Source organism: Hirundo rustica, chromosome 8, assembly GCF_015227805.2.
Source record: "Hirundo rustica isolate bHirRus1 chromosome 8, bHirRus1.pri.v3, whole genome shotgun sequence".
Taxonomy (NCBI): domain Eukaryota; kingdom Metazoa; phylum Chordata; class Aves; order Passeriformes; family Hirundinidae; genus Hirundo; species Hirundo rustica.
In genome coordinates, this window is record NC_053457.1 from 18,939,673 (window position 1) to 19,080,771 (window position 141,099).

At 42.5% G+C, this 141,099-nt stretch overlaps 8 protein-coding genes across 12 annotated transcripts in view; 6 read left to right on the top strand and 2 right to left on the bottom strand.

Annotated features, from left to right (window-relative positions):
* The first annotated feature begins 1,602 nt into the window (after positions 1-1,602).
* On the top strand, positions 1,603-8,008 carry TMEM72 (transmembrane protein 72). Its single transcript, XM_040071655.1, has 5 exons — positions 1,603-1,967; positions 5,821-5,887; positions 6,283-6,354; positions 7,042-7,181; positions 7,353-8,008. The coding sequence occupies exons 1-5, from the start codon at positions 1,898-1,900 to the stop codon at positions 7,811-7,813; spliced, it is 810 nt and encodes a 269-aa protein (XP_039927589.1). The 5' UTR covers positions 1,603-1,897; the 3' UTR covers positions 7,814-8,008.
* A 16,222-nt stretch (positions 8,009-24,230) lies between these two features.
* On the top strand, positions 24,231-33,718 carry LOC120755739 (lipase member M-like). The gene is made up of 10 exons (XM_040071156.1): positions 24,231-24,247; positions 25,686-25,797; positions 26,511-26,628; positions 27,338-27,536; positions 28,031-28,140; positions 28,904-29,040; positions 29,550-29,696; positions 30,695-30,766; positions 32,303-32,374; positions 33,485-33,718. The coding sequence occupies exons 1-10, from the start codon at positions 24,231-24,233 to the stop codon at positions 33,716-33,718; spliced, it is 1,218 nt and encodes a 405-aa protein (XP_039927090.1).
* Positions 33,719-36,672: 2,954 nt separating this feature from the next.
* Positions 36,673-49,295, top strand: LOC120755727 (lysosomal acid lipase/cholesteryl ester hydrolase-like). The gene is made up of 10 exons (XM_040071133.1): positions 36,673-36,799; positions 40,246-40,384; positions 41,657-41,771; positions 42,813-43,011; positions 43,614-43,723; positions 45,214-45,350; positions 45,920-46,060; positions 47,181-47,252; positions 48,108-48,176; positions 49,062-49,295. Exons 2-10 carry the CDS (start codon positions 40,253-40,255, stop codon positions 49,293-49,295), a joined length of 1,209 nt encoding a protein of 402 aa, XP_039927067.1. The 5' UTR covers positions 36,673-36,799; positions 40,246-40,252.
* Positions 49,296-51,484: 2,189 nt separating this feature from the next.
* Positions 51,485-61,714, bottom strand: ANKRD22 (ankyrin repeat domain 22). 2 transcript variants are annotated; one of them, XM_040071648.2, is made up of 7 exons: positions 61,678-61,714; positions 61,231-61,541; positions 54,667-54,858; positions 53,791-53,898; positions 53,394-53,471; positions 52,446-52,544; positions 51,485-51,698 (listed from the first exon to the last, which is right to left on the bottom strand). In XM_040071648.2, exons 2-7 carry the CDS (start codon positions 61,249-61,251, stop codon positions 51,621-51,623), a joined length of 576 nt encoding a protein of 191 aa, XP_039927582.1. In that variant the 5' UTR covers positions 61,252-61,541; positions 61,678-61,714; the 3' UTR covers positions 51,485-51,620. The 2 variants fall into 2 exon arrangements, with proteins under 2 accessions (XP_039927582.1, XP_039927581.1); XM_040071647.1 differs by lacking the exons at positions 61,231-61,541; positions 61,678-61,714 and having other exon boundaries at positions 51,491-51,698; positions 54,667-54,882.
* A 5,211-nt stretch (positions 61,715-66,925) lies between these two features.
* On the top strand, positions 66,926-75,996 carry LOC120755818 (lysosomal acid lipase/cholesteryl ester hydrolase-like). Its single transcript, XM_040071304.1, has 9 exons — positions 66,926-67,057; positions 68,907-69,021; positions 69,275-69,473; positions 70,281-70,390; positions 71,221-71,357; positions 72,311-72,451; positions 73,166-73,237; positions 74,495-74,563; positions 75,763-75,996. The coding sequence occupies exons 1-9, from the start codon at positions 66,926-66,928 to the stop codon at positions 75,994-75,996; spliced, it is 1,209 nt and encodes a 402-aa protein (XP_039927238.1).
* Positions 75,997-79,598: 3,602 nt separating this feature from the next.
* STAMBPL1 (STAM binding protein like 1) lies at positions 79,599-102,338 on the top strand. 3 transcript variants are annotated; one of them, XM_040071112.2, is made up of 13 exons: positions 79,611-79,756; positions 82,147-82,315; positions 89,267-89,354; positions 91,637-91,831; positions 92,726-92,943; positions 94,342-94,417; positions 95,888-95,983; positions 96,606-96,960; positions 97,544-97,668; positions 98,591-98,728; positions 99,388-99,500; positions 101,002-101,101; positions 102,030-102,338. In XM_040071112.2, exons 4-13 carry the CDS (start codon positions 91,748-91,750, stop codon positions 102,084-102,086), a joined length of 1,362 nt encoding a protein of 453 aa, XP_039927046.1. In that variant the 5' UTR covers positions 79,611-79,756; positions 82,147-82,315; positions 89,267-89,354; positions 91,637-91,747; the 3' UTR covers positions 102,087-102,338. The 3 variants fall into 3 exon arrangements, with proteins under 3 accessions (XP_039927045.1, XP_039927046.1, XP_039927044.1); XM_040071110.2 differs by lacking the exon at positions 89,267-89,354; XM_040071111.1 differs by lacking the exons at positions 82,147-82,315; positions 89,267-89,354 and having other exon boundaries at positions 79,599-79,756.
* A 458-nt stretch (positions 102,339-102,796) lies between these two features.
* Positions 102,797-119,204, bottom strand: ACTA2 (actin alpha 2, smooth muscle). 2 transcript variants are annotated; one of them, XM_040070705.2, is made up of 9 exons: positions 118,851-119,204; positions 110,642-110,813; positions 108,798-108,926; positions 107,343-107,453; positions 106,763-106,847; positions 106,515-106,676; positions 106,083-106,274; positions 104,973-105,154; positions 102,797-104,233 (listed from the first exon to the last, which is right to left on the bottom strand). In XM_040070705.2, exons 2-9 carry the CDS (start codon positions 110,768-110,770, stop codon positions 104,090-104,092), a joined length of 1,134 nt encoding a protein of 377 aa, XP_039926639.1. In that variant the 5' UTR covers positions 110,771-110,813; positions 118,851-119,204; the 3' UTR covers positions 102,797-104,089. The 2 variants fall into 2 exon arrangements, with proteins under 2 accessions (XP_039926639.1, XP_039926638.1); XM_040070704.2 differs by lacking the exon at positions 118,851-119,204 and adding an exon at positions 113,388-113,468.
* An 8,347-nt stretch (positions 119,205-127,551) lies between these two features.
* The window catches only part of FAS (Fas cell surface death receptor), a 13,852-nt gene continuing 304 nt past the window's right edge, over positions 127,552-141,099 (top strand). The window contains exons 1-10 of the mRNA XM_040071305.2: positions 127,552-127,584; positions 127,935-128,396; positions 134,623-134,770; positions 135,248-135,382; positions 137,271-137,379; positions 137,896-137,960; positions 138,322-138,402; positions 138,540-138,601; positions 139,095-139,119; positions 139,948-141,099. The exon at positions 139,948-141,099 is cut by the window's right edge and continues 304 nt beyond it. Coding sequence (XP_039927239.1) covers positions 127,552-127,584; positions 127,935-128,396; positions 134,623-134,770; positions 135,248-135,382; positions 137,271-137,379; positions 137,896-137,960; positions 138,322-138,402; positions 138,540-138,601; positions 139,095-139,119; positions 139,948-140,363 — 1,536 coding nt within the window. The 3' untranslated portion in view covers positions 140,364-141,099. The remainder of the gene's footprint in view (positions 127,585-127,934; positions 128,397-134,622; positions 134,771-135,247; positions 135,383-137,270; positions 137,380-137,895; positions 137,961-138,321; positions 138,403-138,539; positions 138,602-139,094; positions 139,120-139,947) is intronic.

Below are 141,099 nucleotides of genomic sequence, written 5' to 3' on the forward strand. Positions count from 1 at the left end.
CTCAGCCTTTGTGTGATCTTCGCTGTTGGCTGTCTCTGATTTCCACTCTCTTGAGAAGGAAGGCTCACCACTGAGTCACCAGCTGTGGAAAAACAGGTAGTTCCGTCAAACACCCAAGGTCGTGCAGGAGGACAAGAGGAAATGAGAACACTCATAGTGTGACAGTGCCACAAAGCAAAGACATGAGTTGGGATTGCACCATTCAGCACTGTCCCTCAGGGTGCTCTGGAAACCCTTCTCCTGTGGGCCTTCCCATTTTTCACATGGAAAATGTGCACTGTGCCCAAACCTTGTCAGGATTGCCTGCTGCAAAATCTCTGCCACTCACAACCTTGTGAATGTTCAAAAACCAGTATCAGCAGTTATTTACAAGAATCATGAACCCATTTCATAAGCTCAGGCATTTGGCTGCCCTGGAAAAATACCAGTTTGAAATACAGACCAAGAACCCATGGAAAAGAAGGTGTCACTGCGTCCTTGGCACAAGTCATCTCTACCCCCAGTACAAGCCAGTACAACACATACTGGCCAGGCTCAGCTTTGTGGTGTCAGGCGGGTGAGAAGGGATCACAGGGGAGCAGGTTCAGCTGGTTGCTCCCTCCCTGCAGGGCTGTCTGTGTGTGAGTTGGGTGCGAGTCACCCAGTCCCCTGCCCACAGCAGCCTCCCAGGCAGCTCAGCAAGGGGCAGGGGCTGCAGAGACGCTCCAGACGCCGCAGCACAAGGTGAGCTCAATGACCTGTGAACCCAGAGCCCTGCAGGCACCACACGTCTGTGCTGCCCACTGGAATTGTGCTGTGCTCACATGACCCTCCTGCTGGGACTGTTGTGCCAGGGCTGCCATGCTGCTGCCCACACCACCTTTTCCCCGAGTGGCAGCAGGTGGGGATTGATGGTGTCCTCCAGCGAGGTGTACCCTGTTCAAGCACAAAAGGTGGGGCCGGGGTCCAGAACAACAAGTGTTTTCTTGTCTTGTCCTTCAGACATACGTAGGGCTGCCCCTCTCCTGAGGCAGTGTGTCCTGCAGGGACAAGCCGAGGATGCCCAGACTGTCTACCAAATACAAGGCAAAGAAGTCAGAGGACCTGTGCAGCTCATTCCATATGTTATGACATTTGTAAGACCCTGGTGCTGTTCAAATGGCTCTGGTAGCTACAAAACAAAAATGCATTTCACTAGGATTCCCAAAGAAAGAAAATCAGATCTCCCTTGCTATGGCTGTCCCAAGTCTGTGGGACCCCTCTGAATATGTCTGATCTTGTTCCTGTGCTTGCACACCAGCACAGGCCGTTCCCAAGCTGTTGGAACCTGGATGGTGAGCAGCAGCCGTGGCCAGGGGCTCAGCTGCAGGAGGCAGTGGGCCTGGAGTGCCCCTCGTGACTTGCCAGAACTGTGCTGCTCTCTTGCCCAGAGCAAACATCGTCATCCTCACAAATGGTTAACCTGCCGGGAGCTGCACAGCACTAATGACTTCACATCCATTTAATCAGCTTGGGCTTGCAGAGCCTCCACCTCAGGAGCAGCGAAGGCCGTGCACCATGCACTTGGGGTACAAAGGCTCCCAGAGCTGCACCCCTGCCTTACCAATCATTAATCACCCCGGGCCGAGAAGGAGCGAGCGGAGAGCAGGAAAAGGCCGGGTGTCCACGGCCCCTGGGAGCAGCAGGAAGCAGCACTGACCGGTTCCCTGGGCTGGCAGCTCATTCTCTGACCACCCTCCCCTGGGAGGCCCTGCGGAGGTGGCCGGTCCCGCACGCACTGCCCTTTCCTTCGGGAAGGTCACTCAGGCCAGGGAACGAGAGGCTCTGCCTGTTTCTGGGAGCTGCTGGGCTGCGTGTCAGGTGGGGGCTCTGAAGAGGAGATTCTGCCTGCCTCTACTGCGGTCTTCACCCCTTCACCATGCAGCACAAGGCGTTTTGGAGTGCCCTGGAGTACACCTGCCGATTGCTGGGCATCTCCACCGCAGCAGGTAAGAGCAAGTTCTCTTTGTCTTTGGCTCTGCAAGGCGCTGAGTGGGTGCCGGGAGCTCCAGGCTGCCTTTGGCCAGCTACAGCCATGGCCCCATCCTCTGTAGGGGACAAGGAAACTTACTCATGTTTGCTCTGGGACCCAGGGTGGGAGAGTTCTTGGTGCCTGGCCAGGCTCTTTCAAAATGCTGTGGGAGGCACAGTGAGACATCAGAAAGAAAGAGACAACATTCAGAGGGCAAGCTAAAGCACACCAAAAAAAAACACAAAAAACCCCCCAAACAAATGAAAAAAACACATAAACTCTATTTTTCTAAAACAGATACTGGCATAGGCAAGATGTGAATGAGACTGAAAAGCAAAATACTCATGGTTGTGCAAAACTGCCGGGCTACAGTGTGGGATGTGAAGATGAAGGAGGAGCTCCTTGTAGTGTGCACAGTGAGATGTCCTGTGCCAGGCAGGATGGAGAGGTTCTGTCCCAGCCATCATGGCATAGTTACTATAAAAGCATTCTTCTGCCTCTCCAGCAGCCTGTCAGGGAGCAGCTCAGAGCAGGTTATAGCTGCAGTACGAACACCATAAATTCACCCACCTGGTACCCGATGAGTTACATCCTCTCACCTGCTGCCAGGGGCTGCTTTGGACTGGGGTGTTCTGGGTTTGGTGACACACCCAAGTGCTTGGTTTCAGTTGAAATGCAGGTGATTTGAGCCAGGTGTCAAATACAGTCTCTGTCAGGAGGATGGAACACTGCCCATGGAGCATCTCCAAAGCAGAGGGCTCAGGGGTAGACTCTGGCACTGCTGCTGACTAGCTGTTGTGGGACAGGACAGGCAGCACTCTCTGCCTCAGTTTCCCCATCAGTAAAGCAGAGATCAAAGGGTCTGATTTGTCTAAAGGCTGGGGGGGTGAACCAGAGGTTCCTGGTGAGAGGTGACTTGAGGTGGTGCCTGTGGTTCCTGTTTCAGAACCCCAGGGGTTTCGGAGTCAGACACTGCAGAGTAAGTCACTGCAGGCCCTCCTGCCTTTGCATTTCCTTTATCAGCTGCAGACAGTCATGAAGAGACACTTTGCTCAAACCAGGGACAAAGTAGAAAGCGCACAGGTCAGCTGAAGCCTGCACAGGTTCCCAAGGACACAGCTGGGGTGATGGAGGCCCTGGAATGTGCTTTAAAGGACTGATACTGGTAACAGGCAGAGATCTGAGTCTCTGAGTTTACACAAACTCCCAGTAGATAAGTGCATGTCATGATGATACTGCAGCAGTAGGAGGTGGGACACAGCTTTAATCAGAAAATGCAGATCTCTTCATTTCTTCATCCCCATCCCCTTGGGCCTCCATGAGCCTCACACTGGTCATATTCTCACTTAAAACTCCAAGGAAATTTTTGGAGACCTTCCTGGGAGAAAATGTGAGCTCGTTGTCGTGAGAAAACTGAGCTAAAACAACAAAATTGGAAGTAGTTTACAATGTAGAAATGTGTTAGTGGAATATCATCTTATTCTCCTGCGTGTTTTCATCATTTTGCAGCATCTGCACATCTTTCTTTAATTTTCCTTTAAATGGTCTCTGCAGTTATCTATCTGCTTAACATCACAGAGCATAGAGTGCTGCACTACAACTCACTGTGCTTTTCCATAGCTCTGGTGCATTCCCAGTATCACCTGACTTTCCCAAAAGGCTCGTCAAGAATGGGATGTGCCTGTGTTTTATTCCTCTGTGTGTTTCAATGGGGTAAGGAGTCAGCTCGATGCAGTGTTTAGTGCCTGATGAGGTGTATGAGGATTTTGAATGAAATGGAAACCATGCAGAAGAAATTCCCATGGGTTTTGTTTGAAAAAACCTATGAAGCGGAGAGTGCATCAGCCTCACTAATTGATGCTGAGAAGGCCTGGCCAGCTCCTTATGCTGCTAGTAAATACAAGTTACCAACATAATATAAACCTCCCCTTCCCCCAGGATCTTGGAGTGTGATGGCTCTCTGCTATGGTGAGGCTACAGGGCTTCCTTTGTATCACAAAATGGCTAACTTGTCTTATGGCAGGATAGCAAAGAGTCCTCAAACAGCCCTGTGATTTGCTGCAGTGTTTGCAGCATCTCCAATTCAGTGATTCTAGGCCTTGTGATTTCTGCATCTAGGAAAGAGTTCCTACTTATTTCTTAATTCTCATGCTTTCAACCATTTAATTCCTAATCATGTGCCTTTAGCCACATGGTTTGGACAAGATCCAAACCAAGGCAGTGACTAGTCCAAACAAACACCTCGAAACAGCTCTTTTCTTCTTGCAGATTCTTCATCCAAACAGCTTTGTGGATAAAGCAGAAGCTGTGCAAAAGGAGGAAATCTCCCCATCCCCAGAGCAGAGGCTTGAGCTAGCAGCCAAGCTGTAGAATTCTGCATTAATCTGCAGGGAATGAATGAATGAATGAATGAGAATGAATGAACTCCACATTTGTAGGGAAGATTATAAAGAATGGCCCTCAGTACAAGATAGTAAAAGACAGTACTTTGCATGTAGGATTACACAACTCTGGCAGCTTCACAGCCTTCTGATGAGACTTATTTCCCTGTGCTCTGCTCAGGGCTGGAAAGGCAGTGTAAAAGGGTGGCACATGGGTCCCATGTGTTCCCTTGGCTGACAGGGGCCAGCAGCTGCAGGAGACACAGGGAAAACACAGAGGGATTTCTTTCAGCCCAGATGGGAAAGCTGACCCTTGGCATTGACCTACACTGCTGTCTCGATAGACACCGATCTGGGAACCTGTTTGGGAGCCTGGTGGCCTTCTCCAGATGGACCAAACCACAGCTCAGAGAAATGGATCCAACCTGCACCTCAAACCTTGGCCAGTGTGCATGAGACAGGACCGGTGGTGAACTTCCTGAGCACCAGTGGATGGGTGGGGACTGCTCAGTGAGGGGTGGAGACATCAGGTGCAGACAGGAGACTGCCCAAGGCGATGCTGTGGCTGTGAAACCTGGGCTTCATTCAGCTCCACACTGCTGACATTGAGCCCTGCGAACTGGCATGTACTGACCAACTTGCTGCAGCTGGTGTGAGGCATTACATTTCTGCTCTGTTTTAGAAATAATCTTGAAAGGAACTGAAGGATGTTGAAGGAAATTTTCCATCCCCTGAAGCTATTGGCCAATCCATCAAAGATTTTAGCCTTGCTAATACTCTTAATCCCCCTAAAATTGACTCCCTGGTGTTCTGTACTGGCTGAGGCATTGAGAGAACGTTCATTCCCTCTTTTTAATCTGCCTGTTGCCACTATATGTTTTTTCTGTTTGGCTAGCAAAGGATCCTGATGCTATGGCTACAGCCCTTCAGGAAGGCAGCTGGCACAGTTCCCCTGCTCTGCAGCCACGTGTTGGGTGCAGCAGGCCTGGGCAAGCAGGGAGGGCCAGGCAGTGGGGCTGGCAGGCACCGGGGGACCCGGGCAGAGAAGGATGGGGCAGCGGGCAGCAGGCCCTGTGGCAGCGGAGATGTGGCAGAGGCTGCAACAGCACAGGACACTGCTGCTCACCTCCCCCAGCTGTCCAAGGCCAGCTGGTATTCCCAGAGCACCTTTCCCCAGCCCACACGGTGGCGAGGCTGCGGTAATAGGGGTGCAGCTGGGATGGTTTTCAGGGCTGTGTGTCAAGGGCAGCACTCAGCTCTGACTCTTCGGGGCTGGTGTGTCAGCATGAATCACTGCTGCTGGCAGTCCTAGCATGCTGCCCTGCATGGGAGAAGCTGCCTTGCTAGCCTCTGGGGAAATGGGGACATCTATCCTGGGAGCTGGGAACTAACCCAGGGGATCTGGGAGTGAACCCTACAGTCAGCACCTTTCCTACCTTCTCTTTCTAGTGCTGATCGGTGTGGGCATAGAAACTCTGCAGCGAGGACAGTTCAAAAGCCTGGCTTTCTATCTGCTGTGAGTATTTTTGCACTTGAAATCAGAGCTGGCAGAGGTGACAAGGTCAACCCCTCCACCGTATGTAGCACCAAGCTAGACTGCAACAGCAGCAGGGAACAGTGTCCAAGGCTTTGGGTATTTCAGTTCTCCATATGGAAGTTTCGGAAAAGTAAGGTATTTCTGTTAGAAAAAGAGATGCTACTGCAGACTTGGGCAGGCCAGAGGGACACTGGCTGTAAGTTGACTCCCCAGGGGCAGAAGGGCCTTGAGTTTTCCTCCACAAACCAGGTGAGCAGAGGTGGACAGACTGTGCTGAGAGCTGAATAGTAAATTCTGGCCCACTGTGCCCTTTCTGCCCACCTGGAGAACATACTCAAACACAGCTCTTCTCCCCTGACAGCTCCACCTTTCAGTTTTTCAGGGGTTGCAGTTACGGTCTGTGAAGGCTTCTTCTTTATCAGTTTATTCCTGGAGATGTGCTTCACGTGAGTAGAACCTGCCCACTGCTCTCCAGCCACGGTGGGACCTCCCAAAGGCACCTTGCCCCTTACAGGCAACACCAGATCTGGGGGAGCAGCAAGTGCCAGACCAAAGGTCCTGCCCCTAATGCCAAGGCAAGCGCACTCAGACAGGGGGGTGGTAAATGGGTCCGTGTGCACAGCCATTTAAACCTGTGTTTTAACCCAGGCTTGTGCCACAATTTCCTGAGCATCATCACAAACCCTGGTCTTCAGCATCTGCTTAACACTGTGTGTAGGCAAAAGGTACCAGGGCTGAAGGAAGAGCCAGATCCCCAGGGTGAGCTGCTGCTCCCTCCAGTGAAGAGCATGGAAGTTAAAGTCAAAATTTAGACAATCCTTATGTCCTTTTCAGAGGCTGAGCACTGCTGCTGTCTTCTAGCATAAACTCAAAAGTCCTCACAGCTTAGAGGCAGCACCTTACTCCAAATAATAGGCAATTGATTAGTGAGACACTGAGATGCTGGCCTCTGGGAAATGCTCTTCTCCCAGCAGAATATGTTCAGGCTTTGCTTACCTTCCCTGAAAAACACACCCATCTCCTGCCAAACCAGAGTGAGGATCTGCACTTCTAGATGGGCCATGGTTAGGACCAAATCTTCTAGGCATATGGTTGGTGCCTCATCCCACAAGGACCTCTCTTTCTCTCCCCAGTCACAGGCCTGAATCCCTGGCACAGGCCTGCTGGAAGCGAGCTAGATGCCCAGGGAGCTTCCAGAAATTCCTGGGGTACACGCTGCTCTCAGTGGCTTGCTTCCTGCATCCTGTCCTCGTCTGGCATGTCACCATCCCTGGTGAGAAGCTTAGGTGGGGAGTAGTGCAGATGGAAGACGAGCATGGTCTGTCAAGGGGTGGAGGTGGGCATGTGCAGGGTGCTGGGCTGGTGGCCAGCAGCACTGGGCTAGCCGGACCAAGCGCTGCTTCCCACTTGCCAGAGCCCTCAGCCAACATAGTCTTGTCCGCAGGGTCCATGCTGGTGCTCACTGCCCTGGCCTACTTCCTGCTGAGCAAGAGGAGGAAGAGCCCAGGGCACAAAGAGACGCATCCCCAGGCAGGTCAGTACGTGGACCCTTCAGCCACCGAGGCAGCCCCAACCATCATTGGTGACACTGAGCAGACCTACACCTTCCACGGGGCCCAGAGGGAGCAGCACCGCTCGCTTCTGGGCCATATGAAGAGCATCCTGAAGGGCAGCAAGGACAGGAGCTCAGCCCCGGAGACTCCTGTCCAACCAGCAGCCGTGCCTGTCCCTCGCAAGCAAGTGCACTTTCAGGAGAAGGTGGTGCAGATCATCCCCTCTGTCAGCGAGAACTCGGAGGATGTGGAGAGCGAGGCCGAGGAAACCACGTCGGACACAACGCCCATCCTCACCCCGCCTGACGCCCCCATCATCGTCGCCCCTCTCAGCTCTGCCGGCCTCTTTTGAGCCCTCAGCAGGAATGAGGACAGGACAGGCCTGCTACCACGGAACAGATGCTCCAGCAGCCAAAGGGCCCCAGGAGACGGCCCTTTATGCCTTCCGTACTTTCGGGGTGACAGCAGTGCCACCCCCTCTTCCGGGGGCTGCCCGCACTCCCTGGTGCCACGCGTTGTGGCGGGCCCGGGGGACAGGCGTGGTCCAGCCGGGGTAGTGCCAGCGCAGCGAGGCTCCTGCTCCCACGGCCTCGCTCGTGTGCGTCACCCCCGTTCAGCAGGACACGCCAGCGCGGTGCTCCTGCCGGGCATCACAGCGTGCTGAGTGCCTCCCTTCTGGCAGCAGCAGGCAGCGGGACGGGAGACCTCTGTGCCCGGAGCAGCCTCTGCTGGGGCTCTTGTGTCCCTCTGGCCCTCGCCGCACACCGCAGGGCCCAGGCCGGGCTGCGTTCAGCACGGGGCACTGCAGCCTGCAGGTTCCCTCTCAGCACCTGCACCCGCTGCGGCGGCTTGAGAGGTGCAAAACGTATTTCGGAGGTGGGCTGAGACCAAGCGCACCCCTGGCATTAGCACCTGCTTCGTACCTCCCCAGGCACTCTCTGAGCCCAGCAGGGAAATCATCTCTGCCCTTGGGGACACCTAAACAGGAGCAGAGGCTTTCTTGGTGTCCCCTGCTGGGACAGCCCCCTTGAATTAGAAGAACTTTGGGATGATATGGCAGCCCAGAGCCTGAGGTTCAGCACCACACTGGCACAGCAGACTGTGTGTAACTCCAATGCGTGTAATTATGGACCCCAGATGGCAAAGGCAATAATAAAATTACCATACTGTCCCACCAGTTTCTTCCATGCCAGCTCTTCCCTAAACCCCTTAACCCTGGCTTAATCTTGGCATAGTTTCTGCCTTTTGAGGACATAATTCAGTCATAATCAAGTGTTTCTCTCCTATTCAGCTCTACCTGAGAACGTGGGAAGAGCTCAGGTGGCTGGGTTCCTCGGACATGGACAAGAAGTATTGCACACTGTCGCTGCTGTTGGGATGAAACACTATTAGTGCCCTGAGCCCAGACACACAGCACTGGAGAGGAAGTGATGGTAATTAGAGAAGGTTCCTAGGACCTGCTAGACTACTTATAAGGTAGAAGCCAGTTAGCTGGCTGGTTTTGCTTGTAAATACATTATTTCTTCTATTTAAGATCTCAGCTCTTCAAGAGGCAATCACCATGTTCATTTAGGAAAGTGTAGATCAAAGTGTAATCAGAAGACAATTGAGATAAGAAACCAGTGCTACTTTTTAATTAACTCTTTTTAAGTTACTTCTAATTTGTGATATGGATGAGGAAGAAGATGAAAGATTTTGACTCACAATATTTGACTGTCTGTGTTTAGTAATGAAACTGTTGACAAGAGCAGTTTATGAGGGGTTACACACACTTGTCGGTCCTGCATTGAGACAGAAAAAAACCTTTTTGTTACATCACCAATATTTCAAGTGATGTAACACTTGAATAATCCTTGGTATTAATGATACGTGGATTAGAGACCTCCTGTTTCTGGCTGCAGAAATTAACCTTCCATCCTATCATGGTGTGCTGGGGAATAGTCACGTACACATGTGCCTTTAGGGTGGATTTGCAGCTGTAAAAATATCTTCAGAAAATTGCACCCAGTTAACACTGCACAACTGATAGCAGCAAGCCCAGGATCCAACCACAACTTCACCCTCAACCTGGTGTACTCATCACATTAGGAGAGAAAAAAATAAAGCTACTTTCCACTAAAGCTGGTGACAAACATACCTGCACCAACCAAGGTCCCAACCCAGCCTTACTAGCAGGATACCCACCCTAGCCTACCCTGCCCAAAAAGACAGAGCTGGCTTCCCAGCTCGACCACACATCTGCTCTGCAATTAGAGCCATTTTCATTAGCAAAGTCAGCTTTCTGCAGCATCCAAGGCTCTTTGAACCTTGCATAATTAATTGAACACATAAACTTCACTGAAAAGGCACTGCTCCCAATATCTGGAGCAATCTGCTGACAAGAGAAAGACTGTATTATTCTAGACTCTTTTCTAGCCCTCAGCAAAGCTCCTGGGCAGGAGCAGATGCTCTGCTACAAATATCGTCCTTTAGCCCTTACTCGATGAGCCAGCCCCCATGGTTTGTACCTGTGGGGCAGCAGGGCCAGCTGGCAAGGGGCAAAGCAATGTGGTGACAGCACCTTTGGCACTTTCAAGTGTGCAGGGAGCTAATTTCATTGTTCTGTGAAGTGCTTAAAATGTGTTTGCGGTTGTTAGTCTGCACAATTAGGTTTCCATTTTTAGACTCTTCTTTTAAAAGCCTGTTGTAGGTCTCCCTTCAGAACCGAGACTGGAGGAAACTACAAGTGAGGTGATTTTTCAGGCTTCATGGAGCCAGCACTGAACCTGCTTGCTTTTCTTGCATGCTCCCTTGTGTTGGCTTGGTTCTTCTCCAACCCCACATCTAGTTGGCTCAGGAGATAAAGGATGGGGAAAAAAGGCTTCTTGTCTTTTCTGTGGTATTAAATTTCCTGTTCAGGGAAAGTCCATGGCTGACTCACCCTGGAGTCTGCCAAGAGCGTGCACCCACCCTGGGGAAGTGGCTGCTCCTTCAGAGGCTGACAAGCTGCCCCTCAAACAGCACGTGAGCTGCTTCCCAGGTTCTCTGTGCCGAGGGGTCCATGTGTACATCCCCCTCTCTGCTCCCCACCACCCATCCCACCCCCAGTGCCACCTTCCAGCTCCATCAGCATACAGACCTGTTAACCCAGAGGAACAACAACTGGGAAAAAGAAAGCAGGTGGCTATCTTCTTGGGTAATCAGCCAAATAAATTCAGGGAGGGCCAGCCACAAATGAAGGAGATGTGGGATAAAAGGACCTCTTTCAGAGTCAGCAGGCTGTTAGAGCTGCTCAACTGCTTAAAGAAACAAAGCCTCAGGCTTTTTTTAAAACCCAGTGCAGAGGAAATGTTCAGCCTCAGGGGGTGTCAGATGACTTTGCAGAGGCCTCAGAGATTATTCACTCAAGCGTGCACTTCTCTGTTGGCCGACTCTCTACATCTAGCTATAAGAGCCATTCCAGGGGCTACTGAAAGCACCAGAGATGCTGTAGAGGGCTGTGGGGGGTCTCTATGAGAAAAGCTCTCGTATATGCATGGTAATTGCAGGGGAGGAAAAAAAAAAAAAAAAAACAAAAAAAAAGAGGGAGAACTTGATGCTATTAACTTTTAACTTTGCCATGCACTGTATCTGAATATGAGCTGCTTGGTCCACACACCACTACATGGACTCTGCTATGTAATTTTTGCCTGCATTGCAAAAATTCATTACTCAGCTGGTCCACTGAGATTAATCCACTGGGCTGGAGTGCATAAAGCTATAAACTCCTGTGGATTTGCATACTGAAAGGAAATGAGATGAATCATCCAAAAGAAATACATGTGTAAGGTAAAACTCTGTGAGGTAATCCTGGCAGAAATTGTTTCCTTCATAATTTCCACCGAAGGTTCCACTGCATCAGGAAAAAATTGCCTGCTTTACATGTGAATTGGAAACACTACAATGCTACTTGACAGCCCCCATCAAAACTTAGTGAACTGGTATGTTGCAAGCAGTAACTCCATTTCAAGTTTCATATACAGGAAAACCAGATTTCAGTGCCAGCTTCACTTACAATTCCTCGTTTCTTCCAACGAACAAGTAGTTATTGCAGAGCCCTGGAGACAGTCACATTACCTGCCCCACCACAGTGCCCCCACCTCACACCAGGGACTTGGATAGTCGCCCCCCTGACTCCCTAAATCCCCACAGGACTCTGGCCCCCCAATTCTCTGAGTTCTGCTCCATATTTGAATCATGGAAATTAATGTTTAACCCAAACAACAGCCGTCTTAGGAAAGTAGGGCACACTCAGAGAGAAAAGTTTTCAGTTTCTGCAGTGTCAGTAGTTAAAATCAAAAATGCCCTGCTTGAGCCTGTAACTGCAACACTCTCATCAGCAAACACCAGTATCACCATCAGTGGCATTGGTGGCTCCTAATTCAGTATTGAGTCATATCCACATGCAGGAGAGGACCTGTCTCCACTTGATTCCAAATGCTGCATACTGACACAACTGCAACCCTACCACTCTTCAGCCCTGCATCTTCTCCTGTCCCAGTCAGGAGCTTCTCCCATGTGCTGGGACAGAAATTAAGTTTCTGTTTTGGTTGGCCTCCCATTCTGTACTGTGAGGGAAGTTACAGAAACCAAAACTAGATCCCAAACCTGCCTGGGATTGCTTGGAGCTGTCAGCACCCTTGTCTGCTTGGAATGATGCAAATACAGGAATATGACTTCCAGCCACTGTGCATCAGCTGACAAACCGCTAGTGAAACCACTGCATAGGTTATATCCTAATGAATGTTTGAGGCGCCTCTTGGATTCTAATTCTAGGCAATTTTTCACTCAGCATGTGACTTTATTGAATCTTGCTTTGAGGCTCTAGGCAAACACCAGGAACCAGCGCAGGTCTTTGGATCACAGACTAGAGAGGGAATCTATATGGCAGACAGGAAAAAGAAAAAAGTAAGTAAAAAAGGAAAAAAAAAAAAAAAAAAGGCGAGAGTAATGTTTATTGGCAGATCCTCCTCATCACATCCTGAACTTCCTACAGCTCAGAAGGAAGTTGTGGACAGCATCTTAACACTAATCCCTATCCCACTCTCATCTCTTCCTTCTGCCGAGCCACTTCTTCACCCCAAACTTTTCCCCTCCAGAGCACTCTTTAAGAGGAAACACTGACTTGATCATGTCACGCTAAACAAAATTACACGGACTGTGACATGATTGCACAGTTCTTTCCTGCCCCTCCCTCTCCAAAACTCTGTAAGAGCAGCTGTGTCTGGTACCCACCCAGGTGCCCAACCTTTCTTGTCAGCCCCCAGCCCTGTGCTGGCTCCCAGCTCCCCGACTGCCCCCACACTCCCCACAGAGACACACTTGCAGCTGCAGATTTGGATGAGGCTTTCAGCACTGCAGAGGGGGCTCACATCTTCCAAACTGTGCCTAGAAGGAAAGAAGGAAGCAGATCTTGGGAATGTGCCCAAAAAAGAGAGACTATGCAGCAGCTCCAGCTAACTTGTTATGTTTATCCAGGGTTGTTTTTTTAAATCTCACCTTCCAACTCTTGATGCCTACTGATGCAGTATGTAAAAAAACAAAACCCACATTAAAAAAAAAGCATTTGTGCCATTAAAAAAAAAAGCAATTTTTTTTAGTAATGTTTTTGCTAGACTGCATGACTTCCTTCAATAGCAAGAGAAAGCAGAAGAGCACAAAAAGGTTATATTGTGCAGAAAACTGAGGGGAAGAAACTCTTCTATGCTGGCTACTCTCTAAGCCACACTCAAGTAAAATTCTCGGGGAGAATTTGGTATAATGATAGGACTTTTCAATTTGATATAGTAGCACTCCATTTCTCCCTTTCAAGGTGGGGAGACTTGCTCTGGGTTCTTCATTACTTCTTTTACTTCTGTACCTCTTGAGAAAACAGCCCCCAGAGCCCTTTCTGCATATATAATTTTGCAACAGCATAGCAAGGAAGCTTGATCTGAGAAGTTCTTGAGGGACTGGGCTTGAGAAGGAAATTGCACCCTTTAGCAGCATCTTTCCCTCAAAAACCCAGGCCCAGGCAGGAAAATGAACTCCATCTTATTTATCTCTAATTAATTATTATTCCATCTCAGCATCTGTTTCTCATGCAAGCATCTGCAAGCTCAGAAGAAATCATCAGCTGCAGAAATGGAAATTCAGTGTCTTCTCCAGCATAGACATGTTATCTGTTTCACACTGGGACTACATGTTGTGACAGTGTAAAAAATATGACAATCTTACTGTCAACATCTCTCATGGAAGTGCCCTAAGAAGGAAATTGCAAACAAATTCTTGCTGACTGGTTTGGAAATGGAAAAGGCTCTGCTTTTGTCATTACTTTTCCTGGCTCTTAGCCAGTACTATAGCATTTCTGCTATAATCATTTTATCTAGCTCATTGTTTTGTTTTTTCTTCACTTCCAACTGGTAATCACAGACACAAACCTTTCCTTATTCAAGCTGATTCCTTGTAAACCAAAATTCCCTGTCTTTTTGTTTTCGACTTCCATAGCACTTTCAACCACAGAAAAGCTGGCGCAAAATGGCAAAATATTTTTTGCTTTATGTCCCACAGCTACAATAAAGAATGCCCCAAACTCGTTAATTTCGGTGCTGCTTGTCCTGAAACTGTGCCACAGGTATGAATTACTCCATCAATACTGTGTTTCTCGACAGGGTACATGGCAGATCATGTCAGACAAACTACCAGACAAGGTAAAGTGAAAAATATCACATGGAATTATATTGCCATGGAAATGCTATTGCAGCCACTGTGCTGGCTCTGCCCCAAAACAATGTCCTGTGTGCCATTCTGGACAGACTCTCTTCTTTCTTGCTACTTGCTTATACCTGTGAAAACTCTTGTGTCACCTGTGAAATGCTCGTGCAGCCACTCTGGACTTCACAGAACTTCCACGCACAAGCTGAGCTTTGTTACTCAATATTTTATTGAAAAAGTAATTATTCTAATAACTGCCCTACAACCAGCTAAGTCTGTAAAACAATTAAAAACAAAAGAAAAATCAAGTTGAGCAATTTCTTAAACCTTTTTTGTAGAATTATGACCCACATATGACTGACATTCAGATCAGCCATTCAGAAAGATGGCTTTTTTTATTAAAAAGATTTTACCTCTCAGGCATGCACAGTCAAAATTACAAGCTGAATGGAATTCAGTCAAAGCTAACCTCAAGTAAAAAATCTGCAATGATAATTTTTAATCAAGTTTTACAGAGCTTTCACTTAACAGTAACTAGAAATAACAAGCTAAATAATATTTCTGAAAACATTCATCTGTTTTTGAATGATTTTAATGCTGTAGTTACTAAGATGAAAAATAATTATAATAGCATTTTGCCTTTGTTCTATCCTTTTAAGGAAAAGTTTGACATCTATGAAAAGCTTTCTTGTGAAGCTGAGAAGGTGTGTACATGGCTCAATACCTGTGCAGAACAGCTGCTAAGAAGAACTGAAGCCAAGTAGAATTTCTGTTTTAATACACTGTGGTTTATATTTCATTTGATCTATTTAATCATGTTTTAAATCTGATTTATTCAAAGTAGTCATGAGAAACTTTAACAGACCTCTGAGTTCACTAGTCTATAAACTTACTCTGCCCTGGATGAATCACTCATAAATAGATGTGCATGAAAAGCAGGAGAGGGCAAATGGAGATTTCTTTTTCCCTCTCCCTGAGCAGAAGTATGACAACATATACTTGCATTAGGGACTGAAATTGCCACATACATTAGGAGTGTCTCTTTCCCCTTCAATGACCAGAAAGCAAACTCAAAAAAACACAAATACACAGCAAACATAAACAAACATGGATTGATGATGTTGCCCTGTGTAATTTTCCTTCTGCTTTTTAATTCTGAGAAGGCTTGACCACTGTGCAATGCTCTGCTCTTGCAGCATCGCTGTGTGGTTCCGTGGCAGGAGCGGCAGGACAGTGTGCCCCACCTCCCCAAGCAGAGGGAGGTCAGTGCCTAGGACAGGGTGTGTGTGGGAATGGCTTGTCCTTGTAGCACTACTGGAGCTAATCTGCTTTTCCTCAGCTCGTCCAGGAGATATCATACCTTTCCATGCTATGGTTGTTTAGCAAACCAGGCTCATCTTAAATGACCACCCCTATCTATTAATAATAAACAAGACAATGTGCATTGCATAATAAGAGCCTGCTATTTAATTATGTGTTGCTTTGGTAAATCCACTTTGCTTTGATGGGAAATATCAGGGTGATTGTCTCCAATTAGGTGCAGTGACACTATTTCTGACTGATTTCTCAGACAGAACTGCATGTGTGCACACTGGGTAGCTGATGCATCGTGCATTTGATGTTTCAAAGGCAGCAAACTCCCTGGGTTTCACATACTAACAGAGCTAACCTCTGCAGCATGGTTACACACACACTCTGCATTGGACAGGCCTCTGCAAGCCAAAGTCTGTAGCAGGTAAGAAAATATACCATGGCTAGAAAAGTCATGATGGTGTAAAGTAGCCTCACCACCAGACTAAATACCAAAACCAAGTACATCAGTAACAGGGAAAGCAGACAAACAAACAAACAAAAACCCTCTAACCTGCACAACATCAAAGAACTGGATAAAAAACGGTGAGATTACCTATCAAGTATTCTGAAGTCCAAGGATAATATCAAACCAGATACAATCATGCTAATAATTTTCAGGCTTATCACAACTATGTAAAAACACAATTTAAATGATAATGATGTTATAAATTTATGAATTTACAAAGATTTTATTGAAAGGTCGGTTGGCATTTCCATAAAGATTGCTTACGTGAGGATATCAGACACTGAGACCCTATTCAAAGAAATTCATCTGTCACAGAGAAAAATCCTGAAAACTGGGAGAACCTGCTGATCCTGAAGAGTTTTTGTATGGCTTTGAATGCACAGAACTGATTAGTCTGCATCACCTGGGAATGGGAAAATGTTTAGAATTCCTCTCATAAATGACCACTTCTTTCATCCTTTTATCCCCCCTGTAATGTTCAGCGATATACATTGTAAATTTTGCAGATCACTGATGTTCAGGATTTTGAACAACTTGTGCCCATCAGTCATCACAAATGGAAATTTTTTTCTACACTCGAAATTCTGGCTGTAGCTTTGCATAAACCAAGTGAAGTTTACCTGAAAATCCAGTCTTCATTGTTTACTTATAGTTTTGTAAATAAAGCAATCTTCAGCAGATTAAGATAAAACACAGTCCAGACATGATCAAGCAAGAAACTGGTTCAGCCAAAATGACTATATACAAAACCTGAGCCAAATCCCAGGGGGAGGCAAGGGTTCTCAAGGGCATCTGAAATGGCACTAAAGCCCATTGGTTACTTGCTGATGGATCCAGGATCTGATTACTGGTGTGTTGAGTAAACCCTTTTTTGCTAATCTCCACTCTTTGTTCAGCTCCCCACAGGTAGGAGTGACCAAGGATTAAACAAAAAGGGAAAAAAGCAGAGAGATTAGTGCCTGAAATTCTGTGCTTCTGCAAAAAATTCCAAATTTTCCTCTGAGGTGAACTGCCATGTGAGGGGACAAGTAGCCATTGTGAGCAGAGGATTGCATGAGCACACCTTGTGTGCATATACACCCTGTATTTATGATTTTACCCCCTGCTAGCTGACGGCTGGTGTACCACATAGAGAGGCCAGTTTGCCATAAGCAATTATCTAGCCCTGGCTTTGATTCTCTAATAAATAAAGTCCAAGGCTGTAATTCTTTGCAGTCCCAAGTGAAAATTACAGGCCAGTGGTCACAGAAGCCGTCTCAGAGCTGACCTGCCCCTCGTGCTGCTCCCCCCTCGCTGGCGCCAGCATCGTGCGTGCGGGAGGCATCATTTGGAACATCTGCTGATTTTAGCAATCCTGCAGTGGGGAAAGCAAGGCTGTCTCCTTCCACAGATGATCCCGAGGCCCTCCTCAATGTCCCTTGCTGGAACTTGATAAGGAGACGATGTTCACTTCTGCACAATCTGGAGCAACCTCCTGGGTGCTGAATGTGCCAGGTGAGAATTCACAGCACACAGAACAGCAATGATTCTTCCCACCTACATGCCAAAGATCCTTGAAGACTGGGAACTCCGTTTTTGAGTGGATCCCACTTTGTCTGAACTGGTTCTAATTTCAGTTCCTCGCTTGTTAAAAGTGAACCATGCACAGCCATGCAGAAAACAGTGGCACTATCTTCAGGGTGCCTCCTAATCCAATACCTTCCGTGGAAACAAATCTTTCTTATGAAACTAAAAGGGCAGGTATCCAGTATATGCATCACATACAAATTTGGCACTGTACATTGCCCATAAGTTTAAGGGTGAGTCTGAATGCAGAGGGTCCATAATACCAGAATAACTCATTTATTAAAAGTACTTGTACATGTCTTCATTATTTGAAAATTATACTAGTCTAAAAATATATATAAAAAATTCTGGTTTGCAATGGCACAATCCATTTCCAAAACATGAAGATGAGCAATCCAGCAGGAGTATAGGAGAATACATAGGTTTTGTTCAAAGGCTTAAGGCTTAAGGGAAAGGTGCCTTCCTAAGGGAACAATGTTCAGGGGATTGCTGCCTGTGTGTTTGTCTGCATGTTTCCTGGTTTTCAGCGTAGTCCTCCACAAAATAATTAAGGCTTTGTTGTCTGATAACAAAAAGCTGATGAACTAGAAGAGAAGGATTGCAAGTGTCCTGACCAGTAAAGATTGCAGCATGATTAGGAAATTAGAAGAGGAAGAAGAAGAGCAAGAGGGATACCCTAAATACTTGACTGGAACCTGCAATCAACTGTAAGGTACAAACTGACTGGAGAACAGGGTGGCTTCATTTAGTGCTTATGGAACAATTTATTAAACAAAAAAGAATTCTGAGAGGATTGAGTTAAAATTTTTACAGCATTGCTAACTGCGAAAATTTACTTGCCTGTTAAAATTTTGTTTGAGCATTTCTTTCAGATATTTTCCTTTTCTCAAGGCAAAAAAGCCTGACAATTTTATCTCCAGTAATCCATTTTCCAAAATCTCTTTCAGTACAATATGTAATTAGGACATGATTTATGATTTACATGAAAAAAATCTGGCATCCCTTAGGGCACAAAGGGGAGGATTCCAGCCACAATTTTCATATACTTATTGGAATATTCATTCAGGTTAACGAGATTGCAGCTTAGAAACTGTTCAGACAAGTAGCAGAGACAGTTTGTGCACAAAATCCTCCTAACTGGAGGTGCCAACTGAAGCACAGGAAGGAAACAAAGGCCCTGGAGACCAGAATTGCTTGAGAAGATCTAATAAAAGCAACGAGTGGCCCAATGTCCAAGTTGTTAGACGTGGACACCAGACACATTTCAAGATGTCAGGATGACCTGGGCAAGACTGTGGATACAGCCAGTGCTGACTGATTTGGCTGGGCTCTGCTGCAGCAGGGAGATGTCAGCCCAGCCTTGCCAGCTGAGGGACAGGGCGCAGTACAAGGGGTGCAGACCCCAAAAGTGATGCTGCCAGAGCCAGGTCTTAGCTGGTCACCCTGTGTGCTGCTCTGCAGGGCTGCTGTCAGCTCAGACCAGAATCAGCCTGAAGATCACCACACCGCAAAGTTTGGACACTGAATTCCTGACTAGTTGTCCTGTTGGTTTTCAAAAGGAAAATACAAGTTACCAGCTTTTCAGACCTGTTCTCCTCTAATATTGGAATCTCTCCCCTCCAGACTGACAGTCCCACTAGCAGAGAGGGACACAGTGTCCTCATACACAGACCTTGGGAACTGACTGCTTTTCAGATGGCCACTACTATCTGCTCCAGGGGAGAGAAATAGCCATGAATCCTCTCTGAAAAGGGATCTTCCTGCCTCAAGACCCTTCACTAAATGCTTCCAGAGCAAAGAGGTCATCCTGATCATCAAAAATATATACATTTCTTTTGGGATGGTAATAATTATGCCCTTTTCTGCTATTGTTTATCTTAATGAAGGAATGCTCCCTTGTTTAATGAAATTTTTTGGTGTCTAGGGCAACATTCAGTGGAGCAGAGCTTGAAAGAGGTCCATAAGTTTCATTTGTCCTCTGCGCAATCTTGCGGAACTATGTGCTGGCACTAACATTTTAGAAGTTAACTTCCTTCACGTAGCAGGAGTATGAAACATTTTGTTGACATAAGTAAAATAGAACATGTAGGTTCTTCATTTGGTTTGGAAAGTATCACTTTGGGGTCAGCAGGGAAATTTTGTCTTTATAAGGGAAAGATTCCATTGAAAACACAGACTATATTTGATAAGCAGCTTTGCTATTTGAAGTGCATTCCTATAGCTAAGCTTAAGGTACATTGATCATGTTCCTTTTCCCTTGCAAAAGATCAAAACAATATTCTATATCCTAAGAACAAAGTAATCCTCTTAATTTTATAATCACTGTATATTTCGTTTTTCATTGTTTACGGTAGATTTTTTTCATGTGGGAAAATTAACCTTGATGCTCAGAGTAAACCATTACTGTGTGTTGGTATTCACTGTATCTTCACTTTTTAAAGAAACAGGATCAGGTCTATGAGTCAGCAAAACCTTTGCTTTTTGAAAAGGAATTCCTACTATGTATAAAGGTATAAGTGGAAAAAGAAGTGCTTTACCATTTGGAAAGGCAGGTCTGTGACTATCTAACCTGCTGCCATAGCAGAAGTTAGGGGGAAGTTGGTTTTAATGCATGAAAAGAGTGAACAAACTATGATGGGGATGATTAGTAATGGAATTCGTATTTGACGAGAATTTTCCAGCAGAAAGAAGGCAAGGAGAAAGGTGTTCATGAGACGATAGACAGGGGTGCCAGCCCGCTCTGGGAGGCTGCTAACTCAGCCCTCACTCAGCCTAGTTAGGTGTGCAAAAATCCCACTTTGAATGGAGGACAGAGGTTTTGTGATGCTGTCTCTAACCTCCCCAGCACCGTTCCTCTTTCCCAGAGCAAACACCTTGCTTTAATTCTTGGGATTAAGAAAAACTGAAACCCCTCTGCCCACAGTCCCTTTGCCCCTAAAAATAGCTGGGTAGGTCCTGCTGATGGCAGCATGAAGCTGACCAGAGGCTCCTTCCGTCTGTGCTTACCAGTGCTCAATGGCCCCCGCTGACCAGGAGACTGCTGCACACTGAGTGCAAGGTCTGCACAGTGCTCGCACTGGCCCCAGCTCTTCTGCCAGAGCACCTCAATTCACACTCCCAAGACTTTCATTTGGCAACAAGTGCAAGACAAATAAAGCATATGAAATTTTCAGCTTTCCACACGTGTAGACAGATATGTAAATTCCTTTCTTCTCTAATTATAGTCAATATAATTAATACCTTGTCCCCACAGTGGTGACATGATGCTGTTCTATACATTACTACAAAATTAGCAGAAGGATAAAAAAAAAAAACCTGCCTGCAGATTGTGAGGCAAAATAATTTGAACAATGCAAAGCTCATAAATTGCAACACAGACTTCATCCACCCTCAGAGGTGAAGAAACCCTGGCTTACATATATTTCACAAACTTCTGCATCAGCCAGAAAGCATTGTGGAAATAATTGCTCTTTCCACAAGTTGTATTTCCCTTGGATACGTTAACAGACAGGCTGGTGCTGAGCTTTTCGTGTGCAAGCTGCCCCTTCTATTGGTGATTGGCACTTGAGCTGGAGGGCAACGCTGCCTGGGACATTTCCAGACAAGCATCAGCAGTGTGAGCAGCACAGCCAGGCACGCAGCCCTCTGTCCCTCATGAGCCCTTCCTTTTGACACTTCTTACTTTACCTTTGTCACACGGAAGATTCATAATTATCTAAGTGCCAATGCACTTAGAGCTAGCTCACTCATAACCTACATACACTGTGCCACTCAGCCCAGTTGCTGGTAATCCCCAGGCACGTCCATTGACCTTGATGACGACCACCAGAAATATTTTTGCAGGCCTGACAGAGCTGAGAAGGATCTCTCACCCAAGCAGTGCCTGTTCTTGCTAGTGCTTTATGTTTCTGCACCTCTGTCTGTGTGTATGGACTCCACTGGGAGCAATTCCTTTGCCTTTTGGAGATGTAGGGTCCATTGCTGAATAGGGAGGGTCTCCCTTCACCCCCAAAATGTTCCTGTGCTGGGGGCCAACACCACTCCAGCTGAGGCAACAGCATGGGCTGGGTGGCTGAGGGCAGTGGTTGAATGCTGCTGGGAAGCAGGTGTTATCCCAGGAACACAGTGGAGAGCACACTATTAGACCCTGTGCTTAGTTCTCAGTGTTTTTCTCACTCTCAGGAAGCAACTGTTTACACCATTATGACACAAAATGTTTTTAAAGCCATATGAGTGCACAAGGAGATCCTTCTGGTTTTGCTGCTATGTGTTCCCTTGGAGACTCCTGGACAGAGCTTCCACAAAAACAAATCTGTCTCTCAATAAAGCATGCCTCCCCTTAAAGGCCCTCCTTAACATACTTAAAATAGCCAAACATTTCTGATAACTACATTCACTAGCTGCATGAAGAAGCCAAAAGGACATATTTGATCCATGATGAACTGCTATATTCAGCTGTATAAAAATAACTTCCATTCCTAAGTCATTTCCATAGCCAGGTCCAATTCCTGCAGCAGGAGGGAATGGGGAGAGCAAAGAGTTTACAGAAAACACGAAAACGCTGGGGATTATATTCTGTACATTGATAGGGGGGTTATCCATAAAAAGCATTGGAAAGAGTTGAGGCTTCATAAACTGAGCATGTTAGTGAACAATTTATATAAAGGCACTTATTTATATAAGGGCACCTAGACCGACCGGTTTAGAGTTCATTTGCATATGACCACACTTGTGAGGATGCAGCAATGTCGCAACCTTTAAGCACTTCCACTGAATTCCATACCAAATTATAGTGTGAGTAACTTCCACTGAAATCTGACAAATTCCACTGAAACCCGACAACTTCCACTGAAACCCATCTCACTTCAAACACATACTGCCTGCAATGACTTTATCCAGTCATTTCCTATTCATGGTAAAATGCCATGTTTAAGCAAAATTTTAGTGAGGGATTTTTTTGTTGTTATTGGAGCATTGTCTTGCACTAAAGAATGAAGGTGGTTTTGTTCACAGTGAGTTAATAGCACATCTTAATGACTTAGAATAGCATGAGGTACTCAAAGGCGAGTACGCATTTAAACACTTCACTCATGAAATTCATGTTGAGCTTCAAAAGACACCAAGACTTTAAAAAGGTGGAAACCTGCTTTTCTTACAGGAAAGATGAAAGAACTTGGAGTACATAAAGGAAATAATGAGAAGATTCAAAATAACATCCCATCCCATGTGTAGAACCAATATTTGGAAACACTCCATGTTCTAAACCAGATCTTTGAAAATCATTTCCTCTCCTTATTCACTGCCAGAAACTGAACTCAGATGTTTCTAATTCTCTTTAAAGGCCTGATAACAAGTCTTGTAGGAACAGGTCTTCTCCTGAGATTTTATTTCATATTTCTTTCTGATCTGTAAATATTGAAGAAAATAACTTCTGAGGATATATTGAATATTTCTGATCCTAACCACAGGCAGTACTGCAAGAAGAAATTATGCAAGCCATAATATAAACAGAAATACCAAATCCTGTTCAAGACCTTGGTCAATGTTCATCTCAGCATTTAATCTGATCTATTCTATGTGGATGAACAATATTTGTGAGACAGAGAGAACAATTGAAGGAATAAAAATTGGGAACTGAACAAGAGAGAATAATTAGTTTCAAGATTTTAAAATACCTGGAACATGCAGAAGGAAAAACCCACCAGCTTTATAGCAGAGCACCAAAGCACAAGCACCAAAAAACCCAAGAAGATCCTCACTGACACTTCTGCAAAGCTTGTATTGCTGTAGTGAGGACACCACTCATGGTGGAACATGGCTGCACTGGGCTTGGCCTCCACAAAAAGAAGCGACTTAAAAAGGTCACTGCCTGAATGCCTTAAAAAGGACCTGTCTGGACTTTCTATTCAGGCCTACCCAATTTCCACTGCTGAACAATTCTGGCCCACTCAGAGTATGCTTGAGACCACTGACACACCGGTGCCCACTTTGGCAATGCTTTCTGAGTCCATACAGATTCCAGAAAAACCTTCTAGTTTCGTAACTATTCATTTCGGAAATATCCATTCAATTCTATGGCCATTTGAGAGGTGAAATATAAATGGAGGAAAATCTCCTGAAACCACTCCACCAACAATGTCGGATTATGGAAGAGCAACAAAAGCATTAAAAAAATAAAAGAAAAAATATGTGCAGTAACATCTGCAGAGGTATCAGAGTTCCTTCTCTCTTTCCCAGATAACATGAGAAGCTGGAATTGGTAGGTTGTTAGTAAAAGAAAATTGTTACAGGTCTATTGACAATTTCATTAGGCATGATAAGGTATATCTATGAATATATTTGTTTTCAAAATTCCTGATCCTGCTCTGCCACTCTACAGAGGCTGGTATTCTCCTTAAAAATCCAGCAACCTGTGATAGTAGAAGAGCCTTGTTATAGCTGTGGTGGCTAAGGAGCTGAAAAGCATGAGATTTGAGAATAAAAGGAACACCCTCTCTGGTGCTGCGTCAGGGAAAAGCTGAAGTGATAGTAGAAGGAGTGAGTAGTGGGAAAGAAACAAAGGCTTATTGTCAAGTTGCTGCATGATTGACCATCCTTTCACTGCCAGCACCGCTTCCAAACAGCCAGGAACGGAGTTTTCATTCTTCTGCAGCCACAGCTGCTCAGCCAAACCATGACTTTGGGCACCAGGTCAGTAATGCTTTGATTTATTTATGATCCAAAACTGGTGAAGTCTTCATGGGAGCTTGCAAAAGGGGGTATGAAACCTGAGCTGGAGGAGTTCCTTTAGTATTTAGGAACTAATTTATTTAGTTGTGTTGTTTTGCTTGTAAGAAGGTGAAAGTATGGCTATTTCTTGCAAGATTCCTTTTGACCAAAGAGATTCAGGCCTGGCTCACCTAGCCTGAATTTAGGTAGCTCTGGGATAGCTGAAGAGGTATGGGAAGATGGCAAGAGAGAGAATCACAAAGTGGTGACTTTAAACCAAAAGAAAGGGTGCTAGCTGAGTAAAACAAAGGTTTCTAAATGTCCCTTTTTCTACAAAAGGAGCTGAGTATTTCCATTACACAGATTGTACCAGAATGTAGTGCTAAGAAGTTAGTGTATAAATTGTTGTCCTGCGAGAAGAAAAAAAAAAATTCTATTCATATTATTTGGGGGGAAATAGTTTAAAAGTCTTCTTGGTTAGGAAAATGATAAATGCAATAGATTTTTTGGCTGAATCAGTCTGACTGAAAGATCTATCACTGGGACAACAGAAGTTTAGGAGTAGCCTCTGGGGTGGTTATATAGTGTAGAGAAGATGCTAATACAAACAGTGCATTTACTTTGAGCCAAGTGTATGTAGGTCTTCACAGACAGTGGAGTTGCTACGTGTGCATCTTAGCAGGGTAGCTACCTCCCAGGATTTTATTGTTCCTTTTTTGCTTAACAAAACTGGATGTCTCTGCACTCAGTCTCTACCTAGCATTACATTTAGCAAAGTGTTCTTTTCCTTTATCCATCCTCATCCCATGGAGTGGATAAATTTTGTCATTAGGCACGTTTGTGTAAATTTTGCGACTAAGAAGCACTGCTTTATTTAGGTTCCTAAGTTTTTAATTAAATTGGAAATATTTATTTTTTTATTTGAAATTGTTTTTCCTTTTCCCCACTAACTATCCCACAACTTGGTTATCTCAACTTTGAAAGCTGCACTGTGACAATGATTGATTTACTTCCAAGTTAGCCAATAACTCTGTGTTTCACAGAGTTAGCCAGAAATGTTTCCAAATTCACCTACAGACCAAATGCACGGTATGGTAATGCAAGTGATCTACTTCTCAGACAAATCAGTGAAATTCATTGCTCCAGAAGCTTTTCTCCTTTTCTTGGATTCATTAATACTTTTGCCTTGATCAAGAGCAGCATCCTAGATCGGACCTTAGCAGAGAGCCCAGGTTGCTGCTCAACACTTTCAGACAGGTGTTTGAAGTCAGCTCCATTGCACTTAATTAACAAGTAGGGAGTACCAGACTGGCTCCATTCATTATTAGACAGTACTTTCCTCATCAGAAAAGTACAGAACCTGTCTGGATTGCAAGGGCAGAGGAGAACTACTGACAGCTGAATATATTGGATTTTGCAGGGAGAAGATATGGCTGTTTGTTGCTGTGACATATTTGTTTCAGGGAGTTACTTATTCAGAAGAACTGAAAAGAATGAAGAGAGCTGTGGATCCTGAAGCCTTTATGAGTATTGTAAGTTGGTTGATGGAGTGACCGGAGGGTGGATGTTTTGCATGACTTACAGCAGAGGGGTTTCAAGGAGTTAGATATAACAGGATAGATAAGCTACCTGTATTTAACCTATCCTCTCTAGTCATTGTATGTACTACTCCTTTCTCTTCTGTTCTCTTCTGCCTGCATGTGTAACAGCCCATCTCCTCTCTGACAGAAATTAAAGTAAATAGTAAATCTCCAGACTTAATTTCCTTTTAAGTATCGGTTACCAGCTTGCAATTGCTGGCACTACCTGCCTATCTGAAAGAATGACTATCTGGAATGTCAGCATTTCATCAACAATGAAGTCTATAAACAACCAGTGGTGACCAGCAGAGACCAAAAACGCCCAGCTTTTCAGAAAAACACCTCTTGCCAAGCAAACTTGCTTAGGTCTTTTCTCATTTGTTAAAATCTTGGGGGTTCCATCCTGCATGGCAAAATACATTGAGTAATTCTCTGAGTAAAAGTTATAAAAACCAATTCTCTTTTGTAACAAAACAGATGGAATGTTGCAGGTCAAAAATAATATTTACTTCCAAGCTTAAGATGGGCTGTGCTAGGGATTTCTCTTGCAACTATGCAAATGCCTGATCTTTCTGTACCTGCTTTCCAACATTTCTGCATTGTGACTATCTTATAATATAGGAAATGGACTTGTGCAAGCAAATGCATTTGTACTTCTCTCCTAGAATGAGCTCATTACTTACCAAGGGTACCCCAGCGAGGAGTATGAAGTGATGACTGAAGATGGTTATGCCATCACCATTAACAGAATCCCTTACGGTACTCAGAATCAAGGAAGCCCAGGTACAGTTATTTAATATGGCACAAGACCAGCCCAGATAGGGCATATTCTCCAAAGAGATAACTTGTATTTTTGAGACATCCACCAAAGCTTGTATACTTGACTGAAATTTTAGTGCAGAGTTCTCGCTGCCCTGAACAAGCTGCAAGATCTACGGAATTAATGTCAAGCACACCTATTTATAATAAAAATCCACCATAATATGAAGCACATCCTTCCTACTAAGAGTTGATGTGTAAAACTTTAAAAAAAAAAATAAAAATAAGATAAAGCTTGTTTGTAAAACAGGCTGCCTAATCAGCCTGTTTTGCAAAAGCTTTTTCAGCTTCTAATTTTGCTTTGCTCTTGCTTACACCTGGTTAGTATAAGAGTCTGATTCATATTTTGGGTAAAGGAAACCTCTGAAAACAATCCCACGCCTTCATCTCTGTATCAGTGTTGAGAATCTCAAGCTGATGTGTCTGAGCTGTACAAATAATGGCCAGAGGGTGCCAAGTTATTTTGCTCTCATGTCAGGCAGATCTTTCCATAAATTCTTTCAGAAGTTTAGAAGTTGTCTCTCACAGAAAGGGGGAGGGGGGTTGTTTTAATGATTCATTGATTTGGGAAAAAATGCCAGTATTGAACATGAGACAATAATGTCTCTGAACAGCCTGGATAGTAAAAGTTAAAAACAATTATACACTGTTTTGGTTTTGCTTTATTTTTCAGCTTCAAGGCCTGTTGTGTTTCTCCAGCATGGATTATTTGGGGATGCTAGTAACTGGGTCATAAACCTGCCCCACAACAGCTTGGGCTTCCTGCTAGCTGATGCTGGATTTGACGTTTGGATGGGAAATAGCAGAGGGAATCGCTGGTCAAGAAAACATCAAAAGTATTCCATTGATCAAGATGAATTCTGGGCTTTCAGGTAGACAGAACCACTGAAGGGGATACCCATTGCCCATCCTTACATATCTATTTCAGCTGGCTAAATCAGGGATCTACATTTGCTACTTTCTAATAAGCATTCTTTACATTTTCTTTTGCTGCAGTGCCCCTATAAAAGCATGTGAACTGTAATAGTAATGGAGACAACTTGAATTACTGCTTGAACAGGTTCCTCAAACTAGAGGCAATGCAGCAGAATGACTGCACAGGCCATCTCCAAGCCATTCCTCAGCCCAGGAGCCAGTTTTGGCAGCTACTTAGAAACACTAGTCTGTGTAATACAATAACCCAAAAAATCTTGACTAGTATCTTCCATATCCAGTGCCAGAAAAATAAAGAACTTAGAACAATTGAATGGTTCACTAAATCAGTCAGACTGTTTCTTTGTTGACAAGTTATTAATAAAAATGTGAATTCAATTTAAAGTCTGTTTTTTAATTTATTCATGCCTCTCTTTCAATCTCCTGCCTGCAGTTTTGATGAGATGGCAAAGTATGATCTCCCAGCAGCAATAAATTTCATTTTGGAGAAAACAGGACAAGAAAAGTTGTACTATATTGGCTATTCACAAGGTACTACTATTGGTAAGTTGCATACAAGAGAAAAATTCTTCTGGAAAACACGAGTAAAATGTGATTTAAAATACCGAGTTACTGAATGTACCTGAAGTTTTCATTAACTCTTTGTAGCTGTGAAATACTGTGTTAGTTTAAGCAATTTTCAACATCCAGGCATTTAAAATTTATTATAAAAATAATGAAGCATAATGGATCAAGGGCTGCTGGAAATGTGTCAACTAAGAATTTTATTGGAAATTGTTGTGTGTGGGCCTTGCAAAGATTTCTGTCCAAGATGCAAGGGTGTGTCCAACAGCAGCTGGTCAGTTCACCAAAATAAACAAAACAGGAAGATGAGAGAACAGAGAGAGAAGTTGGCCAGTTTGGACCAGCTGTACAGAGGAAAAAAGAAAATTCAAAATTGGATTGACTGGAAGAAAAAAAAATTTCCTCCAAATAGTATAAGAAATGCATGAATGTGCACCATAAGTGTACATCTATGTTTAAGTCTGGAAGAAAACTGCAAAATATAGGAAGAAATTTCTCTGAATAGGGAAGAAAACCCTACAAGTTGGTAAATTATGCAGCAGAAGGATTTCACATAAATCTAGTCTGTATCATAGTCTCTGAACAAGTAACAAGGTTGCTTATAAATTGAAAGTGCAGAATACCATATATTGATACTGAAAACAGTCTAATGTAAAAATGATGGAGGTTTTGACTCTTTTTTTTTTTTTTTTTTTTTTTTTTTTTTTTTTTTTTTTTTTTTTTTTTTTTTTTTTTTCCCCAGCTTTCATTGCATTTTCAACAATGCCAGAGCTGGCTCAAAAAATCAAACTCTACTTTGCATTGGCCCCTGTCGCTGCTATTAAGTATGCTAAAGGCCCAGCAACAAAACTCCTCTACCTTCCTGGGAAAATACTGAGGGTGCGTGATATCTTGGTTTCCACTGTTTAACCATATACTTGTTAGTTCAGCTCTTAAAATGGATAAATAGAAAGTATAGGGCTTTGTGAAATCCTGATTGCTTGTGGGCAGGTTTTCCTTCCTTGTGGTGAGGCCCTTGAAAGTTCAGACAGGGCAATAAGGGCTTCCAGTCTGAGGCAACAGCACAGCATGGGGACAGGTCACCCAGAGAGCTACAAAGATGCAGATTCTCAAAGGTTTCCAAGAATCCTCCAGGCAAAGCCACAACAGATATGAAAGCTTAAACTATGAATTGGAGTTAACATTTGACATACCTCTTCATTAGAAGTGATGTAACCCAGATTGAGTAATACCCAAGTGGGCTGATGCAATGGAAAACCAAGTAATTTCTCACTTGTTTGTGGGAACATCATCTGAGAAATACAGAAAAGGCGAGTAAGAACCACTGAAATTTCTGGAGCAGAAAAGCGTGTACATTACTAAAATAATGTTACCTTTGTATTTCACAGGGTGTGCTTGGCAACAGAGAATTCCTTCCCCATACTAAGAGTCTAACAAGGATAATAGCCCCTGTCTGCAGCCACCGAGCTTTTGCCAGGCTTTGTAGAAGTGTCTTCTTCAATCTGGGTGGCTGTAACCTGAAGAACATTGATGTGGTACGTATAACTTCTACCAGCTCTACTGGGAGTTTAAGCTTATTCTCCTCAAATTCACCTTCTATCCTGTAGTGTAAATCCTGAACTTCTATTAGTATCACATTGCAGGGGACAGTCCCCACTACTGCACAGCAGGATCTGCTGATTGCCCTATCTCTAGGAGGGAACCACAGCCTCTCCCCTCAGCAGAGCACTTGGTACCAGTTCTACAGCTGGCTGCTGCTCCGAGCCCCCCGGAATTCTGCAGCCTGCCTTGGGACAGGCCTCACCCAGGGCACCATGTCATGGTCCATACTGTGGTTACCGGTGTCCTCAGAGACATTTCACGTGCTGGCACACTGGAAAAGAAGAAATAAAAAGCCTACCTGCTTCTTGCTTTCTCTTTGCAACACAGAAAGAAGCACACATTTTCCTCCTTGTCCTTGTTCTCCAAGCCTTGGACCATCAGAGTAGGAGAGTACTAGGACATACCTGGGCACCTCATGCTATGTCCAGCTGTAGGTCAGATCACCTGGGAGTCAAAATTTTGCTCCAGCATTTATCAAAAAATACCTCAGAAAGTGTTCTCTGAGGGAGGATCACACAGCAGCTTGTTAAGAAACTCCTGCAGTGCTAGGGTGTGTTTTATTTCAAATATTTTTCCATTTATCAGGAAATTTTATTTCCCTTTGCTGTCCAACAGTGATCCTCTCTCACACAGAATCTGCTACAGAATTCTGAAAAACATCACACAGATTGGGGTTTAAATTGCTGACTTTCTATTAATTCCTTCTCACCTGTAGATTCTTTTAGATTCTCAGTCATCTTGGAAAATATTCATGTTAGGTATTGCTCTTTCCGACACACTGCCACATGTGAAGTAGATCTGAGGGAGTCTCCAACCCTGCCACTCCAAATTCTGTTGGTTTTATTGATACATGACACTGCTGTAGCATATGTTTTAATGTACATCTGCATAGAAGGGAAGAAGAGAATGCTCACTGAATATTCTCTTTCAGAACCGAATCGACGTGTATATTGCCCAAACCTCTGCTGGAACTTCTGTGCAGAACATAGTCCACTGGAGTCAGGTATGAGCAAACCCCTGAAAGACAGAACAGGTACTCACCTCGAGCTGAACAGAGAGGTACAGACATAACCAGCTGTGCAGCCATTGCCAGCTTCTTGGAAGCACATGCAACTTGTGGGTTGCAACTGAAACCTCAGTTCAGAGCACTGTTTTTCATTTCTCCTTCTTTTGCCAGCAGGATAGAAATGCCCTATGTGATACAGGTACATTCAAAACCAACAATGAAGTACTGCATTTGAATAAAAATAAGTAGTCTGGAAGCCATGTGCACAGGTGTACACATCACTCTTCTTATTGTGTATCCAATACTTTTTATAAAGTTCTGTAGGGAGTTTACCTTGAGAAATTAGTCCTGTTTCCAGTGCAGTGTCAAGAAATGAACAGGATTTGGCTGCCATATAAATTGTCACATTTTACTATTAAAACCCTTGTAATTTCTTCTCTCACTTTCAAGGCTGTCAGTGTCTGGACAGCAATAGAACCATAAATAATAATTACTAATTTAGTAGAATGTTTATATCCCTTACCAAGAAGGTACTGCCATAGTACCTCTGCAGCAGCAGCGCTGATGGGAGCTGCCTTTCTGTCTTTGGGCTCAGAGGATATCACAGGATATCTGAGGATCCAGAGAGCTCCCTTGGAGGAGGCTCTGCAGCCAGGCATGTTTCCTGGCAGCCCCACGGGCTCTGGGGTGGCGCAGGAAGCAGCTGTGGGCACGCAGAGTTTGCAGGAGCGTTCGTGCCCTTTCCAGCGAAGCAAACGCACAGATATGTTTGAGTGACATCTGCACAGACACTTACTCAAAATAAAATTATACTTTTGGCTGTGAGTTTGCGTTAGATGGTAGGTTAGAATAAGTTGCTTTTGTAACCGTGACCTAGACCTGTAAAGAAAAACGGTTGCAGAAGCAGAGTGGGGGGAGTTCTGCAAATTGACTCAGATGTAATTCAGCATCTAACCATAGACTGCGAGCACAAACATGTAGAAATGATACTCCTAAGTCTTTGTTGTGGTGACTGTTATTACAACTAAAGGAGCTAATGGAATTTCTATACTAAGATTCTGGCGAGGTTGTCCTCAGAGTAGTAACAACCCATGCTGGAGGTAAAGCCAAGAAGAAAAACTAAAAATGGTAATTTCTGTATTCAAAATAGAGTGGGAAGAGAAAACACAATATGGAGGCACTCACAGAGCTGATGTTGGCAACAGGACTGTAGAAATAGGACAAGGCAGTAGCACTGAGATGACCTTGCTGACAACAGGCATTAACAGCAGTTTTACAAACTTGAACAAATTGTCTGCAAGGAAATTTTTGGGTCTGTCTGCAGAAGATGTGAATTTCTTTCATTATGACGAAAACATTTGACTCCTTTTCACTTTTTGACACTTTAAATTAATTTACTGTTGGCTCTTTCATAGCTCTTAGAAGAACTTCTGTTGGGGCTTTAGATTGGAGTCAGAGGCTCATCAGAGAAAGAACACACAAACTTCACAAATTATGGCTTTATAACTACCCCTCTCTTGTTCATCCTCTTAGGAGGCCCGCTCGGGGAAGTTCCAAGCTTATGACTGGGGCAGTTCAAAGAAGAACATGGAAAAATACCAACAGGTATGTTTTGGTGAAGCAACTTTGGACAGCAGAGAAACACACAGGAAGAAAGCAAGGATGTAGTAGGAGACACATTTTCAGAACATAAGTAAATGAAAATATTATTGCTTTTCAGTATGGAAGTCAACAGAGAAAGCATGCAACCACTAGTAGCAATAATAAATTTATACATTTTAAAAGAAAGAGAGAGGAAGAGAAAATGATCAATAGGAATAAGAGGAAGTAAGGGCAGAAAAAAAATAATTTTGAAAAAGAAGAGTACACAGAAAATAACAAAAACATCTTGCCTACTAGTGTAACTGAAACAGATGAAACCATTAGGAATAGGTAAAGTGGAAAATTAACAGCCACCCCTAGATTTTGACAGCCAGAGACAAAAGGACTTTGTCCTCCAGCAGACCCCGAGGAATGTCTTTTCCATTCAAGACTCTAATCCCATCCTTGACCCTCCCACCCTTTAGGTCTCCACAACAGCCTGTCATTACAAGTTACATGTTTTAATGATGACTTGCATGAAACACAGCTTCCTTTGGTTTGCCTTGAATTTGCTTGCTCCTGGAAAGTCACAGGATGCTTTCTAGGTTTTGTGTTTGGGATTGTTACTTCCAGTGCTGTTTCTTCATACCATTTGTGGTTGTATAAACCTGTCTCCCGTCTTTGCTCTGATATCTGTTTCCAAATACAGGAGTCCTAAGCTGCTTTCCCTCTCCTCCTACAGAAGCCATTCCATGATCCTTTTCATCCTTGTCACATGTTGTGTTTTCTCTCTAACCCATGTCTTCTGGGGCTGACCAGTACTTCAAAAGGACCATGATGGGGGATTATCCAGGGGCATCCTGACATCTCTGTCTAGTTTCAGGTTCCTGCCCTAAGATTCCCACTTGAGAGGGCAAAGACCCAACAATAACTCTTTGTCAGCTCAGGAGGGGGTTTACTTTTGGCTCTGCTATCAGTTGAGTAATCCCTGTGAGCACAAACAGAAAAGGCAAGCAAGGGAGCTTCCTCTTTGGTTTAGACAACTCTGCTTTGAGCAGTGGCAGAAGAAAGCCCCAAATGAATGTTTAAAGTTGCTGTGTTCTCCTGGACATTCATTCCTGTACTGTTTTCCAGACTATTCCTCCTCTCTACAACGTAGAAGAGATGATGGTACCAACTGCAGTATGGACTGGGGGACGAGACCTGCTTGCAGATCCCAAGGATGCAACCATTTTATTGTCTAAAATTAAGAAGCTTATCTATCACAAGAAGATTCCTGAATGGGCACACCTGGATTTCATCTGGGGATTGGATGCACCTTTGCATGTGTACAATGAAATTATTGACCTAATGCAGAAGTATCCTTAACACACACCCAGGAGCCTTACCTGACTCGTTCAGCACCACTTAAATTCAATGGGTAAAAAAACCCCTTCTGCTGCATCTGGAGTCAGGGAAAGGTTTCCTCCTGCACACTACCTGTCACTCCATTGCCTTTTGTATCCCAATAGTACACTTCATGATTTCTGGCAACCTTGTGGATCTGTAACACTTTTTCAGTTGATCATACATCTTCAGTTCTGCAATAACTATATTTTGCTAACAGAAGACTGGGTTTGCTTCCAGCCTGCTCTCTTCTTTAGACTATTACAGTAATGAAAGAACTTCCTTTCTCTGGGTACATTCTATGATCTCTAGATGTTTTCCATTCTTCAAATTATTGCCCAGTTTATTGGGCTGGCAGTTATTTAAAGGCATAGTGTAATCAAAATCTTATTCCAACAGTTGTGGTATTGTATAATTTTATTATTAAACAAGATTATAAAACAAGAAAGTGAGTTAATACAAAAGACCACCTCACTCCTGAAAAGAAGATGGTTTGTCTTTGTTTGAAACAGGAATGCTCCCTGTTTTCATGAGGAAGAGCAAGGGACACAGGGTAGACCCAACGGAAAACAGTAACCAGTATCAGTGTTCAAGCATCCACCTGGAAGCCAGGGAACTTGGCTTCAAGATCCACCTTGAGAAAGAGAAATTCTTGCTGATTCAATCTTAATCATTTTAGGAATGGCAGCATTGGACCATTTATTTCAAAGTTACACCCTGAACCCAGCAAAAACCTCACATCTTCTGCTGTTACACATGTAAGCTACTGGCTATCACAGAGCTGAGATGATCTAACCTTTGTCAAGGCTCTGAGCAGCCTCTCTGGACTTTAAACACTAAAATGAAAAGTACCCAAACATTGCTAGAAAGAATCAATTATCTTCATCCCGTGTACATTTAGAGCACTTTGACCACTACTGGAAAGAGCTGCTTTCAAGACAGTCCTAAAGAATTATTCATCCTATTAATTTCCTGAGGTAATTATGACTCTACCAATCTTGTTTCAAATAGGTAGTTACTGCACAAAACCCTTCAGCTGAACCACAGCCTCTGTGGTTATTAGGTTACAGTGTTATAGGTTACCATTCCTCCAAAACAAAGTGCCATTAGCTTCACTGTGAAAAGAAACACAGTGCATTTAGGGGTTTTCTTTCAGCCTGACACGGTCTTTCTCCTTTTCAATGAAATGTTAATGTGGGCCAAGTCTGGGATGCTGGCCAGCACAGTGCAGCTGCTGCACTGGGACAGTTCACTGGTGACACTGTATGACCAAAGGACCAGTGTCTCACTCTGAGTAGTGGTTCATTAGTCAAACAAATTAACCATGGCTGTTACCACTTCTGCACCTTTCCCTTCCAAGAGAAACAACAGGCCCTTTTCAGCTCCTGAGCCCACTGCTGAAGGCTGTCCTCTTTCCTTCTGTTTCACAGATGTAACCAGAGTTTGATCCAAACAAAACAGTTCCCCTCCAGACAAGGACATTCCTCCCATCAAATACAAATTCCTGGAGACAAGTACCCTTCAGAGAGTCAATCTTTCAACTAACTCACTGTTTGTAAGGAAAATGTATGAGGACACGAAACCTACTTTATAAGTTTTCAATGCTTTCCATGCTAAATGCAACAGCATCATACTTGAGAGTAGGAAAATATTCCATAAAGTCACCTAGAAAAGAGATTGCAATTGTGCAGCTATCTTGCAACCTGGACACCATAGAGGAGGCAGGGAGTTGAATTTTCTGGAAAATCAGGAAAAGCAGGTTGAGCAAACAACATTGGACACATCATGGGTACTGTTGATCCCACCTTGGGACATGAGAAAGGATGAGACAAGTTGCAGAAGTCCTTCTGTGATCACTTTATGGTTTAATGATAGTTATTGTCACTTACAGATATCAGAGAAGTCAAGTTATAATGCTTTTCACTGAGAAATTATCAAACTACCTTTCCCACATGTTCTTTATTTTGTATGTAAAGCAATGTTCTTTATTTTGTATGTAAAGCAGACTGTTACTGCACCTCTCACCAACATCCTGTTGTTTCACCCTTTTCCCTCCCCCAGTATTCGAAGGCATCACACTATTTGCACTGATGTTCCCAAGAAAATATCCCTCTTATCCAGTGTTCTTCTAAATGCTCATTGGCCCATGATAAAATTCAAGTTCTTCTGAAGGCACTTGTGAGTTCATTGGCTGAACAGGCTGATCCTCATGTAGGAGGATTCTACTCAGTTTATAGCCCAGCTGCCCAAGGACATGAAACAAGTCCTTCTGCCCATGGTCATGGAGCCAATCTCAGTGAGGACTGAGCCCTCAGGCTGACTACAGCTAATTCAGCCGTTAAGCAAAGATCTCCAGATACCGTGTTTTCAGAGGTGATGAAAATGGCTTAGGATAAACATGTTTGTTCCCTCACTGGGAAAAAGGTTACATGTGTAGGCAAGGGTTAAAAGTGTTCAAGCCTTCTTTGGCACTGGAGTGTGATTAATGCAGAATAAGGTGGATTTCATGAGTTGTGCTCCTCGCTGGAAAACAGATTTAGGTCAGTCTACAATGTTAAAGGTAACATAAACCAAATAAAAAGCAATAGCAGAGACAGTGTTCTTGAGACACTATGTTGAGAAAAGCTGGACACATCCTTCTTTTCATCTTAAAAGATTACTTTTGAAGCAGCCCTTCAGCTGGGCGACAGTACAGATCAAGGTCTGCCACAACCTCAGTGAACTGCAACACCCAGGTCCCAGCTAAACGTACTAATCACAGATTTATGGGTAGTTAGCCACTACACTCTCCTGCTCCGTGGGGCATTTTGGGGTGGTGAATTAAACTAGATCATCTTTTTCATCACAAAGATTTCCCCACTTCTGAAATACTGCCAAATCAGCACTTAAACACGCTCTGCAATACGTGCTGCCAACTCATGACACTCACAGCTGCTTCCCTGAAGTGCTCATTTTGTTTTGACTTCCTTTTATCGGCGCAGGTTTCTGCCAGTGAATCAGTCTGCTGGTGGAGACGAACCGGCGACCGTGGCAGAGGACAGACGCAAGGCAGCCAAAGCAGGGGTGAGTTACTTGTACTTACATGCTCATGGTCTCTTTCTCTGCTTCCTGTCTCCATAAAGACGTGCTGCCTTGCTTTTGTGCAGTTGATTGTAAAAATAAGCAGTGTTTTCCTCTCACATCTGTAAGCCTATTGCTATGCACAGAAGTGCTTCTCTGCTTAAACTAGAAGAAAGAAGTCTGACCTGCACAAAAGGGAGAGAAAGAGCAACCATTTGACTTTTTCCTACTTGTTTTCTTCCCTCTGAGAACAAGGGGAGTGGATGTGCAAGTATTGCAACGATGTGTAATCCGGACCTTCTGTTTCTTCCATATAGTGCACGTGTATGTTTTGTTAGTGAGTAAAGCAGCAAATTCTCATGCATGTTTAGTCACAGTTGCTCTTCTGGTTGGTGTGCATACACCTTACATCTTCTGTGAAGTAAATTTTAGACTGCATAAGGCACAGGTACAGAAGGACAAATTTTGAAATGGCTTGCCTCTTTGCTTCACTAAATCTTAACAGTACATAGAGGAACTTTCAAGGGCATTTCTCTCTCTGATCTTTTTTCCATTTAAGCATAATTTTTTATGATAGTTTACCATGCTCAATAGCTACTTATGACTTCATCTCACTGGATGAAAACAGCTGTTCGCGTCTCCTGTCTTTATTCCTAGAGTTTAAGGGAGCAGTGGCCTGCCAAGACTGATGCTACTTGGCCCCCTGCATCTGAGTAAAAGGTGAATACCTGGAAGTGCATAAGCCATGCCAGCTAAGCCTGGTGATCACAGAGTGCATTGAGGGAGGGTTTACCTCAACAAGAAGAATAATTAAGCCTCTGCATTGCCTCAACTAATCTTGGTAGTGATTTGAAAACAAGCTGAGATATTAGCAGAACTTTTTCTTGCCAAATTGAGATTCCCAGTGCAGGGAGAAACAATCATATTTTACTCCCACTAGAACAGAGTAACATAGCAGAAAGCAAAATAGAGTGTTGCACTGCCTGAATATATAATTGTGAGGCTTCCTGTTTTAACAACAACAACAAAAAATAAATTAAGAAGTATTTGATTATTTGATGTACAAAGGGAGTCTAATGAAATGTGTTTTGTTGCCACATTTTAAGTTTTGGGTGTTTCCAAATGCTGCCTCCTTTCAACTGTTTGATGACTCATGAGGGTTGACTTATTTAAATTTGTTCAGTCAAATTTAAAGGCTAAATTGAAAATCACTAAAAGTCAAAACATATTTTCCTTGTTTACCTCTCTCCAATCCCACAAATTCTGTTCTTCTTCCCCACTACTTCATGGGGAATACTTTCCTTATTTTCTCTTGGTCTTCATATTGAACATTCCTGAGTACAAATAAACTTCACAGGGCACCATGTCTCATCATAGCAGATGTCTTTTGGTAGAAACAGACTCAAGAAACATGTGACTACAGGAGAACTTCTGTTCATCATTAAAAATTGCATTCTCCATGTCTACTGCCTTTTCCCCAAAAGACTCGTCTCCTGAGCCTGCTTAACTTCCTAACAAAACCTGTAAGACAGGCAGGTCTCCTATGAAATTCACTCACAAACCCTGTATGCTATGGCTGCTGTGAAGCTACGTGGACTCTGAAATGCTGACAGTCTCTCTCTTGCTGCCTGCTGCTGAACATAAGAGCAGCTGCCTTTGCCTGCCTTGCCCCCAGCAAGGCTGAGCCCTCTGGAGCAGCCCTTCCCTGACAAACCGTCCTCAGGAATGCTGAGAGCCCCATCCCTGTACAGGCCTGTATCTCAGTGCTGCACTTGGCAGATATTTAACAATTACATCAAAAGTCAGTGACAGGATGGACAGCAGGGTGAACTAACACAAACACACCACTGTCACAGAGATGTGTCCTCCTCTTCTGAGGCAGCCCAGCCTGCAAGAGCAGTGGTGTCCCCAGCCACCGCAGGTGAGACATTCTTACAGAACGCTGTGATGAGCTGAACCCTTACACTGCATTAAGTCCCATGGATTCTACTGTTGAAAATTTAGGTCTCCTGCCTGATCTTTATGGTCTTTATGCACATGCAGAATGACTACTACTCTTCACAGGCATCATTCTCTCCTCACACATTAAAGCAAAGCATAAAACAAAAATTTGACGTATGATGTATGATGTGGCTTTTCCTGAATATGTAAGTGCAGTGCTGAGCTTCATGGATCAATCTTTTTTGTGCACTTCTTCAGAAAGAAGAAGCAAGGAGCACTAACCTTTGAGCTCTTGTTCTCCACACAGTTTTAACCTATAATCCCACACTCAGCGGCTGTCTCGGTCATAGAATCAGTTCTTCTCTTTTCTAAGGGTTTTTTGTGTCAAAATTATCTTGTTGAAAAAAAAAGTCCAGGGAGCTCAGAGAGAGCAGTGCTCCTGCCCTTGTTGACCTGGGTTCTAAAATGTAACAACTAAAACTTGGAAGCATATCTATTTTACATAGAGCTGGCATTAACTGGTACTAGATCGACTGCACTCTGCAATTTCTATTCAGAAATGCTAATCTGGAACCATCAGTCATCCCAGGAAAGGGCAAGGTCTCGCTTCCCCAGGACCAATACAAGATTTGGAATATGGACAACCATTTCTATGAGGTAATGGAGACAGGCCCTTGGCAGCACAAATACAATTCAGGACCTATTGCTCATTCCCCATGGCTGTTTGCCTGGTGGCCCAAAGGTAAAGCCGGCTGGGAACTGACTCATGGGGATTTGGGGGAGCCGATCATGATCACCTGGTTTGCTCCATATTCTCAGAGGAACTGATTTCAAACAGAACTTGATCATGTTCTGGGGCACATCAACCTGTGAGGAAAGCTCAGACTGGCACTGAATGTGCAAGCATGTTGTCTGACATCCATTAAAGCTCCTGACAGAGTCCTGAATTATTCCTGGCCCCTTCATGAGCCTCATTGTCAGGTCCCTCACCCCAGCACACCACTAACAGACACAAGAATGGCATTCAGTCCCAGAGGAAGAGAGGGCATGTTTAAACAGAGCTCATCCTGAATCTCTTTCACCTCATTCCTGAGGAGACAGGAAAAAAACAGTGCTTTCTTCTCCCTTAACCTCTCCTGCTGGCAGAAAGGTGGATGCAGATAAAGGCAGACAAGCTGAGTGATGGTCATCTCAGGTGCTCATGCTTTTTTGTCAAGTTTCTGGCTAGGCTTATGACAAGACCTGCCCCTGTCTACCACCCCCAGTTCCCCTGTAATCTGCAGAGAACTCAGGCATATTCTCACATGGTATCCCCAGGTGCTTTCCTCTCCTGTTTGCAACCCTACCTGTTAAACAGGGTGAGCTGTCCTTACACAGGTTCTTCTTCTGGCAGCCCGTGGGGAACAGACCTTGGACAACCTTCACGAGACTCTCCTCTTGGGTCTTCCTGTGGAATTCCACAGCACTCTCCTCCTAACAAACACCCCTGCATGTGCTCTTCCACACAGCCCCAAGATGTGGTGCCTCCTCGTGCTGCTCTGCTCCCAAGGAATTGCCTTTTCAGCGGGGTTCACAGCAGCCTGCTCTCCCGGTGCTGACACCAGCCGCTGCAAGAGGAGCCGCAACCCCGAATGCTTCATGAATGTTGTAAGCTGGGTCACCTTCTCTCCCTTTGTAAAGCTTCTCTTCCAGTTGCATAACTAACAGTGCCCATCAGGAAAGTTAAGAGCCCCCTCTGCACCTCCTGTTTTCCCAGCCTGCTGTTTCCAGAGCCGCTGCCTTAGGGTCATTCCCACAATGAGGGCAGGCTCTGAACGTGCCGGGGACACACGTGCCTCTTGCACGTGGCACGAGGGCAGACACCTAGCACTGCAGTGGGGACTGCTGGCTGCTACCCTTGCTTCCAAGGCTAGGCAGCTCCCCAGAACCTCCTGAGGAGCACTGGAGATCCAGACTATGTAATTTTGATCCCAGTGGCCAGACTCAGCCCTGGACTGTGGACAGAGCACCGACTACAAGCTCCAGTCCATACCAAACTGAACAACAGACTTTGCTGCCTGCATTTAGGGTGAAGCCCAAGATATATGATAAATGTGGAGCTGTGTCGTGGCTCATGATACCTGTTTGCAGTCAGCTTTCTCAACACATGTTGGTATTTCAGACTACTACACAAGGGGAGGAGTGCAAACCTGGCAAGGAAACAAAGAACCTTCCAGCACTAGCCTGGAAGAAATCTTGATTTTCCTATCTAAACAGTCTGGGCTGCCACAGAGAAGAATTCCTTCACAGTGGAGGAAAACCAAAGGCTGGTTTCTTATCTCAAGTGAAGCAAAGGCCTGCCCTTCCATAACAAACTGCTCAGAGCAGTGGTAAGGGAAGTTGAACCCCTTCTTCAGATTCTCACAATGCAAATGAATCAAAGATACCTTGCCCTGAGTCACCAAAGATTTCCTCAGAGTACATGCAAAAATAGGTGGTCCCATTAGTTCTTTTGACAAGATCTCCACCCTTGTTTTCTTTGCCTGCATGGCTTGCCTAACTGCACTCTGGCAAGAAAGGATTCGTTATGGACCATCCCCACAGCTGTTGGCACTGTCTTATAGAGATATGGCTGCATATTTATTCTGTAGAAAGGTAAAATCTGCATATACCTTGCATAACGTGACAAACTGTCTCTCAGAAGGGTGTTGGTCACTCAGCACAGCTCTGCTTTCTCCCATAATACCAATACCATCTAAATAGGTCTGAAAAGGAATTTGCTTCATCTTTTTACAAGGCCTGCAATGTTTATTCTCCGCCGTGGTCTCTGTGGCCGGGGCCTTGCGCTACCATCACAGCACATCCCTCATGTGCGCTGCCAGGTCAGGCTCCAGAACAGGACAACGGGCACCTAACAAACTCTCCTCTGGCTTTCCACAGAGTGAAATTATCAGATACCATGGATACCCCAGCGAGGAATATGAAGTTACAACAGAGGATGGATACATTCTAGCTGTTTACAGAATTCCCGCTGGGAGGAATGACCGAAATACAGGTGTGACACAGTTACAGGACACAAAGTCTGAGAGCCATCTCTTACACAGATTCCCCATCTCTCCCCTTTCCCCTGTTCCATACCTTTCCATCTCCACAAGAACACCTAGTCAGAAGTGTGACTGAATACTGAATCCATCTGAAGTCCACAAGTTCAGTGTCTCTTTTCTTGTTTCAAACTTTCCTAATAATTTTGTTACATCCAAGAGTTGGAGGGTTTGTTTTTTTTTCCCTCAAATGGTCTGGCAGATAGGCTGGTAAACAGGATTTGGGGAGGTTTTGCCTTAGCAAGCTAAATAATATAAATATAAAATAGTAGCCTGACAAAAAAGCCTCTGAGGTTAGGCATATGAATAATTCCCAGGCTTCTGAAGGACAGAGATATTCTTAAGGTAGGAGGAAAGAAATCAGTTTGCCAGGGAAAAGCAAATGCATTTCATCAGTTTCATCACATTTTCTGAATTGAATAAAAATTTCTAGCTGGAATTTGAGGTACTTTGGGTACTGCTACTTTATCAGTCCTTGTTAGCATTATAGAATGACTTATTTGGATGCCTTCCCCTAATTGGATCTCTTTTGGAGATCATTTGGACCAGCCTGACTCCCAAAGTAAGGCTAGCCAAGTTAGATCAGGGGCCTCTCAGCCTTGCTCAGTGGTTACCAAAGCATGGATTTCCTTCTTTGGATTATTTTTTTTTTCTTTCTGTTCCATATGCTATAATGCCTTCAGCAGTTTTCAGCTTTGGGTAGATGATTTCAGCATAGGGGCTGTAAGCTGGCTTTCTAGTGCACAAGGAGGTCGGACAGGCATCCTCAATAAATTCTTTATTTGCCAGACCTGTCATAAAATGGTTATGAAATGCCATTAAATGGTTCCTGCTTGCATAGAAATAATCCTTCAGGTTTCTCAAACCAATATCTCCGTGTAGTTCTCCTGGGAGCTTCTAGAAGAAGGAAACTTCTCACAAACCAAACTCTACACTCCAATATTAAATACGCATTAATTGCTGTTCCAATAAAAGAATATTTTAATCTTTTTCAGGGCAAAGGCCTGCCGTATTCCTACAACATGCTTTTCTAGGAGATGCTACTCACTGGATTTCCAACCTGCCCAACAACAGCTTGGGCTTCGTGCTCGCAGACGCTGGCTTTGATGTCTGGTTGGGAAACAGCAGAGGGAACACCTGGTCTTTAAAACACAAGACCCTTAAGCCCTGCCAGAAGGAGTTCTGGCAGTTCAGGTACTCAGTAGAAAGACTCAACATAGAAACTCCAAGGGGACTAGATAGCTTCAGCCTGATGGCTTTTACCTAAAGCAGCATCAGATCAGGATCTACACCAGCCCAGGAGAGTAAAGAACCAGACAAAGATGGATGCTCACTTCTACTCAGAGTTGGGAACATTGTCTGGGGAAGAGATTTCAGAGACTGGGAAATGAAATGGGATGCTGAGGAGACCATGCTGTGAGAGGGAGAGCAAGAACCTCAGCTGGAACATGCTGAGCAGCCTTGTCTAGAAATCTAATCTCTCACAGTTGAATTCAACCAAGAGAGAAATGTGTTTTGTAACCCATGCAGGTGAAAGCACTGATCAAACCCAGTTCCCCAAGGGCTGCAGCTGTCAGCTGAAACTGGCAGCATCCACACAGAGCCCAAGGCCTGAGGCAGCCAGGCTGCACAGCTGCACCCTCTGCCCACATCCCCAGCTCAAGCAAGGATGCAGACACAGCGTGCAGCCTCCTCCTTCAATGGGTCCTGCTTGGTGCAATGAACAAAGCTGACAGTCAGTCACTCACACCGTGACAGTCAATTTGTCTGCCAGCTTTTTGTGTTTCTCCCCTCAGCTTCGATGAAATGGGTAAATACGATATTCCAGCAGAGCTGAACTTCATCATGAATAAAACTGGACAGAAGAATGTTTACTATATTGGGCATTCTGAAGGGTCAACTGCAGGTAATGTTCAGGAGGATTATTAACAACCATTTGTGTTCCTATTTGACCAATAGGTGACTCTCCCCACTGATTGTGTTGTTTTCGTGGTTGTAGTGAGTTAGAAAAACAGGGATTTTTCCATGTTGAATTTTGGCAAATATGCAAAACTTTTCTAAAATCAGCTTTGGATACCCTTAAGAAGCAAATAAACTTAATAGAAGATGCAGTGATTGTTCAACTTTTAAAAAAATGACAGAGATACTAACAGTCATTTACAAGGTACTTCTGGTGCTGCTATGGGTTTTTTTTCTCAGCAGTGGGAACTTACATGAAGTTCTTTCGTGTTACGACAGATGATCATAGAATCGTAGAATCGTAGAATATCCTGAGCTGGAAGGGATATAGGATCATTGAAGTCCAACTCCTGGCCCTTCCCAGGCCAGCCACAGTGCTCACACCATGTGCCTGGGAGCATTGTTCAAACACTTGTACTCTGGCAGAATTGGTGCTGTGACCATTGCCCTGGGGGGCCTGTTCTTGTGAACAGGATGGAAATCTTAAAAAGATAAAGCAGCCCACATGATATATAATTTAAATGAATACAATTATTTAAATTAAATTCCTTGAAGGCAAGGAAAAATCATCTCAACATTACTAAGTCATGACTTAGTGTCAATCTTATAATTTAAATTGTAGTTCATGAAGTGGCTGTAACTGGTCACACTGCTGTTTAAAAACATAGTGCTAGAGACCAAAAGTCAGGAAAGCAAAAACATGAGTAGTTTATTTTCTCTTAAGTCCAGCCTTTGTCATTATTCTTTTCATGGCCTCTAACTTTCTTTTAGCATCAGTTGAAAGACCTTGACCACTATGGTTTGTGTGTAAGATCCATGAGTGGACATTGATTGGAAAGGAGCCACTGCCAGTTATTAGTGTAAACAACCCAGAAAAAAGAAGGAAGTGTGGAAAAATCATATATTGTCACAAATTCTGACCTTTTCTTTCTTTGCCTTGCATAAGAGTATTTAAAGACCCTCATGGCAAAACCAACCAAGCATCTAGGCTTTCTTCATCTGCCTGTGATGCAAGTAACCAGTTGAAATCACCTAAAGCTACCAATATTCCGCTTATTATTCTATAGTCTCATGAAAGCATAGATATGCATAGATCTTTAGAGATTGATTTGAAAAACTGATTTTTTATGAGAGTTTCATGAACTTTAGAGGGAATTGATGTTATCCTCAAAGCCTCACTGTCATGTTGACTATAAAAATGGTTCTGATAAAGACAATGCCTAGACAGGCTTTAATCCTTAAAATGAATTTTGCCTCCCAAATAAAATTAGTTTCAGAACTTCACTTCAACACTTTCCTTAGGTAAAACAAACACAAACAACAGACAATGGGATGCAAATCTACTATGATGTCTTGTTTGCTATCTGCTGTTTATGTATTTAATTTGTCTGTGGAGGATATCTTCACTAACTCAGGATGTCTCTTCTGTGTTTACAGGCTTCATAGCATTTTGTACATACCCTGAGCTGGCCAAACAAGTGAAAGTGTTCTTTGCTCTGGGCCCAGTAACTGCATGCCCACATGCTACAAGCCCTCTGGTTAAGATAACAAATCTTCCTAAACCGCTGCTCAAGGTATGTCATTTTTTCCTTCTAAGAGGTCCAATGCCAATAAACTTCACAGAGTTCCCCCAGTCTGGGGTCAAGTGTTCCCAAACAAGTGACATGCTAAAACTGAGCTTGGGATGCATTGAGTGCTCTTGAGAAAACTCTTCCCAAACCCTGTGGTGAAAATAGGATATAGAGCTTGTAGAAGCAGCGCCCAATGAATAGGAGACTTGTGAAACAGTCCTGTTTTAGGATTCCTGCTGTTTACCAAAAATTTTTCTGGTCTCATGCAGGAGGAGCTAAACCAGAGCTGCAATAACAGATATGACAATTTCTAAGACTTTAAAAATGAGTAGACATTAAGGTCAGTACTCTAGAAATGGAAGGATAGCTTCCCCAAGGAGTGTTGATAATAATATGAAGGAGGAAGAATAAATGATGTGCTGTGGGGAAGAGAGTGTTTTAAGGGGTACTTTGAGGGTAAGCTCTTCTAGCACTCCTTGAATACTGCATCATGAAAGCTATTAGCAACAACTTTATGCATAAAATTCTTCTGTAACAAGAAAAAAAGGTGTTGCACTTTTCCTTTCCCTCAGTTAGTGCTTGGCTGCAAAGGAGCTGCACACCAGATTGAATTTCTGAAAGGACCTGTGACACAGTTCTGTACAAGCCTGGATAAGTTTTGTGCTCATGTTCTCTGTTACATAGCTGGGGGCAGCGTAAAAAATATCAACACGGTAAGTACATGCAAGAATGCCTCCTCCGAGCAAAACTAAAGGGATTTTGGCACTTGCACTTGTGCACTGTATCCTTGTCTACTTACCATCACACACGTCAGTGTACATAAACCACAATGCAGGCTGAGGGAATGCCAGGACATTGTGTGCTGTCAACAGGGGCAACATGGCTAGAGCTAGTGATGGCTGGGACCAACAGCGAGGCACATTCCAATGCCAGAAAGAAAGAACTGAGTTCAAACTGGAGCTGTATTGCATATGTCAGGATGAACCTTCTTTTGGGGCTAAGCCAACCAGATTTTTGCCACACACAGATGTTCTTGATAAAGAGACAATGAGTGATGGAGTCAGATTTCTTGGCAATGTAGTTGCCAGTTTCCTTCCTTAGCATAAAGACATTGGGGCCCTCAACATTGAAACAGCTAAAAGACAGGAGGAAAACCTCTTCTTCTTCCCAATTTTCAGACTATTTGCACCAAAACTTAGTCCCAAAGAACTACTATGAGAGGCATTTTCCTGGTTTGGTTGACCTTAGAACTGGGCACAACAGCTCAATCCACAAGGTGTAGAGCTACAGAAAGCCCTTCCACTGTGCTGAGGAGTGCAGCACACCTACAGTGGGATTCACAAACACTTGTGTGTCAGTCAGAGAGGATGGGAGAGACAGCAGAGTTTTCCCTCTGCTTGCCAATAAATGGATGCTGTGGCGCCAATCCCCTTTACAGTGGCCAAAGTATGCAGAAGCTGGCCTGTATAATGTTTATTACTGCAGTGTCTGCAACAACTGGGCCCATTTTTCTCATCTATAATCCTTTTTAAAAGCATGTATGGGAAAGCAGTTAGACTCAGAGGTTCAATGCAAAATCAATTGCAGTTTTGAATTGCAGAGCTAAACCATTAAGGGTATCTCCTGCCTTGCTTGAGTCACTAATGTGGTTCTCAGAGCAAGATAACAGCTGAGGAAGAATCCAGGGAGATGGAATTGGAACAACTCCTTAACAGAACTATAAAAAATGTTTTGTAAGCTGACTTCTTTAATATTGGAATTCACTTTCTTCACAGTTTTATTCTGTCACAGCACTGGATCTCTGTCTTTATAAAATTTCTGCTTTCTCTCCAGAGTCGAGTAGATATGTACGTAGGACATTCCCCAGCTGGAACATCGGTACAGGACATTTTTCATTGGCAGCAGGTATAACTGTGCACTGACATGTAAACGATCCCTTACTACTGTTTTTTGTGTAACTGACAGCCTACAGGGAAACCCAGAGGCTTTGGATTTGGGAAACCGACCATCATACCTTCTCACCTACTGCCATGTAATGTGCTCTAGAATATAGATGTTCTCCTGAAGAACGAGTCCCAACAGCCAGTCCCACAGGATGCAACCAGCCAGGAAATGGACACAAACCAGGAACAGCTGGTGACTCTATGGTCTATTTTGCCAGCCTCTAACAAAATCAAGTGGATGCAAAGCAAACACAATGCACCAGGCAGATTTTTAGTGCATACCCAGCTATTTAAATCCTGGAAGCAAAGATTTTCTAGACTGACAGACACTGTGTTTCTCTCACCCTTTATTACACACCACTCACAAGTGAAATTACTTGTCATGTTTGTGCAAAAAATTAAATTAGCAAAACAAATAACTCCAGGTATTCATTCATAGTCCTGCAAGGCATATTACACAAGACTTGTAATAGCCCTGACACATTATAATGTTCAGGTTCTCTTTCCATGTGACAGCTGAACCCATCTCTGCATGACAAACAGGGCCCCCAGCTTTAGTTACCTAAGGTAGTAAAACAAAATTTTAAGTAACAAAACATACTGAGGGTGGAAGATAAGGATCAGGACAGAAAGTTAGCAAGAGAAAAGGCAAGGATGCCACCTACTCTATGATCTATCCTCAGCACCCTGGAAGCCTGCGACCAGAGGAAGGTGTGAGAGTAACTACAGTCCACTACCTGGGTCTTGGAGTTAGGCAGGAATATGCATCCTGCACTCTACTCCTTCATCTCTCCTTTTTTGTTTTGTCTCTTAACAGCTAGCACATACAGACCAGTTTCAAGCTTATGACTATGGCTCTAAGGAAAACATGAAGAAATACAACCAGGTAAGGCAAAATGGCTTCCCTCAGAACTTATCCTTGGGTCTTGGTAAAACTAGCGATAGAAAAATTCAAATTTTAGCACCTGTCAGTACTAACAAGGGGGAGAGTGGTCTCAGACAATGTTTCAGCTGAATCACATGCAAGTGTAAGAGTCTATTCACAAACAGGCAGAGATAGATCCTTTCAGACAGTCAATGGAAGTTAATTTTGCCTCCCCTATGGATGCCAGGATGTGTTCAATGACATGTCAACTTACATGTCATTCCAAAAACAATAAGAACCACACCAAACTCCTTGGGCTGGGTGAGTAAAGAGCTCTTCACTTGCCCAAAATTCCTCAAAACCTGCCTTTCATTTAAGAGAGGACATGGATCCAACAGCTAAGGTGATCTCTCCAGTGGGCTGGCAATCATTTCACTTTTAACGAGCACATTTGACTTGGAGTGTCCTGTGCTGTACCAAAATGTTGTTTTACACAAACAGAAAGGCTCCAGAGCTACAGCCAGTTACTTCTATCTCACGCTCTCAGAAATTTTCTAGGGTAAAATCATAAATGACCAAATTATTTCCTTTCCACTTCAGTTTCAAGCATGAAAACTAAGACCAAAGGTCGCACTCTGTGCGCCTCCAAGGTGAAAAACTCCACAGTCCTTGATGGATGAATACTGACGCTGTTCTTTCCATGCCCACATCTCTGAAGAGCACAAGCAGGGGCCAAACTGCAAGACATCCTCTAGCCACATTTTATAGGAAGAATAGGATGGGTCGTTCCATAGACAGGGAATGGGGTTAGGGCAGTGAACAAGAGAGTGGCCTTCATCTTAATGGTTTTACTGTAGGCAGTGCAGATACAGCACCATTCACTCAGGTCTCCTCCCTGTCTTACAGACTGCTCCTCCTGTGTACAAGATAGAGGAGATAAAGATACCAACTGCTGTTTGGAGCGGTGGACAGGACACATTCGCAGATCCAGAAGACATGGCAAGGCTACTTCCTCGGATTACCAATCTCATTTACCACGAGAATTTTCCTGCATGGGGACATCTTGATTTCATCTGGGGCCTTGATGCAACAGAGAAAATGTATCTGAAAATCATTGAGCTACTAAAAAAATATTTTTGAAACCACGAGCAGAGTGTTGATTGTAAAAACCTCCAAAATTTCTATTTCACAATATGGGTGGTATCTGGGGAAGAGGCAAACACACAGGCACACATAATGGATACTTCTATAGGTATTTATTTATTCTTATTTATTTATTTATTGCTTTCCTCAGAATTTGAGCTTTTCCCCGGTGTTACTGTGACTGCTGTCTTCCTGAGAAGTCTGAGTTATATAAGAATGAAAGATGAAAACATGAATATATTTGAATACATACTGCAGGGATCACTGAATTTCAACAGTTTTTATTTCTACAAGACTAATTTTCCTAAGCCTAAATTCTGTTGTTCTCAGATACATCTTATTTGCCCAATTTAGGTATTTTCTAATGTCCGTTTTTTGTCTTCCTATGGAGACCCAAAAGTGTGATTTGATAATTTCTCTATTGAAATTAATAATTTTGTTTAATTTATTGAACCCGTTGACAGAGAACCTGTCTTTTTTTTTTTTTTTTTCTCCTCCTCAAATTACCCTTTAATGTCAACACAAACAAGAGATCTTCAAGCACAAGAAACTGAGCAGATAATAGATGACTAAAAAACATCAAGGAATCCAACTTCAACAAAATTCATTGAAGTATTCCTCTGCCCTCAAAATCACCCAAATGTTTTTTTCACACACCCTGAACCCCCCCACAGTTTCAAAGACCACAGATGGCAGCTGTGGAATAAGGAGATGTAGACCCACCCAGCGAGCTGCACTCCAGGCAATACAGCTTCCACCCTATGAGTTATTGTTCGCACTGGCAATGAAGCTGTTGCAAGCACTCTGAGCTGTCAGCATTCACTTTTACACAGATCTGTGTTGGGGCCATTCTTCATTCAAGCAGTTCCTTAAACATGGGAGAGGAGTTGGATGTCTTCCCTTTCTGGCCATTAACCCTAAGAGATGGTGTTTTCGTAATCCATGCAAGTGCCTCCCCTCTTCTCACCTACAAGCTGATCTGCAGTGTCTGTCGCCAGATTGCACACAAAATGTTCATTATCACAGGCTCCAACAAGGAGCTTTGTTTCATGGTGTGTTTCTGGCTGCAGCCTCAAGCTTATCCTGTCCAGCCAAGACCCTTTGTAGTCGGAGTTGACATCCAATACAACAGTACACTGAAAAATATATCTGTCTTTGCAACACAGGAAAAGTACTAGCTTGTCCATGCACCTAGTGTAGCACCCATTAATGATGCTGTACTGCACTTCTGAGAGCTTACAGCGAAAAGCCAAAATTGTCAACAAAAATAAAGATCCATTAGACAAAGGAGGCACAATACAGCAGCCTATGAAAGGAGTTTCCTTTTTATTGCTGCATTATTAAATCACAAAATACTGGGCCACTTTAATACATTGTTTATTACTGCAGGTTTATTTCTGCCTTCACCTATGCAAGAGAAGCCTCGTGGATATATTATTATTATGATTGGTATTATCCCCTGCTGCATGCACCACTCTGTACAGCATGCTATCCTGTCTAGTCCCATGGGAATGATACATCTGGTTTCCATCAACAACATTTCATTTATTGACTCTTACTTTTTTCTTTAGTACACTGTTTATATTGGAAAGGTAGTCAAGAGACCTGCTTCTCTACTGAGCCAAACATATTTTCTTTACTATTTCTTAATGCATTAAAGTGATCAGGGAATTGACTTTCTTTATGGTCTCCAGCAAGGCATTGAATCTCTTTTTGCTGTTTTTTAGATGAAAAAAGAAGATAGTCCTACCCTCGTAGCAACACAGTAAGAATTAAGGTGTGTGAAAACTGTAGGAAGGATGGAAGGAGGAAGGGCTCAACGGAGAGATATTTTCCCAGCCCCTCCCACTGTAGGAAGAGAAATATTGAGAAGAAGGGTACCAGACTTTATAACTGCTGTAGCATATAGTTTAGTTCCCCTATGGAACAAGTAACACACACTCTAAAGGATATTTTATTTTTGCATTGGCTGCCAACCATCATATGCAGTGTTTAGGCTTCCAGATATTTTATAGCTAGATTTCAAAATCCACAATCTGCAGAAGTAAAGTAATAAAACTGATGAAGCAGATGGGAAGGGCAATATTTTGAACATTATTGTAGTAATTTATGGCTTAGTAAAATTAACGTCTTTCAGCCCACTCATGGCCTTGAGGTGCTGACAAATCTCATACAAAATTGTCCAAGTCTGCAGCAAGGAATAGGTGGATGTGGGCCGAGATTTTATCAAGTATCACCCTCACCCTCTGCAGGACTTCTGCTGTTGCAAAAGGTGGATTGTCAGATGAGGTAATTCTCTGCATATTTGAGAGTCCTTGATGGCTAAGAATCTTTTCTTATCATGCTTTCAATGTTGTGGAACTGTAATCTTCTTGCTATATCTAAAGGAGTCTCCCCATCCTGAAAGAAACACATGAAATACATTGCACTACAATAGATATGGGTCAAGTACAAAGAGATTTCCTAACTTTGCCACCTGCATAAGGTCTCCTGTCACTTCTGCTCTAAAAGAAACATTTCAGGACATGCTGGACCTGATACTGCTCTGGCTGAGGAAAGGAACAGAGACCTCCCTTGCAATAGGGAAAGCCTTTCCATTGTTTCCTGGGAGTAATATCCAAATGTATAGAGCTCAGCTAAGATTTGATTCCAAGAGCAACATAGGTAATGCTCATCTCAGCTCAGCAGTGTGGATACTCCCAGGTCAATATTGATTTGGGCAGCACTTGAGCTGTTCTGGTGACAGAAGGAGCTTGACTTAACCTATCAGAAGAAGGGTGCTCAACAGCACAAAAACCACCTAGGAAGACTTTTATCCCTGCCCTGCAGCCTGCATCTCAGGAACAACTATAGAGTAGCTCTGAGCTAAGAAGAGGCAACATAAAGATGGCTAAGAGATGTGCTGAGCCAGGGGACTTGCAGGCAGCGTTTACTGGTAGAAATCCAGCAGTGAAGGATTCATACTTCAAGTTGCTCTTGTCAACAAAGGCAATGGAGCAAAAGTTTCATACCAAAAGCAAACAAATTGTCTGCCAGGAAGCTGTGCACCTTTTTCTTTAAACTGCTGTGCACCAGCTAAGGCCTGCAATGTACTCACTGGTTGACCACCATGATAAGCAAATGCATTTATGTACTTCACCCTCTTACCTGGTTCTTTACAGAAGGGTCTGCCTGAGCTTCAAGTAGTAGAGGAATGACTGCCTGGTTTTTCATTTCACAAGCATAGTGAAGGGCTGTGCTGCCAGACTGAAGGGAAACAGAAGCAGATTAATTTTATTTCTATGACTTCTTCAGTAAACCTTAGGTAAATAGGACTCCCTGTAGCCTTATCAGCTTCCCCCTAACAGCTGGATACAAAACACACGTACCATTTCCTGTCACAATACACTACACAGTAAAACAAATACGTTACCATGAGAAAAACAGGAACAAAAAAATTAATTCCTTCCCTGGGATGCAACTTCTAAAACAGGTTTGATACATTAGCAGGAAGACAATAATTTCAGAGGATCACATGAGCTCAATCTCAGAAACTACATCTTAAACAATATTGTTTTCTTGCATTTCAGTGTTTTAGAATTTCATTGCTGATAAAATTGTTGTTTCTCCTTTTCTGCCTTAGAGGAGAGGAACACTTTACCTCACCCAGGCAGGCTAGTGGCTACATAACTCTGTATGTAGCAGATCAGCCACACTCTGAAGACCAAGGGAAGACACAGGATCTTGCCCTGTGGCCCACGAATCTGTTACAGTTCAAAATCTTATCAATGCTGATAAACTCAGATGTTTATATCACTAGAATCTTTACAGAATCGGGTATTTAATACATAAGTACCTCAGCCCAGCTTGCCTGGATTCTCTTATGAGGGCATTGTTCAGAAATGGGGGATTAGTTGATCAGTGGGGAATTATTTCTGTATACACTATAAATCTCTTGCCTAAGTGTCAAGCAAAAACACTGAATCCTCCTGGTACATCAGTCAGTTCAGTCCCCGATGCTCCTACTCCAACTACATTGCTAGAAGGTCCTGTAGTCTGCTTTTAGTATTGTTTCTTGCATGCGAGCCACATTTGCTTTTGTATAAACCCACTTACAGAGTCTGTAGCATTCACATCGACTCCAGCTCTAAGCAACATCTTGACCAGGTGTTCATTCTGTTTTGTCTTTGAGACCTGTTTGGTGCAAGGGAAAGAGTAACACAGTAAAACTGTTCATCTGCATATAGTCTTAAGTATATTTGTGCTAAATACGGTGGGGTTTTTTTTCAAAAAGGGGCATGGCATCTGGAAATGTCAGACTGATGCAGTAATATAAATCTGTTCCTTCACCAGCCACAGTCACAGCAAAATCCCTTCTCCCTCTGTTGTACACATTCAGTCTTGCTTTAAGAAAGCAGTCCATATTCTGTAGAGGTTCCTGGCCCAAAGCACTGCCATGAAAATGTGTTCAAGGGAAAGATACAGGGTCATTCGTGCTTCCACCCGGACTCACCATGAGAAGGTAACCAATGAGCAGAACTGGCATGAGGATTATGATGAGCACATAGTCAAGGAAGGTAAATCGTTTTCTCACAGCGTAATGGAGGCAAGTGCGGTCCTTCTAAATGCAAAGTAACTCGGATTAGTTCCAGATTCAGTGATCTCACTTGGTTTAATACTGACAAGAGTGGACCATTTTAAATTACACAAGCTTTCTTTTAGACTATCTCATAGAAAATGTCTTGTGATTTTCAAGCAGAAACAGAGACATGCATTTTGCTTCCTTCAAGCAGAAGCACATTTAACACATAGAGGGTCATGGAAATTGTACTACACGTGCAAGGAGGGTGTGGGATGGCAAGGATTTCATGTGTATGTTGGCAAACTTGGATCTGGCTGCAGAAATTCAAAGGAGGGAGTAGGTATGTCATGTGGCTATCGCTGCCACACAGCAAGGTAAGTCAGCAGGAGGAATCACCACAGCCTCCCTTCTTTTTGAGGAGCTGGCTACTGAAGCAAGGACGTGTGAGACCTTAGAACATCTCTTTTTTGACGTCAGAGAAAAGACAGGAAAATGGCAATAACCACCACAGACTCCTATTGAGAACAGTTAAAAAAATTATTTCAATACTGAATATACCAAAGCAACTAAAGGGCAGGTCTGTAAAGTTTTGTGCCACAATGTTAAACTTGTTACAGGTGGTCAAAATAGAGCTGGACACAGGGCCCCAAAATAAGCAGAGGAGCCTTTTTGTTCCATCTGTTTCTACACATATCCTCAGTACAAAAAAAAAAAAAAAAGAGATTTGTCTGTGCTTGCCAGCATCCCCCTGGCACCCCAAGAACCTGAAAGAACAGTCCCACAAAGGAAGAGTCCATGGCCACTTACCTTATTTCTGAGGTTGACATCAGCATGTTTTCTAAGAAGATAGTTAACTATCCTGTTGTTTCCTTGTCTACATGCACAAATTAAGGGGGTGTCTCCACTGCAGCTGTCCTGGACGTTCAGATAGTCGCTGTTGCGCTCCAAAAGGAGATGAACTTTATTGTAATCGTTGTTATAAGCTGCCTGACAGATGGGCTGAAGTGAGAAGATAATATTCATCAGCACGTGTTTCACTGGGACATCCACACTTCCCATTCTGGCTTACCGCTCACACACCCCAAAACACTTGGCAGAGGCTGTAGTTCTTGGTGCCTTCCAGAAGATGGTGGTAGGAGACATTCCTGCGGCTGCTACACAGCTCTCAGCCTTCAGCCCCAAAGTCACACCTTTTGCACACTGGAATGGATTTTCTGTTCATTTTGGATGCTTATTCTATAATCCAGGAAATAAATCCTGTTTATTTACAGCCATTGCGGGGGGGGGGGGGGGGGGGGGGGGGGGGAAAGGAAGAAAAAAAACACAAAACAAAACAAACAAACACTAAACAAAACAAACAAACAAACAAACCAAACCAACAAACAAAAAACCTAGCTTCCATTCTCACAGGAGTTGGTCATTGTACTAAGCAGCAAGCAGGGACAAGCCCACGTGCCTGAGCTTACATCAGGTTTACCCCTTGGCTGGGCCCTGCTGAGCAGAAGGAACCACTCCTGACTCATCCATTCCCAGAAGAGAAACACACTTCAGGTGAAAGGTGAAAAACCAAGCCCCCACCAATGTTTCTTTTCTAGACCTTGAAATACCTAAAAAAATCCATGCCAGCATGCCCACAGGACAGATCCCATTGGCTTTTGAGAATTGCTTGCTGGTCAGCTTTTCTACATTTCTGCACATCCTTGACCTAAACTGCAATTCCTTCCCTCTCCAGTAGCAAAAATTCAGACTAAGGAGAAGCTGAGAAGGGCAGGAGTACTGCCAGCTTCTAATAGCCTAATACAGGCAGAAACTAATGCTTAGAGCTGGGGCAGACTGGTAGCATTTGAGTTCTCCAGTCAAAAACAGAATAAGTCTTTCTTTTCTTTGATACAGAGGATTTTACCCAACATTTTCCAAAATAGAACTTTTCTTTAGATATTAGCTGTAGTTTTTCGTCTCCATTCTCCTTTTTTTTTTTTTTTCACATGCTAAATACTCTTCATGAAAAAGATCTAGTCCTGAATTCGGGTCTTTCCTCACTCTTCCAGTTAGTTCCCTCTCATCTGTCCTCCCCTCTTCCCCCACACTTTCTTGTCTTAAAAATATTCATCTTATTTACACTTTTTCAGCCAAACCTTGATTGACAATACAGGTTTATCTCCAGCAAAATTACTGCTTCGTTTTCTGGACAGCTGCATAAGAGAAGTGATTCACTTCCAAAGGAAGTATTTACATGTTTACCAGACCTTGCACCACTTCTTGTTTTGTTTTTATTATGTCAGACAAAAATCTACAAAGAACACATGCCACATTTTAAATTTGCACATCTGTCTGTATTTGTATAGAAGCCTACATTTGATACTTGGCATTTCACCAGAAGCAGAATTGTTTTCATGATTTTGAGGAGAAAAGCCCCTTTAAAACCCCTTTTGGTGTAATTTACACACAGGTGCCATCTAAAAGATCAGTTTTCTCTAGAACCTTGCTCTCTGTCATGTTGGTGTCTAGTACTGTATCTTCATGTCCAGGAAAGAGAAGATCCTGTGGAGTCTGCCTGCACCTCTGATTTCCCTACTACTCTCGTTTTTAGGTATTGCTTTGCTTATTTAATGACGCAGGAGATTTGCTCTTTGGTTGAACATCTGCCCAAATCCCAGTCATTTACCATAAAAGTTTACTCCTTTCTAGGCTGGTTTTGCTCATTCAGCAGCTCAAGGATATGCTTTTTTGCTTTTCTTTCTGTACTGCCTCCAAGACCTTTACTTGCTAGGCAGTTAAAGCCAAGGCATTTCTGACTGATACTCTCACTGATCCGTGGGATATTTTTCTAAACCTTGCACTACTGCTGGGCTCAGTTCTGGAGCCATGAGCAGTGGTGGCACACAGACCACTCCCTGAGAGACCACATTATTTAGGGCTGAAGTCATGCACAGAGACCAGCACACACAAATCACACCTGTTCTTTCACCTACTGAAACCAGCTGTTCTCAGGAAACATCCAGGGCACAGAGATTGTAAGGAAGCAGTTCTCATCCATTCCAACAACTAATACTTGAGTAACTGAGGTACATAAAGTAGATTTGAATCATTATTATTACCCTGGAGTTGGGGTTCTTTTTAGAAATTGTACTCTCTGCATTAAAGTTCCATTCATGTTTAAAGAAAAAAAAAAGAAAAGAAATTAAAAAAAAAAAAAAAAAAAAAAGCAACACAAACTTTTTTCCCCATTTGTATGGTGTTACCGAGACACACAATGCAGTCACACGGAGAGAGAGGTTTCACAGGGCAGAGGTCCTTCTCCGATCCGGCTCAAGGCTGAATCCAGGCAGAGAGAGAGCCTCTTTGTTTTATTTCTTACTTTTTATACATTTGTGGGTCTAGCAGAAGATTGGCTTTTAGAGTTTTCACCTCTCAAGACAACTGGCCAGACCAGCCGTCAGTTACAATTGTTTTCAGGTTAGAAATATGCAAACAAAGGACAGAGAATGAAAAACAAAGGATTTGTTTATGTTACATATGTGGGAAAAAGGTAGAACTGCTTCTAATATTGTACCATAGCTAAAAGATCTGACTCCATTTTTATGAAAATTCAAAAGGCTTTAAAAAACTCAGAAAAACCAGGTAACAGTATGGGACTTTTTTTGAGGCCCACTCTGCTGGTTTGTATTCTTGAAAATACCTTTTAGTCAAAGAAAGATGAAAAGTCCCAAAGACAAAACTTTTAATATACCTCTCAAATTGGCAAACATGACTACATGGCTGGAAAAGCAAACATAGTAGCAGAATATTTAAGTAAAGGAACAAAGCAGTAACAACAACTATAAGTTCATCATACTGACATCAATAACAATAAGGATTCGGGAAAAAAGGTGTTAGGAAAGTATGAAGATAAGAAAAATTACAAATAGTTATCAATCAGTCACTTGTCCAAGGAAGGTAAATGCTGTTTTAGATAGTGTCTCTCACAGACACTATGTTAAAGAAGACATTTTACTGGGATTGTGTGCTCTTGTCATTTGGGTCCTGAAATGAGATCAGACCCTGGCAGGAGCATGAAACATCTCTACAGCTGAGGCATACGAAGAGCCTGAAGAAAGGTTGATTTTCTTAACTGGGCTAGGGAGAGACAGCTCTGTCAGTGTTCCAAAATAAATTAAAGGGTCAGTGTTAAAGAAAACCAACTAATTTCAAGGAACAGGGTAAAAAAGGTGATACATCCGACTAAGAAATTTAGCATGAAAATTAGAAAGAGAATTGTGTTCATAAGCAGAGTAAAGTAACAAAACAGGCTTCCAGTAGCAACAGACTGGACACAAAACCTGCCTGGCCCGAGGCGGGGGCTTGAGCATGTGCCAGGATTTCTGTGGTTGTGAAGCCTCAGCCACAAATCCCTTTTCCACCTCTCACTTTTTTTGGGTTGTCACTCCGTCAGCCCTATCTAAAGGAGGACTATTTTAAACTATTCTCCAAAGTTTGCTCATAAAACAATAGTAGAATTTCTTACAAACAGATAGACAGCACCTACCTGGAGTATCAGCAGGGAGGCCAAGTATGGAATTAGAACAGTGTTAGGTACAAACAGTAGGTTACCTCCAAAACCCGAGAAAAAGTATTTCCTTTAAGTTATAGAAAAGCTTGGAGGATAAGAAACTGGAAAATCTCACTCAGTTTTCTACAGTGTTAGAGGATTGCCTCAGTAGTAATACAGCTTAATAATCAGTTTCATATTTGTGTTATGGTTGTTACTGTTGCTGTTATTTTTATCCACGCATCCTACACAAGAGAGAAATAAACCTATGGGATAGTACTCAGAATACCTGAGCATTACACACAAGGTGCAAACCATACCCAAAGTATCCAAAGTTCATGTCTTGGGCTCATGCTCAGCTGTGGTGAGGAGCAGGACTATGAGAGCAGAAGAGATGGCAGTGGAGAACAGCCAGGAGGGCCCCTGCAGCATCCCTGGGATGCACTGGCAACTGGAGCACAGACTTGTCTCCATGTGGAGCCTCCTTTAGGGATATGTGAGAAGAAAAGCGTTCCCACAACATCAGATTCTGATGCAAGCATGAGTGGGAACCGAGTTCCCAACTTCTGGAGACATTTGCAGTCCGAACCACAGAGTGGCTACTCTTGCCCACACCACATCATTTTAAATCCCGGTGTCCTGACGGCCCCCGAGAGCTCACAACAGACCTGGCCCACCTCCATGCAGCAGCAGGGCAGAGCTGGCACTGGCACCACAAACACTGCACCCAGCACAGACACGGGCTCAGGTCTGAAGGGAGGGGGAGCAGGATCCCCAATTCCAGCTGAGGAAAGAGGGAGCGAGGGTCGCTCTGAAGCAGCTGGCAGCAAAGCCCTTCACTTCTGCCCTCGTTCACACTCCTGCAGCACCACCCAGCATTCAGACAATGGGTGAACCTGACAGTGTCACCTTGCACAAAACATACACTGGAAGGGAGGGGAAAACCAGAATCACAACACCAAACACTCCTTCCACCCTCACCAGAGGTGCCTTTTCCCAGCCATTGTGTCAGGGTTAATCACAAACTAGAGCACAGTCTGCCCACCTGAAAAAAAGCAGTAGGCAGATACTGGAGAATGGAACGTAGGGTTTGAAGGTTAGATTTACCAGTGACTGAGTATTTTAACCCTCTCTTTCTACAATACTTTTTCTTCTGTGAGCCTATCAGGCCAGGATTTAATTGTTCAGTATAAAAGGCTTCAGGGAAGGTGAGAAGTACTCACAGGACATGCAAGGGTTTTCATGGCTGAGTGCACTCCATGCAAGATCACCAAATAAGGGGTGCAGGAAATCAATAACACTTTCACTATCAGGAAGGACAATTAGAGAACCAATTCTTGGAATTTTTTTTCTTTTTTTTAATCAATTGTGGGTCATGGTTGATGTCAGGTCCCAATAGTTTACTCAGATCCAGATGAACAGCCACATCTGAAGCTGTCCGAGGTTTTCAGAGTTTCTTGCATCACTCTGTTTAGCTTTGCAGAGCGAGTGATATACCTCCAGCTATTTAGCAAGTTCTACCACACATGAAGTGAAGGTTAAAGGCACAGTATGAAGGACAAAGCATTCAACCAGCAGAGAGGAGGTGAAGGTAGAGCCTGTCTTGCAACTTGGAGAGCAATTTCAGTTCATAATTGCTTCCTCCCTTAGAACACCAGGGGATTGCCTAAATTACATCAACTCTTTGCAATTGTTTAGAAAACAGGAAGACACTTTGTAGTATCAAAATATTCTGAACTAATCTGTAGCCTCTTCCTTTGCACTTAAATTATTCCAAAAGCATGCTGTGAACTTAACAGGAAAGTCTAAATTTTGGTTAAGATGCTGAGGAGTACACTAATATCCAATATATACTTCTCAGAAAAGGCAACTTACAATTCTTTATTTTTAGCTCCCTAGCTTTCTCTCCTATATAAATGAACCATCATTTACCCAGAAAACTGCATCTCAAAATGTTTAAAGAGAGAAAATGGATGTATATTAAAATATTAAGTAATAGGCATGAAAAATCTGGACAGCATTTGAACATTCTTGAAACACTGGTTTCGACTGCAATACTATCTCAGAGTAGTAGATCTGGAGAGAGGCCAGAAATCCTTCCAGAATAAGCTACAGTCTATTCAGCCTATCACCTTAGGAATGCACAGATTCAAGCTCCTTGTAATACTAAAAGAGGAGAAGATACTTGATTTCATTGAATAGATTTTTAAAAACAAAAGGGTAGCTTTCAGCATAAAAATGTCACCTTTAAAAGCAACAGCTATTTAATGCTGTCTCCAGAAAAAGAAATACAGTGCAACGCACTCTTTTCACAGTCACAAAGGGCCTAAATCCTCATTTATTCCCACAAGTACAAATGGAAAATTTACAACAGAATATGTTTAGGCAGAATTCATGCTAAAGTACAGAAAAATGTTCAATGAACTGTAGTTTCGGGACAAACCCATAAGGAAAAGATTTTTTAAAAAATTACCTTCCTCAAACAATATGGGGGAATGGGAGGTTTCCTTACTTTATTTCAGTGTAAGCCAAGGAGCTGTCTGCTTTTTGCAAAGTTCTTCATTGCTTGCACCACGTACTGAATCAGTCTGATCTCAATGCAGAACAGCAGAAAATGTTGAGCGCATACTTTGCGAAGCCACAATAATTATGCCGGTTATTGCATTTTCTTTGTGTCTATAAACAACACTACTGATGGCTTGTAATAGACAAATGAAAACATTTCCAAAGGGAAAAACTTCCAGATTTCTACTGTGTATGGGAAGCTGAGAAAGGAGCAAACCAAGCCCAGTGAATATCCACACCCTCAGTAGCGTCCGTACCTGCAGGAAATGGTCACGTACCTCTGAATAGAGTATCCCCATGCCTATTCTTCACTCTGCAGTTCCTTCTCGTTCAACAGCCCAGCGAGATACCCTCGCTCGAAATGTGCTCCAGCTTGTTTGAATCTGATTAATAGTTAACTTTAAAGAATCACTTTTTCTTAAGTTGCATTTCCTCTCATGCTTTCTACTTAGTAGCATAAAACAATTGTCTTCAGAAACCCAACCCAGGGAGGTAAATGTGAGAACAGCAGCAATGGGAGACTGACGGAACAAGTTACAACACAGCAGCGTTCTCCTTTGTCATTTTTGCAATAATATCATCCAGTTACCTAAAAAGGAAAGTAGAAAAACAGGTTGAGGAGAGGACGGAGAGAGAAGGGAAGAAAGTTTCACAAGTAAAGAAATGAAGGAGTGGAAAGAGCAAAGAGCATGAAATCTAAAACTTAAAATAATGAAGAATTATACCTAGCTTGCCACCCAAGCTACTGTTGACTAAAACAAGTTGCAAACCTTCTGCAAGAGCACCTCATATGCTCATCAGGAAAAGGGGAGCAACTAAATCCCACGCCTTTAATGAGAGCTCCCAGTATAATTAGCCTCTCACTCTTTAATTAAACAAGCCAGTCACTTTCATCACTTTTGCTCAGTCTTTTCTTTCTAGCCCAGCCCAACCAATGAATATGATTCATGTCTAACCTGATAATTTTTTATGCTAATTGGTAAGAGAATTACTGCTGATGGCCCTGAGGATAAGATGCTGATAGCATTTCTGTACTACACTCAGTCTTTCCGAGCATGTGTATCTCAAATGTCTGCATTCACCTCAAAAATATCTTTCTTTTCCCTTCACAGTTTAAATCACATTTCATATATTTCAAGCAAATTAAAAAAAAAAAATAAATTTAAAACACATGCATGTAACCATGCATCTTAAATCCAAGCCCTTTGCCTTACATTTGAGAACTTTTATTTCCAAATAATTTTTGTGTTTATTCTCAGCGAGGTGGAGGACCATAAAAAATTACTTATTCTATCTCCAGACTTCCCTAATTAAAGCAGTACAACATCCCTGGCTGTAGTGTTCTTTTGTTGACACCAGCTCCAACCCTTTCAGTGGCTGTTTATCTGAAGAAAATCAGGCTGGCATGTGGCAGACAGAGACACAACCTACCTGTGACAGACTCAGTGGGATCCTCACAACAGCCTGAGCTTTCAATCCTTCAGCGTGTGGTGAATATGCCATTGAACATGGAAGGGCATTGAAGAGTAACACCTAGAAGGTGAAAAGGTCTTCCTCACCAGTATTTCTTCACATCAAGATCCTGAGATATTCACAGCCTCCTGCATCCACTGACTGGCTTTTTGGAATTTATAAACTACAACTTGTTGAAAGAAATATTGAATCACTAAGATGCTACATAAAACAATTTAGCAGTTTAATTAATCCTTTCTTAACAAAAATGAGGAAATGTATGGTAATAATCTGAAAGAGTATTTAAAAAAAAACCCCAAAAAAACCAAACAAACCAATGACCAAAAAAAAAAAAAAAAAAGTACATCTTCTCCAAAGCAGAGCAGGCAACACATTTTCCAAGACAGTGTAAATTACCATTTAATCCAGCATCACATTCCAGTTCCTCTGGAAAAGCACTGAAGTGACTACAAGAACAGTTAAGCAGCCCAACCACGAAGAGGTACGAGACTCACGCAAATGAATATAGTCACAGGTTCACTTCTGCTTAACCTATTGCTTCAGTGCTCTTTGCCATGCTTGTAAATGAAGATTAGAATCCTGATTTTTTAAAAAATTTAATTTAATTTTTTTTTTTTAATGAAAAAAAGTTGGTTTTGTTTTTTTTTTTTTTTTTTCCAATGGGTGCATGAACAAACTGTCACCTATCCAGTCTGTGTAGGAAACCTGATTCTTGTCAGAATTCAACAACACTTCAAGAGTTTCATGTGAGCCAGAAGATATTAAATATTTTTCAGAAGGGCCTTCCCCAGGGCAATAATAAGGTAAATTAACTTTTTTAAGTGGACATCAATAGCTCAAGAACAGCATATTCAATAAAAGTCACAGAAGATCATTTGTCTTTAAGTTCCAAGCACTAGAGTTTGTATTGCTACAAATCACATGAGTTACACTACTCTCAGGAGCCAATCTGTGGCGTGTTGGAGTCATATGTGCAGAACAGTTCTCTGAAATGCATATTCCCAAGGAATGCAGTCCTGGAATGGCCAGTATCTGGCTGAGAGGGCCCTTACACTTTCCCTCAGAAGACTGTTTACTACTTACACATCCTTGTAGCAACGCAAGGTTCCCTTGCACCTCTGCTTCAGGACAGGATTAACTCAACAGACCCAGCAAGCACAAAGAAACCCCTCCATGGCATGGACCAGAGCCTGTATTTTATATCACTAAACTGAGCTCATGCTATGTCCAGCCCCAGGCCAGACCACCTGGGCTTCAGTTTTGCCACAGCCTTTTAAAACAGAATACTTACTGTTACAGCTGTCCTGCTTCTCTAAGTAAGGACAGCCCATCCTGGGAAGTTTCTCTTTCTAGGCTTTATGGTTTTTATTCTCTTTTTATATGCATTACTTTCATTCTCTTTTCCCTTTTCAGTTGGGCTAACATATCTTTTGCTATTCACTTGGTTCCCATCACCAGTATCGAGAAATATGCTACACATCCCTTACGCCACCACAAGGTGATATAGGTAAAGCACTGCAGATCATTCCTGGCTGGCAATTCTATAGAACAAAAAATGTAGGATAGCGTTAGCTGGGAATAGAGAAGAGAAGTGTCTTCAACATTTCTCACTAAGCAGGGGTATCAGACCTGCTGAGCTGTGATGCTTTTCATTGAGAAATCACCCTTTTCACTTTTCCACAGACTGTGCCCTACTTCATAAAGCAGAATTGTTTCTGTGGTGACTCTCAGGTTTTGTTTACTAACAAGTACTTACTTCATTCATTTCCCCAGGCAAGGCAGCATATCATTAGCACCCACGTTTTAAAGAATTTGCTGCATTAAGAAACCAGGCCAGTTTCAGTGAGGATGAAGCCCCCCAGGCTGACTACAATTAATTCAGTGGTTAGGCAGAGGTCCCAATATATTGTGTTCACAGAGTTCATAGAGATGTCTTGGAAATAACAAGAATTATAGTTAGCACCCTCTCTTGACTCCAAATTTAAACAATGTTTTCAAACTTAATTCAGTTCCTGAGAATCTCTACAAAAGCATGGTAATTCAGAGCAAACTTTTTTTTTTTGGTACGTTGTGGTGTTCACACCTTTCAAATCCCTTTTTTTTTTTTTTTTTTTTTTTTTCCCCTAATATTATCTAACAAAGAAGGATTGTCCCCAAGCAATCAGCAATTCAGAAAACAAGCAACTGGTGTGGAAGCAGTGACCAAAACAGCTTTTGTACTACCCACAGCAGCAGAGATCACATTCGCAGCTAGAAAGTTCTGAGAAAAGCTGGATTCTTCCTCCTTTTTATCCCAAAATACAGTAGTTACAGTACTTAATAAGACAGGTCAAATAAAGATCTGTCACAGCCTTAGGGAACAAGAATAACTAACTTCCTCATAAGTATCCTTATGACAGGTTAGATGCCTCTTTACCTCACCAGATCCATGGTGCAATTTGGTCTTTCAGACCGTCATGCAATGGCGCTATTTATCATAGAATACCTCCACTCCTTAAATACTGCCAAACCAGTAGCACATAAACATGCTCTCCTATGCATGCAGACCTCACACAGAAATCTACTGCTGCTCCCTTTATTGGCACAAGCCTCTGGCAGTGAATCAGCAGGAGACAGACCAGGGAAGCAAGCAAGGGAGTCGAAACAGAGGTAAGTTGCTTGTTCGTACGCATCCATGGTCTCTTCCTCCCGTTCCCATCTCCATACAGATGTGCTGTCCTGGTTCTGTGCAGCTGCTTCTCAGCCTGCCATCCTTTCTGACTGCTGTGCATCCAAGGGCAGGTTTGCCAGAGGTGGAGAGGAAAAAGCCTTTGACCCGCGCAAATGCGGAAAAGGAGCAACCGATGATTTCTCCTCGTTTTGTTCTCCTTGTTTTTTTCCTGTAGGGATGTCACTGTGGATGCATGGAAATTTCAGCATTGAAAGCACATACATAAATTAAATAAATCTCGTTCTTAAAGCTGCAAAAGCATTTGAGTTTTTCCCTGCAAGTTAACCCAGAGGTTCTGACATCTGCTAGCCCGGTGTCTCTCTGTCCTATTTATAGTGTATGCGAAAGCCTTCATGACTCTCTCAAGAGTACACTGATAAATTTCTAGAAAGTTTAAAGTTTATTTTCATTAATATCAAAAACCTCCAGAAATGGCATTTTTGAATGTATCTTTCAGGCACCTTCCTCTACTCTTTTTTTTTTTTTTTTTCCCTTCTTTTTAAAATATTTCAGTTATTTCCAGTTTGCCATGGTAAATTTCACTCTTTGGCATTTTTTTCTTTGCATAAAGAGACTAGATTATTGTTCAAGACTCCTACAGTCATGAGTTGGCCACTGAAATTCATGAGAAAATTGTGTGCCAAGCCTTGGAGTTAATTGATACATTATGTCTGATTTACAAAGCTTTCATATTCAGTACCATATACAGAAAATTGCACACCATAAAAAAGGTAATAATTTAGGTACCCCATAGCTTCATTTTTAGTAAAAATTGTGACTTACACTGAACTTTTCAGGTTTTCCCCAAACAATGCTCCACATGCAGAAAAAGAGGAATGTGGGTTTTACTTTTGTTTGAACTAAATAAAATAGCAGAAAACAGTGGAATATTTATCCTGAAACTTCTTCCAGAGGAGACAGGTAAAAGGACAGAAGAATTGGAGTGCTCTCCCACAAAGTGGATAGGCTACAATGGGTCTGGATTTCTATATTAAAAGTATAATATTTTACTATATATATTCTGATAATATATAATAATATATAAGTTTTATATTATATTTATCTGTCTATACATAATATTCCAGTTGTGGCTTAATCCAAATGTTGTAGTGACTCAAGGGATATAATAGATTTAATAAAAAAGAAAATAATTGGCAACTCTCTCACTCCCTCCCTCCTGAAGAAATTCAGAGGAAACAAATAAATAAATATTTTACCTATCCTATCTACAGTCTCTAAATCTTTATGATCTTCCTCATGGTGTTTCAGATAAGACACTCTGGGTTTATCACCTGTTTCATCCATGCTAATTACAAAGGTGGCTGCAGCCAAAAAGAAGGACATTAACGACACAGAGAGCACTACGATTTCTGTTCAGACAAGTTTTCCTGTGATCACCAGACAATGCCTAAAATCTAGGAAAGTTGAGCCTTTTCTCCAAGAAAGCCAGATTTACAGTAGGAAAGATCATATGTAGAGTGAAAGGAAGGTACTCATCACAAACTAGCATGATGGATATCATATAAACACAAACTAGCATGGATATCATATAAACACAGGCCCCCTAGGTTAGTTCCTTCTCATCCTGGGGCCTTTGACGCATTTGTGGTCCATTTAAACCGGAAAAGCTGTAGACAATCCTTCCTACACAGGTTCTTCTTCTGGCAGCCCGTGGGGAACAGACCTTGGACAACCTTCAGGAGACTCTCCTCTTGGGTCTTCCTGTGGAATTCCACAGCACTCTCCTCCTAACAAACACCCCTGCATGTGCTCTTCCACACAGCCCCAAGATGTGGTGCCTCCTCGTGCTGCTCTGCTCCCAAGGAATTGCCTTTTCAGCGGGGTTCACAGCAGCCTGCTCTCCCGGTGCTGACACCAGCCGCTGCAAGAGGAGCCGCAACCCCGAATGCTTCATGAATGTTGTAAGCTGGGTCACCTTCTCTCCCTTTTTTCTAAAGCTTCTCTCACACTACCGCTGAATAACAGTGCCTATCAGGAGGCTAAAGTGAGATACCTTCAAAGAGGTCCCTCCAGCATCACAGACCTAGAGGAAATGCTGATGCTCCTATCCAAACAGTCTAAAGCTAGAGAGAAGAATTCCTTCGCAGTGGAAGCAAAGGCTGGCTCCTAGTCTCAAGGCCTGCCCTTCTGTAACAACCTGTTTGCCTAGTATGGTGGTAAGGGTGCTTGAACCCCTTCTTCAAACAGCAGATTCTCACAACAGCAGTGTAGTGGGTGGTGCTGTGAGTGAGTCTGCAATAGGAGATCCACCCTACGTGGCTTGCTTAACCCCACTTCGGCAAGAAAGGATTCACCGTGGGCCAGACAGAGATACTGCCGCATGTTTACCTTCTAGAAAGGTGCAACCTTGTTTGGGGGAGAGTGGGAGCTTCAGACAATGTTCATTAGAGAAGCCCTTCTGCTGAGTCTTGAGGTGCTGGAAGGACCCCTTGATTTCTAAACTCGTTCTCAGGGGAGATGGAGTGCAGCTGAATCCAGTCTCTGGGTTAGAGAGTTAGCTTCTGACTCTTACTGCTGAAGGCTAAGGAATTATAAAGGAGTGATTGAACCCTTCTACAACCTTGCCCTGCAGGACTAACCATGGCAAACTAGATATATTCATATTTTAAAAATATAATATTTATTATAATTATTGATCAGACAAAAATATCCTAATCAGAACTTTTTACTACACAGAACAATAGCTGAAACTACTAGTATAAGATAATATAGGACAGTGCATTATACCAAAGTAATCACATAAAAGCAATTGCATTAAAGCTAGCAAAAAGAAACAATTATTAAAGTAGAGATTGATAAAACTCACCCTCACCCATACCAACAATGATGGGCAAAATCTCTTTTGCTCAGCCTCAAGGAGCAACTTTGAGGGGGTCCCAACCCAAAGGAGAAATCTTCATACACGATCCAAGAAGGGATATGTTAGGAGGATTTATCCATAAGAAAGTGAACTAGACTTTGATAGTAATAAAGTGATTGACTATCAATTTTATGTCTCCAGGCTGGCTTAGCAGTTCATCTTTGCCATATCTTTACCTCATTATCAGGATGCTAATTTGGGGTTGATGTGTCAGACCTGTTTTAACATAAAACCAACAGGAACACATGATGCTCCTTCTCAGCCCACCACCAGGAGCTTGAAAATGGGACATTATTTGAGCGGTTTGACCAATTCTAAGGCAGAATATCATACTAAAGAGCTGTGTCAGAATATCATACTACAGACCTGTGTCAGCCTTGCAAAACAGGATAACCTCCCAAAAGGTTAGTCACTCATTTTGTCCCATAATGGGGAATCAAATTCCAGACAACTACCATCTAACCAGAAGAAGATTTTACTGCATTCTGCTACTCTTCTGTGTAGTGCTTGAGTGCCACAGCTACAGCAAGTGCCACACTTTGAGTGATACATCATTAAGTAGAATACACAAACCACTTCACAGAAACACATCCCAACTCTTCTCACTGCTGTTTGCATCCTCCAGCCTCCATGACTACAGCATGGCAGCGATAGGACCATCCACAAAAGAGACCTGGGGTTTCTTTTCCTGCAGGAATCCCTTTTGGTGTCCCTCCCTAGCAGTAAAACACAGAACAGCAGAGAAAGGCTAGCAATATGCTATCACATTTATCTTCCTGGGATGTTCTTGGCTAGCTTCACATTTCTGGGCAGGAGAGTCTCTGAACAATTCCTAGACCATATCTACACTGTAAATGCGTGATAAAAAACTCTCTTTTGGCTTTTCACAGAGTGAAATTATCAGATATCATGGATTCCCCAGCGAGGAATATGAAGTTACAACGGAGGATGGATACATTCTCGGTGTTTTCAGAATTCCTGCTGGAAGGAGCTGCCAAAATACAGGTATGACATATAGGATACAAGGAAGGTCTGAGAGCCAACTCTCACATGGATTCCCCATCTTTCCCCTTTGCATATGCAATGGCAAGTTCCATACCTTTCCATCTCAGAAAGGGCACCCAGTCATTCAGCCTAGAACGCAGCCTGAATTCTGTATATTCGTTAAAACACTCCTGCAAAACCAAATTCTGCACCCCAATTTTAACTACACATTACCTATTACTATTACAGCCTAAGAAAATCTCTTCTGTTTTAGGGAAGAAGCCTGCAGTCTTGCTGCATCATGGTATTTTATCAGATTCTATTCACTGGATTGCCAACCTGCCCAACAACAGCTTGGGCTTCATCCTTGCAGATGCTGGCTTTGATGTCTGGTTGGGAAACAGCCGAGGAGACACCTGGTCTTTAAAACACAAGACCCTTAAGCCTTGCCAGAAAGAGTTCTGGCAGTTCAGGTACTCTGTGGAGAAAGAATTTCTGAAGAAAGTGACTTTCAAAGAACTAGAAGATTAGGCAGTTGCTGCTAGAATGCAGAACCTTTCCCCTTCTGGTAATATGAAAAAAACCAAAAAAACCAAAAAAACCCACCCTTCTAAATTATATTAAAACACTACAGGTTTTCATATAATCTGACTTCAAGTGGGACATGCAACATTTAAGGAGGCTAGGCAAACTATTTTCCACAGATGCAGCCACTCCTGGGCATATCAGAGAAGTTATAAGATGGAATTGGCCGCATGATCTGCACAGGCTCTTCTGGAATCAGAACATACAGAAGCAAACCTGGAAATACACAGGTCACCTTTGCCCATCCACCATGCTATTTTCTTTGGGAATGGGCTTCCAAAACTGGGAGGAATCTGTAACCCTGAGTCTCCCACCAGTCACCATGTCCCAAGTGCAGAATGGACAGGAGACTGCTCAGCTCAGTCTAGAACTCTGATCCACTACAGCTGATGTTTTCTGAGAGAAAAATGTTTCTTGTAACTCATGCAGGTGAAAGCACTGAGCAAACCCAGTTCCCCAAGGGCTGCAGCTGTCAGCTGAAACTGGCAGCATCCACACAGAGCCCAAGGCCTGAGGCAGCCAGGCTGCACAGCTGCACCCTCTGCCCACATCCCCAGCTCAAGCAAGGATGCAGACACAGCGTGCAGCCTCCTCCTTCAATGGGTCCTGCTTGGTGCAATGAACAAAGCTGACAGTCAGTCACTCACACTGTGACAGTCAATTTGTCTGCCAGCTTTTTGTGTTTCTCCCCTCAGCTTCGATGAAATGGGTAAATACGATATTCCAGCAGAGCTGAACTTCATCATGAATAAAACTGGACAGAAGAATGTTTACTATATTGGGCACTCTGAAGGGTCAGCTGCAGGTAATGTTAGAACTTTCTGGGCACCAAACAGTCAGTGCTAGTGTTTATGATTTATAGATAAGATCTGTGAGCAGACTCTGGGGTTTGTGTCACAGTGTACCATTGTCCTTTTATGTAAACAAACTCAGAAACAGGAGAAAATGGGGAGAAGTGGCATTACTAGAAAATTATTTTCCTTTTTTCCTATACGTGCATTCTAAGAGTCTTTCTGCAGAATGAATAGTTCAGACTAAGTCACCACCTTCTTTGTCTTTAGATAATTATGTCAGCCAGTCAAATCCATCAGTTGAGAAATTTAAACACATTCAGAAAACAGGATGGGACAGACCCTTTTTAGCTTTAATGCCTTCCTTATACTCTTCCTTTATGCATGAATTCACTTTCATGCAAGTGTGTGTTAGTTACAAGGAGAAATTCTATTCTTAATCCTCAGATCATTATTGTATTGCTGAATGCCAGCATACACATGTACAGTCTTTTAAAGACTGTGAACTGAGAAACTTTGTTTTGGGTTTTGGGAACTTTAAAGAGAATTTGAATTTCAAAAATCTGTAATATAGCTTTTCAACCAAAACTGGCCTTTACACAAAATTGTCAGTTCTGACAAAAGCAGTATCAGGACATGCTCTAATGAGCTTGTATCCTTAGAATGAACTTTATCTTCCAAATAAAAGTTTAGCAAGAATTAAACATTCTCTACATCTGCAGCACAAAGATGGAAAACAGCCAATGGGAGGCTAATCCAGGCTCACTCCTTTGCTGCCTACTGTTTTTTTATTTGGTCTGTGGAGATCTCTTCACCAACCTGACTTCTTTTTCTGTGCTTGCAGGCTTCATAGCATTTTCTACTTATCCTGATTTGTCTCAGAAGATTAAAGCATTCTTTGCTTTGGCACCAGTGGCCACCATCACACATGCCACCAGTCCTCCAGTAATGTTTACACAGCTTCCCCAGTCACTGATCAGGGTAAGTCATCTCTCCTTCTAAAGAGAAAGACATTATTGTCTGCTTTGTCTCTACTGGACTCACTCAGCCTGAACTATTAAGAGGTGGCCAGTTAGGATTGAATTCAGTGTATCAGACTGCTGGCAGTGCCTGTAGACTTCAGGCTTCCCAGAGAGGTAAACTGCAAGATTTCACATGGTATCTCTTTTGCAATTTCTTTAAGGTAGCAGGCACACTTTCACCATTATTTATTTAAGTCAAATATTTCTGAAGAAAGCTTTCAAATACCAGAACAAAAGAAATCTAATATAGCCTACTAAATATAGCCTTAAGCACTAATAAAAACCACAAGGAAGATATTTCACGTTAATTTCATCAGACATGCTGATCATTTATGCTTTTAAAATATTTACTTCTAAAGTGATAAGAGGAACACCAGGAGGTGTCAATTTAATAGAATTTGCTGGGAATGTGGAAATCATGCATGCTGTACTTTATGTCGAACCATAGATGCACGTCCTCTTTCTGTCCAAGTTGCACCCATGATGTGACTATAGAACATTCAGCTCCACACCCATCTCATTTGTCTCATTTGTGCAATCCCTCTTTACTTTGTAGTGGTACTCAAAGCAGAGTTTGCACCTGCCAGGAAAAAATATTAGGGCAAAAAGGAACTTCCTAAATTCTACAGCCATCAGTGCAGCCAGCTTCCTTTCTCACTGGGATCAGTACACTAAAAACAGAAGGACAGTGACCTCCAGCACTCATCTCAAGGAGAAGGAGGAACATGTGGTCTGCCCTTGGGAAGAACACACTATAAGGGATAGTGGGAGGACAAGCAGTTTGAGCAACCTTGCCTTTTGTGAAGAGCCAAGGCTATTAAAGAAGAGAGAGGGACTTAGAGAAGAGGGAGTTTTCTGCATGAAATAATCTTGCAACAGCTAAGAAAAGCTTTGCACTTTTCTTCCCCTCAGTTACTCCTTGGCTGCAAAGGAGTCCTTCACTACAATGAGTTGATTAAAGGAGCTGTAACACAGTTCTGTGCATGTCTGGGAAAAGTTTGTGGCAGCATCTTCTGCTACCTAGTCGGGGGCAGGATACAAAATATGAACACGGTAAGCACTTCCAGGAAAATCTTAATACAAGTAAATCTGAAGTAGCTTTGAAGGGCAACTGGATGGAGAAAGATCTTTTACTCTTTCTCAAATTCATATCCTTTTCTTCCTAAACAAGACATCTGACTCCTCTGAACAAAAGTGATGGTTTCTTTTTGTTTGCCACCCATTGAAATATTTCCAGCTAAAACTCAAAGCTTCTTCCAGCAGAAAGATTGCATTCCTTTACTCTGGTTTACTACCTGTTTTTCTTACAGACCTTTCACATGTCTGTTCTCCAGTCACCTTTCATCCCTCAGACTATTTAACAAGTGTGCCCGTAAAAAGCTCTCACACATGCAGCTTCATTATGCTCAAGAGAACTGTATATTAACAATCTTTCTCTACTGATTATGCACAGCGCTATTTAAAAGCACATACAAAGCATAGAAACTGGGAAAACAAAGGTCAAACACGCTTCTCAAAGGATGTTTTCTCTATGGCTAAGGACTCATGTTGAAAAGATTATCCCAAAGGTACAAAATCCTATGTAATCATTCCTACTGTAAACTAGCATATTTGTGAATCTTTCCTTAACTTCCTTTTTTATATATGAAGAATATCCTATAAAAAGGGGGTTTAGCACAGTAGCAGTATGTTGCTCAGGGCCTTCACAGATTTATTCTGTCACAGCACTGGATTTCTGCCTCCATAACATTTCTGCTTTGTCTCCAGAGTCGAACAGATTCATACACAGGACATTACCCAGCTGGAACATCAGTACAGAATGTTATTCACTGGCATCAGGTATAACTGTGCTGACATATAAACATTCTTAGTATAGCTTTTTATGCAACTGACAGCCAACAGGGAAGTCCAGAGGAGACAGATCTGGAAATCTGCCCATCACATCTTCTCACCTGGCACAAAGAGAGCCCTGGCTCGCCAGATCATTCCCCAGATTTCCCCTCTGGCACCAGGCTCTGAGATTTCCCTAGTGCACATCACACCTCTCCATGTAAGGCTCTAATGGCTTCCAGCCCTCATCCTTATTTATGGAGATGTGTGCTTTGAAAGTTGCAGAAATTAACACAAGCATGGTCTAGGCACTTGGCAGGTGGGATAAGTGAGAACTTTACAGTCAGGGATGAACCAAAGAAGTGATCTAGGTTCCAGCTTCTCTCCCAGATGGTTAATTGCAGCTTTGATTACCTTGATTACCTCATGCCACTCTCAGACCTAAGCTTGTTCTGCCTGGGCTCCAAATCAGACCAGGGCAAGATGGCATTGGCTCAGAAGCACATCATTCTAAGTGAACTGTGAACTTAAATGAACTCTAAGTGAACTGTGCCACTTAAACCAGCCCTTAAATACATGAGTGCTGCTGCACACCCCCTGCCAGAACTCCTGGTATCCAGACCAGAAACCCAGCACCCAGAGCCAGAAAACAGAGATGAGCTAGCAGATTTCTATCATATCCTCAGTTACTTAGAGTTTGGGATAAAAAAAATAAAAATGCACACACATTATCAGTAAGACAGGTTAATCCTTTATTGTTTTCATTTTCCTTTTAGACAAATCACAGAAGACAAAAGCTTAGTGTTAAGGTGATCACACCCTGCACCCAGTACTCTTGTATGCAGTACAGAGCCTGTGATGCCGTTGCCATTACTGAGCTGACCAGACCTGACCAAGCAGGCACACAAAAGTCAAGCATTCTGAGGAGGTACCCCCGGCTAGTGAGAGCCCTGACACACTCCTGCATCATAAAGAGCTACATTAGCTAACTAAAGAGCCAATTAAGATAGGGCAGCAAGGTTTTAATAACTAAACATAACAAGGGTGGTGGTTGAAGATCAGGAGAGAATGTTAGCAAGGGGAAGAAGGGTGGTGGAACCACTTATCCGACAGTCCCTCTTCACTGTCCCTGGAATCCTGTCTTCTGCCTGAGACTTGACTACAATTATATGCAAGAAAACTACTCCTGCAATCTGTCTCTTAACACTTTCATTTTACAATATTAACAGATATTACAATTACATATTAACATTACAATATTAACAGATCCTACGTGCAGACCAATTCCAAGCTTACGACTATGGCTGTAAGGAAAACATGAAGAAATACAACCAGGTAAGGCAACTCATTCTTCTGAGAACTCATCCTTGGGATCTGGCAAAACTGAGAATAGAAAAGTTCATGTATTAGCAACTAAAATGTTACAAAAGGAGGAGGAAGGATGCTCTTAGGTAATGTTTCACCTGAATCTAAGACTCATAACTGTCAAAGTCTATTCTCAAACACAGCACGTATGGATTCTTGCAGCCTCCCCTACTGATGCAGGGATGTGTCCAACAACAGGTCAGCTTACCTGCCATTCCCAAAAGGCTAGGAGCCACAGACAGGGCCTAGAACAGGATGAGTACAGAGCTCTTAATTTCCCCAAAGATCCTCAAGGTCTGCCTTTCAGTTAAACACTAAAAAGGGCAGGGAAAGAAAAAAAAAATAGTGGAAATGCATACTTAGGTTTTCAGAGGCTACTTGCTGTAAAAATTAAAGTTAAGGATGGTTCAGTATTGGCACAGTGGAGACTGCTGGGGAGAACTAAAGTAACCTGTATGGAAAAAAGGAAATTCAGTCTGTAGGAGCTTTGGTTACTGCATAGTCAACATTCAAAATGCTCTGCTCCTCTCACAACACTTATGACTTGCCTATTTATTTTTTGAGGTTTGATAAGTTCAGTTGACTTGTAGTGTGCTTTGTGAGTCAGGGCAGGTTATTTTATTGGTGGCACATTATTTTACAGGTAGATAAAGATTCTAAAGACACTTTCCTTCTCAGATACCTTTCATACACACATACAGTCTTTAAATAAAAGAGGAAAAGTTTTTAAAAAAGAAGAAAAATAAAATAAAATTTTACGGATGAAAATTTAAATTTTGAAATGGGCAAAATTTTTGTTCCAATATTATGGAAGGTTAGGAAATTGCCCAAAAAGCAGTCAAGAAGATAACTGAACCACTCATTGATAAGAGGGGTCAGTTTAAAAACTTCTTGTGCATGGTCCCTCACCACACTATCAAATAACCATCCTGCATTAAGTAATTTGGTTCAGATCTCAGACGATCTCCATTGCAATCTTTTGAGTTTCTTTAACTTATTCTGTGATGGGGTTAGGGCAATGAACAGTAAGAGACTGGCCTTCATCCTTATGGCTTTTCTGTGGGCAGTGCAGAGGCAAGAGACAAAGAGAGGAGCTTGCACAGAAACCTTTCACCGAACACACCTTCTGATGTAGAACCATTCACTCAGGTCTCCTCCCTGTCTTACAGAGTGCTCCTCCTGTGTACAAGATAGAGGAGATAAAGATACCAACTGCTGTTTGGAGTGGTGGACAGGACAAATTTGCAGATCCAAAAGACATGGCAAGGCTACTTCCTCGGATTACCAATCTCATTTACCACGAGGATTTTCCTACATGGGGACATCTTGATTTCCTCTGGGGCCTTGATGCAACGGAGAAAATGTATCTGAAAATCATTGAACTACTAAAAAAATATGCTTAAAGTGCCACAGAAGGATTTAATTCAATTAGTAGAAACTCCAGAGATCTCTATTTAGGAGTTGATTATTGGGATAAGGATGGGTATAGAAGTTTACAAACTACTGACAATTGGTTTGCAATTTTTTTACATTGCTTCCTATGGTGGTACACTATTTCGGTGACTACAGCCTTTCTAAAGAAGCTGAGGTACATGTGAATGACAACTGAAATACAAATATATTAGATAGAACACTTCAGGGATCCCTTACTTTGGAAGATTTCAGTTTTTATATGTCTGATTTTGCTAAGATTTCTTTTTCTGTTTCCTTGTTGATCTGTACTACATTGAGACAAAGGTGATTTCCCCTGAAAACCCAAAATGGGAGAGAATTGCTCTGTTTACTGAGCTTTGCTGAAGTTGAATCATCTGCCATCCTCTTAGCATTTCAACCGTTTTCCTCTCCTCACATGTACAACAGCAGCAAGGAAGACCCAAAAGATTTTCATTTGTGAAACTACCTTGGCATCTAAGCAGACAGGAGCTGGCTATACTGGCCCAAATGCCAAGAAATCCAACACCAAAACATGTACGTCAGAGAAAAACCCCTTGACTGTTGGGCAGATGCAGATAGTCTCTTACCCTCGCACTAATGGTTTGTTGCCCCTTACTACAAAGAGCACAACTGTCTTCATAGCCTGGCAACTGGGGACTGAGAAGATGCAGGCATAGCAACAAACTGCACATAAAAGACAGCTGCATCCATCTCAAATATTCCTGCCACTATCAGTAAAGAAGTTGAAGTTCTTCTAGGTCCTCAGTTTATCATGTCAGTGCTCGCCTACAGGACTATTGCAGGGGGTTAAGATCACATCAAAATCCATCATTACAGGGCAAGGCAGGAGAGCTCAGGCACTGTGGGTGTTTCTGGGTGGGGGCACAAGCCCAGGTTTATCAGTCAAGACTTGTGGAAAGTGAAACCCATTTGATAATAATCTGGGAGATAGAGAGCAATATAAACAAAACATGTTTGTATCTCATAATGTAGAAAACACATGCAAAGGACACCTTCATGGAAACACATGCAAATGACACACCTCCTCTAGCAACCTGTGGTACCACTGGGAACCGAGTTCTCAACTTCTGGAGACATTTGCAGTCCAAAACACAGAGTGGCTACTCTTGCCCACACCACATCATTTTAAATCCCGGTGTCCTGACGGCCCCCGAGAGCTCACAACAGACCTGGCCCACCTCCATGCAGCAGCAGGGCAGAGCTGGCACTGGCACCACAAACACTGCACCCAGCACAGACACGGGCTCAGGTCTGAAGGGAGGGGGAGCAGGATCCCCAATTCCAGCTGAGGAAAGAGGGAGCGAGGGTCGCTCTGAAGCAGCTGGCAGCAAAGCCCTTCACTTCTGCCCTCGTTCACACTCCTGCAGCACCACCCAGCATTCAGACAAGGCGCTCAGGGTGAACCTGACAGTGTCACCTTGCACAAAACATATAATGGAAGTGTTGCTAGAGGACACAAATAAATACTCACAGATTTGACTCCACAAAATGAAGGCTGAAGAAGAAAGACCTTTATTGTTTACAAAGATCTTACTTTTATAGGTTTTAAAGAATGACCAGAGATTAGAGAATAAGGTTATCACCTCTCTATCCCATTGGCCAGGCTAAAAGTCTATCAGTTGACTATCATCAGGAAAGAATGTGGAAAACAATATGTTTACAATACAGGCTGTGGGAAATTCAGTTACAGAGCTGTAAATATCCCACAAAAGCTCACATAATATAGCAACATGGAAGGGAAAGTATAAAAGAGATTCACAGCGCTAAACTCCTTCCACCCTCACCAGGGGTGCATTTTCCCTGCTGCAGAAACAAGGCTAACCATGAACTAGAACAGATTCTCCATGAAGCAGAGCACATGGTTCTGCCCAACTGAATAAAGCAGTGGGCACACACGGGGACTGCCCTTCGGGGAGGTGAAGGAAGGTGGATCTAGCTGTTCCTCAAAATCTGGTTGTGTGGATACAGGTCTGAAATTAAGTTTACTCATCCTGGAAGCAGTCACTGAGGGCTGCCCCAGGACATCAAGTTCAAACTTTTCTAGAGCATCTTCCCATGCTGTACAAGAAGAACCAGCCACAGACACACCCTGCAAGAGGTTACAGAGAAATGTTCAGGTCAGTGACCAACAGTTCTTGGGAAAGAACACCATGTGCAGTGTCTTCAATAATGAACACCTAAATCAGCCTAATGCTCAGCCTAACTTCATCTCTGACATAACTGAGTTTTACAAAGGACTACCAGTTTTTCGAACAGAAGACAATTTCCAAATACCCATCTGATAGGTTCTCCATTTATCAAAGTTTCCTGCAACCAAATTTTATCATCTTATCGCCATCCATCAGAAATGCAGTCCTGGAATGCACACGGTCTGGAAACAGGAATACCCACTCTTTACATTTTCCCTTGGAAAATCAGTAGCTACCCATTCCTTGCAGCACTGAAAGTGCCCCTTCCACGTCTGCTTCAGGACAGGATTAACGCAACACTTCCACTGAAAACCCTCCATGGCATAGACTGGAACCTCTGTTTCACAACTCTCTCAGCCCAATCCACGATAACAAGGTAAGTGAACATACTGGATTTTTGTTGCTTGCCCAGATCAGTCCCTCCTCTTCTTAAAGCCAGGACCAAGACCTCCTGCCTCACTCCACAGCCACTGGCATCAAGAGTAGTTCTTCAAGGCTGAGATGCCAAGCAGCCAGAACTGCCTCACACACAGAGAGGAAGGAAGGAAAATGACATTACTGTATTTGTGGGTGCAGGATGAGCTAAATACAAGTATCTTAGACCATCTCTAGACTTCCATGTCCAGGTTTGGGGTCCAGGAAAGACATCAATATGATCAATACCTGCCAAGCAAGTTCAGCAGAAGGACAAGGCCATCCAAACTTATCACAGAGTGAGTAACTGCTGCACTGGCCGAACGTTTCCAGCAGAGATCTAAGCCAGCCCAGAGCGCTGCCCTGCCTCCTTAGAAACCCAGGCTACCTCCTCTGCTTTAGAGGAAGGCCCTCCTGTCCAGCACACCTCTTCCCAGGTACAACAGTCCCACACCGACAACCACATCTTCAGATTAACTGGGGTCCTTTTCCTCTTTACCTACAGCTTCCTCCGCAACGGTGCTAACATTGTTTCCCCTCAGTCAGCCCTTCCCAAAGTTCAGGAGAGTCCAGGTGAGGTGTGCATACCCTCCGGTACCCGAGCAGATAAGGACTGCCTTATCGATGGCCGGGCTGACAGCGGCACCGCGGGAACTGCGGAGGGGACACATCCCCTGTGCGCACGGAGCACGCTGCAGCCCAGCACCCTCTGTCCTCGCCCGCGGGCACCCACGCGCGGCACCTCCCGCTGCCGCTGCCGCTCGGCCCCGGCAGCTGCGGGGCTGCAGCGGCGGGGCCGGAGCCCGCAGCGCAGAGCGGGACGCGGCCCGGCGCGGCGCAGGCTCCTCCCTTCGGCCCGCACCGTGACACGGCCCGGCTGCGGCGGCGCACGGCGCTCGCTCCCCGCCGCCGCCCGCCCGCCCGGGGCCGCTCCCGCGCACGGCGCCCGGGGCTCCGCGCCCCGGCGGGGCGAGGCGAGGCGGGAGGAGGAGGAGGAGGAAGGGAAAGAGAAGCAGGAGGAGGCCCAGGCCGCCCCGGCGCTCCTGCCTCCCCCCGCCCGGCGCTTTGTCCGCGGCAGCCGCCGCCCGCACGGATGCGAGACCCGGTAAGCGGCATCGCCCTTCCCGCTGCGGGGAGCGCGGAGCCGGCGAGGCAGGCAGCCCGCATCCCGCCGCTCCGCGCCAGCAGCCCCTGCGGGCAGAGCGAGAAGGGGCTGCGACCCCTTCCGGGGCCGGCTCCATCCGCTCCTCGGCCCGGCCGGCGTGCCGTGCCCGCCCCGGAGTCAGGTGCGGCAGCCCGCGGAGGCCTCTCGGAAAGAGCGCTCCTCCGGGCAGGGCGGAACTCCGGGCGGGAGCGGCGGGGCCGGGAGCGGCTCTCGGGGCGTGGGAGCGGCGGGGGCGGTGCGGCGGTACCGGGGCGCGGGGCTGTGCGGAGCGGAGGGGATGGTGCGGCGGTACCGGGGCGCGGGGCTGTGCGGAGCGGAGGGGATGGGGGCGGGGGTACCGGGGCGCGGGGCTGTGCGGAGCGGAGGGGATGGTGCGGCGGTACCGGGGCGCGGGGCTGTGCGGAGCGGAGGGGATGGTGCGGCGGTACCGGGGCGCGGGGCTGTGCGGAGCGGAGGGGATGGTGCGGCGGTACCGGGGCGCGGGGCTGTGCGGAGCGGAGGGGGCGGTGCGGCGGTACCGGGGCGCGGGGCTGTGCGGAGCGGAGGGGATGGTGCGGCGGTACCGGGGCGCGGGGCTGTGCGGAGCGGAGGGGATGGTGCGGCGGTACCGGGGCGCGGGGCTGTGCGGAGCGGAGGGGGCGGTGCGGCGGTACCGGGGCGCGGGGCTGTGCGGAGCGGAGGGGATGGTGCGGCGGTACCGGGGCGCGGGGCTGTGCGGAGCGGAGGGGATGGTGCGGCGGTACCGGGGCGGAGGGCAGAGAGCCCGGCCGGCTGAACCCGCTGACTCCGCTGCGTCCTCGAAAAGGGTGGTGGCAAGTGTGGTGGGCAGTCCGGAGTGTCAGCGTGTGCCAGAGACAAATCAAACTGATAACAATATCCTGGTTTTAAATTATTTCCTTGTACGTGTGAAAGATGATCACCGGAACAGAAAGTGAAAGAATCTAAAACAGTAGAAATTGTGTTCGCTGAGCATCTGTAACTCCCTGATGAGCTTTTTCTTTTCACGCGCTTGGTTTTGTACCTGCCTCCTTTTGACCTCTGTAGGATCTCAGGTGTCCTTCTGAAGTGCACTGAGGAATGTAACTTACTCTTGCACATGCTGCCCTGCTTCAGAAGGATGCCAAAAAGTCTCTTCTGGGGGAATTCCTCTTGGTCTGGAATTATTTGTATTTAACATGCACATGGCTCTGAATGCTCTGAGAAGTCATGGGCGGGAAAACCCCCACGTTCTACTAAGAATGGGAAGTAGTGAGATTATGAGGTCTTGGAGACACCGAAGTTCCCAGGACGTTCATTCCCCACACGAAGACCAGCTTTGAGAAAGTTCTGTCTTCATGGTCGTGGGGTTCCTCCTCATTGCAGGCTAAAGTGGATTACTCTCCAGAATCGTAGTTAGCATATATCAGTGACTTGTTTTAGACAGCCAAGTCCTAGAAAATAGGATATAGACTCAGAACTTTGTTGAGTATTCTCCAGAGAACGGAGCCCAGGTTTGTCGTGGGTGCTGCTCAGGCAATAGACTCTGACACAGATGAGTTTTCTCTTGTACTAAATGCATTGGAGCTGGTGTACTGCATGTCCAAATGCTAAATGTGTAGATAACTAAACCAAAGGGCAGTGTTGACAAGCCTGGAGTTTCATAGTTCACAGGATACTGTAGGAAAGCAGGGAGCATTCGTCCCAAATTCTGTGTAATTCTGTAGGTAGCAATTTCCTAGTTGGGGGTCTTTGTGTTGTGTGTGTGTTTACAGTATTTTAAATGGATGTAAGAGCAGGCGGATATTTTGTAGCATTACGTTTAAAAATTGTCTTGATCAACCCTGCAGTCATTTGTATTACTTGATACTGCTGTGCGGACACTGTGAAGGCATTTCTCATGTGGTTTTCTTCACGTGCATAAAACATTCTCAAGGTTAGGCCTTAAGGCTTTTCCTGGAAGTTAATCACCAAGATCAGGAAGAGTATAACTCAAGATGAGGGATGTTGTAAAATCTTCAGCTGCTAAGGGAATGGCAAGGTGACTTGTGCATGAAGGCACTGAGCAAATACTGTATAAAAATAAGTATTTAGTCTGTGTTTGCTGAACACGTATGAATAATGTTTTTTTCTGGTTTTATCAGACTCCTGAAATTTTATTTCTGCACCAGAGGGTACACTTCCAATTTGTTCTGAAAATTAGTTTGCTGCCATATAAAGGAAGTCTTTGTCCATACAATTTTGATAAAATTAGGACATTTAGATTGTTATGCCAGGAAACATATTTTCTGGTCATGCTTTCCATTATAAATATAAGTATCAGTCCATTAAAGTAAATGCTCTTGCTTTTGCAGCTCCTGAACAATCCGCGTGCAGCGGCTTAGTACTGTTGCAAAGAGATTTCCATTATAAAAATCCAGCCTTTCAATCTTGCCTGGCTGCTGGTGCCTGTCAGCGATGCTGTGAGTCAGGCAGCTCCTCAGACACAACCCGTTGCCTACCACTTCCTACTGGCAGCTCTGGGTGAGTCACAGCTCAGCGCACAACATACGGAATTGCGTTATGGAAGCTGTGGGCTCTCCACATAATCAACGTAGGAAGTATCTTCCTCTTTTAGCATCTCTCAACCACTGTCAGAAAGCCTTCAGAGACTGCTGTTGATATAAAAAGGAGCTTGTATAGGCTGCAAAGATCAGTGGGCTCATCCTGAGGGGAAAAGCAAATAATTCAAAAGGCTCAAAGACAGACCGTGGGATGAACAGCCTGTTGGCCTGCAAGGGTACAAGATGTAAACCAGAAATCATCGTGCTCAGCTTTGATATTCTGGATAATTCAGCTGACTGTCAAGCAGCCCTGTGAGCTGACTGTGTTACAGCCAGTGCTGCTATAAAACATGTGCTTACCATCGTCATCTTAGAAACTTAAGTAAGAGAAACTGAATATTGTAACTCTCCAAGCAGAACAAGCACTCTAAAGCTCACAGAATTCTTCTCGTAGAGCCAGACATTACTCTTGTTTTTCTTGGTTTTTTGTTTGTTTTTGTTTTCTCATAGCATGTTACATCCTGAATTATCTAGAATAGCGGAGGAGGTCAAAGAGTTCCTTATGAAATCAACTAACTGTGTTATTTAAATGTAAACATCCTACTAGAGAAACATGCCAGATTAAATGCTGGTTATCCATACTGCTTGATCACACTTCATTCTGCAAGTAATCTCACTAACTATTTCTTACCCGACCTTTCCTTAACCATTTGTGTCAGGATCCTTTGAACTAATGCCTCAAATGATTTCTTCTAGATTTGAGGCAAAAAACCAAGCTTCATTCTTTACAGGCACTTTAATAGTCTTCAAATAAACTGTGAATTTGTATGTCAGAAATGTCAAATAAATTTGGCTCTCCTTTGTTTTGTCACCTATATTTTGAGCTTTAGAAAGTAAGACAGCATAAGAATTTCTCATCAGATAGAAACAGAAATTGATTGTTGCAACCAGTTACTCGATTAACAAGTGTCCTTATTAGATGCTATGAAGTCTGAAAGTGTTCTAAAATTAGGTAGGATATATTTTGCCAGAAAAAGTCATTGTGTTATATAGGAAAAACCAGAAGATTCTTAACCCCTCTAGCCTAGTGGCACCTTGCCCCTGAGAGAAAGAAGGATACAGACAGAAAAAAAAGACCCTGTGAAACCTAAGGCTTTGCAAGGAATCATGCTTTGTTTTTTTCTCAGAAGTCTACGAAGTCGCAGGCCTCTGCGCTGATTTTAACCTCTCATTTGTTTCCCTTAGCAACACAGCTTCTTGTCTTCGTGGTAGAAGTTAGTTTTGTCAATGATGCCATGGATTGCAAGTATCTCATTTTTTTCAGTATAAAACCAGCTCTTTCTTGTATTTCTGTCCTCTTCTGGGTTACTGCAACCTGGTGCAATTTTCTTGGGGGATTGTTGTGGATTTCCCAAAGGAAGGAAATGGCACTGTTTTTCTACACCATGTCTAGAACATCATTTAAGTGGGTCACTGGAAAGATGCTGTTCTGTGTTGCATAAGTATATTTCACTACTGCCTAAGAAAGCTTCTGCTTGTAATCCAAGACATTCAAATGTGGTTGATATTTATCCATCATGTTAAAAATGCTTTTTTGCTGAAACTGAATGGTGTCACTAAAGAAAGGAGGGGGGAGGAGGGATAGAGTTGTTTGGGTTTTTTTAACACAAGAATCCACAAGAGAAAGAACTGTCAGTTCACAAGTGCATGTTTGAGTGTTCAATATTTCCAGTCCATTATTCGGGACATTCTCTTAAAAGTCACTAATATCTTTGTAGACAGAGCATAATAATAAATCTGGTAGTGAGCCACCATCTATGTGTGCAGCTCAAAGACACAGGGTTATGTTACAGTAGCACAGCCATACTAGATGTTGATTTCAAAACAGCCTGCATAAAAATGAATGAGAAAATAGTTGACAGTCAGAGGTCTCCTCTGTGCTTTGGAGCAATAGGAGAGAGAAACCTGTAGGTTCTGCATTCACATACGCTGTAGGGAGCAAAAGTCAGGCTCTTGCACGTGCCAAGTTGGGCATTATCTGCATATTGTAGTGGTCTATCAGAGTCTTAGCAGACCCAGTAGCAATCTGATTTTATTAATGCAGCTTCTTGATGCAGTCAGGTTTGTATCTGTGCCAGGAGGAATGCTGTCCTTAGAAAATAGGTTCTCAATGATTTTCAACTAACTACGCTGACTAATTGCAGTAGTCCAAATATTTGCAGAACAACTGTAACAGTCTTCAGACAATTATTCATACTTCATTTAAAGTGGGAAAACAGACCCTTGTGTCACCCATTCTTTTCTTAGATGAAAATAAAGCTCAGTTTTGTGATGCAAGGTCCAGCACTGAGTGGCCTAAGCATGTAAGGAAGGCTTGGCTCTGGCAGACCTGTGCATGAAGGATCTTCCCTGCCCATGATTTCTTCCTCTCAGCACACAAGCAGGTGAAGATGCTGCTGTCTGTGAGCCACTGACACAGTTTGCAGAGAGGCCTCTAGGCAGTGTGCTGGGCCATGGGAGGTACTGGTCCCTCACCAGTGACTAAGAGGAATTATTCTTGACCCACTTCTAGGAGGGATGGTTGTATAGCTCAGCAGCTGCTTCTGGGAGTTAGTGGAGCCTGGGTGGAGGTCTTGGAACTGCTGTTTAAATGGAGCTGTGGAGATAAGGAGCAGTGTCAAACAGCAAACTGAGATGGGTTTTTCTAGAGCTGAGCTTAGTAGTAGCTGCAAAGAGCAACTTCTCCATTGGAAGGCACAGGGTTTTCAGGAACTGGCTCCTCGCAGTGAGTCCTTTGAAAGGCCATTCTGTTGAGTTTTGTTGATCGGGTATTTCCTCTGCACAAGACAATGATCTTGCCATGACATTCAGTGCTTTGTTGGGTTTTTTCCAGAAGAGACAACTTACTATACCAGCTGAATCACTTGCTGTGATGATGAATGCTTGTTACAAAAAGCATGTTGACAGATGAACATGCTGTTTCTTTTTGGAGAGAACCAACAGAAAGCAGTTTGCTATTTAGGCTGGTATTTAGCACATTTATATATCAAACCTAAGTGTGTGTGTGTATAAATGATTGTGTGCTGTGCCAATACATGGCCTGGCATTTCAAAAAGAGCTGAATGAGACAGGTGCCTGTATTTCAAACCTGGTTTTCACCAAATTCAATTGAATATCCACTTCCAAGTACAGAACTTTTAGTATCTGCTTCATGGGTGACTTACTGGCATGAATTGGTCCTTTTACCTTCATCTGGCAATCACTGGTGTGACCTATTTAAAGTTTGCTGAGACAACTTAGTTCCATTATGGGTAATTGAAAGGTGTTATTTGCACTTGCTAATTTGGCTATTTTAATGAGGACTGACCTCCTTATGGTTTGAGATGCATCTTTATTCTTGGATTCTGTAATCATCACACTTCCTAGTATAGTAACATAAAGTATGATTGTGCTAACTTCTCATGGCAGTATTAAAGTGAGTTTTTTCTTGCCATGGGATGGCTGCAGAACACTTCTCCCAAGAGCAGTTTCAAAAAGTAGAACTATGCCACATTTTAGCTTCTGTATGAGCAAATATTTCTATATATACTTTAAGAATCCCAATCCCAATGGAGTGAAGTGAATGATTTTGGTGCCTCATCTAGGCTTTACATTCCACAAAAATATCAAACAAAAGGATGAGTATTTCTGGAATAAATCGCTATTAAAAATATTCAGGGAATAAATCATTACATAGATTACTTTTAACCTAATCTTTGAATGAAGAAAGTGCTTTGGAAAATTTTGCCAGTGATCTCTTTAATGAAGATTTTTCATAGGACCAATTGATGAATGTTGCTGACAGCAGCGAAGTCACTGTTAGGGTTAATTCCCTTGAAATTTAAAAATGGAGGAGGACAAAAACAAAGAGGGAACTAATGTTTCTAATAATAAATAATAATAAATAAATAATAAAGTAACTAATGTTACAAAGTGAAAACTATATATTTAAATAATATTTATTGAAGTTACTCCTTTACTTGTTTAAAACTCCAAATAGCTCTTTCAACATTTTAAAACCTCTGCCGAAGAATTGAAGAGGGAAAAGCGGCCTCCAGATGATGACAAGGAGTTGAAATTCAGTTCTTGAGTTCTGCAGTCAGGTTCTGGGAGGTTCCTGAGCTCTTCTTTGTGTCCTCTCTGGAGAGCTGGAGCGGCACAGCTCCCGCTGGGGTGCCACAGTCCCCGTGTGCATCCTTGGGCAGAGCGTGGTCCTGCTCTGTGTCCCTGGCTGGGCTGGGACAGTCACCTCCCAGAGCCGGGTGATATCAGGGGAGGACACTCCAGTGTGTCCCAGCGAGGCACAGAGACACGCTCCTTGTGCCCGGGCTGCGCTGGATGCATGGCAAACGCCAGCTGTGCAGCTCCAGCAGCAGCCGGAGGCATTGCAAATGCCAGCTGTGCAGCTCCAGCAGCAGCCGGAGGCATGGCAAACGCCAGCTGTGCAGCTCCAGCAGCAGCTGGAGGCATTGCAAACGCATTGTGCAGCTCCAGCAGCAGCTGGAGGCATTGCAAACGCATTGTGCAGCTCCAGCAGCAGCTGGAGGCGTTGCAAACGCCAGCTGTGCAGCTCCAGCAGCAGCTGGAGGCGTTGCAAACGCCAGCTGTGCAGCTCCAGCAGCAGCTGGAGGCGTTGCAAACGCCAGCTGTGCAGCTCCAGCAGCAGCCGGAGGCGTTGCAAACGCCAGCTGTGCAGCTCCAGCAGCAGCTGGAGGCGTTGCAAACGCCAGCTGTGCAGCTCCAGCAGCAGCTGGAGGCGTTGCAAACGCATTGTGCAGCTCCAGCAGCAGCTGGAGGCATGGCAAACGCCAGCTGTGCAGCTCCAGCAGCAGCTGGAGGCGTTGCAAACGCATTGTGCAGCTCCAGCAGCAGCTGGAGGCGTTGCAAACGCCAGCTGTGCAGCTCCAGCAGCAGCTGGAGGCGTTGCAAACGCATTGTGCAGCTCCAGCAGCAGCTGGAGGCGTTGCAAACGCCAGCTGTGCAGCTCCAGCAGCAGCTGGAGGCGTTGCAAACGCCAGCTGTGCAGCTCCAGCAGCAGCTGGAGGCATGGCAAACGCATTGTGCAGCTCCAGCAGCGCTGCAGCCTCGCTGTGCAGCCGTGTGTGTCTCCTCTCACTGTCACACCACGCTCCTGTGACATGGAAAGGCAGCAGGGCCAGGACTGCTGGGCTCTGGGCACAGCCAGGGTGCCTCGTTTGTCCCCTTCCAGCCGGCCTGGCAGCTGTCTGCAGCGCCAGCATGCAGCCAGCTGGGAGGGCACTGGAGAATTTGTGGTGAATTGTGATATTGCCGCTCTCAGAAGTGTTTGTCGTGCATGCATTCCCCAGACCTTCTCACACCACCTCTGTCTCATGAGCCCACTCCTGAGGTACTTGATATGCTCATTCTACCTTCACCCACTACTCTTGGCATATGCTTTCACTTACCTTTGCTCTCTCTGCTTTTCATTTCCCTGGTACTTGGTGCCATGCTTGTTAGCCTGAATGGAAAGAATAACTTTCAATGCCATTTAAAATGCTGATTTTCTCAGTTTGCTCTGTTTCCTTTGGCTGAAGGGTTTTGATTTAATAAATCTGGATTTTTTTGATGATTAATACATACGATAATAAGATGGCACATATAGGAAAACATGCTTTTTGAGGAGGAAATGGGATTTGGTGAGAAGCGCTATTACCAACGAAATCAAGTTTCTTAACCATTGCATAGATGTTAGATTATTATCTTATTATCTTATTATTGTCATGACTATCAGAAAACTCATAATTAGGAAAAAACTTAATTTGAGTGCTAAATGTCCTGGAATTTCTCCTCAAACAAAACACAAACACAAACACTGGAATGCCTGAAATAGTAAAGTAGAAAAATGCATCTTTACTCTTAGAATTTTGAGCGCTGTAGAGCCTGATAGACTAAAACACCTCCAAGCTAGCATTGGTATTTATCCCCTGTATTTCAGGTTGGAGTGTAGTTTGCTGTATCAGCATAAGTATTTTGTTTATTTGAGTATAATTAGTTTCAGCTATTCAGAGAGATTTGGTATTTGAATTTATCTTTACTCTTGTAAAGTGAAACGTAAGTTTATTTCCAGAAAACAGAGTCATTTGCCAGAACTGGGCAATTTTTGTAGGCACTACACGGGCTCTTCAGGTGCCCTTTCAAAACCAGCTCATGTCAGTCTAGGACAGCACTGCCTCAGGAAGTGACAAATCTGTCTGCTTGGCTGGCTTCATGGTTCTGCCCGCTCCTTTGCATTTTGGTTTTGAGAAGGAAGTAAAAGTCCATTTAATTTTCATTTGGATCAGCTTCAACTTGCCTTGAAGTCAGTGGAGGCAACAAAGTGAGCGTACAAAGAAGGAGGAGGAAGGTGAGGATGAGGGTGGGGGTGAGGGTGAGGATGAGGGTGGGGGTGAGGGTGAGGATGAGGGTGGGTAGAGCCCCTTGGCAGTGTCGTGCCCTTTGACCAGCTGAAGGTGACTGTGAAGCTGTGCCATGAGGAACATTATGCACAGAGGCATTCCAGGCAGCTGGCAGACATGCCTCTGGTGGTGTTTTTAGTAAAGCTTAACTCTCTGCATTTTAATCATTCGTAATTCTGCCAATGTCCACGTGTTAAAGATAATATATTGGAGTGCAGTCATAAGTGAGCCCACGTTCTTTGTAGGATGTCTTTTTTCTTAAGTTACACTGCCACCTGTAACAGTGAATATATTTTAATCTTATATGACCTTTTTATAACAGGGGTACAAATTCATCTTGGTATTTCTTCTTTATTTACAGTATCTCGTTTTTAGTGTGTTCCTGAAACTAAATTTAAAAAGCCAGTTTCTTCTTCTATTTGAGGGCATTCTTCTGCTAAGCTCTTGCACTGTGACATATCTTATGTTTTTTGCAGAGCTTCTTCATCCCTTCCAGGCTCTGACACAATTTTGAGGAAGTGTGAGTTTCTGCTATAACCAGATGTCTCCTCTTTAAAATACCTGGTATTGCACTTTTTAAAAAAAATATTGTAACTAATGCTTCTTTAGATTAAAAGTTCACTGAATTATGTTTATAACTTTGAAATTCTTAGAGCCAGTCAAGTTGATAAATATTTGCAAGTAAAGGGTTCCATGATGTCTTCCTGTGGCATTCCCTAAGAGATTTTGACTGGAGAGTACCATAGCCTTCTTTAACAAAGACCTCTTTGGGAGTAGTGGCCCCAGAAAATCAAATCAACCCCCTAATTAATGGCTCTTGTGTTTGCCACTTGCTGCACAAACTGCTTTGCACTCGCCTACCAGCTAGATTGAAAGGTCTCCAAGGAGTGGTAGCAGTTGAAAGAAGCATTTGATCCATATTCCATGTCTTCAGTGGGAAGCATCTCACAAGCATTGTCCTAAATGTCCATTTCCTCTCTAGGCTTTGCAGAAGGGAGAAAACCTTGAAATCAGAATGAAAAACTGCTACAGAAATGCTTTCTTGCCAGAAGCTACTAAATGAAATAAATTGGAGAGAAATACATTTCTGCACCTTTACTTTTGAACTTTTTATTTTATATGCATGAGTGACTAGAACATTTTGCAGTTTGTTGTACTTGGATGCGTACTTTAGACCAAATCCATTCTTCCATTCAAGTATTTTAGCTGTCCCAGATGCTTCTAGGGGAAATAAAATAAAAAAAATCACAACTGATGGACAAGTTAGTGTATAAATATTTGTTAAATATATGCCTTTTAGGTCCGTTTTTTGGTTGGTTTGGTGTTTGGTTTTTGGTTTCTATTCCCAAGTTCCACAAAGCATATGAATGCAGAGTCTCTCACTGAAGATTTTATTTCTGCTTAGAATCTGGGCTGCAGAGCCAGACACAGACTGTGCACTGGCCAAGCTTTTAGCTCTCTCCTTTCACAGCTTTCCACATCCACAGTGCTTCGGTGAAGAAGGGTTTCAGGTGGAGCAAGCCCTTACTCAGAATGTTTCTTGGAGCAGGCTAGAGCAAAAATATTTCATTATCCTTGTCCCATGGGCCCTTTCTACAGTTTGTGAATAGGCAATGAATAGGCTCTCCTGCCAAGCTGATCATTTACACCAGAGCTCTAGGTACATAAAATTAAATTGTTTTGAGAACTGTTTTTACTAGCACTGCAACCACAACCATGGTTATTTTCTCAGATATATAAGCCTTGCTCTTTTTTTTTTGGTCACAAATTGTGCAAGCAGTTTAAATACCTTAATTAGCAAAAATTCTTGAAATTAAATTGCAATCATGGTTAAAATTAAGGACTGATCTTATAGGTAGTATTGGTTTTTGGAAGAAAAATGAGGAAGACACAAACACAAAAATCAATACTTGAGAAATACAGCCATCTAAAAACACATTAGGGTTGTTTTCTTTAACCCAGAGTCCTCTAGATAGAGGTGTGCTGAGAAAATACCTTTGAGCCCACTCTATGCTTTTACAAAAGCATGAGCATGTTTATTGCAACATATAAACAGCCTTTGACATGCAGGATCAAATCTGTTTAGACTGAGCACACCAAAGTGAAAAAAAACATAAGAAACTTAAATTACATAGGATATGTGAAAATTAAGTATTTCATTCCTCTCTCAGAGTTGGGTTTTCTGGTTTTGGTTTAGTTTCCTTCTGGGTTTGTTTGTTTGTTTTGTTTGTTTTGTTTTTTATGACCACAACATCTACATTTTTCTCTTGTTCAAAGCTGTGCAAGGAGGAATTTTTATCAGTTGACACATCAGAGTTTATTGTATTTTAAGTGCTGAAATCAGCAAGCTGTGCAGGTGGGAAACATGGTGTTTGAAGTATTTTTACTGCTTTATATTACTGATACAAAATTTTGCGTAAGGTTTTATTTCTCCTTACAGGCTTAGCAGAAAATAAAGATATTAGATTCATATTTTTATAAATATGTTTGTCAAAATATATGCTCAAGGAAGCACAGATTCTGTGATTAGTACTCAAACTTCTATGTTTTTCACTTTCACTAATTTGGAAGTTAGGGGCTTTTTAGAATTGCTTTAAAAAATGTTAAGATAATTTATTGTGTTCAAATCCACTGAAATAACCTTAGTACTGGTCAACTAGTCCACAACTAGTAAGTGCACTGTAAGTCCTTATGTATTCCCAATTTAAATTCTAGAGACCTGGTAAGTTTTAAATTATTATTTAAATGTGTAAGTACTGTGCCACCAAAGTATTGAGTGGGTGCTGGCATGCAAAGTTACGTGACATTTGAATATATTTCTAATCTGAATGACTTATTTTTTCCAGCACACGACCACAATCAACATATCTATATTCCCGTTTCCCTTGGGCTATTAAACCCTGAGACATCTGGTGGCAAATATTGAGCTCAGGATTGATACTGCCCTTTTCAGTCAGATGGAGACTTTGGAGGAAAAGAGCAATCTCCTTGCTTTGCAGGCAGACAACAACATGGAGCAACCATTCACTGTCAGCTCATTGGTATGTATTGCAAAGAAATGCTTCAGAGGCTGAGCAACTTCTCTTTCAATTAGGAAAAATGTCAAGAGAGCTGTTTAGCAGTGGTGGCTCTCAGCTCCGTGGGTCTCTTCCTGCATGCTGCAATGTTCCTCCCATGTTCTGCCTGTTTTGTTGGCATTTATTATATTTCTGTGATTTGTGGGGCCTCAGCAATCTGGTTTTTAAGAAGTTGAAATGAGTGTTCTGAATGGAAAGAGTAAAAGATTTCATCAAAGTAAGGGGAAACAACTTGCAGTAGCCATTTATTTATTTATTAATTAACAAAAAGGTAATGGCCGTAATAAGCAGCTATGGTTCCTCTTCAGTTATTAGTTCTAACTTCTTAGTCTTTTAACTGCCTCATTTCAAACTGAAATGAAGATTTGAAATGAACTGCTGGCTGACCAGAGGAGCTTATTGCTCTTTGTTTCCTGAATTATTTCTAGCAGTCAAATGTTATATTTCATGTAATAGGAGTCTGAGTATTCAGGACATCCATCAAATTATTTCAGTAACTTAAGACAGAAACTTAGAGCATTCATGTGTGGGGGCTTTAAAGAAGACACACTTTATATTGCCTTTAATAACTTCTGCAACAATTTACTTTTTTTTTTTTTTCCCCCTACTCCTCTTTTCCTAATTTTATCCTTTTTTGTTGTTGTTTTCAGAGGAAATAAGATCACTTTTCTTTTTGATCACCATTTACTTGCAATTGAGAAATATGTTGGAATGTTTCAAATGAGGCTTGAGGTGGGGAAACGAACGCCTATTTTCAGAAAAAATTAGCTGAAGATTTCCCTTGAGCTGCTTGACTGAGGCCACTTACTGAAAGTGAAACGGAATATTCTCCTTGCTAACCAGACTGTTCTTTTTCAGAAAAAGCTGGTAGCTATTCCTGACCACACAGACATCTCTGTGACCCCAGAGGAGAGAGTACGTGCCTTAAGCAAGCTGGGCAGCAACATCACCATCAATGAGGACATCACTCCACGGCGCTACTTCAGATCCGGAGTGGAGATGGAGCGAATGGCTTCGGTGTACATGGAGGAGGGAAACCTGGAGAACGCTTTTGTGTTTTATAATAAGTTCATAACGTAAGAAACCAGTTGGAGCTGTTACAGCCTGTGATTCTGAGTAAAAATGGAGAGCTGCACAGAGCGCCGTTTTAGATAAGGAGAAACTTGTTTAAAGTGTTCTTGCAGAGCAGCTTTGTTCTCTGGAGATCTTTTCCACTGGGCGTGGGCTTTGTTAAAACTTCCTCTCACCTTTTCATATGGTTGTTCTATCCATGTGTGAACTGCCAGGCGTGAATTAACCTAACATACAGAGGTTTGAGTTCACTCTGCCAGGCCATATCATGAGCACTGTTGCCCCCAGATTATTCTTTATATGTCAATATGTTGGTTAAATACAATTTTTGACTTCAAAAGTCGTGTTTAAGTAAGATTTCCGAGCCTTTAGTAGTTATGTCCTATGAGCATCTGCTGATCTTAAGGATGGTAGTATTTCACAATGCTTAAAAAGCAGGAGAAAAATGTTTTCTTGCTTCCTTTTTACTTTTTTTCTCCCCCCCAAAAGGATTAAGTATAATTTATTGTTTCTTCCAGGAATAAATCAAAATCTACAACGTATGTTCATTGTATGAGTATTCTCCTCACCACAAAAGAACAAATCTGTCCAGCTTTCATTACAACTCTCAAAATAGACAGCTGAAAAACATATCACTGGCAGATTTAAACTTTTAACCTAGCTAGTTCTGCTGTAGGATTGATTGGTTTGTTTTATTACTTCTGGAAGATTGGGGGTTTTTTAATGCGCATATTTTAAAATTTTAGAAAGGAGACATTCTTCCTCCCTCCTTATTTTTGTCATTCTCTGAAAAGCAGACCAAGCCTTTCTTAGCCCACATGTTTTTTAAATATTTCTATCTCTATAAAATGAGGGTCTGGAGGTGAATATTGTGCAAATTGCTGAAAGAACGATAGCAGCTGTGCATTACAAACTCTTTGCAGCTGAGTATTGCCATAATTTATCTGTTGGGTAGGTTAGTAATTGTGCAGTGAGCTGTGCAGCTTGGTTTGGTAAAAATACCTGCTTTAATGATAGTTCTGCATTCTTGTCAGCATTTTGGCTAAGAAGAGATAAAGAGAGTAGAAATAAGATTTATTACCACTGACTAGAGTGCAGAGTGGTTTTGAAGGATATTTTTAGATGCTGGCTGCTAGTTAGCCCTTTTTTTTTAACCTAACCCAGTGCTAATGGAAACCAAAATATATCAGATGTGGAAAATAATCTCCTGTCCTTATTCTGTGTGTCCCATACAGATCCATACCATAATGTGTTCGTTTAAACATGTGTGTAGAACCCTGGTCCAAGTCATCTGGAATTCAGTGTTTAACAGTTATGTAAAACTGATTTTTCTGCCAACATGAAAGCTATTATGGATATTCCTCTGACTACTAAGGCAAACACATGCATGTTTAATTTTCTAGGTTGTTTGTAGAAAAGCTGCCCAGTCACCGAGACTATCACCAATGTGCAGTACCAGAAAAACAAGATATTATTAAGGTAGGGTTATGGTTCCCTGGTCTTTATGAAATATTTTGCTCAGAACCTCTTCATTTTTCCCAGCACATATAGGCCACAGCTTCCTTTTCAAACCCCGAGCACTCTGAGCTGCCCATTGCAGCCATCGCAGGTTCAATTTCTGATACTTTTCTCACTCGTACATGTTTTATTTTGGAAATCGAATTATTGATCTAAAACGTGAATGAGAATGGTCTCTGAGTAAGTTGGTAGGTTGTTGGGAGCTCAGGTACATCTGTTTCTGAAAGTTTACATATTAAAAATGCACATGTTAACAGCACTTAGTTTGATTTTGGTCCCACGTATGTGAATGGATAATGGTCCAAACCAACTATTACAAACAGAAGGAGAATGCGTGGCATTACTGATGTCTGTGCAGTATTTACTTACTCTGTTAAATAAAGTATATTTTTTTCTTTCTTTATTACCAAATATGTATTTACTTAGTTTTTATCAGATTTTTTCCCTCCACTTCTATACAAATAGTTTTACTTTGGTTTTTTCCCCTCTAGAAAACAAATCCTAAATAAATTTTAAGTATAGCCTTATACTGCTCTTAAAATAGCTGGAATTGCTCAGTGAGAGTTGTTAGTAGGACCATGAGTGTCTCTTGCTTTGTGCCCCCGTATTTCCTTGTTTTTTCTACCGTTGAACTGAATGTTTTACTCAAAACCAAAACATTTCATGCCAGAGTTCCACCTGTGGTCCACAATGTAGAACATCCCTACTGAGAAAGGGCATCTAACATTGCTTTCTCCTATGGCACTCAGAACGATTAAGCACCTGGTCTCTTTCCCTCCCCTGCCTAAAGCCTCTGAATTACTTTGTAGTAGCCTTCACATGAGTAGAAAGCATTGAGTATTGGTTCTGTTTTATAAGAAATGTTTTGACATTATAAGACATGACATTTATAAGAAATGTCACAGGTCTGTGACAGAAAGCTACAGGTATAACTATCTCTTCAAAATAGCTTTTTTCTTTCCCCCCCCCACCCCCAACTTGGAAATGGGCGTATTTCCCAAGTTTCTGACTAGGAGGTTCTAGAGAAAAATACAATGATCCTATGTGAAACTCTCTAAATTGGCCTCAGATTTTTTTAATGAATTACACCTACAATAAAAACATTAGTGATCACACACCTGTTAAACAAGACAGAGAAAACAGACTCCTAGTAAAAGGACTAATCTTCCCTTGAGATAAGAAGTAGCCACCTCACGTGTTTCACTAATATAAATCATTATCTTTATTGAAACCAATGTACTATAGAAGTTTCATAAACTGATGATTTCCTGTGTATTTCCTCTTTTTATTTTTCCCTGTGAGAAGAGCAGGTTGCTTTTCTGTTTTGTATTTTTTAAAAATCTGTGTTACAGCTGAGTTTGTTTTCCAGGTGGCTCTTTTTAAAAGTGAAAAGTAAACTGACCTATCTTTTTCCCCCATCCCACCTCAAAGAAATTGAAGGAGGTTGCATTTCCACGGACAGATGAACTGAAAAGAGATCTTTTAAAGAAATACAACTTAGAATATCAAGAATACATGCAACACAAAGTAAGTTTTATATGATTATTCCATGTTGACATGAATATTTTTCTGTCATATAAAATTAAAAACTAAGCAGTAAAATGCCAGTTTTACAGGAACCTAACAATTTCTTGAGCTGCTTAAGTATGACTTTTCATTTTTTCTTTAGAATCCTTTTCTTTTAGAATTAAAAATAAATAATGCACGCGTGTGTTAGGAAATACATTTGCTGCCATATTTACTTAATAATTGTCTACAAAGATCCAAATGGGTTTTTGGTATGCTCTGATTCTGCCTTTAAAGAAAATTAAATTGATATTTATGTCAATAAGTGGAAAAGGTCCCTTGCCTCCAAATGTGCTACAATTTGAACTGAGACTGAAGTCACTGAAAACAGGATTTATAGCTGAAAAGATTGTATTGGAAAAAGCATCTGAGAAACATCTTTTTTGTTCCCTCCATCAATACTATGTTTTCCATCCTGCCTTTGGGGATACAGTTATATTTCCCAATTCAGTAACCAGGTTCCAAAAGACTTCATTTTTAATGACAGGATTTTACGGTTTTATTGAACTGTTTACTCCTTTCCTTCCATTTTTCCTGGCATTTTTGGTGTTCTGAGAATGTCGCTATCTTGTGTATGTTTCAGAACAAATGTAAAACTGAATTTCTGAAGAAATTAGAGCACCAAAAGCTGATAGAGGCAGAGAAGAAACGGATCGCACACATGCGGCAGCAGCAGCTCGAATCGGAACAGTTTCAGTTCTTTGAGGATCAACTTAAGAAGCAAGAGCTAGCTCGAGATCAGAAAATCAAAGAGAGCGTGGTTATGTCTGAACAGATAGATGGAAGTATGCTGTCTTGCATTTCTGTACCAGAGAACAGTTCCTTATCTGCAGCGCTGCTGGAGAAAAAAGAGAGGAGCGGCAGCTCTGGCTGTGCTGGACATTCGCCGCCGGTAGAGCAGGTCTTAAAGCCAGCGGCTACTCTGAGTGCTGTTCAGAGTAAGTGCAGACATTTGTCCCCTGTTTTATTTTATTTTATCTACCTGCATATATTCGCTGTGGGGATGTCCCTACTGAAATAACCATGAGCAGGTTTGTGCCAACACGGCAGTTCCTTACAGTTTCTTCATTTTAAGAGGGAGAGTTGCGCTTTTACATTTTCCGGTTGAGTACCGATAGATGGATATAGAGATGGAGATTAGTGAATTCCTGTGAAATGAAGTCTGAATCTTGCCATGGACTTCAAGGGAACACAAACAGAACCTGCAGTGGCTCCCCCTGGAAAGCCCTGGCCTGGGAGATGGTCCCAGCTCACTGTCACCTCAGGCTCAGGCTAGTGAGTGTATCTTGTGGGCTGGTGACCTTAACTTAGATGAAGGGCATGTGCTGTAGATTTATTCTCATTAGAAGTCTATGATGTGGTAAGTATAATTATTCCACTTGTAATAGTGGAAGTAATATGGTATAATATACTGTGTATATTTCCTTATTTGGGGGATCTTCATTGAGTTAGTTGTATTAACTGTAAATGCCTTTTTATCTCTCTCTCTTTTTTCCTTTTTTTTTTTTTATTCTTGGTTAGCTCAATTGGCCGAAGCACTCAGAGGTGTCATTTTGCCCAGGGATCTCTGTCACAAATTTCTGCTGCTGGCAGAGGCAAATACAGTAAGAGGAATAGAGACATGTGGAATTCTCTGTGGAAAACTGGTACAGTTTAACCCTCACATTTGTATGGGGCAGACGTATTTGACAGTGCTGTATTATCCTGTGATGTATTGATCTCAGAGCAAAGGCAGATATAAATGGTTAGCCTTCCATGTAGTGAACTTCATATTGTAACCTGAGTGGTCACTTCAGCACTGTGGGCTTGCTTTATTGGGGAACATCTCTCAAAGTACGCTGCTATTGTTGTAAAGCCTAGCAAGTTTTTCAGCTTGCTGTACAATACAGGCTTTTGCGAGTACTTTCTCTGGCATTCATCTAAGGTAAGTGAGGTTTAGTTACAGGACAATGAAATATAAAGACTGCCAGAATTCACTGGAGTCATCAAATTAATAATGGCACAACAAAACAGAAATCCTCCCATCAAGCTGTAGAATGTCTGATTTTCAGGCTGGGGGGTTTTTTTGGTTTTTTGTTTTGTTTTGTTTTTTCCTTTGACCTAGATAACATTAATGTCCTTTGAGAGCAGGAAACGATGTCATGGCTGATGCTGACACAAAGAATTTTAAAGATGATCCCAAGCGTATTTGAATTGCATGAAGAGGAGGAATAGCAGTATTAGTCTTGTTTCAAGTTTCACAGAAAATCATGATTGTTTTCTCAAAGCTCTTTTATGTGCCTTTAATTATTTTAAAGGACAGCCTTTTCACACTGATCTCTGAGAACATTTCAATGCAACAGTCTTGTGTTGTGACTAATAATACCCTGTATGCTTTCACGATAAAATGCTAAGGCGTATTTTTAGGTGCAGTCTGTTGGTAGAGCTGCACTGGAATCAGTGGAGCTGGAATCATTGGAGCTGCTCTATTTTGTTTTAGCTGATAGGCTGACATCTTTCTTTCAATTTTGATTCGGCATTTGTTCCTTAGTTCGTCTGCTCCACCCTAAGTCAATGTTTGTTTTGTAGACTCACAATGAATTTACTATTACACACGTAATAGTGCCAAAGCAAACTGCGGGACCAGACTACTGTGACATGGAGAATGTGGAAGAATTATTTGGTATTCAGGATCAGTATGATCTCCTCACTTTGGGTTGGATCCATGTATGTATGACTCATAGATTCTGGTTTCCCTATATTGGCTCTACATACTATGTGGGGAAAAAAATAAAAATAATAATAATAAAAAACTAAATAAATGACTGGAGTAATACAAATTTGCTTACTTAATTCAAAATGTAGTGATGTAAGTAGCACTCATGTTCTCCACAGAGAACTCCTTACTGCAGTTGAGGCATCCTGTTGACAATAGGCCGGCTTTTGCTGGTGCAACTTTTTTTAATGTTGATTTAGGGGTATTTTGTTACTTTCTAATGCCATATTCAAAAGTCAGGAAGGGGAGTACTGTGTTGTTTAAACTTTATATAATTTTTATCTTAGTGATTTTGGACAATTAAGTGATTTCCATTTGTCTTGTGCTTCTTCATTCCATCTTTTCCCCCCATGATCAGAGAATTGCTTGTATATGTGTTTTTGAACATGCATCCATGAATCTCATCCTGAGAAGCCTTCTTTTCTCTAGGTTGAAAAATATGGACAGTATAGTACAATATAGAATCTGGGCTAAGAAGAACTTTAGAAACCAGCCTGGGGAATTTCTGATGCTTTCTCTTGTAACAAATTATTTTTCATTCTTGGATGTATGTTGACCTTGATCTGTAAGAAATATTTCATGATGTTGAGTTTTCCCTTTCTTTTTGTAGACACATCCAACACAAACTGCATTCTTATCCAGTGTTGATCTTCATACTCATTGTTCTTATCAGCTAATGTTGCCAGAGGCCATTGCAATTGTTTGTTCACCAAAGCATAATGAGTAAGTTCTGATTTTTTATGTAATATGTCGGTATTTTTCCCTGCTTCTTGTCATAAAATTTGATCAAATGCAAAGGCTACATGTCCACTCAGATGAAGGGCATGAACATTTTATTGTGACTTTGTTTTCTGTAAGTTGCCTAGACTTGTATTTCAGTCAGTCTTGATGCACAGGATATTTTCTGCTTCTCACTCCTCCTCCCTTCACAGACCCAGATTTTAAATTTTATTTTTTTATATATTCTGCTCAACAGAGTAATAATTACAGGAGCTGTTCTCTGAAGTCCTCATTGCCAATGTCCCACCACAGATCTGTGTTCATTCTGTCTACTTAAGGATGTGGAGGGAGGTTAGGATTATTTATCTAGAATGATATGAAAATTGGAGTTTGCAAAGTGGAAGGGTAAAAATCACTTTTTCAATAATAATGATCTATTTTTGTGTATCATAAATTACAAACTCTGTATCTGGAAAAAACTAGAATACTGCAAATATTAATGTGCAGGTTTGTAATGGAACAGGTTTCCCAGAGATGTGATGAAGTCTGCATCCTTGGGGATATGCAAAACCTGTCTGGACACGGTCCTGGCAACCTGCTCAGGATGATTCTGCGAGAGCAGGGGGGTTGGACCAGGTAGTCTTCAGAAGTTCTTTCCAACCTCAACAAATTTGTGATTCTGCTTTGATGTGCCTGGCATTTCAGGGTGCCAAGTTAACTCCATTGTTTAGAGTGTGCAGTTCTTCAGGCTTTTCTTCTGGCCTTCTGCCTCAGCAGATGTGAATCCTGTCCTGGTTGCCCAGCTTCCTAAATGGGCCCTTCAGGCAGAGCTGTGAGCACAGATGGAGAGGGAAGGGCACAAGCACTAGGCTTTCTGACTCTGAGTGTGCCTGCATACCTTTGCAAATTTCTGCTCTTAAAAACCTCCCTCACACCTGATGCTGATACCTGTAACCAGCTCTAACCTTTAACACCTTTTTGTTGTCAGGTGCTGCCCTGTAGTTATCAATCTTCTTTACAGAAGGATGGCTTTTTAATGTTTTATTCAATACCTGGAGGGTTGCAGCAGTGCATTTTCTAATGTTTTGTGTTACGTGATTGCCTAAAAGAGTGGGGAGGATGTACTCCTACCAGTCATTTACATAGCTGGTTTAAAGGCTGATCTCTTTTAAGTTGCCCTGGGGGAAATGCAATCCAGAATACGTTTCTGGTTGGCACCTGTTGCTGTGTGAACCAACCTTATCCCTCAGTGGCCTAGCCTGCCTAACAGGAACAGCAACAGAGCTGTAATCCTTTTTCTCCCCATCCCCTCATCATCTCTTCCTTTACAGGAATACAACTCCCCTTGATTTAAAAAACCTTTAAAAGTCCAACTCAGCCTGTGTATTGAAGATCACCAGGCACATTTCTGTTATTCTTTTTTAGCTAAGCGATTTGTATGTGAAACCTTGAACTTGTACTATGGGAGCAGTGTGTAACAGGAGTTTCGTGTTCTGCTTTTCAGCACTGGCATCTTCCGACTTACTAATGCTGGCATGCTAGAAGTTTCTGCTTGTAGAAAGAAAGGATTCCATCCACATACAAAGGACCCTAGGTTGTTTAATGTAAGTATATAATTCAACACAGTTTTTACTATTCAAACTCCTGACCGTGGTTCTGCTGCAAACAGAAACTTGAGATTAGATTTCCTAATAATTTTCCCCATTTTACTAATTCATTACCCTTAGTTCACTGACCAAGGCAGACATCAGGACACTACTTAAGCACTCATTAGCAGCCATAAGGTGAGTGCTACAAGCTGCCATTTGAATGGTGGTTAACCAGAGGCAGTTAATACCACTCACCACTTTTACCTGCTTTCAGAAGGAGCAAAACCCACATTTTCAAATGGGAGTTACTCTTGAGCTCTTCAGTTTTTCAGGAATGAATCAGCTCTTCTCTTCAATGTTAGTATCCCAGCAAAACATCCCAGCTTAAAAGTGCAGCTAGAAGTAGGTTAAGCCCTATTTCCTTCATTGCCCTGGCTTCTCTAAGCATTTCCCTGTAAGTGCTGTATCTTTTGATGTTTTAATAGCTTAATGGTGTATGTATGGCTGAGCAGTACTGGCAGTCAGAACTGTTTTCCAGCCAACACTGACATTTCTGATAAGGCTCTTTACCTTTGAATAATTAAGGGTTTGGGTTTTTTCAATGGGGTTCACTTCAAGTACAGAAGCATTTCTTACAGCTTAAAATAAAATTATCCAATACAGAGAAGTCATGCTGATGGACATTGGAAATTACTGTGTTGTCAAGACTCTCTGATGTCAGCATTAATCCTCAAAAAAAGGAAGGGTCAGAGTTTTTTGTTTTGTTCTGTTCTTTCATCATTGAGTAGGGGTAATGAGAAGGTTGTCCAACTTTGAAAAAAGCTAAGATTTTTTTGTTCCAGGCAGGCTCTTTTCAGTGGTCTTTTACAGATGTAGTTCATGGATTAAGTTACTGGGTATTTTACTGATATTTCTGAGAGTAATGGGTTGATTTCTTCTACAGCCATGTACCCATGTGGTTGGGAAAGACATAAAGATAATTGTGCTGGATCTGAGGTGATACGGATGAACCACATCAAGGTTACTCTACAAAAGGCCAAAATAGAAAAATGGATTCCTGGTTTTTTCCTACATTTTCAGAAATTACTTTTATATTTATACATTTTAGATTGAATGGTTTGATATTTATTGCTCTAGCCTGTTTTGGAGTTATTTTGTTGCTCTGTCAAGATGGAGTTCAGTGGCATTAACCCTGAATCTGTAAACAAATCTCACCCATAAAACACAACAATAAAATGAACTTCAAACTACAGTGACTGTGCTGAAATAAGTAATGTTTCTTTTGTCACTTGTTCACATTAATTGCCTTCTGAGAATTAGATGTTTTTAGGAGTGGTTGGCTTTTTGTGACTTTCAGCTATGTGTATCTCTTACAGCTTCAGTAAATTTAAGTTATATGTAGTAGAGGCAAATCCATCAGTTGATGTGATTTTTTTTTTTTCATCCTTTTCTCCAGTCCAGCTTCTATAGTTCAAGTTTCAGCTATTAAACAGAAAATACTTAGAAATACCCAAATCCTTTACCTGAGAGCTGATCCTCACTATTTTGGGATAGCAGAGATGCATCAGAGTCCCTTGGAGAAATGTGTCTTCAGCAACCTGCCAGTAGAGACTTTAAATTGAAAGACACTTCTTATCCTGAAAAGGTTTCCCTGGATCTATCTAGTTAGATAAAAAGATCTAGACCGTTAGAAGGAAGAAGCATACAAAGTTATTTGCTTTTACAAGAGTTTATTTAGTAACCGTTCCAAGAACCTAGATGACCTATACTTTAAATAATAAGGTTAGTACAAAGAGATTTGCAACATGTGCTAACAGTCAGAAGCTGGACAAGAACTGGAACCCCGGGGTTATGAAGACATGGTAAATAACAGGTGCTGTTGCAAAGAGCTTACAGTTTGAAAGGTAACAAGTAACAGGCAAGTGAGGTAAACTATTGAGTTGGGAAAGGAAAATAGATTAACAAAAATAAATAGCATTCTTTATCCTGAACTCTAATGAATACAGATTGCAGCAAGTTCCTTAGAAGTGGCCTTTTCCAGGTCTGTCTCAGTGAATTCTTTATTCATATATATATATTTCTAAGACAGTATTACTGGCTTCGGCTTCTATGCATATACTTCTAGCTGATGTGTTTAAGATTACAAATGCAATTAGAAAAATCACAGAAAAAGAAAATCGTCTAAATTATTTTCGCTTCTTTGAACACATTACTCCCCCCTCTTAAAAAAAAAAAAGTTCTGAAGAGAAAGTATATTAAGCCAGCTTAAATACCCTTTAGATCTTGCTAGAAATCACAAAGTAAAAATAATAGGTTGCACTCATCCTGAGGGCATACAATAGGAGTGTGTCATATGTTTGACCTACTATTAGTGTTTCAATATGCTCCCAAAGGAACAGATTTTATTTCTTTAAAGAAAACACAGAATTGTTGTGGTACACATCATACACCCCTGGGCCATGCACTGTAAGATATTAACTTTTCCAGCATGACAGCTGTGAAGTAAGAAGTGATGCGGATAGATATTTCTGGATAGATCAGATACAAAGCAGCACACCTGTGCTCATCCTGATATTGAATGGATGCCGTGCTCCTTTGGTACTGCCTTGAACTTTGTTAAGAACCACGACTGGTTCTGTCTGCAGATTGAAATGTTTTCTGAGGCTAAGCCTTGAGAACATGCAGCCTGACAGATGAGCATCTTCTGGCATTGGTGTCATCGAGCTAAAGGTCCACCATTTCTGTTAGGCCCAGGACAGTGTAATAATAAATTCATGTCACAAGATGGAGCTTCAGGCCAGCTGTTTTGGCATCTCCACAAATGCACAGCTTGGCTTTTGTTTTAAATAGGAACAGCAATTGCATAGCATGTTTAAAATTTATTTTAAGAAATACACAGTATCCAATTAGATTAATTACGATGAAGGATTTATGGAATGAAATTATAAGAATGCATTTCCCTGAATACATTCGCACTAAGGAGACATATAAAGAAAAAGCAACTTAAAAGCATTTGCGGTGAACAATGGATGGGCCAGCTTCATCGTATTCCTGCTTGCTGATCCACATCTGCTGGAAAGTAGAGAGGGAAGCAAGAATAGAACCTCCAATCCAGACTGAGTACTTGCGTTCAGGAGGAGCAATGATCTGTTTATTGAGAAAAAAAGCATTAAATAAAACTGTCTACTGTGAAAAAACACTCAGTGTACAAAAACACTAAAGCAGTGATATGTTAGAGTTACAAAAACACTGCATCTATGTGCTAGCATTATCCATTGCTGCAAGCAGCAGCAATGGATATCCATTTTACACAAGCAGAAAAGTTTAAATTTTTAAAATAAATCTGTACTCCAAGCCACATTTGAGAAGAGGGGAGATAATTGCTCTGGAAACACATAATGACAATCCAAGTGGGCTTGAAAAAAAATCAATGACCTATGGCGCACTCCTTTTGGTATAGCTGATAAAATGTTTGTAAAGCGAAGAACAGAAGATTTGAAGCAGCAGAATGAAGATTAGTTTGTCAGGGTCTCTTTCAAACTTGCAATCCAAGGACAAAACCAGCATTTCCTCTCTCCCATGTTCATCAGACTAGAAGGGCTAAAGAAGCCCCAGAGGAAAATTTATGCTTCTGGGCTTGGGTTTATGCTGTTCTTTGGCTACATTAGGACATTTGGCAGAAATCAGCATGAATAAGGAAATGAGAGAAGGCTCTCTTCTTCCAGCACCAAAGTTACCAGTTGGTGATTACTTGCTAGATAATCCAGATGTGATTCAAAATATGTGAAAAGCTCTTACTTTATAAATTGTTGCATGTTTCACTAGAACTTTGAGGACTTTGTAAATTCCAATTCATATGGTCTGCAAATGATTGCATCATACATACCTTGATCTTCATGGTGCTGGGAGCCAGAGCAGTTATTTCCTTCTGCATCCTGTCTGCAATACCGGGGTACATGGTGGTGCCTCCAGACAGCACGTTGTTGGCATAAAGGTCCTTTCTGATGTCTATGTCACATTTCATGATGCTGTTGTAAGTGGTTTCATGAATGCCAGCAGACTCCATGCCTGAGGAAGGTATAGAAGAACACTGAGGAAGAAATTCTGTACAGAGACTTAGAATTGTTAATGTGGAGCTGACATGCTGTTTAGTGACTCTTTAGTGAGACATCAGTCTCAGAGCTTTGGAAATATAGAAAGTCATTCTGCAGTTGCCTAAATTATTTGCTTAAGAGTTCCTTGGTGTACAGCCCTCCTCTCCCTCTAACAGAACTCCTCCTTAAAAAAAAAAAGTTGGGGGTGTGGAATAGTAAAGTTTCCACTAGGATTTTGCAGGCAATCTCAGTTGTCCTAAGAATTCCTTATATGGTCTTGGAATAATTTGTGGGGGTTTTTTGGTGTCTTTTGTTTTGTTTTGTTTTTTTTGTTTTTCCAAATTAAGTCAACTCAGAGACAGAACAGTTAAAATGTGTCCTAATACCTCTAGGTATGCAACTACTTTATCTCTGAGTTGAAATTATGCCTGTTGGCAGAGCTGACATTGGATTTCTGTGTGACCTAGTTGCAAATCTGCCCTCATGGATGTTGATTAGCATGGCATCATCTTGGCTTTGCTCGGAAAAGGCAATGAGCCGTGGATTCAGAATTTGGAGCAGTCTTTTGGAAAAATAAAAGTAGGTCTTGCTGCCTGCCTGCTCCTCCCACCACTTTCCACTCCTGGCAAACACGTTCAAACATACAAAATGGCACAGGCCCAATGCCAGAAGGCAGGAATAAACATTGTGGGTTTATTTTGGGAAAGCATTTTGGCTAATTGTTTAACATGAAGTTCTTCCCACCACGTTAATAGTCCTGTTCTAAAAGATTGTTTTATAATGGGTGCTAGGACACACTCGTGTATTGGCCTGGGTGAGTTAGTAATGGAGCACAAGCAAAAGGAAATAGGAACTTGGTATTTCTGTGCTATTTACCAAGGCAGAACAGTCACTGAACCTACCAATGAAAGATGGCTGGAAGAGGGTCTCTGGGCACCGAAAGCGTTCATTTCCAATGGTGATCACCTGACCATCGGGAAGCTCATAGCTTTTTTCCAGAGAGGAGGAAGACGCAGCAGTGGCCATCTCATTTTCAAAGTCCAGGGCCACGTAGCAGAGCTTTTCCTTGATGTCACGGACAATTTCACGCTCCGCTGTAAAAAGGATTCAGTCTTTAAAATGGCATTCAGGAAGGACCCAGATATGTTGACTGGTTGTTCCCTTCCATCCTCCAACACCCTCCCCATATCTTAAACAAATCCTCTGCTGGTCTTTCAAGGGGTTTCATGTTGGACACCTGCTCGTGCCTATTCAGCTGCAGAACCACTGACAGTCCTGAGGCCAGTAGAAACAGTGCACGTGAACAACACTTCTTTTCAGCCTGTGGTCCTTACCTGTGGTCACGAAGGAGTACCCACGCTCCGTCAGGATTTTCATGAGGTAGTCTGTCAGGTCCCTGCCAGCCAGGTCCAGACGCATGATGGCGTGTGGCAGGGCGTAGCCTTCATAGATGGGCACGTTGTGGGTGACGCCATCCCCAGAGTCAAGCACGATCCCTTTGAGAAAATAACACTCGGATCACTCCCTTCACACCCACGGAACTGTTTCAAACAGGTCTGTGCCATGTTCCCCTCAGGCTTACCTGTGGTACGCCCAGAGGCATAGAGGGACAGAACGGCTTGAATTGCTACATACATGGCTGGCACATTGAACGTCTCGAACATAATCTGAAATGCAATTAAAACAACTGTCTTAACACTAGAGGGTTTAGCTTAGTTGAAGCAATTTTTTCCTGAAAAAGAGGTAGAACACAAGATTTTCATATTTCTCTATGGTTGGTAAAAACAAGAAAGGAAAATACAAAATCTGAATCCAAAAATATTTGTCCTGTATGGTATCTCCCTGTATTTGGCTTATTTCTCTATCATATTAATAAAGCCACATGCACATAGTAAAGATAATATTGAAATAGGCCTGGGCATAAAAACAGATTAAGAAGACATGAAGTTTGGACAGACTGGAGTGCTCACATTCAAAGTAGATACAATTATTTTCTTAACTATATGTAATAATATGTAAATATGACAGGTGGTCACTATGTACTTTCCATCTCCCATAACTGAGAGAGACAGACTGCTGGACAGCATGACTAACTGGAATGATGACATTCACATCCTGTTGAATGAAAAGTTGGATATTCCATAGCTTTAGTGTGAGCTTACCTGTGTCATTTTCTCACGGTTGGCTTTGGGATTCAGCGGTGCTTCAGTCAGCAGAGTTGGGTGTTCTTCAGGTGCAACCCGGAGCTCGTTGTAGAAGGAATGATGCCAGATCTGAGGATAATGAGAGAAGCCAAAGGAAAGAAACACCATCAGTCAGCAGCTCAACATCACTTCCAGACAGGTACTGAGCTCCAGCACTCTGCTTACAGCTCTAGATATAGGCTGGTGATGTTTCTCATGCAGTTGTTCTTACTGCCTCCACAGAGACCACCAGAATAACTATAGAAAGAAAATCACTATCCTCAGGTCACTGTCCTTTATTAGCAGTAATAGATATATAACTTACTTTAAGGACACATAAACTAAGGAAAATGAATATTGTACTCTTACAGTAGAAAAGACAAGGACACACTTAGTTCCAGCAATGCTATTTCAATAATGACTGAAGGGAAAACAGGTCCGGAAAAACTAGAGAACATACACAGAGTTCAATAGATAACGAGTCTCTTGACAGTTTCATCTTTTGGTCTGTACAGGCCAGCCCAAGAATTCATGAAAAGAAGTGAAGATAAATGGTTTGTGAGGTTGAAAGTCAACTTTTGTTTATCACCTCCACATAACTTGTTCCTACAAGTTGTAAAAATCTGAGGCCAAGTGGACTGCAGTGAGGAGGTTAATACGCTGATAAGAAGCAAAACAGTCAGAGATTTTAGTCTGAAGGCCAAGGAGTTTTTGCTAAGCTGGTTTTCAGGCTGGTTGTGGTTAGGGACTGGTTTATATGTTTGGCATCCAAAAGATTTTGCTTTCAAGCAAATTCTACAATACTGAGACTCATTAAGTGCTGAGTGACTCCACACACTTACGGTGTGTTGGGATGTCCAGACTGTTCCAAATAGCCCTTTTTTCACAGAACAGCATTAAATGGAGATACCATTTTAGAATCTTAGAAATTATTATCTGAACGGACTATGATTATAAACATGGTTCTGGAAGGCTTTCAGTCAAATACTGGCTCTGAAATGGATGCATTGCACTGCAATATTGCTGATTTTCCAAGCATTAAAAAGTATATGTATAACCACTGCCCTTTACATCAGAATCACATACATGCTTTGCATTTTTGCGGAAACAGATTCCTTCCTATATTCCACTTTCTGCTAGCAAATTGACCTATTCCTTTTCTTTCTTCCTTCCCTTCTCTCTCCCCCTCCCCCCTTTTCAGTACCTAGCAAAGATCAGGCTGGAGTAAAAGAGCTCCTAATTACAATTTTGATGTACTCCTACTGATATTGAAGCTTTAGATGAACATTAACCTTGGCTGTTAACAAGCTTCTCTTTGAACCATACTAGATACCATGACACTTTCATCTAAAATTTAGTGGATACTCTGTAAACATTTGGTTCAAGTAGTTCTGTTTACCAGTAGTACACATCAACTTTTCGAAGCTGAAATACCTTCTCCATGTCGTCCCAGTTTGTAATGATGCCGTGCTCTATGGGGTATTTCAGGGTCAGGATTCCTCTCTTGCTTTGAGCCTCATCACCCACATAGCTGTCTTTTTGACCCATACCAACCATCACACCCTATAAAATAATATAAATTGTGTTAGTCTCTCAGGGAAAAGTGTCATAAAGTGGACAGGACATTAGCTGTGAATTAAATCCAGTTGCCAGTTATACTAGTTACAACACAGTTTACTAATACTAACAAATGGAGGATTATACATTGCTCTTAAATTGCCAGTATTAAATGTCTGGTTATTAAACCTCTGGAGTTCATATTTCCAGTATAGTTAAATAAACAGAACAAGTACAATATTAAATGCATTAAGATAAAGTGGAAAATTTGAATTGTTTAATGTTTGTTATTATTTAGGGACAAACCGTCTGCTAAATTATAATAGAGTAAAAGAAGAAAGTGATATTGTGCCATCTAAGGGTCAAGATGGAGTGATACACACTTTACATTTCCCAAAGCATAAACTTCAATATTTTTTAATCCTCTGTTCGAATGTCATAATACTGTAATTAGGGATGGACAATTTAAATCTACTGTGTGGACTTCTTTACAAATATTTTCATGGATCCTGTAGAAATGATTAAAGGACCAGTAGCTGGAAACTAGTCTGGATATACACTAGTCTCTATGTTAAAGTCAGAAATTAAAAAAAAAAAAAAAAAAAAAAAAACACAACCAGCCACAGAATATAGTAGGATCCTTTAAGTGCATTATACTCCTATCAGAACTTAGTCATTACAGATTCCAAACCTTGGCATCTCTAAATCTTGGTCTTAAAAACAGACATCCCAGATTTGCAATTTTTAATGGGATGATCCATCCTACATGATCAGGAAATAAAGGTTCTAGAAATCTGTATTTGTTTCCATTGTAACTATATGCTTGAGCAGTTCATTTCCTTCACACTAGCTACAGATGACAGCATTTGAATACACTTTTTTAAAATATAGTCGTTTCCAGGGGCCTCAGTTAGCCCTCCAGTCCTGGTTTCTGTACTGAAAGGCAGGTATTTCTCCAGTCCTGGAGAATTTAAAATGTATTTGCTGGGAACATAAAGTGCTACATCTCACAAAGAGCTAGCCTCTTTCCACCAGGGCCTTGGGTGATAGTAGCAATTAGGTAGATCTTAGATTAGTTTGTTGTGACCTAGACAAACATCTCTAATTCATGCTAACGGTGATCTGTCTCGTAAACTCTCTGTATTTGACAGCTAAGATAATAAATGTACTTTGCAAACTATTAAAATAAGTGGAATGTGTCATATACTCAAATGTAAACCTTGAAGCTAAAAAAACTCAACCCTAGACAGCAATTTCTGATACAGCTAAACAAATAAATGAATAAAGTCAGAAAGGTTAGGAGGAAGCTAACTGAGAACTTCTGCTTCCTCCTTTAGTCTTTCACTCATTACCTATTATCAGCTCTAAGGGCAGTCAGAATTTCCAGATGTTCCTGTGTTGGACTTATTTGGATTTTTTGTTGGGTTTCTTTAAACTAGTTTTGTTCACCAGCTTCTCTGGGTGATTCAAAATTAAGGGGCAGAGAAAAGATGGCATAGAAGGGAGTGAAAAATTTTAAAAGGATTCCTTTTGCAAGGCAAGAGACATCCTTTGATTCAGGTAAGTGCTCTGCTGGAGTCATCTTGCCTGGAAATACTGTGTTACACAGATCACCTAGGCTGGACTAGCCCCAGACATAGATGGCCCTGGATGAAGAGCTGGGGACAGGGCAGCAAAGCCTTCTACAAGCCCAGTAAGGAATGACCAAAGTAGTTCATCACCTGGTGCCTGGGCCGACCCACAATGGACGGGAAAACTGCTCTTGGAGCATCATCTCCAGCGAAGCCAGCTTTACAGAGCCCTGAGCCATTGTCACAAACAAGGGCAGTGCTGTCCTCCTCCTCACACATCTTCTATGGCAGTGTCTGCTGGCCTTCCAGGCAGGAAACAGCCCTATGAAAAGAGCAGGGAAGAATTAAATCAAAACCAAAAATCACACTCAGGCAGCAGAGCCGCCCCGGCTCTGTGAAGGCAATGAGAACCCTAAGGAGGGGTATGGCCCCGGTCTGGGAATCACAAGGACTGAGGGGAGGAAATGGGCTTCCTTCTGAAAGCCTCAGAGGTTTCAACCAGGTCTGCCAAAGGGCTGTGTGCACTAGAGATTATCCAGGGAATTCCAGAGGCGACTTCCAGCCCTGTGGCACGGGCAGAGAGATCAGGGAGCAGCAAATGTTTATCTAAATTTGGTGACAGAAATCCATGGCTGGGGGAGGGAGATAAAAGAGAATGCTGGACTGACAGCTGCAAAAACAAAGATTCATTTGCATTGAACTCAGCACAACTTCTCCTGCTTTTCTATCACCCTGACAAAATCCCGACACGTGCGGATAGCTGTTAAAGGTAAGAGCACTTCAACTTCCCCTTCTACTCTTGGGCTTCCCAAAATCTAACTACATTAAATGCTATGCAGGTACCAGGGATGTTTTCCTGATGCAGATATTAATCCCCTGGTGAAGATGGCCAATAAAGTTTACATTTAACCTTTTAAAAAAGTAGAAATTTTCCAAATTTAAAAAAAAAAAAAAAAGGGGAGGGGGGAGGGGAAGAAGTAAGTCTTTTCCAGTTCTCCCCTAATCACTGACAAAAATAAACCCACCTTTAAAATTAAGCCAGAGACAGTATATGTTTTTAAAACAGGTCATAATGTCTGCTCTATCATCATTTCAAGGCAGTTAATAAACTACATTTGTAGAGTGACAGAACAATTTATGTTGGCTCCTTGGCTCAGTAAAAAGAAACTGGTTTTTTCCTCTGGCAACAGGAAGATAATATGGGTAATAAAAATGCTTTGAAGGCTTTGTGTTAAAGTCAATTACAGAAACAAGCACTGAATACCAGGACTCAAGAAGAACTATTTGCTCACAATTTATAGTGTGGCAGAGAATCACTTGGCTCACTCCAAGCCCGGGCTTCCACGCAGAGTTCAACAAATTGCAATGTGTTAACAGCTAAGGGAGACAGCTGTCATCCACGGACCAGCTGGCTCCACATGCAGTCTCCAAAACCTTCTGCTGCAGGAATACTGGAAATGCAGGCAGGAATGAGAATGGGGTCAGCAAGAGCCATGGCCAATGGGCAAGGGAGGCCACGATCTGTTTAGACCCTACAATGGGTGGAACAGGCACAAACAGTTCTCCCAAATGCTTCGTTTGAGATCCTCTGCCTCTCCCCAGCCAGGCAACCACGAGACACGGCTGCAGCCCTCCTCCTGTGTGGGCAGAGCTCCCAGGAGAAGACAAGGATAGGGAAATCCTAACTTTTTATTCCAAATATTTTATCATTATAACTGTGGAAAGAAAGTAAGTTGCAATTTTTTCATGTATTAAATTCCTGGGGAAACAGGCTCTTCATATTAAAATATTTCTTGAATGGAGTACAACTGTTACCTAACATGAATGAACAGACTGGTTTGGACAAACCATTTCCTAATTAGGAAATATGCTTTTCAGCCGTCTGTTTTTGGAACAGCGTTTGAGGTCAGGGGGGTTGCTCAAACCAGTGCAGCTAATGCAATGCCAAAAATCACTTGGGGGAGGGGAAGAAGGGGGCAGGAAAGGCTACATTTCTGAGCTTAGTGGGCTCTAAATGAAAACCATATTTAGTAATAAAGCACAAAAAAGTTGAAAAATCAGACAGAGGGCTCTGCTACCAACCAATGAGTTACAGCTCAGGAGTGCCATAGCAGGCAGTAGCAAGATCTTAGATCAGCAAATGTCACTGAGTGTCACTGAGTACTGTGGAGGAAAGGAAATTTTTCTCCCAAGTAAACAGCACAGTCTTTAGCCTCTTTCTTCTCCCTGTTTTACATGTAAATATAATCAATCACCTCATCAATCTCCACAATAAATTATAAAGAGAGCTCCAGCTCCACAAGTGCTGGATGTAGCCTGTTCGTTAATGAATGTTTGGCATTTTACAGACCAGTAGTTTCATATACATAGAGACAAGGATTAATACACATGCACCCTCATTTTATCCTATTAGACACTGCTGATTTGCATACTTCCAGCTCTTCTTGCAATCACATTCCATAGAACACACTTTCACCTCACACTCGACTGAAAGCACTGAAAGCAAATCTGCTAAGAAGCACTACTACATGCACTACATACCCCACCAGGAACTCTGTCCCAAACTAACACCCCCAATGCCACACAGATTCATCTAAACCAGAATATATCTGCAATTCCAGCGGTGGCATTACACAAACCATTTATTTATACAGTTGTTGAAGTGCTGGTAGAATCAGCAAAATTATTAGGGTAGAACTTTTCTTTCCCTTTCAAAATACAGAATAAAGACAACTCAGTATAGATACGACAAGTATTTTATCAACTCAATTCTAATAAGTCTCTTAAGCAAATTACAGCACAGCAGTACATCCTCCTGAATAGCTTCCACTTGACATTATTTAATTGAAATCCTCCAGCAACCTGTAAATCATTCCATTGGTTCTGTGCCACTTACCCTGACAGCGCTTGGCTGGGGATGGCTGCTCTAGGGTGGTACACTCTGTATCTGAAACCTCAGAGGTTATATAGCCCCTTCAGCTCTTCTCCTCCCACTAGCCTCCCAAACAAGGAGCAGAGACAGACAGAGACAGAGCTGAAGTCTCTAACAAAACCATATAGGGACCTTAATACAAAAAACTCTAATCTGGGTGGCCACCGGCCCTGGGTCTCTTCCACTGCATTCCAGTGCAGAACTCATGAAACAGGAGGAGACTTTCAGCTGTGTAAGATAAACACTTTATAACTTCTAGGAGAGTTGCTAAAACACAGAGAGAGTGTGCCCACAATAGACATCCTCTGGCAGGAGGATCATGTGTTCAAAAAAGAGAGGACAAGTAACGCCCAAGAAGCAGAATGAGAAATTGCAAGAGCAGTCATTTATAATAGGGAAGGTCTTTTAAAATAAACACCTTGCTGTGATTAAAGATTTTGATAAAAAACAATGAATAAAGATTTTTGGCCAGCTAAACAGCTGCTCAATTTTTCTACAGTCTCTTTAAAAGCTTAGCATTTTGGTTATATAATAAGTATTGCCCACAGGCTTAAGGGTAGTAAAAAAGGTACTGGTTGTTGTACAAGATTCACTGAGAAGACTTTGAAGGTTGTGAAAATGTTCAGCTAAAAGATTGTTATGATCCCCTCTGGTCTGTGATGGGGTAGAATCCATTCTGTTTCTCTGAAAGCTTATTTTCCAGCTCTAGGACCTGTGACCCAAATTTACCCTAGAGTTGCTCCACTGATGGCCACAAGTCTGGACTGTCATAAACTCACACCCCAAATTGTTCATAATAAAGCTGTTGACTTTTATAACTCCAGGTATCTTTTTCACTGAACAGCTTTTTAGCAAATAAAGGAACAGTTGTCACTGCACAATTTATTTTTAGCAGAGGCCTGGATTTCTACAGCTGTAGCCAACTGTTCTCTGCACATATAAATTCTAGTGAAGCAGCCCTTTCACAGCCAACAATGTTTTGTCATTAAGTTTGTGTGACAGATGAGAAACAGAATCTCTTAACTGCAATGCTAAACCTTACAAATTCAAAATTCTCCAAGCACACAAGCCAAGAGAGGAGTGATAATCCAAGTGAGATCCTTGCTTTGCAAGTCTTGTTACAACAGGGAGAGGCACCGTGCATTTGTTTGTGGAGTGCTTGCTGCCTTACTCAGTAGCTTTCATGCAAGAAAACCTCCCAGAAAACCACAGTGAAAGTTTTTCTGATGTGAAAATCTAAGGAATAAGCTACTACCAGAGATAGCAAATAGTCAGAATTATGAATTGAACACCAAAAGGAATTTAACTTTTAAGGAAAGGAACTTTTAAGGAATGTAACTGCCTCAGAGAGTCAGAAACAGAAGCTAACAAGTGTTGGAACATGAGCTATGCAAAAGTTATTTATTATCTCACTTCCATCATCAGGGCAGAAGACAGAGATACTTAAGGGGAAAAAAAAAAATATCCACCAAGGTAAGCAACCCAAAACTGAGGATCTAAAGAGGCCCTTTTTTGCATACCTCCAACTGACATTTGAAGGACAGCCAAAACAAAATTCTTTGTTTTCAAGCAACACTCAACAACATAGCTGAGAAAACTTGCATACCTCATATAGAACATATGGTATTAGATCAGGGAACCTTGGTCAAGGAAAAGGAGAATTTCATACAGCAGAACCCTTCAATGCAGGATCATGTCTGATTTCAATACAAACATCAATTACCTTCTAGATCAGAAGAAACACACTCCAAGGTTTTCAGAAACACCATCCTTGAAATACCTTGAAAATACCTAGACTGGGGCAAAGATTCAGAAAAATCCAAACTTTCTGCCTGACTGAGCAGAAGTTCACACTCCCAAAATAACTAAGTGGTGATTGCTCTGTGGTGAACGCAACACGTGTGAGATTGCAGAGCCAAGTAAAGAACCCTTCAGCAGAGCTGGTACATCATCCACACTGCTCCTCTGCATTGCTAGAAATATAGGCAACAGATTTCTACAGGAGACCTTTGTGAACATAAAGGAGACAGTGGCCATGCAGATACCAGAGACTGGACCTCTGCTGAGCTTCATCATGATTCCTATAACCTTGTCCTGGTGCATACCACAATTACTGCTGGTGGCAATGATGGCAGCAGCAGCCCCTTGGCTGCTCTGAGGAATGGTTATTTGGGTGGGAGTCACACATCACCTTCCCACCATGGGCACCGAAGATTTCAGGGTGCTCATGAAAAAGATACAGCTGGCACAGAGTCTCACTCAGAGCAGGGAGTTGATGATTTGGTGATACAGAGTGAACACCAGTTCTTTGGAAGGAGATGCCCTGTGAAGGATATTTCATAGAGACATGCACAGGCAGACTAGAAGGAAGAAGAAAGTCCAGAGGCTGACTGAGCAGTAGGGAATGGATACACAGCAGCAGCACAGGGGAGATGCAGAGGTTCTGCCCAACCACAGCTCCAGAGCACAATGAAGAGCAGTGCTCAGCAGACAAGTCGTCTCTGCAGTGGGACACTATGGAAAATGCCAGGGCAGGAAGGAAGGAAGGCAAACAGGTGAACTATACAAGGAAATTAGGTCAGTCCAGCTCCAGGGACATTATAGAATAAAAGAATTTCTTTTCTTTTCAGTGACGGCAGGCTGAAGTTATGATCGCACAAATATTTCTATACATATAGGCTCATGTGAAAAAAATTACATTAGTAGCTTACACCTTTCTTCTCAGTAACTTAGGTCATTGCCAGAAGGGCAGGGGGAGAGGGAAGAATAAACTTGGCATGAGACATGAATGAGAACCCAAAGAGAACTGCATAGAAAAAGTCTGAGAATTAAGCCTAGATGCTGGGGATCAAGCTTCTGAACCCTCCTCTGCAGATATGGATAAATAATAGCTCATATTAAAATATATATATATATATGTGTGTGTGTGTGTATATATATATATATATATATATATATATATATGACATGGGGCTTTGGGGTTTTTGTTTGTTTTTCAAGGAAAAGAACAAAACACCATTCCTGAAAGTAGCTTAGCTTTCACTCTGGAGGCCACTTCCAACACCAGCTCCTGCTGCCTGTCTTTCAGTCCTTATCCCACTCATCTGTAGAGGAACTCCACAGCACAATTCACCAGGTGTGTCTATACCACAAGGTTCTTGTTCTTTCTTTGTATTCATAGACAGAACCTATGGTTTTATTTAACTCTCCCTGAGAACTTCTTCAGTGTTCCATGCTACACTCTTTTGCAGTCTGCATCACAGGAGTATGTCTGGAGTGTAATCACAGAAAGAAAAGGAAGACGAAAAAGTAATTTTGCCTCTCTCTTCAGTATCTTTTCCCCTGATCTCTTAATAGAGATACCAGTAAAGCTCCAACACACATCGGGAATTCTCCTATTGACTTCAAGAATCTTTCAATATATCAGTGGAAATTTAGCTACACCTTCCCTAAGCCCTTTCTTTTCAGTAACTTGTGTGGATTGCCATATGGACAAAAAGTGTGCCTGGGACTCCACAGCAGCAGGGGCTGTAGAGTCACCCATGCCTAGGAAATGGGCTCCAGCTAGCCTGAAGAATGCCAGAGTAGATGCCATACTTTTTTGGTAAAGGAGGACAGAAGCTGCAGGCTTATCCCACCCTATAGAAGACTGTGAATAAAGTAATCCCTTTGCTTTACTTTATAAGGGAAAACAACTTCTGAGATGTGCGTGGAGACCTTCCTGCCTCCATCCAATTGGCTGTTTAGGAATGAGTCTCTGCTAAATATGTCCCTGGCTCCTTTTTATTTGGGGATTCCTTTCATCTTCGTAACATTAGCAGAATCTCAAAATGTTTTGGTTTGTCTGGCTTCAAGCCCTCTCCTCTATCTCATTGATAGGCTTTACACATCCCCACCCTCTATTTTGAGAAAGACAGGAATAAATAAGCTTTAGGGAGCAGAAAGTTGCTCTAATAACCTGATTCATTGCAGCTGTCACAGAGTAAGCATCTGTAAAGTGTCAGATTAACCATAAACTGTCAGACCCATAGATTAGCTTTCTCTGTGATTGTCAGGCTCCTGCACTGGTCTCCCTCTTTACAACTAAGACAAAATTGCTCTAATTATTTTTAAATACGGCAGTTTTCAACCTACAAAGTTTGGAAAATAGCTTTGCTCTATTAGTTTTTCTCTCTTAAAAAGCTAGAGGAGACAGTGTTTGCCATCTGGGTCTCTTAAGTAGGCTGATGAAGAATATTAATTCACAACCTTCCCTCATCTTCTTAACAAGGTATCTTCCTCTATGGTAATGTGGTAAAATTATCCTTCATTCAAAATCAAAGGAACATGTTCAAAGTAAAAATGAGATAATGTCTCCCTTATCATCCCTCTTGGATAAATAAACAGCACCCAAGCACAGCTCCTGCTGCGTCAGCCTGATATCCATATAGCTCAGTATCCTGTGTCTGAGATTTCCTGATAGCAGATGCTTGGAAAGAAATGGGATGCCTACAGTGCAAATTTTCTTCCTATATCCCTTCTCCTTCCTCATGTACACAGAAATATTTCTTGAGATGGGAGTATGTACCTATAGCCTCATGTATAATAGATGCAGACCTATTTCATATTTTTCCTCCATAAATTTGCCTAGATTAAATACATAGGTTTGAATGCCCTTCACGATGGGTTTGTTTTTGTTTTGGTTGTTGTTGTTGGGGGGGGGGGGGGAGGAATTGTTTGGTTTTTGTAGAAATAAACTCTACATTTTGTCTGCAAGGCATCTCCCATAGCTCACACTCCAACTGGTGTAGATGTGCCTAGTGTTGCAAGGAAAACAAGAATACATCAGAAAGATAGTCAAAGGTACACTGTCTACCAAGAGCTGCAAATCCAGCCGAGATGCTGGATAAGCCCTCAGGCCACTGGCCAGGGCAGGGCTCTGCCCGCTGTGTGCCAGCTATCAGCAGCACCTCAGCAGCTCGGTCACAGCTCATACTGACGTATCTGCCCAAAATTACACTGTAGAGAAGGCCTCACAACAATGTTACGTTGGAAGGTCTCTCCGGAGCCAGATTCCCCGCGACAATTACAACCTCTGGAGCAACAAGCTATCCAAACTTGTCAAAATGTAAATGATATCTTCCCACCCCATCGCCGTGGAAAACAAGTGCTGCACTTCAGGGAAGTGAGACTTACACAGCTGGTGTGTGGGACAGGGAGAGCAAAGGGGTTCTTCCTCCACAGAACTGCCCAGCTCCAAAGCCAACACATTCCCAGGCTGACAGCAACAAGGACACCAGTTCCCCCCACATTTTTTTCAAGTCTTATTATTCCTGTTGTTATCTCACCAGAAGCAATATTTCCAGGGGGTCTTGCACATTGTAAGAAATCAGAGGGTTCCCATGAGAGAAACTTGCTGGAAGGGAGTTTCATGGAGCTATTACTTACAGATTAAACCCGTGCGCTCTGAATGCTTGGTTATATCACAGCTCAGCTCCTCCAATACGGCTGGCTCTCCAACAAACCATGAGGAAAAGACCTCTACAAGGTAATTTCTTTCGCCAGCAAATTCAATAATTTGCTGTTGTGCCAGTGTTTCGCTTTTTGGGTCTAGATGATGGCAAACCATGGAGTCACTCTCACCACAAATGTAACCAAGCCGGTACCTGCCTCTCCCAAAGGCCCAGTCCTGGTCTCCATTCCTTTCTCCTGGCACTGGGTTTAGAGCACTGAGAGTTTAAATGTCCCTGCTGGGCAGGACAAGGAGATGTGGCCACTCTGCCCCTTCCTTGTCTTCTGTATGAGTCACTCGGCACTGCCTACAAACAGCTGAGAGCACAGCTGAACTTCTTTATTTTTTTTAACCTACACAAAACCATTAAATAACAATGAAGGAATGAGCTTTATGTGGCAATAAAGCAGAGAATGTACAAAATACACAAGGGGAAATCTACCACCTTTGTGACTAAAGCAAGCACATACTTTTAGAAATACCTTTGGATAAAAAGGAAATCTACTTTTGGAACTGGCATGCCATTATATGGAAGCATATAGTGGTATAGTGTTATATGCAAAAGTAAAAAAGTAATGTAGCAAATGCAAACATATTTAATACATGTGCATTTTCTGTACCAGAAAAAAGAAGGCAGAAGTCAATTCGAAAGTTTGCAAAACTGTTTGGGGCTTTTTTGATTTCAACTCCAGTGCAAGAGGATGTTAAAAGAGCCATCAATAAAGTTGGGCATGGACATTGCAGCAGGCATGAATAGCCTGCACCCACACAGGTGTTACAAATAGGCCAAAGTGCCTCCAGAAAAATCAACACTTACTTTCATTAGCCCTTAAAAATGTTTGAGGGGTTTTCCCCAGGAAGAAAGGCAGTTTAACAAAAATTTCAAGCATGTAATTACAAGAAGTAGCTAATTACAAACATGCCAGATGAACACACCACTCTAAGTCAACTTATCACAGCTGCCAATACAGAATTTAGGCAACATAAAAGGAGGTAATATAATAAACATGGACAATAAGGTGGTATAAAACTAACTTCTTGTAAATATTTTTTGAGGAATATTAAAAATATAGTTGTAAAAACCCTCTAAACCCTTTTACATTCTTAAAAAAAAAAAAAAAAAAAAAACAAAAAAACAACCACACCACTCCAGATCCAACATATGCAGAGCAGCATTAGAACTGCCTCTGAAGATGAAGGCTTACAGCACAACAGTGCAGGGAAATCACTGCTGAGCGAGTGGAATTCTGTGAGACCCACCACTGGCTATACACCTTAGTGCCTTTATCAGTGATCTTGAATGATAATGTAAGTTACAGAAAAAGGTCACAGATAAGATGTGTGTGAGCGTGTACGTATTTTTATAACTTGCTACAACCTACATTACAGATCTAAGATAAAACAGAGCCCTCTCCAACAGAATCCTGTTTATAACAGGAAGCCTTGAGATGGCTCTTTGCATGTGTGACTTGTGCAGAAGGATTCTTACCCCATACCCCGAAGGCACTTTTGCTGAATATCATTTTGGTTGTTGCAAACACATCCAGGAACGTGGTGCCTAACTCACTACAGCTTGCAGGAAGGACAGGACTTCACTGGTACTCTCCTGTGCCCCAGGTGCAGTGCCAGCCTGCTCTGTCCCACCTCCCTGCTCTCATTCTGGCTGCTGCCTGGCCCTGGAAGATCCTCTTGTTACAATGTGTGGTGCCCCAGGAGACAGACAGCTGATGATGGCTGGTTATTCAGCACACAGCTGTGTCTCATGCTCTAGCATATTCAGTTTATAAAGTGCTCCCCAAACAATGGTAAGGCCTCACAAAAAAACTGAAGCAGGCAGGCTATTGGTCCTTACTTTGCAGATGCATCTTAGTTACATAAGGTTGTTTCTTCTTCCTCTTTCTTACATGTAGCCACAAGAACTATGGAAAAGTACAGATAACATGATATTTTTGTTCAATAATTTGGTTGGTTTTCTGAAAGTGCAAAAGCGTTTTCCAATCAAGCTTAGGGTTTTCTTTTCCTCTTCCACTAAATGTGTTTTACATGCCCAGTTTTAACTGCTTGCTCAAATCCCCTTTCAGGCCAAAGAACAAAATTTTGTTCCATTCCTTTTATGACTGTAAGACTTAGATACATAATTCTGAAACAAACATAACCGTCCTCCTGAAACAGGGAAAAATTCAGAATTCTCTCAGAATTCTCTAAAGCTTTTCCTCATTCCAGCCCATTTCAGGACAATTATTGTACCACTGATCTCAAGGGGGATGAAAACTGTCAGGACTCAGGTCTAACCTGCCAGTGGGAGATTTCTGCAAACTCAACTGCTTTTTGATCCCTTTCTGTTCTTCTTGCAAGCCAGTAACATCACTTAAAAAAAAAAAAAAAAGGGTCTCAGAATTATAGTTTCTACTATGCTGTCAGTCCTGCAAGTACTTCCTGAGTTTCCCTTTCTTTCAGTTCCTTGCTAGCTACTTGCTGAAAGCATAGAAATGCCTTTCACTGCTGCAAAACACTGCTGCACAAGCATCCTGAAAACGCCTGGATAGTGTCCACATCAGGATACCAGAACTATGTACAACTCTTCCAGCTTCCTAATTAGAGCCCGTTACTTACTGCATTGTATTTAGCTGTCTCTGGGAGTTCATTTACAAGGTCAAATGCTCAGACCTCTTCAATATAATATAAATCATTTCCCTGCACGTTGATTACTCTGCAGTACACAGCATGAACACATTATTTAATACAAGGAGAAAATGATGCAATTAGCAGATCTTCAGCACAAACACATCCTCCTTTCTGAATTGCATTTAAATAAAACAGTGTTGCTATAGCATTTTATTGTGTTAGAAACTGAACACCACTCTCACTGCAAATGGCCAGGCCTTCACAGGAAAAGGGGCTGGAAGGAACAGAGGACAACAACACTTGGGAAGAAGGGCAAACATCTGTATTCTTTTACTCTGCATACAATACAAACTACTGTTTTCATGAGGGCTGACCTTTCCCTACCACCTTGCTTTTAATAACTTTGAGTTATCCTTTTGTAATTTGTTTTTGTCAGGTACTGTTTTTCAGGTGGGCCCCGAAAAGAAAACACGGGGTTTGTAGCAGGTCACTCAGGAATAGGGGGGCAGGAGCTGTGAGGGCAAGGAATAAGCTCCGTGTACCACCAGCCTTTCACTGCACCCAGCTGTGACACTCCAGGCTCTACCACGTGCCCAGTGCAGGGCAGACCACACTGCCCCTTCAGAGAGCTGATGGAGAAGGGTTTGGTTGCCAGCCCTGCCTCCCAGAGAGAGGGAAATCCCCAGATATTGACATAACATATCTTAACATATGCTTTACGCATAGGTAGTGAAATCTCAGCTTCAGTCAAGGCAATATCAAAACTACCACTGATCTCAAAACAAACAATCATGGCTCTCTGAAGTGAATAAATGAAAGAGGAGAATTCAGTCCAAAACCTCTACTTCCCGAAGGCATGACCATTTCCCTACACTTAGAGCAAAGGCATGTGAGTTCCTTTTCATTTCTCATATGAAACTGAGGAACTGCTCTCCTCTCAGTTGGCTACCTCCAGGCAGGGAGGTTTCTGAGCACACCCAAGCTGGGAGAAATATATGGGAAACCTGTGGCTTTAAGAGCAATACCACTGTACTCTGCTGCCCAGCCCGGGGAACCAGAAATGCTCTTCTGTTGCCCATCCCTCTGCAGACCCTCGTCCAGTCTCCCATTCCTGCCTCTGAGCTGGCTGACAGCAGGAGAGGCAGCTACTGTGCAGTGTGGAAAGGATGCCTCTTTCAAAATACCAGCTTCCAAGAAGTATTTGAGAAATTATTCGGCTGAAAAATAACAATGATGTCTTATCTGGGAATTTAACAGACTGCTTCAGACAGCTAACATCACTGCATTCCTTCTTGTTATGACCACCCTTAGAGATGCACAGCTATCTAAGCACATCATTTAATTGCTGATGAGAAACACCGGCAGAAAACAATCCACTGCATTTTGACAGAAATATAAATCAGTCTGCACTACACACTAAATTCATCTGCTACAGCTCATAAAGCCTTACAATACAGTGGGCTGTGCAGCTGAATAGAGGAGCTATGACTCACTCCTGTAGCTTCAGCAGCTACCCAGGCCTCTCTTCTGTTTGTGCAAATGTGTGGTACAAGTGGGGGAGTAGGTGAAGGTAGGGAACAGTGATAACTCCCTGACCTCCAAACTTCGTTCCTACCACTACAGCCCCTCTCTACCAGGATTTAGCTGTTAAACATCTACCTGAAGCACAAGTTCTGCTACCAGCACACAGCCATGCCGAGAGTTCAGAGTAAGATCACTGCATCCTGTCTGGCTCTGAAGAACGTTTGATGTCACGGCGGATGCCAAACTGCCAATCTGAGATGTTAGTGGGAGGGATAAGACTTTTCACATCACTGCTGTGTCTTCCCCACCCCCAAAGAATTTCAAAGGCTAAGTGATATCAAAAGAAACCAAAACAAGTGTGTTTGGAGTCTCAGCCATAAGGTACTGCTTTTATCTTAGTCTCACTTATCAGATGATACACCAGAAAGAGAAGCATGACAGAGCAAAGCAAAACAGTGGAACTGAATTCCAAAGACGTAATATTTCTTACAATATTGGAAACTGCAGCATGCTAAGACCTTTTAAAATATTTCCTTTAACTTCTCCTCCTCACTACCATGTTTGATAAAATGTGTCTTCTTTAAAATTACCAAGAAAACTTCCTCGAAGGGTGGCTCTTTGAGCATCACTTATTCAACATGGGAAAAGAAGCCATCTGGTGCACCTTTGAAGGTCATCTTCAGATTAAAGGTCAGAAACAGAACCAAAGATCTCCTTTTATTCACATTTACCTTTTAACTCCAGACATTTCTCTACAGATCTTTCCTCTTTCATCCTTAGCACAAGGATTCAGCCTTGGATTTATCTCACAAATGCAAGAAATCCAAAAATTAAATCAACAGTGCTCTGTCCAGGCAGTACCTGAAGGGAAAAGGTTTGAACACTTTCTCACTTACTTCTGTAGAATATCTAACATCACTAGCACACTATCTCAAAAGCTTTTGTAGTTGGTCTATTACACATTCGACAGTTAGCATTGCTGTACACCAAGCTTTGAAAGTGTAAAGTATAATCTTAGTAATAGCATCTTCAAAAACAACTAAGACCGATTTGCTTGAAAAAAGATAAAATATCACCAGTCAGCCTCTGAAGCAAAGCTGCCCGCTGCAAGATCTGGATGGATACAGAGCTCGGCAAAACAATTAAAACAGATGCATTTACAATCTATGAAGTCACAAAGTCAAATTTTATGTCAGCCCATGTAATGTGCAAAATATTTGATAAATAACGCAGCATTTAGAATCTCAGCACTCCCTTGTACAGTGCACACACAGAGGACTGGGACAGGATGGTCCCATGTCTAAAATAAAGTCAATAATCCACCCTAAGACAGAAACACATCTACATTTATGGTAAGGTTATAGTGATTGGCTGTAGGAGACACCAGGCATCCAGCCAATTTGCTTTTCCAGTCTAAGGAAATGCTCAGTTTGTTTGATTTTATTTTTTTTTTTTTTTATTATTATTTTTTTTTTTTTTTCCCTCCTGCTGTGAAGAATGCATTGACGTCATCAAACTGGGTCTGTTGAACAAAAGCATGGATCCAGGGCTGTGTCAGGAAGTTGAATTATGAGAAAAAGGACACATGTCTGTTTCAATTTTCTTTTAGAATGGCAGAGTCTATGCCTAGTTCTCCTTTATCACCTTCTCCAGAGGAGAACTGCTAGGGGAGACAAGTGGAGTTTCAGTTTCCACTCTTTTTTTCTAGGCTGTTTTTTTTGTTTCCATTCTGTTTTCTTGTTAGTGTGGGTTTTTTCAGATAAACAGTAGCATCTATGGCTCCACAGGTGGGTATGTCAGATCTCTGTTACTTCTAAAAGAAATACACTGCATGCCAGAACACCCTGATCTGTGATTTGATGCAACACCAGGCAGCACACTTATGAAAAAAACCCACAAGTTCTTCATAAACCTCTCTGGTCACACCCTGCTTTCCCTCTTCTGTGCTGTCATATCATCTTCTCCACATACAGAACAGGGTGTTAGGGCCAACAAAGCACTTCGCTACCACATCATCCGACAAAGAACCTTTCACTACACCACAAACCCGGGTGATTTTAAGTAGTACATAGCGGTTTATGAAAAAAGGGAGAAGGGCAACCTTCAGTTGTCAGAATCTGGCCATACCACACTGCAACAAACAGCCAGTAGTTACAGTGGTTACAGATCTTCTCTGGTCTACCAGACCATAATGCCAAGGGTGGAGCAAGGTCACTGTTCTAATGTTTCGCAGGAGATCTGGAAAACAATACCGTCATAAAACTGTACTGAGTAAGAGCTGATTATTTAAAGACTGATGCCACTCTGATCATTTCCCAATAGTGTTAGCTGCTGCTTGTGACATGAGTCACATCACTGAAGAGGTTTGAATCAAAGATAAAAGAGAGACAATCAAACTGGATGAGTAATAGATCACTCACTCTAGTACTTGAACAAAAAGTCAAAAGTAGGTTGGTTGTTTTTGAACATACATGAGGGAGGGGAGAAGCAAAACAGGAAAGCAAAAGAAAACAAAAGACAGAAACTGAAACAAACAAACCAAAAACCAGCCCAACAATGGTCTTCTAATGTGTATTTTAGGTCAAAGGAGAATTTAAGTTTGATGGAACTACTTTGGTTAAGTTATGCTACACAATTAATCCAATTGCCCAACCTTAGTACAAAAGAACGGCTAAAGATTACCAATATGCCAAAACAAATCTAAACCAAATATTAAAAAAAATCTATTAATTTAACAGAGAAAAATGTAGTAGAAAGCAAGTCAGACCTTATGCTTCCTCCCCCATTATTTTCCTTCTGGAATATAAATGTGCATTCAATATTCTGAGGTGAGACCAATACAATGCACAGTGCTCTGGGCCCTCAGTTATGTTTTATTGCTCCTTGACAAATTTTCTTCACCTGGAGAGTCTAACTAAGTTAACACTCTCAAAAAATTAGCAATCCATAATGTCATAATACACCAACAGAGTCAGGTCCTTTAGGTGCAAGCGGCTTTCTGGGGAGGGAAGAAAATATTTGATGCCAGTTAAAGCGTGAATAATGATTCCAGCTCAGAAACACTAAATGCAAAAATACTGTGACCATGTGTGTCCAAAATTATTCCTTGGGTGGTTTCGCACAGAACAGAATTTCCCATGACCAGTGTACATGTGTCGATATAGGACAGTTACAAGGGGGGAAAAAAGAAACTAGACACACACACACAAATCAACACAGGAAAAAAATCAAAAATTTCAATTTAATTCCAGAACCTTACATTTTTAAAGGTGCAAAGGAGCTGAAAAATGTGTGTTAACAGTTCCTCGAGTTGCATCCCGCCCCAGTCTGATCCCTGTTCCCACATTAGGCGAGGCACAAGGCCATCTGCTGGCAGAGACATACTGCAGAGCCTGTATGCTCAGCAGGCCGCTGCTGACACCTGAATTAGGCTTCAGATGAAGGGTGAGTAAAGAAAAGAGTCAACGCTGCCACTTTTACCAGCCAAAAAGAAGTTGCTGCAACACAAGAAACAGAGCAAAGATGTAAACACTGTCCTCACTGATACTGACTCAGAATAGTCAAACAACAAAAAGTCCTCCAAACACATTTCTCTTTCTTCATTATATATATAAAAATCCCACACAACTATAAATAGTAACTACATAAGCTATGACTTCAAGTCACATGCAGACACTGTTGTTTTGACATGAAGCTGGTGGCTTCTCAAACATCTCTTGAAGTTCCCCACCTAAGAGTAAAACACTCCACCGCAAAGCAGCTACATGTGCACAGCCATCACACCCGGAGGGGGCAGGGAGCAGTGCAAACCACATGCACCTATTAGACTCGAGTGACATCAGCACGAGGTATCGGATAAATGGTGCAAGAGACACACGCTGAGGTCTCACTGAGCCCTGTGCAATGCCTGCTGAGGGCCCAGCCACGTAAGGTTTTCATTCTTGGACAAAACACAATCCCTTGCAACACCCCTCAAGTGATGGAGTTTGGAAACAATTCTACCAAGCTCTCTGCTGCAGCAACGATCCAGATCCGGACAACATTGCTTGCAGTCCCTGCTCCACCCCTACCCGCACGCAAATTTCCGCTAAAATTAGCAGCCTCTCAGATATGCTGATTTGGGGTTGCACAGTAGGAACTAGAGACGTGTAACCCAGACATCTCATCCAAGGCGGATGCCTCCCATTTGTTATATTCCATACTGCCACTGGAAAGGCAAAAAGTTGATTGTTCAAGGGTATTCCAAACACAGCATCTCTGAAAATGTGTCAGCAGTACGTTTTGGTTTATCCGGAAGTGGTTAAAAAGCCTGAAGTATCTAAAACAGTAGCTATTTTTTGTTGATGTTAAGTATTGCAGCTAAGAGACATACCAGCAGAAAAACTGAAGGGTTTTTGAAAATCTGAGTCATAAACCACTGAAAAAATGGTGTTTAAAATGAAAATGCCAGCTCAATTCCAACCATGATCCTCCCAAGGCAATGGAATCATGTCAAAACATGAAAGCTCAAAACACCTATCGGTAAGTAACACGGTCACATAATTTCTAACTCTACAAAGGAGGCCAGACTACCGGCATTACAAACCACTGAAAGCTTGCAGGAAAAACACAAGAAGTGACTGGAAATAGGTAGAAAATAGAAGTCACGGGCTCGAGCAAGCCTTTCAATAAGACAGCAAAGGGCAGCGCTGCTCGCTGCAGTGAGTTCAGCCTGTTCTGAGTGCCTGCTCCGTTCTACCCACTCGGGACTGCCTGCCCCGAGCCTGCCACTGGCAGTTTACCAAGGCAGAGTTTCTGCCCTCGGTGGGGAGGCAATTGCTCCGCCCAGCACCTGAAGCGCAGGAATCGAATGTCTCGTGCCTCATTCCCAGCACCGTTGGCCAACAGCCACATTCCCGGCTGTTGGCTCGGTGACCTCGGGGCCGTGCCTGGCATCCACGAGCCGCCGAGCGGCTGTCCCCGACCAAGAACCCGCGACACCCGAGCGGAAGCTCCGTGCCCTCGCTCCGTGTCACACGGGGCTGTCCCGCCGGGGTCTGCGGCTCGCCCGGCGGCCGGAGCCCCTGCCCGGGGCCGGACCACCCCGGCAGCGCTGCCCGGCACCGCGGCCGTCCCCGGCCCGCCCGGGCCCCGCAGAGCTGCGCCGAGCCGGGGGCGGGCCGGGGCGGGCCGGGCCGTGTTTGCCAATATGGGGAGGAGCCCGCCGGGCCGGGCCGGGCGCGGGCAGCTCCGGCTGTTCTGCCGGAAGGTGCCGGGCGGCGCTGGGCAGCGGCGGCATGGGGAAGGTGCGGGACAGCGGCGGTGTGGCCTGGGGGCTCCTTCCCCTGCTCCTCGTAAGTGTCCTCCCGAGCGGGGCAGCGGGCGGCGGGGCCGGGCGGGGCCAGCAGCGCGGCGCCGCCGGGCCAGGAGCGGTGCCCGGGTGCTGCTGGCAACCGGCCGTGACAAACTTGTCAGCGACTTTTCAGTCAGTTCGTCAGGCGATGTTTTAATTGGAAAAAACTCAGCTTCAATTTTAGGCGCTTCTAAAGGGTGCTAAGTGCAGTGCGTGTCGTGTAAAAGCGGACGGAAGAGAAGGGTGATGGATGCAGGTGGCTGTCGGATGGTGAGGTGTAGGTGGGGGGACGCAGGGACGGCTGGCACCACGGTCCGCAGCCACCCACAGCGGCCGGAGACGCGGGCGAGGCAGGCGGAGAGTCCCCGCTCTGCCGGCGGGGAGCTGCGGGACCTGCCCGGGCTAAAACCGGGCTCGGTGGGAGCCGACCTGCGCTGCACCTCGGCGGATCCCTAACAGCGAGCTGGGAAAGAGGCAGAAACGCAAATACCTCTGGGGGAGGAGTTTGAACCGCAGTGACAGGGACCCGGGAGAAGCTGGAGGAAACGTCCGAGCCTGGCGGCAGCGAGCTGCAGTTACTGGAAGCAGTAGGGCAGGGCCTTTCCTTCTTGCCTGAATCATGCCCTGTTGCACACGTTGAGTGAGTGCCTGCAGCTTCTGGGAGCTTCGGTCTCGTGTCTCACTCTCATAGTAAAGTTACCTTCACAAAGATCCATTTTGAGCCGCTGCCGTCACAGGAAAAGTAAGGAAGTGTGTCAGTGGCCAGCCCAGGGATCTCCAGTGGTACAGGTGCATTGCGCCAGAGCTGCAGCGGCAGGAAGCTCCAGGGCAGGACACCTAGGGACATCTAGGATGTAGGGATGTGTGGATGCCCTGCTCGGCCTGTGTCCAGCAGAGCTGCCCGAGGGCTGAGGAGGGGACATGGGGCAGGTGGCAGTGAGCCCTGCTGTACGGCAGAGCCGCCACCTGCCTGGCAGTGTGGATGCGGTGCACATTGCTTCCCCAGCCCCACTTCTCCCGTTTCAGAGACAACTCACTGGAGCCGACCTTCGAAGTCTCGTCACAATGTGGGTTTGTTGCTCGCAAACACAGTTTGTTCTGCGGTTTGTCAGGTTAAAATTAAGTCTCGGTGTATAAATAAACCACTCAAATGACGATCTGATTAACTGCATGACAGGTAGTAAATTATTTAAAGTATTTCAGAGAGCTCTGTCCATGCCCCTGCACAAATCATCAAAGCGTAATTAAATACAAAGAAGGATTTTCATCTGCTGACAGAATCATGCATTACCTGTTCCTGTACAGGAGCAGCCAACTAGTGACAGAAACATCAGTGTAGCTCAGTATGTTGGAATGATTCAGAATATATATTAAGATTAAAATACTTTCTAACACTGCTCCAGAGAATATATAATTTCTGTTCTTATTTTTCAATAGTTTCCAAATTTCACTATACCTTAGAAAGACTCTAGCATTCCTACGTAATTTCTATTTTTAAAAAGTTATTTGTTTTAATTAGCATACTGTTTCACTACTTATAAAATAGTGAACCTGGTCAGAGTTTGGCTTATTATTTGGTTAAAACAGAACATTAAAACAGTTTGTTGAATGAGACCTCAATTTTGCAAGGAACTCTATGCTGCACTGAAGTAAAAGAAGATTTAAGCATAGTCATGCAAAAATAGCAATGGTCTATGAAATTAGAAAACATCTCAGTTCTCCATGTAGAAAAAGCTACAAAACTATGTACCACTGAGAGACACAATTGTTTCGGTTTAGAGACAAATTTTAGGAGCAAATGCTCTGGAATGAATGTTTCCATTAAAGAGAAGGGGTCCAATAATCCCTTTTTGCCAATGAGAGAAATTAATACTAGGGGGTGAAAGTGGAAAAAAACCCACCCTGTTAATTAACAGTACAAGATACCCACAAGGCAGGGGAAAAAATAATTGAACTTTATACCCCACCCGTCCAGGAGGTGAGGATGGTGGCTGCTCCCTTTATCTCAGGGAAGAGAAGAGCAAAATCCAGACAGCAGCTCAGGCAAAAAGTAGGTAGGAGCCTGTTGAGCTTCTGGTGTTGGTGGGCTCCTCACAGCAGGCGAAACTGGTGGGTTTCAGTGTCCCCTCTTTTGCTGGCCCGGGTCTGTCCAGCTGCCCCGTAGGCTCCCTGGAGTGCTAGCCAAAACAGTTGAAGATTAAAACAAATAAACAAGCAAACAAAACACAAACAAACAAACAAAAAAGAAGCAACTGAAGGGTCTCTGTTTGGAGTCCAGGGAAAAAGGTGGGGAAAGATAAAGAAAAGCTTCTTGCCTAAGCAAGCAAGGATATAGATCAAACAGAGGCAATGAACTAACAATCCCAGTTGCAGCCCGAAGCACTCCAGAGTTTGAACCGAGCCTGTGCCCGGGGTTCCCAGGCTCCAGCCCCACCTCCTGGTTCACTTTAAACCATCTCTGGCCATACAGCAGGCAATTAGGGAATGAAGTATCATCATAAAATCACTTCAAGACAGCACTCTAAAGGAATAGGCCAGAGAGTGAAGTGTTACGTAAATATTTTGTCATTATGATGTGACTACAGAGCAGGCAGTTTTCTGGACATTCAGAAGACATACCTTTGAAAAGAGGGCTCCTACATTGCTGCATTGAGCTTTCTTCCCCACATCATGGAAAACAAATGTGCACATTTACACGTGCATGCATAAACAGCCGTAAAATGATGGGATGACCCAAGACTAAGTGGAAAGTATAAGGGCCCCAGTTCTGGAAACATGTCTGTGCATGTTCCCACAGGAACCACCTTTATCTCTGCAGTAACTCGCTGAACAAAGAGAAAGTCATAAGAAAACCATCTTGTGCTACAAAAGGAAAAGGGGGAGAGTTGCTAGATTTCTATTTGTCAAGCTCTAATTCATGCTTAGCCTCAACAAAGTGAAGTGAGAGCTGATAATATCACTCCCAACTCTCCAAACAGTGTTTACTAGGTGCTCAGCAGCACAGTACTTCTGAAAAGCAAAACCCAACAAAATAACCAATCATACAATTCCCAGCCCCAATATGCTGTTGACATTTGCATGCGAGTCAGCTGAGATTTGAGAGGGTAGTGGATTTAATTTGGACAAAGGTGCTGGACAGTCTGAGGCTATTTGCTCTCACAGGAGCTAAACACACTCATTTCCCCTGGAATTTAAGAAACTCTGGGTGCTTCTAGTTGTGGGGAAATACCAAGCCCATTGTTGGGCTTTAAGAAATGGAACGGGATAATTTTTGCTATTTTTATAAAATGTTTTAGAATGTGAAATACTATTTTTAGAGGTTAGTTTGGTGCTAACTATGAGATTCAGCCCTGATGGGTAGGAGAAAAAAAAGAGTTGGAGGAAAAATTATACTAGAGGTTCTGGAAGCAAAACTTTCTTGTCAGTGAAAGAATTGGAGTAGAGAATCCTCTTAAGATTACTTCTTGAGTGAAATTACTCTTTGAAAAGGCCATCCTGACAGAGTTAATACAAGGGAGATTAATTACAGAGAAAAGCACATTTAAATGGAGCTAGTTTTAGCAACCCAACTTCCATGAGGTAAAAAAAAGCAAGAAAAATCCCCCCTCCTCCTTTTTTAACACTTAGAAAGCCCCTGATGAGCTCATGCACCTTGGTCCATGTAACAATGTGGAGTGGGAAAAAAAAAGGCCGTGTTCGGTGGCCATACGTCTTCTCATTCATCAGCATTTATAGATTAGAAATGGGAGAAATTACTTGCTAAAAATAAAATGTATTATAAAGATAACAGGAGAAAACAGACTTTTTTTTTTTTTCTCTCAGGGTTAACATTGTAAAGTTTTAAAAAGTCCTGTATGCAAATTACATGTTCACACACTTCCAAAACTGACATTACATACCTATGAGATGAGTCTTGAAGAAGCTTTTCGGTTGAAATAGATTGACATGTTATGAAGAATACTTAGAGGAAGAACTGGAGGCCTAAGAATCCCAAAATGACATGAGTATTCAAAGAAATTGAAGTTCTTGTCACCGTGCCCTGGAAATGCAGATGAAAACAGGTTTCATAAAAGTGTCCTCAGCAAATAACTGTTGTTAAAGCGTTTTGGAGGACTCTCTTGGAATGAAGGAGAGGGAGTAGGGAGAAAACTCTTTTCATTGTTTGGGCAATGCAAATGCAGAGAAACCAGAAAATTTGGGTTCATATGATAATTTTTATGGGTTCTGCTAAGGGTAGACATCCCCACCTGATTGATCTTATTCCAGCTGACTGCTTAGTGCAATTTAAGTCTTCAGTTTAAATATGAAAACTATTTTTTTTTAGGTTGAGAAAGTTAAACTAGAGCCTCTGTGAGTCATTCTAGGCTGAAAACTTACAACCACTGCTTGAGTGTACACGTCATAAAAAAGCACCTATCATCCCTGCCTGTATAAAAGCCCCTAAACTGCTTCCTTTCTGATATTAGTGTTTACTGCTCAGCGACAACACAAAAAGCAACTAAGGTGTGCACAGGAAGCTAAATGACTATCAACTCTTTTCTGGATTTGTTTTTCTTTTTTTCCCTGTAAGATTCAACAAAATTTGTAAATAGCAAATGACTTGCTTTTATAGGCTGCAAGTCCAGGAGCAAAAAAATAGTTTGAAAAAATTAGGGTGTTGCTTTGAAAAAAAGTCTTCACAGTTTTATCATTATTCCTTCTACAGGAAGACGTTGTAAGACATCCCTGCAAGCAGAACCAATGTAGGTGTTTGGTGCTGCTTAAGTGTCAAATTCTGAGAAGTGACCCCACTTCTTGTAATTGTACCAGGAAGTTCATCTCCGTGAGCAGGAGCAGAGGGCATCCATCTAAAAATGTCATGTTTCTGTAGCCCCTCATACAGCATAGCTCATTTTTATAAAAGCATAAACAAGAGGCAGAGAGCTTTGTTCGTGTGAGGGAACATGTCTCTGCACACACTATGCAGGCATTTGGTAAAATCAGCAGTTTTACTGGTATTAGTAATTTGGAAACCTGTTTCCTTCTTTGATTATATCCTATTTTCTGCACGACTCTCTGGGCATTTTCTTCGTACTGCTTTAGGAAAAAACAAACCAGACTGGTCATACATCCCTGACTATATTTTAGTAATTATTTTTTCATTTGGACTTTCTAATCCAGTGTTTAGTGAGACAGTTCTCTTAGGCAAAAGAAAAAGAAATCACACTAATTTGACACATCTATTTGAAAGCTTCTGTAGAGACTTTACTTTTTTAACATCATTCCACTGGGATTCAAAGGAGAGCACCCTGAAAGCTTTGGCAGCAAAGGAAGAGACAGCACCAAACAGGGGAAGTGATGGGCTGAGCATCCATACCCAGAGTTCCTCCAGTGCTAATTATGCTAATTATGCTCTCTGGAGCTTCACCTCCAGCTGCAAAGAAAGGCCTTCTTAATTTCAGTCTAATAACAAATATTATACACATTTTAAATAGATTGATGCTAAGTAAATAAATTTTTTTTCCACCTTCTCACTTGTGAATAGACTAGAGGATCAAAAGAAGTGGCTGGCTGCCTGTGAAAGGCAATGGTCTTATTGGTTACATCAGCTGATTTACAACAGATAACAATTCCTTCACTTGAGAGCCCAGTTTGATATCCAAAATGATTTTTCAGTAATTTAACTTAAAGAGTTTCCTGCATCTAACTGAAATTATGGTCAGCATCCATAACTCCATTATATAGATATCTCATATTTAGTGCATGCAGAGTAAATATAGAATTCCCCAGAGAATGTTGGAGAAGAAGGCAACCTATACCAGATTTATCCTTATCATTGTTCCTCCTTCTTCCAAATTAATAAAAAAACCCATGGTTTGGCCACTGGGTCACAGTGTTTTATTATGATCTTGAAAAGAGGCAGGGCAGGGACCAGTAGTAAAGCTCTATTGCCTAATGACAGAAATAAAAACAAACAAAAAACCCGAAGCACTATGCAATTGACAGTGCAAAAAATCAAAGAAATTGACCTGTTGTAAATTAATTTGAAAGGGAAATGTAGTAGTAGGGTTCATGGCTTTAATATGGGCGCTCATTGACCATTAAATCTAAAGTAATGAGCAGTTTCAGTCAGGAGTGAAGATCAAAATGTTTAGTTCTAGAGTAGCACTATTAATGTGACTCTGCTAGTACTAAAACATACCTACAATCATAAACAGTTTTTTTGTCTAATTTTCTGTTTTTCCTAGGTGACTGTCTTAATTATGGAAACACAGTGCAAAAATTATACTGAAGCTCTGAAAACGTACAATAGGAGGATCATTTCCAGGAGGGAAGTTAACTGCAATGAGGATGAATACAAGTTAGATACTCAGTGTTGCAAGAAATGTAAAAGTGGTGAGTATGATGGTTTCCTGGATGCAGTGCTTCATTCCAGCTGTGTCTGTTTTTGTTACAGGATATAAGCCACTTCAGATATTTCTTGAGCTCAGTGCACCAATAACTTCTCACTACAGAGAGTAATTCTCTCATAACATGCTCGTTGCAAAAGAGCCAAGAATTAACATACACATATTTGAAAGAGGTTGAAAAGTGAAAACACATGTTTTTGCCTACAAGATTCCAAATATTCATGGGTTTTCCAATTTTTCACGTACAGTTTTGTTTGGTGTGTTCTCCTTCAGTATTAAATTGGAGGAAGAGTGGGGATAATGAAATGTTATGTATACTACATTCCTGAGGTGCATCTACACATGCACAAAGAATATTCACTTCATATTTGGAATCAAAAAGTATCAGGGATTAAAAAATAAATTCTGATGTTAGTCTTAGAGCTGGTGGCTTCTCTAAATTGTTGGTTTTCTGTCTCTACAGGTTTTGTTAAAAATGTCACCTGCCCAACAGATATTATTAAACACTGTGTTCCATGTGAGAAAGGAAAGGAATTCATGAATCACCCCAACGACCTGGACAAGTGTTTGAGATGCAAATTGTGCGACAGCAAATTTGGTATGTCTATAGAAATAGCAAGTGCAGCAATGACTCTTCTTTCATCCAGCATTTCACTGAAAAGTCTCCAAAATACCTTAATTACGGTTAGCACGTAGATTCAAAACTTTTAGTGGTAGAACTTGAATGAATTTGTAAGAAAGTAATAAGTTTATCCTCCAGTTCCCTTTCATCAAGCACAAAGTAGGAAGAAAAATAGTTGGTCCATTATTTCTCCTTCTATCTGCCTTTGCTTAGCCAAAGTCCTTGCAAAGCAGAGACTGTACAAACTGGTTAGATTCAAGGAAGGCAAGGCTCTTCTTCACCCTCTGTTTTAAAGAGGGGTGTAAGGAGTAATGCTGGTTTCTTTTGTCTTTCATATAATTGATATTATTTAAAATTGATGGTTGTCATTTGAAACACTCAGGATGCTGTGTGGGATACGTGTGTAGGACCATAAGGCAATTCCTCCAGAGGCGCCAGCGGCCCACCTACCCCAGAATTCTGCATTCAGCAGTGGAGGCAAGAGGTGCTGTTTAGAGATAACACAAACAAACCTGTCTGCTTTCTGTGGTCTGCTCCCTGCAGCCTATCAGCATCCACAGCTAAAGGAAAGGACATCAGAAGATCTATCCCTACCTAGTCATTTCAGTGTCTATTTATGAGCTCTTTGTTCCTCAACCTGCTGGGTGACAGCAGAAATTCACTATTTGTTGCATAAATGCCCATCACTTTTTTTTTTTTTTTCCTTAATCCGTTAAACTTATCTCCTGCAAGTTCCACCAGGTGTCCTGCTCTGCTTGGATTTAGGGAATGTTAGTTCTTCATTTCTCATATTCAAAATCAAGTGTAGTGAATGGAGAGACAGTTGTCAACTCCAGTATGGCTGTACTCAGATCACCTGTTGGAATATCAATCTCTAGTGCTCTCTCCTTCCTTTAGGACCTCAATATGGATAGAAAACATTCCTCTCATTTCCTACTATAATAAGCATTTTTGCACGAGTGATGAAATTGGTAAGAGCGAAACAATTCAATATTTTATATACTAGCGTCACAATTATTTAAGCTGAAGGAAGAAAAAAGTTAATGGGATGATTAGTCACAATGTTCCATGGACAATAATGTCGTTGAAGAGAAGTCAGTAGACTGACAATAGGCAAGAGGAAAATTACCACTGAAGTTCCATGTGAATGATTCTTATGATCACTCATGTTCCATGTTTCCATGAGTTACTTCAGCACTGGTTTCACAGTAGAGCTTCACCAAATTCTGAAACATAAAGCAGTTTCAAATTACAGCAGGACACTGAATGTAGTAACTCGAAAATTTGTTCTTTTATATGTCTATGAAAATAGCTTTCATAGTAGGTAGATACAGTAAATTTTAATGCAGAAGTATTTTTTTTTTCATAGATGGCAAATATAAACTGAGAATAGGAGAAAATTAATAATGTGTTTAGATTCTTAAGAAGAATACATGACATGGATATGTTAGGCAAAAAAGAGAGTGTGGAATTCCTCACCATTGGAGGTCTTCAAGCAAAAGTAAAACTTGTTGTATGTCAAGGAGTGCAAAGAACCCCATCTCCATTATCAAGTGGGGAGATTGGCTGTGTGATCTTCTGAGTTTCCTTTTGGCTTCACACTTCTGAATGGGAAAAAGAAGATGGGATTTGGCTGTGCTGAAGGAGTCCTCTTCTGGCAGGAGCTGCATTGTGTGAGGAGTTTCTGAGCTCTCCTCCAGCAGAGGTCTCTTGACAGCTCCGTGGAAAAGCTCTGTGAGTGAATTGTAAAGCTGTGCCTCCCCAGTGCCAGCAGAGGTGGAGCTAGCAGCCAGTCTGAGGATAAGACTTTGCGGGCAGAAGCCTGCTTTTTCAAAATAATACACTTTAAGAAATCTACTTTTAGGTTTTGAGGTTGTAAAGAACTGTACCCCAGAAGAAGACACAAAATGTGCCTGTGCCAAGAACTATTTCTGCGGTCCTCCAGGATGTGACAGTTGCATTCAATGTACCATGTAAGTTTACGCCTTCATCACTACCTATGAAACTGTTAATATCTAATCACATTTTCTTCCAGGTGGTTTTAAGTCAGAAGCTAAGGTAATCTATAACCTCAGGGAAAGCATACTAATTTTCCTTTGCACCTGAGCTGACTGAATTCAGTCAACTCAATTTGCAGCCATGAAGGCTTTCCAAAAGCATGCAAAAAAACTTATAGATCCACTGAGACTGTATATGTTTTTCAAAAAGTGTAATTAAGTATCTGAGGTTTCCTGTTGTCTTTATGTGATCTACTGTTAAATTGAAATATAATTTCATATATTTTCCCACTGCCACAACGTTCCATGCCATTTTCATACCTATTAAATTCCAAACCCCAAGATCAGGGGTTTGGAATATGAAACCAGCATATTTATCAGGAAAATATTAAATATTTTGCTGATAAAACATCTTAGAAATTTTGATTTGCTCTCTTAACAGCTTAAGAGAGAAAAAAATCCCCTAATAATTTGTGTTCATGTTTTCTGCAGATGTGAAAGTGGTGTAATTGAAAAGCAATGTACTGCAGCTTCAGACACTCTATGTGGAACAAAAGGTACCATTTTAAATGTAGCAAGGTCTATCACATGCTGTATTTTAAGAGGCAGTTGCAATTGTCCTGTTCTGTTCTATACACTGGCTGGAATGATCCCTGAGAGCCCAGGGCATTAGTCCTGCTGGGCCCTGTAGTGACCTGCAGAGTGGGATTTTCCCCTGATGGCTGTGCAGGTGTAGGAGCTGTTACTCCTTTTTAGGGGCAACTCACAATAGCTATGTCTTTAACGTGTTTGGCTTTTGTCATTAGGATACAACAGGAGGGCCTTTAAAATCTGACACAGTCTTGTTTAAGATTTGGTGTGCTGCTGTGCTGCATTTCTTGAGTTAACTTTTGTGTAAATTTTCCAATGTTTCAACAGAACCAGAAACGCTGTGGTGGGTCATTGCTTTGCCAGTTTTGGTAGTACTACTAGCAGTAGTAGTTGGAGCAATATTCTGGCGTAAGTGATTCCCTACTTATTCCTATTATATTCTGAATGAGGCATTCAGATGCTTATTCAAATGTAATTTTATATTCTCAGAGTCCAAAGGAGAGATATCCTGCCCTGGATTTAAGAAATGTTTTTTTTTGTTTCAGGCAAGAGAAAACAGAAGGGTCTTACAATCAGTGAGCACCAAGTTTACAAACCAGAGCCTTACGTAAGTATTGTTGCTTTGATCATAAAAAACTCAGCTTTATGCAAAGAACCTTTTTCCATTTAAATTACACTGGGTCTCCTCAAACATTTGTGTGCCTCTCTTCTACGCCATGAATGAAGTAAATTTCACCACAAGGACTCTTTTGGGAGAAGTGAGGGAAACCCTGTATTTACTTCTTTAGGATTGCTGGAATGCTTCCCAAGTCACATGACCACAATCAAAACTTCATAAATCATCGGGCCCCCCCCAACCCGGGATATTCCTGTCCCCATGCATAATTTTAGGCAATAGCAGTTGTGAGGTGATTCCCCAAACTTACCCAAGTCTAAAGAGGTCTCTCTCTCTGGTCTGACTCTCTCACTCATGGAGTCATGGAGAATCATGGAGAAAACTAAAACAAAATTAAAGAAGTATCATGAAATGTATTTATCCTCTTATATATATGTTTGTTTCTACTTATTTCTATCTTGCTTTTTTTTTTTTTTTCCCCCAGGAGACTATACCTCTCATAGACCCAGGTAAGAGACAAGTAATTTCTCAAAATTCAACAGAAAGAAAAGACACAGATACAGATACATAAGTCCTAAACTTAAAAAAAAAAAAAAAAAAAAGAGAGTATTTTTGTGTAGACTTTGCCACTGTCCAGACCTGTCATTCCAGCACAAAAGTGAACACTTACTAAAGAAGTGCCAGTTGATACAGTTCATATAATGCTCATCAAGGCACTTAATGGCATCATGGAAGTCTTGCCTCGGGAGGAATTTCTCTTGTATAGGGAGCAATTACTCATTGTCTCCCAGTGAATTTCAGTTCTGCATGTGGTACAGTCACTAGGAAACAGCAAATTGTGTTTCTAAAACCATGGATAATTATGATAAGGGAGCAGTCCCGCAGTGGAATTGAAGATTCACAAACCTACATTATGTTCAGGGCAAAATCCACAGGAGTGATACACAAAAGGAAAAAGTATAAGCTCCAAGAGTGTATCACAACAGAAGACCTGTCCTGTTTCAGGACCTCTCCCAACGCTATTTTGAGAAAAAGGGGTACGTGAGAGGTGACCACACTTCAGTGATAGAGAAGGACAAAACAGGTTACAGAGGGAACTGGGACCCTGTTTCAGGTGGTAGAAAGCAATATGGATGCAGGCCTAAATCTTTGAAATACCTAGCATTAGATAGGAACATGTAAAATCAGACCTGCCATGTATTGTAAAAAATCACACATAAACCATACTGAGTCACAAATACATGAAACTTAATCTGGTTTGGATAGGAGAAGTATCAGATCTGAGTGAAGGTGATAAAACAAGAGCCAGGTGCATTCATTTCCTTTCACACTCCTAGATGCTGACCTGAGCAGCTATGTTCCTGGTATTGTGGCAGAGATGACGCTCGCAGAAGTCAAGAAATTTGTTCGTCACCACCATGTATCAGAACCTACCATAGACCAAAGCATTCAGGATTGTCCTGGTGATACATCTGAACAGAAGATTAGGCTGTTTCGAGTCTGGTATCAGAGCCATGGGATGAAGGGAGCCTATGGAACCCTAATAAGCAGCCTGAGAGAGTTAAAAATGTGTGCTATAGCTGATAAAATTGAGGAAAAACTGAGGGCAGCTATTGCCAGCTCTCAGGCAGGGGAGCGATCTTATAATCCTGACACTGAGCAAAGCAAAACTTGCACTCAGGAGGGCAGAAACTCTTACAGTGGTAGTGGTGGGCTAAGTAAAGCCTGTACTGGTACTTTGGAAGAGACCTAGCACAGGGTAATTTGAAAATTATTTCCAAATGAGTATTTTTTTAAATAACAGGGCTTTAAAATAGTATTTTCATTTGGCAGCTCTGATTGACCTCGAGTAAGTTATTGTACGCAAAAGAAATAATTGCATATTTTTTAGCAATATCTTTCCTTTAAAATAAGTTTTTAGCCTTTTTTATGTGTTAAGGACTGGAAGAAGTTTTATGACTTGTTTACTAAAAGGTGCAATATAAGACTCCAGGATTCATTACAAAGGAAAAAAGTTATCATTATTTGAAGAAAAGGTATGGTTTAAATGCATGGTCCTGCATTATTTAATCAATGTAAGGTTTTGCTTGCATTAAAAATGCAGGATGTTCCTTTTTTCGAAGGGAAAGCTCTGGTGTTACGAGTCTAGAAATTGTACCAGGTACAGTACTTGAAAAAAATCCTGTTTACTGCCTTACACCTGATTAATTTGAAGTATAGGTGTTGCTGTGTAGATTCTACTCTGCTGCAAATACGATTTCCATCTTTCATAAAAGCACTTCTCTGTGTGTATATGGAGTTTTGTATATGTGTGCAAGCTTTCTATGCAAAAAGCTCCTGGTTCCAGGTAAAAAATATTATCTCTGTTGTTCTCAGCAATGTTTGTAAGCCTCTTCTAATGTTAGAACCCTTCAAAGAGATAGGAGCCAAGGGGCTATCAGCACAACAGAACCACCATTTCTGGAAGGCAACCTTCACAGTGTATGTGG

Excerpts from the sequence above, each read along its gene's own strand:
- LOC120755727 (XM_040071133.1), top strand. The coding sequence starts at position 40,253 with ATGTGGTGCCTCCTCGTGCTGCTCTGCTCCCAAGGAATTGCCTTTTCA. Across the intron at positions 43,012-43,613 it reads AAGGAGTTCTGGCAGTTCAG|CTTCGATGAAATGGGTAAAT; the intron begins GTACTCAGTAGA and ends TTCTCCCCTCAG. Across the intron at positions 47,253-48,107 it reads ACATTTTTCATTGGCAGCAG|CTAGCACATACAGACCAGTT; the intron begins GTATAACTGTGC and ends GTCTCTTAACAG.
- TMEM72 (XM_040071655.1), top strand. The coding sequence starts at position 1,898 with ATGCAGCACAAGGCGTTTTGGAGTGCCCTGGAGTACACCTGCCGATTG. Across the intron at positions 1,968-5,820 it reads GGGCATCTCCACCGCAGCAG|TGCTGATCGGTGTGGGCATA; the intron begins GTAAGAGCAAGT and ends TTCTCTTTCTAG. Across the intron at positions 5,888-6,282 it reads AGCCTGGCTTTCTATCTGCT|TTTTTCAGGGGTTGCAGTTA; the intron begins GTGAGTATTTTT and ends TCCACCTTTCAG.
- LOC120755739 (XM_040071156.1), top strand. Across the intron at positions 25,798-26,510 it reads CTGAAGCCTTTATGAGTATT|AATGAGCTCATTACTTACCA; the intron begins GTAAGTTGGTTG and ends CTTCTCTCCTAG. Across the intron at positions 27,537-28,030 it reads GATGAATTCTGGGCTTTCAG|TTTTGATGAGATGGCAAAGT; the intron begins GTAGACAGAACC and ends TCCTGCCTGCAG.
- ANKRD22 (XM_040071647.1), bottom strand. The coding sequence starts at position 54,882 with ATGAATATTATCTTCTCACTTCAGCCCATCTGTCAGGCAGCTTATAAC. Across the intron at positions 53,899-54,666 it reads ATGTCAACCTCAGAAATAAG|AAGGACCGCACTTGCCTCCA; the intron begins GTAAGTGGCCAT and ends CTTTGCATTTAG. Across the intron at positions 51,699-52,445 it reads ACCCTTCTGTAAAGAACCAG|GATGGGGAGACTCCTTTAGA; the intron begins GTAAGAGGGTGA and ends TGTTTCTTTCAG.
- LOC120755818 (XM_040071304.1), top strand. The coding sequence starts at position 66,926 with ATGTGGTGCCTCCTCGTGCTGCTCTGCTCCCAAGGAATTGCCTTTTCA. Across the intron at positions 69,474-70,280 it reads AAAGAGTTCTGGCAGTTCAG|CTTCGATGAAATGGGTAAAT; the intron begins GTACTCTGTGGA and ends TTCTCCCCTCAG. Across the intron at positions 70,391-71,220 it reads CTCTGAAGGGTCAGCTGCAG|GCTTCATAGCATTTTCTACT; the intron begins GTAATGTTAGAA and ends CTGTGCTTGCAG.
- STAMBPL1 (XM_040071111.1), top strand. The coding sequence starts at position 91,748 with ATGGAGACTTTGGAGGAAAAGAGCAATCTCCTTGCTTTGCAGGCAGAC. Across the intron at positions 92,944-94,341 it reads TTTTATAATAAGTTCATAAC|GTTGTTTGTAGAAAAGCTGC; the intron begins GTAAGAAACCAG and ends TTAATTTTCTAG. Across the intron at positions 101,102-102,029 it reads AGGACCCTAGGTTGTTTAAT|CCATGTACCCATGTGGTTGG; the intron begins GTAAGTATATAA and ends TTTCTTCTACAG.
- ACTA2 (XM_040070705.2), bottom strand. The coding sequence starts at position 110,770 with ATGTGTGAGGAGGAGGACAGCACTGCCCTTGTTTGTGACAATGGCTCA. Across the intron at positions 108,927-110,641 it reads TGGGTCGGCCCAGGCACCAG|GGTGTGATGGTTGGTATGGG; the intron begins GTGATGAACTAC and ends ATTATTTTATAG. Across the intron at positions 106,275-106,514 it reads GTACTCCTTCGTGACCACAG|CGGAGCGTGAAATTGTCCGT; the intron begins GTAAGGACCACA and ends TCCTTTTTACAG.